General features: G+C 32.3%; 2 protein-coding genes across 2 annotated transcripts; both read left to right on the top strand.

Moving 5' to 3' along the window:
- Positions 1-6,919: 6,919 nt before the first annotated feature.
- LOC126887485 (probable cytochrome P450 28d1) lies at positions 6,920-47,714 on the top strand. Its single transcript, XM_050655053.1, has 7 exons — positions 6,920-7,181; positions 15,475-15,712; positions 24,575-24,861; positions 28,118-28,319; positions 31,470-31,620; positions 40,153-40,416; positions 47,454-47,714. The coding sequence occupies exons 1-7, from the start codon at positions 7,009-7,011 to the stop codon at positions 47,630-47,632; spliced, it is 1,494 nt and encodes a 497-aa protein (XP_050511010.1). The 5' UTR covers positions 6,920-7,008; the 3' UTR covers positions 47,633-47,714.
- A 12,505-nt stretch (positions 47,715-60,219) lies between these two features.
- LOC126886335 (cytochrome P450 6a2-like) lies at positions 60,220-114,658 on the top strand. Its single transcript, XM_050653206.1, has 14 exons — positions 60,220-60,439; positions 65,758-65,995; positions 68,731-69,020; positions 69,990-70,194; positions 72,918-73,068; positions 77,741-78,004; positions 82,251-82,414; positions 92,599-92,822; positions 96,469-96,706; positions 99,605-99,894; positions 104,474-104,675; positions 107,885-108,035; positions 109,759-110,025; positions 114,422-114,658. Exons 1-14 carry the CDS (start codon positions 60,261-60,263, stop codon positions 114,583-114,585), a joined length of 3,027 nt encoding a protein of 1,008 aa, XP_050509163.1. The 5' UTR covers positions 60,220-60,260; the 3' UTR covers positions 114,586-114,658.
- Positions 114,659-123,274: the final 8,616 nt, after the last annotated feature.

The raw sequence follows: 123,274 nt of genomic DNA, 5'->3' as shown, positions 1-123,274 counted from the left end.
CGTTAAGTAATATCTTTAGTTATATGGGCAACTAAGTTATTACTATTGTGACAACTACATCACAGTCAAGTTTTTTCAACAATCGCAACTACTTAAAAACATTATAATGCTAAACTAATTTACGCCCATGGGTTTTCTGGCGGACTAGGTAGTTGTCTCTCACGACCACAGGGCCTTTACGTATAGTTCTATAGATATGTGACACGTTTACGGCAACTTCAGGAGCAAAAAAAGAATTTACTTTATAACCTTACTTTTTTCTTATTATTTTATATTTATATTTTGCTGGAAATTTTCGATTTATTTAACAACCTGTTTATTTGTTTTTTATTAGCTGGTTTCTCCATTGTCCATTGTTTTATCAGTAGATTTGATAAGCTCTAATCTTTGTATCAGCTTTGCTAGACAGGGTTGCCAGGCCAGTTCTTACTCTTTCAGTACTATATCCGTTGCAAGATAATTTGGCTGAAACTCCGACAAAATATGTACTTTTTGTACATATTTTGTCTGAATTCCATCCGAATTATCTTGCAGCGGATAGTAGTTTTGCTTTCAAAAAATCAATAGAAATCAGTAGATTCTTTTTAGGCCCTGTAAACACAGTAAAATCTGTGTTAACGGTTACCTGTCAAAATCGCCCGATTTCATAATCAACTTAAAGTAAACATTAAGTAAAGTTCACTTTAAAGTTGACATTTACCCATATATGAATTGTGATAAAGGTAGAGGTACCAACTTACTTAAAATTTAAAAAACTGATTATGAAACTTACAATCATTTTGAAAATTCTCCAAACCAATTATATGAAGATTTCCTTATTTAGATCTGGTATTTACCAGTTTCATTTCTAGACAAGGCGAAAACGGCGGGTTCGAAGGGAAAAATATTCCCATGAATTTTTTTTTGCATAATCACATTCGTGAGACATCCCAGAATAAGGTTCAAGAAGTCGCCCAAGTGAAAAGTGGGCCAATTTTTTTTAACAATTTTTTTTTAATCAAATTGCAAGAATCAATATTTTTGGCCCGAGCAATTTTTTCTTTAATTTTTTGGACCATTCTGGACAAAAAAGGTCTCTAATAATTTTTCTCTAAAGTTGATCGTTTTCGACTTATAAGCAATTTAAAATTGAAAAAAACGAAAAATGGCGATTTTCAAGGCTTAATAACTCGGTTAAAAGTTATTATTATGAAAGTCAATATATGACTAAATCAAAGTTTGAAGCCCCCCCTACAAGATCCTGAAGAAATTTTCGTCATTATTTTATTACTAAGCTGTTATTTTTAAGTAATAATAATAAGCGCCATTCACGTGTGCGGGGCTGTAAATGCTGAGTGCGAGAGAGAAGCTATTCCAGCAGTCCTCGCACTCACATTTACAGCAGCGTCAATACGATACAACCACTCATTGTTAGTAATTAAAAATAACAGCTTAGTAGTAAATTAATGAAACAGATTTCTTCGGGATCATGTAACGGTGACTTTCTGACTTATGTAATAGTCACTTTCTGAGTTTCAAAATAATAATTTTTGACAGACTTATTAAGCCTTAAAAATGGCCATTTTCGCGTTTTTTAAATTTTAACTTGCTTCTAACTCGAAAAAGATAAACTTAAGAGAAAAATTATAAGAGACCTTTTTTGTCCAGAATGGTCCAAAAAATCTAAAAAAAATTAGTCCGGGCCAAAATATTTATTTTTGCAATTTGATTAAAAAAAAATTGTTAAAAAAAAATTGGCCCACTTTTCTCGTGGGCGACTTCTTGAACCTTATTCTGGGATGTCTCACGAATGTGATTATGCAAAAATATCTCATGGGAATATTTTCCCAACGAATCTATTATCATCATCTACGTCCTGAATCTTATTTTCGGTAATGACATTGGGAAATTGTAACAAAATGTCTGAAAATTAATTTAGAAATGGGGTGAATACTATTAAAAAGCAAATTTTATTTTAGTGATAACAAAATATTGAAATATACCAAACATCTAATAAAAAACATTGCCTACTAGAATTTTTTAAATAATATCAAAAATATACCAGAACAGTAGATATCTACTAAATGTGGCAACGCTGTTAAGGAGAATAAAGGCCCCGTCTCACCATCAAATAATTGACAGTTAATTTGATCAAACTTGACAGTTAGTGACACAAAGTGACAGTTAGTATGTATAGTTTGTGTCACTAGTCAAGTTTGACTGTCAAGTTTGATCAAATAACTGTCAATTATTTGATGGTGAGACGGGGCCTTGATGCACTTCATTGCACTGGTCACATGACCTGTGTCACCCAATAAGAGAGTGCGTTCTAAAGTGGTTGGGATAGTCGGTCCAGGCCGTGTTTGGTCGGCGATTAGACTTCTCGGTTGTATCATCCGTCTATGGTTGGTAATAAGGTATATTTTAAGTAATATTGGTAATGTTGTTTAATGCACCATTTTGGTTTTTTTGGGATGTAAAGAAAATAAAAACACAAAATATAAAAAATGCAGGCATTTTCTAATACCTTTAAAAGCACCATCAATACATTAAATTTATACAAAACATCTTTAACATAAATTCTGGCTTTTATATTAAAATTAGATTTTTTAAATCTACATATTTTTTGTTAAAAAGGTGATAAAAAATGAGCGCGTGTGTTTTTTAAAGGTGGAATATCCATATTTGACGGTAATCTGAGATGCGTTTATAAATTTCACATCAGGTAATTTTGTTTAAGTCCTTATTTATGTAATTATATAAATTTAAATACCTGATATGATGTCAAAATAGTTTACTTTTTATATAGGTAAAAAAACATAACCAGTCCGACTCTTTGAGCAACCATTGCACGCAGGCACTTTTTATAGTCGCTTCAGTTGTCTTATGCAACGCTTAAGGTTGCCTAGGCAACGTCAAGACAACTCAAAAATCGTCCACCAAATTAGTGCAGAATTGGGTCGTCTTCTAGGCAATAACTACGTTGTAACAAAACGTTGCCACGCGGTAGACAACGTTGTCGCGTCGACAAATTGCTACTTGGGAGGTTGTTAAATAAAGCGAAAATTTCCATCAAAATAAAATATATAATAATAAGAAAAAAATAATGTTATAAAGTAAATTCTTTTTCTCCTTTGGAAGTTGCCGCAAACGTGTCACATCTCTAGAACAACATAGGGTCGTGACGTGACAGACAACTACTCAACTACAGAGTCGGCCAGGGCGAAAAATTAGTTTAGCATTATAACATTTTTAAGTCGTTACGATTGTTGACAAAACTGAACTGTGATATGTAGTTATGTCACAATGGTAATCAATTAGTTGCCCGTATAACTAAAGGTTGTAACATCGTAATGTCAGTCGGGGTAGGGGACGTTGGCCGAAACAACTGAAAATGCTCTCGGGCAACGTTGTATACAGTGCATTTGTTTGTACTGCCAACCAATGTGTCGAAAAATTGCTACTTGGGCATGCTCTTCTTCCTCTTCTTTTACTTCTTGAAGATCTTTCGATCTGTTTAATTCTGAAGCTGCCTCTGGTTAATTTCCTGGGAGGTAGATTGCCAACTATCCCTCCATATTTTAAGTGGTTTTACGGGGGTTTTAAACCGGGCGGGTTGTTTTCTAGGGCAATTTTTGGAGTCTATTCTCATCCATTCGTCTTACATGGTTGTACCCATCCTCTTGCGCTGCCTTCCCCATCTTACAATATCTTGAATTTTGCATTGCTCTCTAATGTCTGTATTTCTAACTCTGTCTCTTCTTGTTTTCCCCAAAATTGTTCTTAGAGTTTTCATTTCGACAACTCTTAGCATCAGTTTCGTTTTGTTGGTGTCTTCGCGCACTTCTATGCCATATTATATATCATGATCGATGATCGGTCGTATGCAAGTCTTGTAGATTCTAATTCTACTATCTGTGCGCATATACGGATTTGACCAGACTATCTCCCACAGACATCCTGACAATGCAGATGCTTTGTTGATCTGACTCCTCAGGTCCTTTACTGGGTCGTGAGTGCATAGTATATCTATACCCAGATATCTGAATTGCATCACCTGTTCTATGGGGTTGTTCTCAACCACTAAATTACATCTGAGCGGATCTTTTGCTATCGTCATACATTTAGTTTTGTTGGTACAAATGTTCATATTTAGTTGGCAGCTTACTTGAAAGAACTAAAAGGGCTGTCTCTGAAGATCGTCTTTTGATTCAGCAATAATTGCTGCATCGTCTGCGTAACACACCATACCAATTCTTTTGTTGCCCATTCTATATCCGAGATTAAGAGATTTTACTTTGTTTATAATTTTGCCCATGAGTAGATTAAACAAGAAGGGGCTTAAACTGTCTCCTTGCCTAATTCCTCACGGTGTTGGAATATTTTCAGTGAACTTGTCTTCTGCTCTAACTTTGGTTACGTTGTTGTTATTTAGGTTATGAACTATTTTTGTTATGCTGGTCGGTGTCTTATTTTCTAGTAATAAATTTAGAATGTCTTCCAAGCGAACTCTGTCAAACTCCTTCGTAAGATCAATGAAACCAATATACGCTGGCATGCCGAACTCCATAGCTTTTTTATTTGTTTTATTATAAATACTGCGTCTGTTATAGATCGCCCCTTTGTAAAACCTTTTTTTTCTTCAGCATTAGTGATTTGTAAAAGTTTCATCGTTGTATTTAAGAGGGTTTTTCCTCTGTAGTTTTGTGGGCAAGTTTTTTGTCCTTTTTTAAATATGGGGATTGTGATGCTCTTATGCTATTCCTCTGGTGTTTCTGTTTCATTTAAGATTTTTTTAAAGAATTGCGACAGTTTACTTGCCAGTTCAGGGCCTCCATATTTTAAAAGTTCATTGGGTATACCATCCGTTCCAGGTGGCAAATATGCAATTATAATAAACCTTGGTGATCTGCATATTTATAAAATCATAGCATAGCATAGCATTTACATAGATGCTATCTGTATAAAAGACTGTTAGTTCACCAGCAGTAAAGAACCCACTCACCAAATTAAAACTGGTGAGGAAATGCAACGATCTCCTCAACCTGGCAAACGATAGTAAGATGTCTTTAATATGGGTGCCGGGTCATGAAGGAGTGCATGGGAATGAACGAGTAGATATGTTGGCAAAGCAAGGCTCGAAAGAAATGTTTGTAGACCCGGAACCGTTTTGTAGCATCAGTAAAAATGCTACAAAAAGGGGTTCAGAAGGGGCCGATGAGGACTAATTAAAAGAAATGGAGAGCTACTCAGGAGTAAATCCAGACTAAAAAAAATAAGAGTACTGGTAAAAAAACTCTCGAAACATTTGATGAAGCTCAATAAAGGAGAGATCAAAACGGTCACTGAAATGGGGACTGAATATTACCGTTTAATAAACCACCTATACAAACTAGGTGAATGGACCATGATGCAGAAATGGAAGAGGAGTCTGCCATAAATATTCTATCCCATTGCAATGTGCTAAGTAATGTGAGGCAGGAATTCCTTGATCAGCTAAGGTTTGAATCAGAATGGATCCTAAAACTACCAATAAGAAAGCTGTTGGCATTCGCTGAGGCCACAGAACTTATTGGGGTGTAAGGGAAAAGACAAGGTATGGTTAAGAAAATCATTAAAGGCTTCCAGAACAAACTACTGAAGATCATTGTTGTTCCTTAGTAGGTGAGCAATTGTGATCTACACCAGAACCTTTGATCAAGATGATAGCAGCAAGTGACGAGCAGAGACTTCATAACCATGGGAATGTTGAGGTAATCAAGCACCTTTACAACAATGCAGCTTTAATAGTACTCAAATGGACAAGACCCTTTAAGCTAGTCTGTAGTAAAAAATCAGAGTATATTGCTATACAGTGTCGCATGCTAGTCTTAGAGCATTATGTCAGACAAAAGGGCACCATAGGGTCAAACACACATAGGGTCAGCTCTTAGTTTTAGTTTCCTTTAGTAATACAAGTAGATTATAGGTCCTCCAGGATCCGTTAGGATACAGATTATTGAGGGGTGCATCTGTATCTACACATACATACTATAAACTAATACGAAATATTATAGAACTATACATGTATAGCTATGGTGTATTCCACGAATATACGACTGTTTTGGATTATCGCGACAACGAATATTTTAGTGTGCAACATAAGAAGTACAAAAGTATTTTCCTATAATAATTACTCCAATGTTCAGCATTTGCTGAACATTAAACTGTCAGACAGGAAAAGAAACGAATGGATCCGTAACAAAACAAAAGTGAAAGATGTCTCTACCCAAGTAGCAAAGCTTAAATAGAAGTTCGGACACACCCTGCGGCAGAAGGATGAAAGATGGACTAAGATGATTATACATTGGAGACCGTGGAACCACAAACGAAAAAGGGGAAGGCCACAGATGCGATGGTCAGATGACCTGAAGAAACACACTGGGTCAAAATGGATGCAAATTTCCCAAGATAGAGAGGCATGGAAGAAGGAAGAGGAGGCCTATATCCAAGGATAGATGTTTAGGGCTGATTAGATAGATAGAATTACTCCAATAAACAACAATATAATTTGCAATTTACTTTCGTTCTTCATATTTTGCACAGTAAAATATTCGTTGTCGCGATAATCCAAGAGGGTCGTATATTCGTGGAATGAGGTATAATTTATTCGTGGAATGGGGTATATGTACTTTCTCTCCGATCAGTCTCCAGCAATTGTACCCCCTTGCACCCCGCTGACGGCGTCCATGGTCATGCTTTCATGTTTTTTTTTTAAGTTTTTTACGACATAAAATTCAAATTTCTTTCTTTTGAAAAGTCAAACAATTAATTTTATTAGTTAAATTTCCTAATTTTATAAAAGTGAATCCAAATATTTGATCGATCTCCCGTTATCTGCTTTTATCCCAAAATAAACTAAATTGTTTATGATACTTTATCAAATAAAAATATATCTTGCGGCATCGTGTACAAAGATAAGTAAAAATGTGAGTAAAAATTAACAAAGTCCGTATCAATATCAGTTGTGAGGTTGGATCTACGTTAAAGATGTTTCTGTTGTTAGTAATTTTAACTATATTTTTTATATGGATGCATCGGCTGTATTCCTATTGGAGGAGAAATGGTGTACCAGGACCACAACCTTTACCAATCGTCGGAAATTTTTTGAGAAGTTTGACCGGAGAGTTGAATGCTGGAGCTGTCGTAACTAAAATTTACAGGTGATCTTTATTTTTTAAATCTAATAATGATATTAAAAGGAACTTTGAAGTGACATAAAAATTTTGAACATAAATCACGTACTTATATCAAGTCTAAGGGCCGGTATTTCAACAGCTACTTAAGCTTTTGCTTAGCTAAGCCTGTGTCAAAAGTTAAGGAAAAGCTTAAGCCATCCATCATTTCCTTAACTAAATTCGTCAAGTTAATTGGTTTGGTACCTCTGAATACGTCAAAATGCCAGAACTAACTGTTCTGAGGTAAAAACCCCTACTTTTACATTTAATTTTATCTTGTCATCTGGATCTCTCTCATTTTTACTTCACTTAGTTTTGTGTACATGTTACATGTGTTGTTAGTATATTGTCTATATTTTCTCTAGTTGTATGTTTTATTCTTATTTTGCATAAGCAATAGAAGATCCGTCTTTGTAATTTTGTTTATTGGATATATTCCTGAAAATGTAAGTTTACTTTTGTAAAATAAATATACCAAGCATTGTAGAAATAAATAATTTTCTTTTGCCTACACCTTCCAAATGGAGTAAGAATTTTATTTTAATAATCGTTAATAATCCAATAATAACATTATTATGCAAAAGTTGGTTTTCAAAATAACTCCATCATTATTAATTTATAGAAATAACCTCAAAAAAACAGAAAACAAATTTTAAGCAAAGGCGTAAACCAACTCCCGCGCGAGCTTAAAATTATTTGGTTTAAGCCTATGCTTAAGCCTCAAATTGAAGTGGAAATACAGGCATTTAAGTTTAAGCTCAGGCTTAAAGTAGCTTTGGCTTAAGTGTGGTTGGAAATACCGGTCCTAAGTGCTGTTTCACATTATAAGAATTTTGAACGTGCGAGGATTTTCTCGTGCGATAGTTTTGACGCACCTATCCTTTTCACACAATAAGAATTGAGTCGCACGAAGATATTTTGCTGTGTTGTTTGGTATATTGTTTTTATTTACACTTTGTGGCTGAGTTAGGTACATGATACGATGTCTGATATGTATCATTACGATGTATCATTACAAATGGGTATTTTTTGTCCATACTTTTGTCCTAATGTACTGTACTGCGTATTTAATTCATTTGCAATTTCTATTTTGTCAGTTATTATTTCATGTTTTTAATTAAAAGCCTTAATTTGTTTTTATAACTGTTGTTCTACTAAGTTATTTGTGGGATCTTGGATTAGCTAATCTAATTAGCTCATATAATCTATGTAATAAACTATTCTAAATGGGAAATAAGCCACAATTGAACTAAAAAAATGATTTTATTAACGTTTCAACATCCGATTTGGTCGTCGAAACGTTAATAAAATTATTTTTCTTAGTTAAATTGTAGGTTATTTCCCATTTAGACTAGTTTATTATAAAAATTCCACAAGGAAACAGCTTTAGAACAACATTACAATCTATGTTTTTCATGTACAGAATTTAAAAGACCCTCTGTCATCCATTCATTTTTAAATGTTGTTCCCCTCGTTTTAAATGTTGTTTTTAGATAATTTCACACAAGACCTGACCGCCGCCCTACTCCAGTTTTCACCGAGTTGTTTACCCTATAAAACTAAATATAATTTCGTACAATAAAAGGTATATTTTATATGGAACGAAATCAAATTAAAGCGTTGAGTTTACTTTATCGTCGAAGAAAGAGAAATAAGAGGAACCGAATTCATTGGATTCATCCTATTGACACAAAAAGAAACGATTTATATATTTTTATATTCACACATATTGATGGAACACCCTCTATACTCAACGTTAGTTGCAACTATGTAAAATAAAGTTTATTATAATATACTTAACAGTTTTAATTCCTGTTGTTATCAGTAACATATAATTAATTTTGCTGGACTTATAAAACGTGTTTTTTCTTTATCACCTAGTTCGTCAAATTCACTGTTAAGTGACACCATTCCAAGCATTTCTCGTCAAGTTTCTATTTTTATATATTTCTATTGTTTTGTCCCAAAGAACAGGTCTCGCTTCAATTAATGTTATTAATATTTCGCTTGATTTCACTATCAATCTGAGACATCATAATATAAAATATATGCACCTACTTCAAACAGCCACAAAGTGTAAATTCAAATCGATACCTCACTTCAATAGCGTAACAAGTCCAAAATTAGAATATGTGAGAAAATGAAGAAAAAGAAATTTCGTATTTTATATTCTATATATTTTTTTTTAATTTTCATTTTTAATGAACGAAAATAAGTAATTTGGTTTTGAAGGACTGTAGAACATTTTAGTGCATGAAAATATTTAGGTAATATTTGTTTAAACTAACTGAAATTTAAACTTTAGTGACATTGTTACACTATCGAACTAAACTTTTTTCTTGAATTACGACATAAATTAGCTACTTCTTGTAAATAGAGGTCTGTCTGGTGACTATAGGATTTGAGATAAAATTAACTTGTTAGAAAATTAAACTTTTAATTTAAAACAAAGTTAAATAAATACAAATTATTCAGAGTCGGACTCAGGCCCCTCCTCTACTCGATCTTTTCCGGTAAATTTGGTAACATGGCCAATAAACTTGTCTAATGGCATTTTCCTCACAAAGATCCAGTAGATCTATCTTTTTATTTTTATCGATTGCAGTGCTTTTTTTGAAGAATGGTTTTATCTGGATTTTCTTATTTTGTCCTTGATTAATAAGTTCTTTATTATTTTGTTTGATGTCAATAGTCTTGAAAGTATCTTGTGCATAAGAAGTTTTATAAAAAATTATATTCGGGTGCATTTTTTCTATTTTGATAATTTTTAAGTCATTCCAAATAACTTTCTCTTTTTCCGTATTTTTACTGAAATTTTTAGGTACCCATTTCGCTACTTAGTGACTATGAATCATAAATATCTTGAGTGCAAATTTCATTCACATTGTAGAGAATCCCAGTTTTTTTTACTGATTTGAGTATACTGCTTGCCGATTGTGCAGGGACGTAAATTGGACAACTTTTAATAACACGCTTTTTCTCTCTTTCTATGGTGGCATGCTTGATATCCACTTCATTTTGTGTGACCTTTCTCTAAAAATGTGTGTGTAATTGTCTTGATTTTGTTGACATGTATCACACAGAACAGGTACCAAACTAAAATTTATTTTTATTTTGACCTGCGCAGTTATCAGAGTAGAAAATGGCATGTTCCCCTTTGCATGCTTCACTTTTCAAAAAATTATAGGTACCGCTACCAATTTCATTGGCCCCCCTCTTTGCAATCCCTTCATGCCAGAAAAAGCAGTATCCAATTTTTGATTTTATTTTATGTCAAACACGGTAAAGTTGTAACTAGGCAGTCTCCGTTTATAATGGAAACTACTAATTTCACCACAAGGAGTAGAGAGAACGGCTCGAAGATCGAAACACAACACTTAAACGTTTTCACCTGATTGCAAATCTTGAATCTTTTCTTGTCGGCTTAAATATTTCTCTCAGTTCATTTTTCTGTTCATCATTTCCATTTGTGTAACTAGTACATAAGTTGCATTAGTCTTTTTTGGGAATGTGAAAACTTTATGACCACTGCATTTTCGTTGATTTCTTGAACGCTGGTTATTGCCAAATGTAATAAGAATGCACCACGGGAGTTAAAAAGCTTTTTGTTCATATTAGTTAATTTAAATTCATTCATTTTTAGATAAAGATGTAACAACTAAGAAACCGCGTGTCACATTGAAACAATAATCCTTCTTGTTCAATACTGTAACAAGTCAAATTGTTACACTATTGAACTAAAACATTTATAAATTTGGTGTTGTTACATAAATTGATTACGCCCTCTACGAACTAAAAGACGAATTTCGACTTATTTCAATATTGAAATTGGTAGATATATGTATTACAAATGCCATGATTGCAATAACTAAAATTTGAATTTTTTTGACTTGTTACGCTATTGAACTGAGGTATTGAAATAATGTACCAAATAACCAAAAAAACTACCTTCGTGCGACTGAACGACAGTATCATATTATGAAAGGATGTATTAAGTCCCCTATGCTACTGGGTGCGTAAAGAGGGCACGGCTGCCGTCTGTTGTTGTAGCAAGGGACGACATAAACACGGCGACTTCACCGAACATTCCGACCACCGTCTAGTGAGAAAGGCTCCATAATATGATTACATGCGCCACCATTTTAATGTCGTCGTGCGTTCTAGCCCTCGCACGTTTAAATTCTTATAATGTGAAACAGCACTTAGTTGTGGCAGGTGCATTTGCACCGAATCCTGATGCACCTGTGCATTTGTGCAAAATTTAGCACCTGTGTAGTGCATAGTGTGTGCATAGTATAAGCAGGAAGAAAGAAATTATTATCCTAGAAAACTTTAATGTTACAATATGCCAGCTGTCTCTAAAGTCCTAATAGCTTTGACCTCCGTCGTGGAGACAACACTTGAAGAAAAATTGAAGTAGTAAAACATACATGAGCAGAAAGGAATACGGAAATGGTTAATGCTTGCGAACAAAGCATATTTCTATCTGTCCCAAATATTTGGATCCAAAAACATCCATAAGGAAATAAAATTCAAAGTATATAAAACTATATAATATACAGAGTGTCCCAAAAGTAGTGGAACGGTCGAATATTTCGCGAATTAAACATCGGATCGAAAAACTGAAAAACACGTGTTTAATCATTTTCAAAAATCTATCCAATGACACCAAACACCAACCCCCACTACACCCCCTGGAGGTGGGGTGGAGGGTAACTTTAAAATCTCAAATAGGAACCCCTAGTTTTTCTTGCAGATTTGGATTCATTACGTTAAAGTAAGCAACTTTTATTCAAGCCATTTTTTCGAACTGTGGGTAGATGGCGCTATAATTGAGAAAAACGATTTATCCTGATACCATAGGTAAATTATAGAAACGGTCTAATATCTCGAGAAATACATTTCCAAATGAGAAACCAAAAAAAAGGTTTTTAATACTTTTCGAAAACCTATCGAATAACACTAAACATGACCCTCCAACCCACCCCCTAGAGGTGAGGTGGGGGTAACTTTAAAATTTTAAATAGCAACCCCCACTTTTTATTACAGATTCGGATTCGTCATGAAAAATTAAGCAACATTTATTCGAATCATTTTTTAGAATTGTTGATAGATGGCGCTTTAATTGGAAAAATACGATTTATTAGCGCCATCTATCAGCAATTTTAAAAAATGTTTCGAATAAATGTTGCTTAATTTTTCATGACGAATTCGAATTTGCAATAAAAAGTGGGGGTTGCTATTTAAGATTTTAAATTTACCCCCACCCCGTCTCCAGGGGGTGGGTTGGAGGGTCATTTTTGGTGTTTATCGATAGGTTTTCGAAAAATATTAAAAACCTGTTTTTTGGTTTCTTATTTGGAAGTGTATTTCTCGAGATATTAGACCGTTTCTATAATTTACCTATGGTATCAGGATAAATCGTTTTTTACGATTATAGCGCCATCTATCCACAGTTCGAAAAAATGTCTTGAATAAAAGTTACTTACTTTTATGTAACGAATCCAAATCTACAAGGAAAACTAGGGGTTTCCATTTGAGATTTTAAAGTTACCCTCCACCCCACCTCCACGGGGTGTAGTGGGGGTTGGTGTTTGGTGTCATTGGATAGATTTTTAAAAATGATTGAACACGTATTTTTCAGTTTTTCGATCCGATGTTTGTTTCGCGAAATATTCGACCGTTCCACTACTTTTGGGACACCCTATATAAAAATACAAAGATTCCGCTGAACAAGTTACCTTGTAAGATAATGACAAAACATAGTATAACATTTAGGTCAAAATCAATTACACAAAATCATCAATACGATCAAAGAACACAAAATTTTACGAAAACCTTCAAAAAAATAAAGGAAGGATGAAAATTTGTAAATAGGTAGTTGAAATTGTCTATTATTATATAAGAAAAAGGTTAAAATTTTACATCCCCTCAATTTTACAAAAATTTGGAAATACGGGGTGAAAAATATTTTCTCGTGAGTGAAAAAGTATACGTTCAAAATAGGACCGGAATGGGATAAAATGACTAATTCTAAGCAACTTTTGTTCTATAGAGTTTTTTCACTAAGTCAATAATTTTCGAGTGATTTGCGAGTAAATATGTTCATTTTTAACAAAAGAAAACATGTTTATGGACGGTTTTTCGCAGCAAACTCAAAAAGTAAGTACTCTAGCGAAAAAAATATTCTTAGTAAAAATATAGCTTATAACAAATTAAAAAAAATTAATGGTGTACGCGTGAGGTCTGCAGACCCAGTATAAGCAGAGTTGTAGCTAATGAAAAGTAGGTCCTTCTTCGTCAAAATCCAAATCGAATATTTCAATGTGAAATAACCAAAAAACAGTGCACTGTTCGGGGAAAATTCATTTCAAATGTTTTAAATTGTTTAAAAAAAGGTTTATTTTTGTTTTTTAAAAAAATTTCTAACATTAAAAATAATTGAGTTACGATCAAAATATTGTTGGTCCCTTTTATTTTTTGGTATAAAAATCGCGAAAATTATCCCCTAATTAGCTTTTCAAATAAAATTAATCGTAACCAATCGGAAAAATTAATTACTTACTAATAAGTACGAGTACTAATTATTATGTATTTTAAAAGAAAAAATTATTAAACACTCCATTTTATAATAAAAAAGAATGTGTGTGTACTTTGTACGCACGTAAGAAGTTATACTTCTATTATATGATTATATGATTATAAACGAAATTAATATACTTTTTATTTATATTTTATTTAAATATTAAATTAATTTATACTTACTACTTCTCAAAATTTTTTATTAAAACAGTGCCAAAAACACATTAAAAATGCCACAAATAATTTCTGAACATTAAATGTCGGAAAAATTTTTAACTAAATACGTATTTTCTGAAAATAAAATTATATAATAAATATACTTACAATCATAAAATGTATAAAAAAAATAAAAAAAAATAAAAGTTTCTATTGGGATTCGAACCAACTTACCACGCGGCTGGTATTTGCGTTGTATTGGGATCCACCCGCATTAAAACTTCGCCACAGAGACAGCTTGTCATTATGTGCGAAGATCGTCTAACTAAACAGATTAACCTTTTGACATTTTTAACTTATGTAAATCAAATTATTTTGATTTTGAATTGAAATGATTTAGAATTGAAAAAATACAACAAAACATAGAGTAAGAAGACAATATATTAGGTGAATATTACGGTGTAAAATAAAAGTATTACATACTACTTATGTATTTTGGTAGGTTCAAGGTAGGTATCGGAGCCCGTATAACGACTAATAAATTTCGCAATCACTTGCGTCGTGCAAAGTGGCTATGTTCAAATATCATAACAAAATTTGATCAACTATTTATTAAACACTTACCAGTGAAAGATTCTTTAGCTTTGAATAAGCGAGATCTGCGGCACTCATACTAGGCACAGTTTGATGAGCTTTCACATTGTCATGCAACAATCATCTCTTCTATGTAAATAAGTCCAAAAATATAATATGAAAACTATTTAAAAAGGCAGTATAACCATTAACTAACTTTTTGTTTGTTGTTTCTCTTCCTACAAATTTTAAAACGCAACAAGCATACATTATAACCAAACCATGCACAGTCCCACAGCTGTGCCACAGCTGCCATATTGGATAATTTTTGTCAAGTCATTTGAACATCCAATCATAACAAAGTTATAATGCGCATGCGCCCGGTCGCTAGGTTTTCCCATATAAAATTTCACCGTCATTACGCCCGTAAAGAAGTATAACTTCAAAAAAGCTACACTTACTGAACTGAAGCTTGTGACATGATAATATCTATTATATGAAAGTAAACTTTAATGCAGGATTTGATTATACATATATTATTGGACTATATATTATGTATTGGCAAAAAAAATAATTTAAGGAATGTTAGAAATTTTATTTAGAAAATTAGTTCATATTAAATTGTAAATACTTTTGTTTAGTAACAAAAAATAAAAATCAGATGGCCATAAACAAAAAAACAAGCAATAAATATATGTTAAAAAATATGTTAAAAAGAAACTTATAAATACTGTCGGAATTCTGGCGTGTCGGGATTTTAACCTGTCGGGATTCTGGCGTGTCGGGCTTTTGGCCGTCGGGATTTTGGCTGTCGGGATTTTGGAGTAGACCAGCAAAACATGTACCTTTGTACCATCTTCGAAATTTTATTTTTATAAATTATTTACTATTTACATACTTATTTGAATTTATTATTAATTTTTATGTTTAACTTTCAATGTCTCTGGTACTGATTATATGTTTTCAGAGAGTACGAAGGCCATTCTTTCGTTGGAATATACAAAAATACTACTCCAGTATTAATACTGCGGGAACCAGATTTTATAAAAAGTATATTAACAACAAATTTCAAAAAGTTCCATGATAATGATTTCGAAGTTGACAAAGAAATAGATCCTATTCTTGGCAGAAATCCATTTGTAATGAAAGGAGCAGAATGGAGAGCAAAGAGAGCACAGCTATCATTTTGTTTTACTTCAGGAAAGGTATGGAACTACAATAAATTAATATACATCACATCATCATCATCACACAGCCAAATTTGTCCACTGTCGGACATAGGCAGCCGCAAGATGTCTTTACCCTTCTTTGTCCTGCGCAGCCGCAATCCAGTTTGTCGCTATTCTTTTAATGTCGTCAGTCCATCTGGTAGGTGGTCTTTCACGACTTCGGTTATCTGCCCTTGGACGCCACTCTAAAATGTACTTTGTCCATCTATTGCCTCTCTGTCTTGCGACGTGTCCTGACCATTAAGCCAAGCCGCACACCAAAGAAACATGAAACGAAAAACATGAAACATGAAACGAAAAACATGTTTCATGAAACTAAAACACTGCTAAACAAATCTCAAAGTCCGCCTACCAATGAAACGAGTGTGATTCATGCTCATGAGACATTTTTATTTTCGGAGAGTCTCATAAATGGCCGGACGTATATTTGTTTAGCAGTGGTTTATTTCCATGAAACGTAATTTACGTTTCATGTTTCTTTGATGTGCGGCCTGCCTTACACTTTAACTTCGTAATGCGTTTCATGATATCTTCCACTCCAGTTCTTTGCCGTAACTCATCGTTTCGTATTCTGTCTCTCAAAGTTAGGCCAAGCATGGATCTTTCCATTTTTCGTTGTGGTACTTATAATTTTCTTATTAATGCTTTAGAAAATGTCGTTTTTCAGCTTCATAAGTGAACACCGGAAGTACGCAGTGGCTGCCCCAAGTAGAAACACTGTAAGCGCCAATTCGAAAAACGTTCACCAGAGTAGAAAACGTAAAGGACTTAACTTTTTAAATTTCTATTTTGTTTGAAATAAAAGTGAACACACATTAATTTAGTAAAAAATACTCTTGTTTTTCAGTAAAAATTTTTATGTCTGAATTTTATTTCCTGACTAGGTTTTGAACACATACAGTGTTTTTATTTAGGAAACCTGAAAATATAGTATAAAATATCCCACTTTTTAAAGACATTAAGTACTACAAATGATACATTATTCAAGTTCCTTTAACAAGTATATAACAAATAGCAACAATTTAATGGTCAGTGTCTGGGTCATTTAATTGCTCTCATCCAGGGTTATGGAAAAGCTTGTCCACTAGTGTCTCTGAGACTGACCAAGTACGCCAAAACGATCATCCGTTTTCAGGCATCAAAGAAATAAGTTTCTCTATTATTTCTGTATAAATATTTATACTACATTATATTAAATTCTCTATATAAACAAATTATTTTATGCAGTTTTTAATAAAAACATTTCGTTTATTGTTATAATTTTGTAGTAATATTTATATTAAGAGGAAACAGTAGCGATCAACAGGTAGCAGAAACGCGTTACAAGATTGCGGCTGTAATTTTGAATATTTTTTTGAGATATTTGGCACACGTATTTGTAATATAATAAAGAATGGCGGTACAGAGCCCAATTTGAAAAATATATTAATATGTGGAAATTACTCTGTAATTAAATACAATTTAAAAAAAACGAGCCTGTACCGCCATTAAGAAGAACAAAAAAATACACTTTCTTCAAATAAACTTTTTTATCCGATGCCTAGATTTTGTGTCATTTTGGAACTACTAAAATTTTTTATTTCATTAGTAGTTCCAAAATGACACAAAATCTAGGCATCGGATAAAAAAGTTTATTTGAAGAAACTGTATTTTTTTGTTCTTCTTAATGGCGGTACAGGCTCGTTTTTTTAATATTGTATTTTATTACAGAGTAATTTCCACATATTAATATATTTTTCAAATTGGGCTCTGTACCGCCATTCTTTATTAAATTACGAATACGTGTGCCAAATATCTCGAAAAAATATTCAAAATTACAGCCGCAATCTTGGAACGTGTTTTGGTTACCTGTTGATCGCTACTGTTTCACCTTAAGGTTTAGCTTTACAGCTTGTAGATTTTTTTATTAATTTGGGCTATTATAAAGTTTTCTTACTCAAAATTCAGCCGACTTACAAGTGAAAAATCGACTAAATTCTGTAATTTTGCAATGTTTTTGCACTAATTTTGCAGCATATGTGTTCTAATTATTGGTCAAGGTTTACCAAACATTATTTTGTAGATTTTTTTTAAGAACAAAATGCATTTTGTAAAGACTATTTATATTTGTTAGTTTACGAATTATAATCACTTAAACAATTAAATTGTTTATAATAAATTCTCGTCACCCCCGAAAAGAAAAAGAAAGTTATATATTCGAATTCAGCAGGTCAAAATATTATTTGATTTTTATTCATATTTGATAAATATTAGGTAACACCCAGTTTAATTTTAAAAATATATTTTAAATCATTAATACTATAAATTGAAATATTTTATACACGACCAATTTCTACTGCACTTATCACAATAACCATCAATAACTAACAAACAACTAAAAAGTGCCTTGAGGATATCAATGGTCTTGGCGAATGTAAAATGTAAATCATGCGATTCCCACGGTAAATCACTGTAAATCCCAAAAACCAAATAAAAACACTGTATATCCCGTATTTACAGTGTTTATACTTGGGGATATGGATATAATGTGTTTTAAGTTGGTGAAGTGAAGATGGAATGTGATATAATGTGTTTCATAGCAATGTTAAATTGTGGTTCTACTCATTTTTTATTTTCTTTCTTCCTTGGTCAACGGTAGATAACAACACCCTAAATATAAAAATGCAATAAAAGTGATTTTGAAAAAAATGGATATACAGTGTTTCTACTTGGGGCAGCATGTCTTGCGCACTGTCTTGCGAGGTGTCCTGACCATTTCCACTTTAACTTCGTAATGCGTTTTATGATATCTTCCACTCTAGTTCTTCGCCGTAACTCATCATTCCGTATTCTGTCTCTCAAATTTAGGCCAAGCATGGATCTTTCCATTTTTCGTTGTGCTACATGTAATTTTCTATTGATGCTTTAGTCAATGTCAGTGTTGCAGTCAAGGTAAGTCAAGGTTGCATAAGTGAGCACCGGAAGTACGCATTGGTTAAATGCTTTTCTTTTTAGCTTTATTGGGATGTTTTCCTCGAACACATCTCTTTGTTTGCCATACGCTGCCCACCCTAAAGCTAGTCTTCTAGATAATTCGCATGTTTGGTTGTCTCTACTTATTTGTATTTCATGCCCCAGACAGATGTATTTATCAACGGTTTCCACATGGCAGTTATAAAATTAATATACAGGACTGCGCAAATGTATGGAATAAATTCATTATTTCAGAAACAGACGACTTTTGAATACAAATCGAAGTCCCGGGACACCCCACTTCAAAGGTCTCCTAATCGTTCTTGCAACGATGTATTATTCGAATATTTATTTCTACAGGATTAACCAAAATTATATACTTAGTTAAGTGTGATGCAAAGTAGGTATCGAATAAATTCATTTTCCAGAGACAAAAGACTTAAACAATATCTTTAAACACATCAATTTTGAATGGCCATTAATTGCTGTATATTATGTGTAGGACATTACGTCATCAGTGTGCGCGTAATGACGTAATCGACGACTGTTTTAAATATTATATAAAATTTTTATTGGTATATAGGCAGAAAATACTAGTTCACGGAAAGGATGTCAAAAATAGATGGAGAAAGTACTTTGATAGCTTATTAAATGAAGAATTTGACAGACAGCCTGTAGAGTCAACGGAGACAGTAGCAGCAATGGTCACCAAAATAACAAACGAGGAAGTGGCTCAAGCGCTTCAAAAAATAAAGAAAGGCAAAGCGGTAGGACCAGATAATATTCCTAGGGAAGTATGGAGAGCATTGGGAGAGACAGGAACAAGGTGGTTAGCAGGTTTATTTAATAGAATTACGGAAGTTGGACAAATGCCAGACGAATGGAGAAGCAGTACTTATACTAGTACCTGTCTACAAAAACAAGGGAGATATACAACAATGTACACACTACAGGGCTATAAAACTGCTTAGCCACACCATGAAAATATGGGAGAGAGTAATTGATAGACGGATACGTGAAGAGACCGAAATATCCGAGAATCAATTTGGCTTTATGCAGAGCAGATCAACAACAGATGCAATTTTCATTATAAGGCAGTTGATGGAAAAATACAGCAGTAAAGAAACAAACGCTGATATGGTATTCATTGATCTTGAGGAAGCATATGAGAGATTCTGTGGTAGGCACTCAATAAGAAAGGAGTCCCTGGTGAATATGTAAAGATTGTGAGGGATATGTATGAGGGTGTAACGAGTAGTGTTAGGACAGGTGTGGGAGAGACTGATCATTTCATGTGAAAGTAGGATTGCACCAAGGCTCGGTGCTTGGTCCGTATTTTTTTATGGCATGGACTTTATGTCATTCAGCCAGTCACAACATGAGTATTAGTGTCATGTGTAGTGTGTATGTTGAGTAAGTGTCTTGTTACTTTACAAAGTCGACGTCATTGTCTTTGCAAAGAGACGCTGATTGTATCCGAACGTCTGCGGTCCCTCCGGTGAGTACCGATCCCACAGGGACAGAAACTATATTCATTTATTAATTTATAATATAGTCTGTATTTATTCTCATTAGTTTTGGACCAGATAACAGCGAAACTACAGGGTAACATCCCATGGTGTTTAGTGTATGCTGATGATCTCGTGTTGGTAGGAAATAGTGAAAGAGACTTACAACAAAAACTGGAATAGTGGAGACAAGCTCTGGAAGGAAAAGGTTTAAAACTTAGTAGGACAAAGACAGAGTATTTGCAATGTTCATTTAAAGATGGAGTTACTACAAATAAAATTGTACCTTTGGATGGTAAACTGATTGCAAAAAGGAATAGTTTTAAGTACTTGGGATCGGTATTACAGAGTAATGGAGAAATAGATGGAGATACATGCAGTAGAATTAGAGCTGGATGGATGAAGTGGGAGGAAGCGAGTGGTGTGCTGTGTGACAGGAAAATTCCAATGAAGTTAAAGGGAAAATTCTATAAAACAGCCATAATACCGTCTATGATGTACAGAACTGAATGTTAAGCAGTGAAAAAGAAAGAGGAACAACGAATGCATGTGACGAAAATGAGAATGCTTAGATGGGTGAGTATAGTGACAAAAACGGATAAAATTAAAAATGAGTATATCGCACCTTGAAAACCATAGGGCAGTAACTGTAAAAATCATAATATCGAGCTATGAGCATTTTAAGTTTTTGTAAAGTTAATTTTATTTCCTGTAGTTCCAAAAATTAAGCTACAAACCTGATATTTGGTATAATTGTCTTTAATTTTGCATATTTTTATATGAGTTAAGAAGTACATAAAATTTGCTAAAATTAATAGGTATTTTAGCACATACGGCCATATGGTTTTAAAAAATATATCAATTTTCGCAAATGACGCAGTAAAAATGCATATCAAATAACAGTTTTTTTATTTAAGATTGTACTTATTTATTACAAATTTTTAGTGTTAACACTTAATCAAAGTCTTGCATATTATAATGTGTCTGTTCGTCTTCTATTGTTGCATTGGTCACGTGTAAATCTGCATAAAACCTATGATAGTGCTCTTGAATAACATTAGCCTTACATAGTGAGAGTCTACATCTTGTTTTTTGAGATAGCATATTCCTGGTGGATGCGAATATGCTTTACTTAGTTCCATCTTAGCCACCATCCCTCGTTGTCTTTGCCTTATATTAATGGTTCTGAACTCTGTATCGTTGAAGCTTGCCTTAACCTGAAACTTATTTTTAAATGTCTTCTCTAGCCAGCTCATCTTATGTCATTCCAGACGACCTGATTTCCTTCTTCGTCAATGGTATAATTGTTCCCCATTTCCTTACATCATTTTTTAAAGTCCAATATATCCGATGTACACCTTTTATTAATTTTATATAAGGTTCACCTGTTTTTTTCGCTGTTTGAACTACTGTGAACCATTGCGCAGCCACGTAAATTGGTCATTTTTTAAAGCCTTTTTTTTATTTCTTAATCGAAGAATGCACGTTATCTACCGTATTTTGGGAGTGACCCGTTATCAAAAATTTGTGGGTAATTTTAGGTATGTTCAATTTCTGTACTGCATATTGATAAAGATAGACAATATACTTGTTCTTATTTCGCCCACAGTAGTTATCTAAGTATAATATTATTTCTTTTTCCCTGGCATGGTTCCTCAGAAATTGTAACAGGAACGACGCTATTTCATTTGAATCAGGATTAGCAATTCGCTTGAACCAAAGACAGAAGTGTCCTGCATTTGTGGTCCGGTAAAAATTGTGAAATTAAATAATGTTGATAATCTGCTTTTGTAATAAAATAAAGAGACTTCGCCTGAAGGCGTCGGTAGTAATGATTGTAAATCAAAACAAGCAGTGATGCAATTGTTAGATTTTGCAGATTTTAAGTCATTTATTTCTCTTTCCTATTGAGTTCCACTTCCTGACGGTGAGTATTATAGGCTGTTTCTAATGTCGATTTATCTAATTAATTTCTGTAACTTTCTCACAGCAAGCAAAGGTATGTTTGGGCTTAAAGAAGTGTATATTAAATTCTGTGTGAATATGGTCATCATCGTAGCGTAATTTCCGAACACCGAAACTTTTTCTTTGCTAAATTTTATATAATCGCGATGAATATCAGCAAGAGTTTTGTCATCGCTGACGAATTATCTGGTAGTTTGTTTCCTTAGGTAGTGAGATTTCACTCTAAGAATGGACTCGATGTAAATCATTATGTTTTGTTTCACGACTTCGTTGATTCTTTTTCCATTCTTATGAGTTCCTCGCTTTTCTTTTGGGATAAAGTCATCTGCAGTACGTCGTTGTATATTAATTTGTTATAGTCTTGTCGCTTATTTCCAGTGTTGCAATGAAATCTCTATGCACCACTCGTATGTTTTGTTGCATTCAAAGGATTTTTCCTTAGTACATCTCGCTTTTATTTTACGAGCGTGGGTCACATTTTGCACATATTGCCATATAGATCTAAGTTTTTGTTCCAATTTTAGAAGCGTGGAGCATCAACTGCAGATAATGCCTGATGGTGTAAAAAGAAGAATCGATTTTTGATAAAAGCCATAGGGATGTATCTTTCTGGTGCCGAACTTAAATTTTTTTTGCAGATGCTGCTATATAGCATTAAAAAATAGATTTTTTTCCTATTAGACTGCATTCAAAGGTCATTTCATGAAAAAATTGCAGTTATTGCCATATGGTTTTCAAGGTGCGATATTAGGGGAAGTCTAGGTGTGGCACCAACTGATGCCAAAATGAGAGAGTATAGGTTAAGATGGTTTGGTCATGTTCAACATCGAGAAGCTAATCACCCAATACGAAGAATTGCTGAGGTGCAGATTCCTGGAAGGAGTAGGAGAAGAAGACCAAAGAAGGCGTGGGGGGAGACGATTAGGCAGGACTGTTGGTAAAGGGGATTAATATTGATATGACCCAAGATATAATTGTATGGAGAAATGCAATTAGGGAAGCTGACCCCGCATAGGGATATGGCAAAGAGAACGATGATGATTTATTGGTCTATAGGCGAGGAAATAAAGCATTCCACCTCTAACTTTTTTTAAAGTAAACGGATCGTTATGAAACCTTTTGCATTCGATTCGGGAGAGTTTCAGGAAAATTGTTGACCACCTGGCATGAGGGACAAATGAAAATTGAATTGTTGTAGGTGGAAAATGCATTTTCCAAAGAGCATCTCAAAGTGTTCGAAAAATAAAAATTCACAACTTAAAAATAATGATGTAAATAAGTTCAATTTTTATAGTCTGGTGGCTTTTGAGGTGAATCAACAGAAATATCGGATCAGCAAAGCTGTAAGAGGTACCTGGTGCCCGGTATCCCAATAGGCACGTCGTCTCCTGGAGTTTTATGCAAATTCATTATGAAAATCATTGAAACTTATTATTTAGAGTATTTTGAGGTCACTGAGTACCAATATTACTTTGACGATACTGTACGAGGTACCTGGTGCCCGGTATCTACGTCATCTCCTGGAGTTTTATGAAAATTCGTTATAAAAATAGTTTAACTTTATTATCTTGGGGTTTTTGAGGTCGCTGAACACGAATGTTACATCGAAGGTTCTGTACGAGGTACCTGGTACCCAGTATCTACGTCATCAACTAGAGTTTTCATGAAAATTAGTTATGCTAATAATTGAAATTTATATCTCGGAGTTTTTGTCTCTCGGAGTCTTACTTTAACCTTCCGAGGATCAAACCTTTTTTGTTACACGGATGACCAACGGGGGTAAAAAATAACCCCAGGTCAAAAATGACCTCAAATGAATGTTTTCAGCATTTAAATCTTCATCTAACAAGACATCCTCGTTTTCTGATACTATTTCACCTTCTATATCATCATAAAAATCGCTAGCAGTAACAATTTCTTTAAAGTCAGCCTCAGCAAGATATCTTATATGTACACAAAATACTAAGAAACTATAATAATATACGCCAGGAAATAATAATAATGACTAACTGTAGCAGACAGGAAAATCATGATTCATACATAACAGGCACCACAGTCTAAAAATAGATTTTGATAATGCGCAGTGTAAAACTACTTGAAATTCCACATAATAGACGGTAGTTTACTAACCATCAACTTCAGAATATATTTTTTATTCGTAAAATATAGGCAATTTTTTATTTCAAAATATGTGGATATTTAGAATGATATTAAAGTCAAATAAAAAAATTATGAGTTAAAAATTGTAAATACTTTTGAATTTATTAAAGAAAAACATACGCTGGGGTCCAAATTTACCCCCTTAGTCATCCGAAATTTAAAAAAGTTAGAGGTTTAGGTGATTTGAGTGCTTTATTTCCTCACCTATATTCTTATTTCCGATCTGTTTAATAGTAATATTTTATATTTTTAGATAAAAGGAATGTACAAATTTTTAGACCAAAACAGTAAGAATATGATAAAATACATCACAGAAGAAGTCAAATCCAAAGAACCTTTAGAAGCCCGAGAAATTTGTATTAGATTTACACTCGACAACGTTGCAGCTTGTGCTTTCGGATTGGAAGGAAAATGCTTTGAGGAAAATTATTCAGATTTTAGAGATTTGGCTAATAAGTTCCTATCACCGGATTCACTGAGTAGTCTGCAGTGGCTTTTGTTTACAGTATGGCCCAAAGGTTTTAAGTATCTTAAGTTTAAGTAAGTATATTTAACAATTTAGTTTAACATATATGTACATGTTCGAAAAGGTTTGCGCGGTTAATACAATGAAACCCTAAGCTGAAATCAATATTATTACAAGAATTGATATCAAAATTAAACTCAGAAGGCTTTCCGGGTTCTTCCGGTCCACCGTGAAGAGAAATCTCCGTTCCAACTCTCGTTCAAGCGCCAATCTAAATCCCACCTTCAAAAATCTTCGAACCAGCCCCTTTACTCTAGAGACCACTCCAGCGAACCCCGGTACATATTAACGCTCCAAAACAATTACCAAAACAATAGTCGGAAACAATAATATGTCCCATTTACAAAAACGAAGAGAAATAGAACAGATGTTTTTGCTGAAAGATAACTATACCCAAATAACTATAACAATACAGTTATGGTATAACTAGACCCAAACGCAGACATCAAAAGTAAAAGTTATTCTCCAACACCAAATTGTTCTATATGGTCCACATAATGTTCAGAAAAAAGTCACCATTTTGAGCGGAGGGGGAGGGAGAGGGGGATAAATCGGCGAATTCGTAGTTTTTTACGTTTTTCATCAATATTTCTAAAACTATGCGGTTTAGCATGAACAACCTTTTATACAAAAATATTTTACATTAAATTTGAAATAAAAAAGGTCCTATGCATAATCCTTCTAAGATGAACGGTTCCAAAGTTCCAAAAAGGCCTAACCCAAACATCCAAATAAAAGTTTTCCTCCAACACCAAATTGTTCTATATGTTCGGGTGGACTACCAAAAATGCTACTGTCAAGTACAATTATTGGAGCACGTCAGAAAATATATCGACCCAGAACAACATGGAAAATGGATGTAGAAGATGATCTAAAAGTACTCAACGTCAAAAATTGGAGGATGAAAGAAATGGACAAGAACGAATGGAGAAGAATGGTCAATCAAGCCGTGGGTCTACTATGCGCGACACGCTAAGTATTATTAGGTTTGTTCTAGCATCAGTTTCAAACGGTTTGACACTATCAGAAGCATGCGCATTTGTTTAATGGCGTTTAAGCACACAAATTACTAGTTTGAAACTACTAGTCGAGCGTTCTAACGAAAGTCAATTTTGATTTGAAAACTGGCTTAAAACCGCCAAAAGAGCTTGCGGATTTTGTTCGGATTTTCAGTTTGTGGCTTGCGCAGTGGAATTATTTGTTTGACGTTTATAAATTTTAAATGAAACTTATATGTTTTGACTATGTTACTTATCATTATTTATGTTTGTTGTTTATTTGGCTTTATATGACTGCGGACACTAAATCCATTCGCCAATTTTACTATTTTATTATTTTTTATTTTATAAGTCATTTTTTCGTATCTTATCCTAAAACTAATACTAATATTAATCTCTAATAAACAATTCTACTAATAATTAATTATTTTTGTATTTTTTTTATTAATCATTATTTTTATTTATAACATTAATTTTCAAAATTTAGCATAAATTTTGAAAATTTATATACTTATAAGAAAAATTTGTCTCCCAAAAAAAGAAAAATGCCAGAGAATGCACCGACCACCACACCATAAGCCTGATGTCTCACACACTTAAAATGTTATTAAACATCATTCATAAACGCGTTTACCAAACATTTGATATGGATATTGAAGGAACCCAATTTTTATTCCGTAGAAGCTTAGGTACCCGTGAAGCTCTCTTTGCATTCAACGTACTAATCCAGAGATGTTTGGATGTGAACCAGGATATGTACTTCTGTTTCATAGATTACAACAAGGCTTTCGATAAAGTCCGCCACAAACAGCTAATGGACGTCCTCAAAACAAAACAATTACAATGCAATGACCTACGAATTATAACAAATCTATATTATAAACAGCAAGCACACATACGCATTAATGAACACACATCAAGAGTTCGAAATTAAAAGAGGAGTGCGACAGGGGTGTGTATTATCACCACTACTATTCAATGCATACTCTGCAGAAATTATGAAAAGAGCTCTTGAGGGAGAAACAGCAGGAATAAAGGTAAATGAAACGCCAATTAACTACATCAGATAAGTATACGGCCGATACTATCATTATAGCAGACAACCTTAAAAACCTCCAAAAGCTAATGAACAAGGTAGTTCAGTATGGAGAAGAATATGGATTATCAATAAACATCAATCAAACTAAATTTATGGGGATATCAAAAACCCAAAATAATGATGAAAGCCTGAAAATTAAAGGTAAAATTTTAGAACTAGTTGAAAACTACAACTATCTTGGCACAATAATTAATCACACAAACGAGTACTCGAAAGAAATCAAAGTTCGAATAGAGAAAGCAAGAACAAACTTCAATAAAATGAGAAAGGTACTTTGTGCAAGAAAACTGAAATTAGACTTGAGAGTTAGGTTGGCAGGGTGTTATATTTTCTCGACCCTGCTTTACAGGATAGAAGCATGGATACTTAACGCGTCGACTACTAAAAAGTTGGAAGCATTTGAACTGTGGGTGTATAGAAGAATCCTGAAGATATCATGGACCGAGCATATAACAAACAACGAAATCATGAGAACATGAGTCAACAAAAGACTGGAAATATTGAAAACCATCAAGACAAGAAAGCTCCAATACCTGGGGCATGTTATGCGTAATGAGAGATACAACATACTTCAATTGATTATACAGGGGAAAATCCAGGGCAAGAGAAGTGTAGGAAAGAGAAGGATCTCATGGTTGCGTAACTTGAGGGAATGGTACGGATGCACATCAACCGAACTATTTAGAGCAGCAGCATCTAAGATTAGAATAGCCATGATGATTGCCATCCTCCGTCGTGGAGATGGCACGTGAAGCAGAAGAAAATTATATTTCTAATCTAACCTCAAAATTATAAATAAAACCAAACAATTTTGACGCTGGTATTTACTCCGATAAAAAAAGCGTTCTAACAAGAAAGAGTTTGTTACCAGTTTGGGGATTGGACATGCGCAGTAAAGCAGTAAAGCAGTACAATAATGTGGTGTCAAACCATACAAAACTACCTACATGCTAGAACAAACCTATTATTATTATAATTCATTCTAAGGTAAATTGCATTTTAAAAAGTTGTTTGCTGATGACAATAAAAAATATAATTTATCTTTAGATCAATATAAGCTTATAAGGAAGAACAATAATTTCTTTCGCGTTTTTAAATTAACCCTCTTAATTTCATCAGCATTATTTTTTAGCCATAAAATGCATGTGATTTTCTCTATGTATATGTTTACAGATTAGTACCTAAGGGTGTGGAGGATAGACTGCTAGAAATAGTGAGGGATTCCATAAAATATAGGGAGGAAAATAATTTAGTTTTTAATGACTTTCTTGATGTCGTCAGGAATTTACCAACAGATACCGGGTTATTTACTGAACTTGATATTGCTGCTCATGCTGCCAGTTTCTTTGGTGATGGATATGAAACAAGCTCAAGAGTAAGTGTATATGTATTTCTAAACCATTTAACCTGCATTTAAAGGATACCTACTTTAAAATAATTATTTTGTTAAATTTTATAAGTCAAAGAACCATTATTTTTCAAAAGTCTAATAAGTCAGGAAATTAAATTCGAAATTATTTATCCTCTGAGCTTTATAAGTTGGAAAAATAAAGCATAACAGAGTGGCGAAATACTCGACAAGGGAAATCTAAATTGCATTTCACGTCCTGTCATTCACCGTCATAATAATTTTAGCGACCTATTTCCTTTAATATCCACCAAAGGTGAATCAAGTATAAACTAAAAGAAAAGAAAAGATGGTTCAGATTTGATTACAGTACAGAGCCTCTACTATGTGCTTATACGTATTTCTGAATAACCGTTTCCTCATCGGAGCACCTGGGTAGAGGCACTGAACTGAAATCAAATCCTTTAATCCTTTCGGGGTAATTATCAAAATAATTACCAAAGATGCTACTAGCACCATCTTTTCCAACATAAAAAGCTCAGACGATAAATAATATAGAATTTTATTTCCTGACTTATTAGACTTTTGATTCATAGATGGTGCTAGTAGCATCTTTGGTAATTATTTTGATAATTACCCACAAAGGATGAAAGGATTTGATTTCAGTTCAGTGCCTCTACCCAGGTGCTCTGATGAAGAAATGGTTATTCCGAAATACGTATGAGCACATAGTAGAGGCTCTGTACTGTAATCAAATCTAAACTATCTTTTCTTTTCTTTTACCATTATTTTTGTTTTTCCGGTGTTGATTCCGGTGTTTTCATACATTCCATACATTTTATTTTACTGCTTTGCTCCGCAATTTCTTGAGTATTGCTTCTTGTTTTTATAATATATTGTAGCAGTACTCTTCCTTTCTCCGCTAGTTCTTAGCTTTCCCTGACATCATATCTTCGTTCTTTGAGTTGTACCGGGTGTCCCCTCTCTCGGCCATATCTCAGGAACCGTTTATAGTACAGCTTTGAGAAAAAAATATTTATAACAAAAGTTGCCTCGGGAAAACCTGGAAATAATTTTCATAATTGTAGGTCCAACGGTAGAGAGCGCAATTGAATATCAAAAATTAAGAAATCAAAATTTTACAAAATTTACCTAATGAAAGGGCACTGGAAATCCAATGATCGTATTCTTCATAAAATTCTGCGCATATTTGGTTTCACAAGTTTAAGTCTACCTTTGCAAATAAGAGGTGTTGGTGAGTGGGAACCTTCTTATAAAAAAATGGCTGTAACTCTTGTTCTGCTAAATCGAATTTTGCATACTTGGTCTTGTTGAAAACAGTTTTTTCGTCAATGTAAGTGTCTTATTTTCGAAATAGCCTAATAAGTAATATGCCAGTTAGGAGGCGTTATTTAATTATTTTCAGAAATCTAGTTTTCTTTGGAAAATATTAAATACAAGTATGCATTTTTAATCATGTATTACAAAATTATACCAAATTATCAACATAATACTGAAAACCGCATGTCGATACCTTTTTTCTATCTCGAGATATCTTAAGAAATGTGTAAATTTTAAACATAAGTGTTACTGTCACCGGTAAACAAGGTTAAGGAAAAGTAGTGTGTTATGGAAAAAACAAATAAACATTTTCCAGACGTAATCGTATATAATTAATTAAAACAACAAAAAGACAAACAACACTATAATATAAAACAAAGAACTAAAAGCAACTACTTACTTAGTCTTAGTGACTGCCTAAATGTTCAAATTGTTGCCCATCATTTTCGATTCAAGCATTTACTCTTTCAAGAGTAGATTGAATAGCTACAGATTTAATTGTTTTAGACTTTTATTTATGAGGATGGATTAAAGACCTTGTTTTTGCCGCTAGGCCCACTACGCAAGAAAACATGATCTAGAATCTAGAATCTAAAGAATACGAAACGCCATTCAAAGCATTGCAAAAACAGAAATTGAGACTGCTGTTGAATCTACTCTTGAAAGAGTAAATGCTTGCATCGAAAATGATGGGCAACAATTTGAACATTTAGGTCGTCACTAAGTAAGTAATTGCGTTTATTTTTTTGTTATATTTTATAGTGTTGTTTATCTTATTGTTGTTTTAATTAATTTTATACGTTTATATCTGGAACATGCTTCTTTGTTTTTTCCATAGCACACTACTTTTCCTTAACTGTGTTTACCGGTGACATTAACAGTTTTTTAAAATTTACACGTTTCTTAAGATATCTTGAGATAGAAAAAAGGTATTGACATGCGGTTTTCGGTATTATGTTGCTAATTTGGTCTAATTTTGTAATGCAGGATTAAAAATGCGTACTTCTATTTAATATTCTCTAGAAAATAATTAAATAACCCCTACTAGCTGGCACATTACTTATTAGGCTATTTCGAAAATAAGACTCTTACATTGACGAAAAAGAGCTGTTTCCAACAAGACCAAGTATGCAAAATTAGATTCAGCAGAACCGAACTTACAGCCATTTTTTCATAAGAAGGTCCCCCCCCCCCCACTCCCACTCACCAGCACCTCTTATTTGCAAAGGTAGACTTAAACTTGTGAAAACAAATATGCGCAGAATTTTATGAAGAATACGATGATTGCATTTCCAGTGCCCTTTCATTAGATAAATTTTGTCAAATTTTGATTTTTTAATTTTTGATAAGTATTCAATTACGCCCTCTACCGGAGACCTACAATTATGAAAATAATTTCGAGTTTTCGCGAGACAACTTTTGTTATAAATATTTTTTTCTGAAAACTGTACTATAAACGGTTCCTGAGATATGGCCGAGAGGCATTCTTATTGGGATACCCTCATGGTATGTACTCTTTTCCGCTAATATGGAGCTTTTTATTCTATTTCACGTTTTAATTATGTCTTCTAATATTTGTGAATACCTATTATAGTCGGTTCGCTAAACTCAGACACAACTGGCTAGATATTTTAGTAGGTAATTTTTTTGTTTTTTGCCAATTTTGCAAAAATTGGCAAAATTACTAACTATGATTATTAACTATTTAGTAATTATTTTTTGCCAATTTTACTAAAATTGGCAAAATTACGGACTAAAATATCTAGCCAGTTGCGTCTGAGTTTAGCGAACAGACTATACTACCCTTCTTGTTGAAAACTCTTAAACATGCTTTAGGTAATGAGTTTCCTACTATTTGAACTGGCATCCAATGAACATGCACAAGAAAAGTTACGGACCGAAATTAACGAAGCCTTGGAAAACAACAATAATGAATTATCGTATGATCTCATTCATGGTTTACAATATTTGGACGCATGTTTGAACGGTAGGTCAGATAAACAAACCACTTGTTTTTGGTTTTTCATTTGGAAGTCTATTTTTTAGAGATATTGGAGCGTTTCTATAATTTACCTAGGTTATCACGATAAATCGTTTCTTCCTAGTATAGCGCCATCTATGAATGATTCGAAAAAATGTTCCTTATAAAAAATCCACGAGGAAAAAAATTTTCCTGTAGTTAGCTATCATGTATTACAAAAAACCATAAAATCATTTATAAAAGGTATATTCGTTAAAATCGCTATACAGGGCTATATCACAGAACAGAACTAGTTTTCAATCGGTTGACCGATCATCATCAGTGTTTGCGTGAATCTAACATGTTAACCACCAAAGTAAAAATATTTGGGTAAAAACCCTTTACAATTAATCCGTCTTAAATCCGATACTTAAAATATCCAATGTTTTATGCTCTAGTTACCATTGAGCTCGAATCTGACTTGTTCAAATCAAGACTTTATGGTAGCAAATATACCTTTTATAAAGGATTTTATGTTTTTTTCCTTATAAAAGTTAATTATTTACAAATATGCAATAAAAAATGGGGATTCCTATTCAGGATTTAAAAGTTTTCCGCTCTAGGGTGTGACTGGGGGTCGCCTTTGACATCATTCTATAGATTTATAGCATTACGCTGTAATTACTATTTTCTGCTAATTTTAATTTTAATTTTTAATAACTTTTCGCAAAACGAAATACCTAATATGTGTCATATAAATTCACATGTAAATACAGAGCAGATATTAAACAAAACGTTAAACAGATTGTATAAGATTAATGTTTCTTTCAAAGAAACACTTCTTAATTGATTACGATGTCCCCAGCCTCGTTATGTCAAAATTCTTGAAATCCATAAAGTTTCTCAATTTATGGCTTTCTCTGGTTTATCTAAAAAGCCGCAAATCAGTTAACATAACAGTGGGTTTTCGTTCGACCCAGTCAGTCTACTACCAGCATCTGCACAACACACACCCTTCGATTGTCGATATAGTCAACAACACACCGCTTGTGCACACAAAATAAATAAACAGATTATCGTTCGTTGTACACATTATTTCTTTGTCGTTTTAATTAAATTCCGCCATACACCAACCGGAATAGATTTTTGAAATATATTTAACAGGTGCTTTTCAGTTTTTCGATCCGATGTTCATTTCGCAAAATACTCGACCGTCCCTCTTCTTCTCATACACCCTTTATATGGCATACAGGTAGCTACAGAGTTCATAGTACATAGAGCATATACCTATCATATGTAAATTACATAAGTACGCTATCTATTATATCCTCGAAAATGATTACAGTGCATATCACTTATTGTGATTTTGTTTCCTACAAAATAATTTACATAAACAACAAAATGTACTACCTAATATGTACTTTTCAACCTATAATTACATTATTGCTCCTTACCATGAGAATAAATACAGGATTTATATTTCACATTCTTTTTTTTTTGTTTTTAAAAAGAATTTAATATGCTACACACGTATACATAAATTAATAGTACGTTCTTTAAGAGGATCGGTACGTATTTTCAGCTGCAATGCTATTCAAATGGGGATTCATTTTTTTCGAATCCTGAGACAACTAATAAGTATTATTGAAAAATTTAAACGCAGAATGAAAGATTACGTTATTAGTGAGGGCCGAAAGTCCCTGAGAACTTCAATAATGTTTATTTTAATAAGTTACAGGGGTGAAAAACTAAGAGAAAATTTAGTGTGATTTTTAATTTCAAATATCTCATTCAAAATAAACTTTTTATTTATTCTAAGGGACTTTCTGCCCTCGGTAATAATTTAGTCTTTCATTCTGAGTTTAAATTTTTCAAAAATATTTATTGGTTTTTTTAGGATTCGAAAAAAATGAACACAATGCCGTGGTAATATTTTCCAAATCTATCTTTGTCTTACAACGCACTCAGCCGAATTTCTTCTTCTTGTAGTTTCATGGCCTCCACCTCTTAGGTACTTGGCCAGTCCTCGTATTTAGACTAACTGTAAGGGAATCCTCTTTTCAAAGGGTCTGGATTTTTCCATATTCCCTTCTTTAAATTCATTGTGATATGATTTTCAAATAACTATTTTTATTTTATATTTTAATTTGAAATATTGTTAAAAATTGATTGATCTTTCTTAAGGTTTGGTCATTAATATTATGTAGGAGATTTTGTATTGAAATGGGGGGGTTGGATTTCCAATATTAACTAGTTCCTGATACAGGTCAAATTGATTTGTTTTGTTAATTGGGCATTCAAGTAACATATGAGTTATACTTCCTATTTGTCCACATTCACAAAAAGGAGTATAACTACAATTAATTTTAAACAAATGGTCTGGTGTGTGACAATGGCCCGTTCGCATTCCATAATTGATGTCAAGTGCCTTCGATCCACAAATGTGAATTTGTGGAACCAAGGGTTTATAGAAAAATCACTTTGTTGATACCATTTCCCTTTAGTTTTAAATTGCTTTGTCCATTCGACTTTAAACTCATTTACAATTTTTTGTTTAATAAAAGGCAAAAAGTCAAATTTATCTATTTTAATGTCTGCAGGAACATTTAAAGACTTGCCTATATTTGCCAATTTATCAGCCTCTGTATTCCCCTTTACTCCAGTATGGCCTGGAATCCAAGCTAAGATTATATTAAATCCTGCTTCCATTGACTCAATAATGAGTCTTTTAGTTAGGTTTACAATATGGTTGTTTGTCCTCCAGGTGGTGTTATGTAATTTTTGGATAGCACTTTTGGCATCTGAAAAAATTATTGCTTCTTTAAAATTTTTTTCAATACAAACAGATACTGCCTTGTTAATTGCAATAATTTCTGCAGTGCATATTTGAGTGTGCTCATGTAATCTGGATGCATAGTTATAATTGATTGAAGGTATGTGTACCCCAAAACTTACTGTCCTCGACTCGGGATCTAAAGAAACATCTGTAAATACCCACGTATAATTTCCATATGAAGCTGAAAATTCATTAAGAAATTCCTGATGAGTATAGGTTTCCATTATTTTGTGGGTTGAGAAAATTGTCTGAAATGTTCCCGTAAGATAATTCAGTTCGATCTGAAAGCAGGATTTAATGTTCTTTTTATATAGATTAATAAGGTATTTGTCAAAATTATTTCTGATTTCAATCAAATATGGTGGCTCTTGTGATTTCCAAAATCCTATTTTATAATTTACTTTGGTTCCCAACTCTGACAGGATGTCGTTCAGTGGATTTTTCAGATCAGCTAGGATTTTCAGATAGAACTTAGCGCAAAGTATTTTTCTTCTTGCATCTAATGAAATTTCTCCACTTTCTGCTAACAAAGCGTTAGTGGGGGTAGATCTCATACAGCCCGTAATGATTCGTAAAGCTTTAAACTGAATTTTATCTAATATTAAGAGTGGAGACTTACTACAGGGTTTTAATATTGCACATGAATAATCCAAATGGGGTCTTACGATTCCTTTATAAATTAATGAGAGTGTATGGGGGTTTGCTCCCCACCAGGTTCCACATATTGCCCTCATTATATTCAAACCTTTTTGAGCTTGTGTTTCGATACGTTTAATATTTTCAATCCAGTTAAGTCGATTATTGAATATTGTCCCTAAATATTTAATTGATTCTCTAATAGGAATTATCTCTCCCTCTATTTTTAACGGAATATTATTGGTGATGTTTTTCTTTTTGTTAAAGATTACTGCAGAGGATTTACCATGGGACAAGGGTAGTTTATTTTCTGTTAACCATTGAGTTATGTGAATAAGACATCTATTAGTTAATCTTATAAGATTATTTATATATGTCATTATATATATGTCAAGATATATATTTATATATTATCTCAGCCGAATTTAATATTGTCAGCATATATTGTCAGTCAGACACTGACAATCAGTGACAATTTGAAATTTTTGACATTACATCGGGAATATTTTGAGTTATTGATTAAATATTATTGATATAGGGCTTTACATTCACAGTCATTTGTTTCGAGCTTCTGTCATTTGTCACATAATATTAATATATCTACATCATACGTTATTGATATATACCAATGATACAAACCAAAGACGTATGGCGAAGATATATTAATATTATGTGACACATGACAGAAGCTCGAAACAAATGACAGTCGATGAAAAGCCCTATTAGTGTATTTGATAAATAATTGATTTAAGACGTGAACTTAATAAAAAGTTATTTATTGTGTATTATTTGTGGAAGATCCAAGCAGAGAATACATCAGGATAATATATTCTGTGATCCAAGTATTTTGTTGTTAAAGATGTTCAAAATTTTAAGCGTTCCATAACAATATATTATTAAAAAATCACTTTAACACTTTTCCTATTTTCTCGATTGAGTATTAGTTTTTGTTGTACAAATAAATTATTACAATCACTGAATACATAGTTAGTGAAAAAATTATCACATTTATTAACTGAATTAATAATTTGCAATTATAAAAATAACAGTTTTCCAAGAACATTCAAAACCAATCTCTTTAAATTAATGATGACATTTTCAAGTAGAATAACATTCTAGTAATATTTACATATCCATAACAGTGTGTAAAGACAGAAAAAGTAGGGATACACGTAAAATATTTGCGAATTATGTACCCATAGCCTTAAAGGTAAAATATTGCAAAACCTCTAAATTCTAAAGAACTGCTTGGATTGACATGAAATTTGGCACACATATAGCTAACAAGTCAAAGAAAAAAAGTAATAGTGTGCCGATGTGTGCTTTTGCCCTAGGGGTGAATTTCACCCCCGTTTGGGGGTGAAAAATATATGTACGAAATAAGTATTAAAATGACTAATTATAAGCCACTTTTTTTCTATAAAGTTTTTTCGCCAAGTTAATACTTTTCGAGTTATTTGCTAGTGAATAGTTTAATTTTTCTACAAAATAACCACGTTTTCAGACGGTTTTTCGCAAATAACTCAAAAAGTAAGTATTTGGTCGAAAAAAAATTCCAATCAAAAATATAGCACGTAAAAAAGTGAAAAACATAGTGTATATATTAGGTCACTATACCCAGTAGAAGTAGAGTTATAGCTAATGAAAAATAGGTTCATATTCGTCAAATTCCAAATCGGATATTTTAACGTGCCATAACCAAAAAACGCAGCACTTTTTTGGGGAAAACTCATTTTACCTTTTTTAAAGTGTTTAAAAAACGCTTATTTTTATTTAAAAAAAATATCAAAAGCATCAAAAGTAAACATGTTATACTAAAAATATAGTTGGTCCCTTTTTTGGTCAGAAATTAAGAAAATCACCCCCTAATTATCATTTCAAATGGACTTAATTATTACCACTTCACGAGTTTTTTACTCGCGTATATATTGATCATATGATCTGTAAGTATCATCGGTTCAAAGTCCCTATTATTGAAAGAGCTGTAGTTAAAAGGGCTTGAACGAGTCACTTATCACGAGTGTATGCCATTTTGAAACACCGAATCTTCACCAATTTTTGTCTTACAGAAAAAACAAAAAAAAAATACAAAATATTTAGAAAAGTAAAGCCGACTTTTTTGTTATTTAAGATTTTGATATTTTGAAAAAAACATTTTTTTCAAAATTAAAATTTTTAAAAATTTTATTTTTAAACCAAATTTTTTCAAAAATAAGCACTTTGAATCGATGAAACTTACAGATCATACAAACACAACATAATTAAAGTAACTTGTGAAGCGGTAACGATTAATTTCATTTAAGTTGCTAATTGGGAGGTGATCTTCCTGATTTTTTTTGCCAAAACAAAAGGGACCAACTATATTTTGAGGGTAACTTGCTTATATTTGATGCTAGAATTTTTTTTTATAAAAACAGAAATAAAGCTTGTTTAAAACACTTTAAGAAAGCTGTAATGTGTTTTCCCCAAAAATGCTTCGTTATTTGAATATTTCACATTGAATTATTCTATTTGGAATTTTTCGAATATGAACCAATTTTTCATTAGCTATAACTCTGCTTTTGCTAGGTATAGAGACCTAATATATACACCGTTTTTTCACTTTTTTATATGCTATAGTTTTGTTAAGAATATTTTCTTCGACAAAATGCTTACGTTTTGAGATATTTGCGAAAAACCGTCTAAAAACGTGGTTATTTTGTTGAAAAAATGAACATATTCACTTGAAAATAACTCGAAAAGTGTTGACTTAATAAAAAAACTCTATAGAACAAAAGCTGCTTAAAATTGATCAGTTAATCTATTTCGAGACTTATCTTGGACATATATTTTTTCACCCCCGAGGTGGAATGAAACTCACCCCTAGGGCAAAAGCACACATCGGCATCATATCTCTTTTTTTGTTTGACATGTTAGCTATGCGTATGCCAAATTTCATGTCAATCCAAGCGGTTCTTTAAAATTTACAGCGAAAACCGTGAAAGAATGTAGTAAAAGAGCACCGGAAGAGACCTGTACCCTGTAAATGACTCTTAATACAAGGGAGTTCGTTAAGGGGGGTCCGAAAAAAGAATATATCCTTAGAAAAACTCGAAATGATCAGACTAAGATAAGGTAAGTTAAGTACATGCAGAAGAGTGTATATTTCAAAAATCTGACGAGTCACAAAATCTCTAAAAATAGGAGGGTCACAAAGTTTCACAAAAAAAGCAAATATTTCGCGAAATGAACGTCAGATCAAAAAACTGAAAAATACGTGTTCAATATTTTTCAAATGATACCAAAGACGACCCCCACGAAGATTGGTGAGGGTAACTTTAAAATCCTAAGTTGAAACCCCGCTATATTTCGCGAAATGAACATCAGATCAAAAAACTGAAAAATTCGTGTTCAATATTTTGTAAAAATTTATCGAATGACATCAAACACGACCACCTATGTAGGTGGGGTGGGAGGTTACTTTAAAATCTTAAACAGGTGCCCCCATTTTTTATTGCAGGTTTGGATTCTTTACGTAGAAATAAGCAACTTTTATTCGAGACATTTTTTCGAATTATGGATAGATGGCGCTACAATCGGAAAAACCGATTGTTGGAAATGGAAAATTAAATTAACCCGAGAGCAGTCGCGCCGTGAGAAAAAATCTCACATTTTATCCTTTTCCGTGATAACTTGACGAAAATGTTTTCAAGATTGCTTTCCACTCGAAGGGAACCTCGAGGTAGATCGCAGTAATGCGTAGAATTTTTTATTAACTTTTTTTGAAGTTATACTTCTTTACGCGCGATATGAGGGTGAATTTTTATATGTTAAAACCTACGATCCGGGCGCATGCGCATTATAACTTTGTTCTGATTGGATGTTCAAATGACATGTCAAAAATTATCCAATATGGCAGCTGTAGCGCAGCTGTGGTTTGGACGGTTGACGGTTTGGTTATGTATGGTTGTTGCGTTTTAAAATTTGTGGGAAGAGAAACAACAAAGGTTAGTTAATAGTTATACTGCCTTTTTAAATAGTTTTCATATTATATTTTTGAAGTTATACTTCAAAATAATTTAATTTATGTATAAATCAGTCCAGAAAAGGTGTGGAAAGAATATATTAGTGTTTTTAAATATATTTTTCTACAAACGTGTTAAAAATGCAATTTTGAGGACTCCATAGGAGCGTTAAAAATGCTACTTTAAGGCACTAGTGCTTTAAAAATTTTAAGCCACTGCAGTTAAAAGTGAATTGTCAAATTGTGAAACGTCAAAATATTTATATTTCATTTATTAACATTAATATTAATAATACAACTTGCGCAATTTGAAAAAGGTGGTTTAAAAGGTTTTTTATTATAATTTTGTGTCTTTGGATTTGTCTTCCTTGGGCGTAAAATAATAAAACATCTATTTTTATATTTCACTTGTCACCGTGATGTATAATTATGTATATCTGAAAGGTAAGTAGCGTGCGGCTTGATGGCCTTGTTGGTAGAGCATTGGACCAGAGATAAAAAAATCGCGAGATTGCGGGTTCAAATCCCGGACGATTAATACTTTTTTCTTTTTTTTTTTAATATTTGGCGTTGTTAAGTTTTGGTTCATTTTTGGTAATTATTGTTAATTTTTTATATTGTAACTGTTAAGTAGGTATATTTATTTCGTGGAAATTATATTACAATAGAAGTATAACTTCTTACGTGCGTACAAAGTAAACACACATTCTTTTTTAATTTTTTTTTATTTTTTTTTTGTTGAATTTATGGCTTGGTGAGAACCAATTAGCTATACAATTTTTAGGAATAGAATTTTAGGAATTGTAAAATAGAAATTTGATTTAAATTCGTATTTAAATCTATATCGTGAGATTTTTTCACTACGCGCGACTACTTACGTTACAGAAGTGAGCGCGACTGCTCTTGGGTTAAAAAATGGAAAGTCCCCACTTAAATGGAAAACATTACTTAATTTTTTGGGTTTAGGACCTAATCTTCACAACCCAATAGGTCCCCATAACGCTCGAGTAACTGCAAATTTAGCATGCTTGCTTCCTCTACTATAATACTTTTGTTAACTTCTTATGTACTTCTCAATTTTTAGAAAGCATGAGAAAAAATTCGGTTACCTATTTTCAAGGTAAACTATGCACGGAAGAATTCACGTATACTCCAGCAAACCCAGACTATAAACAAATTAGCGTTACTCTAAAACCAGGAGATGCTATTATTTTGCCATTCGAAGGATTACAGAGTGATTCCAGACATTTTTATAATCCTGATCAGTATATACCAGAAAGGTTTTTGGACAATGAATACAATAAATTTGCCTTTTTTCCTTTTGGTATGGGACCACGTGCTTGTCTAGGTAAGTACATATATTCAGTTGTTTAATAGGATCCGTCTTTCCCTCTTCTCTATCCCAGGCAACCGAGTGACGTCAATAACGTTGAGGAAACGTCAGCTTTTGGTTGAATATATACACGTGTTTGAATATTACGTCGTATAAACGTCTTTTGTAGGTGATTTTAAATACGTAAGATTAATGACGTTAAAATACGTTTAAAACACGTTTTTATTTCAGACAGCCCAAATCCGACGTCAAAAAAGTGGGAGGAGCTTAACGAGTTAATGCTTATAATGTTCAGGGTTACCAGGTACCAGGTCTACTGATTTTTCAGTAGACCTACTGATTTTAACTCCAATTACTGACCTACTGAAATCTATCAACAATATTGGCCGTTACTACCAGGTAAATTTCTATTAAACGGGCTTTAAAAATACGAGATTATTTGGACGCGTCCGTATTATAAAGATGGCCGTAAATACCAGGTCATAATTATGATCTGGTATTATTGGATTATTTAAATAAGGAAATCTTCATATAATTGGCTTGGAGAATTTTGAAAGTGTCCGTTATTACAGGTGGCCGATTTTGACAGGTGACCGATAACACAGGTTTTACTATATTTATTTATTAATAACAGATACAAACAGGTTTCCCTACTTACATGTATCCGTATCTACAATGACAACAGTTTAGTACAACATGCACATAATGTAATAATTCGAGGTAATAGAGACAAAAAACGACAGATGTTTACCAGCAAAAACGTTAAAAATAATAATAAAAAAAAACCTCTCTTTATATATTATTCATGCAATAGACGTTTAAATAATTGCAAGTTTATTCCAAATAATTCCAGACAAGTGGTTGTTGTTAAATCGTTGTAAATTTGGCACATTTTATTAAGTGGGCTAGAAGTATTTACAAAAAATAATATGTTTCTTGGACGGGTTCTGTGATCCGGGATATAAAATTGTATTTGCCCCAAAAGATCAGGCGAGTCTATTAGGTGATTACATAGTTTATAGAGAAGAATTAAACAACGTTGAAGTCTTCTTTGCTCTAATTTTTTTATATTAAATTCTTTTCTTAATGGTTGATACGAATCATATTCTGGCGATATTTTATGCTTTTTGTAAAATAAATATTTAATAAACTTGTTTTGAATTGATTCAATTTGCCGCATATGACCACTATTTAATAAGGTACTCCAGACAATACTCCCAAATTCTAATTTGCTTCTAACAAATGAATTAAAGAGCCGTTTAATTGAGTCCATATTTTGAAATTTATATGTTACACGTTTAATAAGTCCCATCATTTTGTATGACTGAGACATAATATTTTGCACATGTAAGTTGAAACTTAAATTATTTACAAACGTAATACCAAGATCCGTCACTTCATTGACCCTATGTAAGTTATTATTTCCCATATTGTACATAAAATAACTAGGGTTTGCCTGACGACTATATGTCATGATCGTACATTTGTTCAAATTAAAATACAGTTTATTACGTATTGACCAATCATAAATCTCGTTTAAATCGTACTGTAATTGAAAATAATCATTCAAATTTTTAATTTCTCTAAATATTTTTAAATCATCCGCATATAAAAGGCACCGAGATGTAATTAAAGAAGGTAATTCATTCACAAACAGTAAAAATAATAGCGGTCCTAAATTTGAACCTTGTGGTATACCTGATTCCACCAGGAAAACCTCCGATTTATCTCCTTTATATGATACAAATTGCCATCTATCGGTCAAGTACGTTACAAAAAGTTCTAGCAATGAATTGCTTAGCCCAAAGTATAATAATTTTTCTAATAGAATATCATGGTTGACCTTATCGAAGGCTTTGGCGAAATCAGTGTATACCACGTCTACCTGGTTCTTGTTGACTATGACATCATTAATATAATTAGTAAATAATAATAAATTAGCTTCAATAGATTTATTTTTACAAAATCCATATTGTTGTGGGCATATCATTTTCTGTACATGTGCATACATTTTTTCATATAAGATGTGTTCAAAAATTTTTGCTATATAATTCAAAATTGCAATAGGTCTGTAATTTTTGCAATCATTTCGTGAACCTTTTTTATGGATAGGAGTTACCTTAGTCATTTTAAACAATTTCGGAAAATAATTATTATCTACTATTTTTTGGAAGATAATTATTAGAGGATATGTAAGGTAGTCGCGACATGCTTTAAATATATACCCCGGAATACCATCAGGTCCCGAAGAAAACTTTGGTTTTAATTTTGAAAATGCGTTATGTATATCACGCACTGTAACTTTAGTGAAACTGAGCAAAGGAGAATTATTGTGACTAGAATTAATAAAATTTAAATCGTATGTAGAAGATTTATGGTCATATATAGACTTAAAATAATCAGCAAACTCTTGGGAAATTGTTTTACTGTCAGAAATTATTTCATTGTTTCCATTAATTATATATTCAGTGTCAATACTCGCTTTCTTGTTTCTATTTACCAAATTCCAAAATAAGTTAGGGCTAGTATTGATACTGTTTTCGGCATTATGTATGTATGACTCATGCGCTTCCCTGATCCTATTTTTTAAAAGTGCTCGCAGTCTTTTATATTCAGTTACATGATAAACCGCTACATTTTGCATACCCCTATGATACTCTTTCTCCCTTTGCAAACGAATAATGTCTGGAGTAAACCACACAGGAAATTTGTTTATTCTACTCTTAGTTCGAAATCTAGGTACACACACCTCAAATATTTCATAAATTTTATGATAAAAATAGTCAACTGCAATGTCAATATCTTGTATACATCCTAAATTATCCCAGCTACAGTTCCTCAATAAATCACACAACATAGGAAAATTGGCTTTTTTAAAATTAAATTGGTTAGTTAGATTATTCATCTCATGATGATTGATTGTTCCTGTCTTTATCATGTTAAATTCTATACTCAAAACTGGATGTTTCTTATCCTCATTTGTAAATGGATAGTTATTTTTACCAACTAAAATATCAATATTACTCAAAATTAGATCTAAGGTTCGCACATCCTCATTCACAATGTTATTGAAAGACTGAAAGTTATACATACTAATTAATTCATGAATTGACAAATATTTGAGAGAAGTGTTGTTTTCAAATTTATAGTCAACACCGGTTACACAAGGTAAATTAAAGTCTCCAAAAACTAAAATAGATTTGTTCATTGTATTATCTATGTACGAAAAAAGATCAACAAAAGCTATATAATCGTTATTGCTCGACTGGGGGGGGGGGCAAATATACGTTACTAAGAATTAATTTACTTTCAAATACATCCAATTCAACGAATAGTACCTCTAATTCAGTATTTACTAAGATTTGTTTAGATTTATATTTTTTATGAACTGCAATCAGAACACCTCCGCCTCTTGCCTTACGCGTCCTTACAAGGTCCCTATCGTTTCTATAAACCACATACCTTTCGTCAAACAATTCAGAATCATTAATGTCATTACTTAACCAGGTTTCCGTCAAAGCAATAATATCAAAGGTTTCTATCAACAAACTTTGGTAAAAATCTGTCGTTTTCGTCCTTAAACCTCTCGAATTTTGATAATAAGCGCTAATTTTCATTAAAAAAACTCTGGAGCTCCATAATTAATTATACAACTTATATAAAATAATTACTTAATTTAATATCCTTGGACGCAAACCTTAAACAAAAAACCTAATTAAATACAAAACAAGTTGTTACCATATATAATACTATAATTAAAAATAAAGAAAGCAATAATTATAAGTACTGATCAATCATTAACAAAATGAGGAGTTCCTAAATACATTAAACAACTAAATATTAGTATTTAAATTATATTAAAATAAAAAAACATGTCAACCAAAAAAAGTGGAAAGATAAATGAAGGTACCAAATAGTTTGTACTAGATACTACGCAGATAATGACCAAACCTCCATCTTGTCACGTTGCCACGTTTACCATTAAGTAGCTGATTTAAAGATCTTTGTGCGACGTAATATTTTTGATACCTCCGTCCTTAATAAAGATTTTGCCATCCCTGGACCATGCATTTTGTTTACCGTATTTTTGTTTTGCTGCATTCAGTAGCTGATATTGCGGCTTCGTAAGGTTTTCACTAATAAATATGTGGGTACCGTTTACAAACTTTTTTGAAATCAAAATTTCTTTCTTCTTTAGATAGGACACCATTTCGAGTAAAACAATTCTTGGTTTATTATTATCAACCTCTCTCTTACCCAGTCGATACACATTATTGATATCATTTTCACTTAAGTTCTCGACTTTCATTGTTGAATGGATTAATTCTTTAACCACCCTAGGCAAATTATCCTGTTCCTGTTCTGGTAACCCATATATTCTGAGAGTATTACTCCGTCTAACCTGCATAATACCATCCAAATAGGCTTCATTTTTTATAATCCTATTGTCATTACTAACAACCCTACTGTCAATTTTATCTACAGTAGTTTTTAGGCAAACCAATGTCTCATCAACTTTAATAAGCCTTTAATAAGATCTTTAACAATTTTGCTGCATACCTTTTCAATTAGCATTTCCAACGTTCTATCATCGGGCAAAGATATGCTTCGGCTACGGGTTCCTTTATCCATTTTTCAAGATGTTCGTAGGAAGATACTAGATGATGTTTTTTCCAACACTGAATTATACCCACCTAAACTTTAGACACTAATGACGGTCTAATGTGACTTAGTAACAATTTTTGTGAACATTAAATTAGTAATTTGATTCAAAATATCGGAGCTCACTTTCAGACATTTACACGTGCATGCTGCGTTGCCACGTATATTATTCGTGTTTTATATTTACATGGCCTAAAAAGAATCTACTGATTTAACTGATTTTTGAAAGCAAAACTACTGAAAAAGTAAAAACTGACCTGGCAACTCTGATAATGTTGTTGACGTTTGTAAGCTTAAATTGTCATAAGAAATTTTTCATTTATTATTTGCGTGCTGTGTGTGATAAAATAACACTTTTTATTTAGATATCTAGTTGAAGAAACGTGTTAATTAAGAGATTTTTGTTCGTTTTTCTAAAGTGAGTTAGTTTAATGTAATAGTTCTTTTTGAAAACGGTTTGAGGTTATGTGTTTTGTTTTGTTTTGGTGATTATTTTCTGTTAATGAACTAATTGTGTGTTTTCGAGTTTAATTAAATTAATTTGTTAATAAATTATTTGTTACTTTATATGTTGTTTCAGTTTGGACACAGTAAGTATACCTATATAAAAAGTGAAAATTCTGTAATGTTGCATTGAGGGTACCTATTGTAATTATATGCATTTTATAGTCTCCCATTTGGTTTTACTTTTAGAATATAAGCTAAATTTAAAAGAGTTAAATGAAAAATTGCAATACCAACAAAGCCCATACGAAGAATTATTATTGTGTATTTTTAAAACCATAAAATGAAAAATAATCTAAAAAAACGACATAAAAACTACGTTGTTTATATCACGTATTTAAAACGTGATAAAAATGACGTCAGTTATGGTGAGACATACATATTTACGTGACTTTCGACTTCGAAAAAATGTGACAAACTGACGTGGTTTGGTGATAGTTATGACGTCTTTTCAACGTTTTGTAAACGTTATTTGGTTGCCTGGGATCTCTCTTTCTCTCCCCCTCTCTTTTCTTCTGTATATCTCTCTTTCTCTTTTTCTTTTTCTTTTTCTCTTTCTCTCTCTCTCTCTCTCTCTCTCTCTCTCTCTCTCTCTCTCTCTCTCTCTCTCTCTCTCTCTCTCTCTCTCTATTGTCTTCCCTCCTACGGAGTATTGAGCGCTCTTGCGTTTCTTAGCCAAAAGTGAAAGATGGCTGATTGGCTGGATCAGCCCATCCTGTTATGTTTGATTCTTTCGAAATGTCCTCTATAAGTATGTTTCATTCCTTTCTATTTCTCGCTCTCTGTTTGACCTCTCTCCATCTCAGGCCAATTCTTTTATGATTTCTTGTAACAGTCCTTTTCCAGCTGCCATCGGGTTTTTCTCTTATTCTTCCGTCTGGTTGGTATTCAAGTGCCTGCCTGGCTATATATTTTTGGTCTTTCCTTAGAGTATGCCCAATCCATTTCCATTTCCTTTTTCTTCATTCCTAGAGTGTATCCAGCAGTCTATTTGCTTTTTTTTGTCAGTTGACATATTGTAGATATTTTCTTGGACTTAAATATTATACTGGCATTGGTCTCCGGGTTACCTGGTGTTCAAGAGAAGCTTCGTCTCCTGAAGTTTTGTGAAAATTCGATAAAAAAATCTGTGCAAATTATTACTCAGGGATTTTTGGTATCGCTTAATACGAATAATGTTGGCGATGGTCTCCGAGGCACATGGAGCTTAGGATTTTGTACCGAATTTTCATAATCGTCCAAGCATGAGTACCTCCTCAGTACCAGATACGTCGGAGACCATCGCCGATATGATATTCGTGTTCAGCGATACAAAGACCTTCCAAAAAACTAGTTTGCACTGATTTTGTATCGAATTTCCATAAAACTCTATTAGGGTAAGGACCATTCTGGGCACAAGGTACCTCAGTATCTATCGAAGTCACGATGTTTGTGATCAGTGACCTCTTCTTCTTCTTCTTTACGTGCCATCTCCGTGACGAAGGTTGGCAATCATCATTGCTATTCTCACTTTTGACACTACAGCCCGAAAGAATTCAGTTGAGCTGCATCCAAACCATTCTCTGAGATTTTTTAGCCAGGACATTTTTCTCCTACCTATGCTGCGCCTTCCTTGAATCTTTTCCTGCAATAATAATTTTAGGAGTTCATATCTGTCACCACCTGTTATATCAACCAAGTATTGAAGTTTTCTTATTTTGATGGAATCCAGTATCTCCCTGCTCTTCTGTATTCTCCTTAAATGACCCCTAAAACCTCCTATTAGGAATATTGAACTCATTTCCCTCAATTGTTTCTGAATTGCAAATTTATTATTTATGTTTTATCATTTTATTATTTTGGCATGTGCATTTTCCTTGTTCAATAATGCAAATTTTTTCTTTTAGGTCAACGTTTTGCCCAGACTCAGATAAAAGTTGGGATTGCATACATTGTTAATAACTTCAAAATGAGAATAAACTCAAAAACGAAGCTGCCTTTCAAATTGGATACTTATTACTTATTTCGTCATGTCGTTGATGGAATGTGGATTGATTTTGAAGAAATTAACAAGGAAATAATATAATGTGAATTGTTAATATACATATAGGTTATTTTTTTAGTATAATCTGAAAATATAAGATTTTGATAATATATAACAATTTTAACTTACAATATTTTAATCTTCGTTCCCTTTGCGGTTATCTGTAAAAGAAAAAACAAAGTTCTATTTACTAATATCGAAACGGGAAAACACAATGTTTCATTAACAATAATTTTTTTAAATTAGGAGAAAATACAACGCTTCCATTCACCCCTGTATAATGCCATGGAAGCAAAATTTTTTATTACCGGAATAATACCAAATGATACCAATATATTCATGTACCTACAAACTGGTGCAAGAATCTTGAAAATCGGAGTACAAATAATAAAGTTATAAATTGTCAAACTTAATCAAATATTTTGGGTGACGGAATTTTGTGCCGGTGTGTATATAGGGTGAGGCAGATAACTGGACTATTAGAAATATCTCGAGAACTAAAGGCAACAGAATCATGAAAATTGGAAGAAAGGGGTTTTGAAGGATGATCTAATAAATGAAAATATTTTCATCTCTTTGCAACTTTAGGTTAGACGGGAAGTTGCTTATAACTTCGTTTTTTTAAATGGGAGACCCTGTATATTTTTACATTTTTGGATTCTCCTCAATATCTTCTTTCTTAAAATATGAGATTTTGTAATATTATACAGGGTATTTTAAAAGATATTTACGTTTTTTTATTAATTTCGTAGCAATATTCACACCCTGTAGAATTGTAATATTTTGACACTAAAAACTCTGCTTATGTTTAAGTGATTTTTAACATAGTCTATTATTGTTAAGCATCATTAGTATAGCTGATTTTGAAATTTTAGTATACAGGGTTGGTCGAAACTCGGAATGAATATTTTTTGAGTTTTCTTAGATAGAACATCCTGTATTTTAGTATTGTAGTGAAATGATTTTTCATAGTACTTTTTTATTTTATAAGTATTCCCTATACCTAACTGCCTTAATTTGTGAGTTATTGGTGATACAAGCTAAACATTAATTGCAACAAAAAATACGTAAAATTTTATTAGGTTGGCCGTGAAAATATTCAATTATTAATAATTTTTCAGAAATAAATACATATTAATCCAGACTGATTCTTAAAATTACCAATAATGGTTTAGCTATCAAAATACCTACGTAGTTAAGATTGTTGGTGCGATTAACAATTAAGCACAAATTAAAGCAGTTAGGTATAGGGAATGCTTAAGAAATAAAAAAGTACCACAAAATGTCATTTCATTACAATACTAAAATACAGGGTGTTCCATTTAAGAAAACTCAGAAAATACTCATCCCGAGTTTCGACCAACCCTGTATCCTAAAATTGAAAATATAGCTATGCTAATGATTGTTAACAATAGTAGACTATATTAAAAATCATTTGAAGGTAAGTAGAGTTTTAGTTGTCAAACTACTACAATGCTACAGGGTGTGAATATTGCTACGAAATTAATAAAAAAAAAACGTAAATAAATACGTAAATAAAAACGTAAATAAAAGTAAAACGTAATTATCGTTTAAAATACCCTGTATAACATTACAAAACCTCATATTTTAAGAAAGAAGACATCGAAGAGAACCAAAAAATGTAAAAATATACAGGGTGTCCCATTTAAAAAAACGAAGTTATAAGCAACTTCCGGTATAACCGGAAATTGCAAAGAGATGAAAATATTTTCATTTAATAGATCATCCTTCAAAACCCCCGTATTCCAAATTTCATGATTCTGTTGCCTTTATTTCTCGAGATATTTCTAATAGGCCAGTTATCTGCCTCACCCTGTATTTTTTTGGTTGCTTAAACATGTTAAAGACCTTTTAATATTGATGATGAACTTTTTCCAAATGAATTTTGATTTTTCTCCATTTTAAAAATAGATAATTTCTCCTGCAACAATCATAGTTTAAAAATATTCTGCTAACGTTAGTAATTTAGGTGATCCATAAACAGTAAGTGGGATTTATAATATAGTTTTAACCTTTTGTATGTACTTTTATTAATATGACCTCTAAATTAAAACAATTACGGCTAGTCATTGTTCCTCAGCGGACAGCGGTTAATTCTTCTGGTGTGGAAGAATAAAATGAGGTAGGTTGTGTATTTGAGCCTCATAAAAATTAAACATTTACTTCAGATTTACTTTTTAATAAAAATAAAACAAAACATATATATTTTTTTAAGAAAAATCTCTCAGAACTACAATAGTCCAGGGCGCATCTGTTGTGAGATGGACGTTGAGAGGTGACTCAAATTTTTTTGCAGAAATTGCTTGAAAATATCTCAAATAATAATATTTGAGTTATCCTCCCACTCAAAATGGCACGGAACATTGTTTAAATAATCAAAAGGTCAAAATATGAAGGAAAAATTCGATTTTTTTATTAGTTTTTTTGATTATAACTTTAAAACTGTTCATTTCTGAGAAAAATTGTACTAATATAAAAGTTGCGTAATTAAATTACCTACAATATAGAATTGGTTAAACATTTAAAAATAGTCACCCTTGTTGCAAAAGATCAATAATTGCGAAGAAAACCATACAAAAACAAGTATTCGCATTTTACGTTTTTCAACCATTTTTGCTACACTTAGGACCTTCATATTTTACCCAAAAAAACTTTATGATATATTAAAACAATACTGTAAATATCATTAAGATCGGTTTAATAGATTTTGCAAAATAAATTCTGCAATCCAGATTTCGCAAAAAAAATTCATTTTTTTTAAATGTTGCAGTACTCAAAATAAAGCAGATAGCAAGTTGAATTTTTTTTTTGCTTATAGAAGTGTACTGTACCTTTCATTTGCAATTTACAAAATTAAAATCGATTAATTACCACGGCGTCAGGAAATTTTTTAAATTAACATTAATTTTTGGTGCTACGCGCAGGACAGCGTTGTTCGATCCACACAAGTTGATTTCCACCAAAATTTTTTCCAATCTTTATCTAATATATTATTTTCTTATTCTATATTTTGTTGTATTTTAGTATTTTAATTCCACAAAAATCAAACTAATTTTCTTATTGTTTGTGAAATATTGTTTAAACAATTGCATATACGTATGTTTAAAAATAATAAACTTTTATTCTCTAAGTTAGAATATATGAACAAAGAAAGTTTTTGCTAAAAAAAGTGTTATTTCAAAAGATAGATTATGTGTTTTCATTTTGCAATAAACAAATTTATTTATTTATATCGAAATGTAATATAATCATTATCAAATGTCATTGGAATGCCCAATCAGAGCAAACTATCCGCTGTCCTGCGTGTAGCACCAATAATTAATGTTTATTTTAAAAAATTCCTGACGCCGACACAGTAAATCGATTTTAGTTTTGCAAATTGAAGATAAAAGATACAATACACTTCTATTTGCAAAAAAAATTCAACTTGCTATCTGCTTTATTTTCAGTCCTGTAACATTTTGAAAAAATGAATTTTTTTTGCGAAAGATGGATTGCAAAATTTATTTTGCAAAATCTATTGAACCCATCCTAATGAAATTTACAGTATTATTTTACTGTATCGTAATTTTTTTCTGGGTGAAATATGAAGGTCCTAAGTATAGTATAAATGGTTGAAAAACGAAAAATGCTAATACTTGCTTTTGTATGGTTTTTTCGCAATTATTGCTATTTTGCAACAAGGGTGACTATTTTTAAATATTTAACCAATTCTATATTGTAGGAAATTTAATTACGCAACTTTCATATTAGTACAACTTTTCTCGGAAACTAATACTTTTAAAGTTATAATCAAAAAACGAAGAAAAAAATCGAATTTTTCCTTTATTTTTTGACATTTTGATTATTTAAATAATGTTCCGGAACTTTTTGAGAGGGAGGATAACTCAAGTATTATTATTTAAGTTATTTTCAAGCAATTTCTGCAAAAACATTTGAGTCACCTCTCAACGTAAAAATGTACTAATATTTCTACAGGTGCGCCATGGTCTACAAGCTCATATTACGGAGACAAAATTTCTTGTCACTCGTTTATTTTTTTTATTTTATTCATACAGTAAGTATAGTTGATACATAAGATAATGTATTACATATATGACTAATATTTTTTAATCTTCGTTATTGATTCAAAAGTCTAGTTAGTTAGTTTGGATCAGAATTAAGTAAGTTCTTTTGTATTTTTTTATAAGGACTAGTTTATTGCATAAAATAAATAGATTTTGACCTCATTAACGAAAACACAAGTAATCGAAGCATTGTTTTAGTTGAATATGCATGAAGATAAAACTAGAACAGAAGAAAAGGTATGTAATTTATTTAATATAAAAAATGCTAATGGGCCTATCACACAGTCAACTCTTAGTAAAATTGCAAAGAATTTAGAGAATAAATATGGACTCGTGAAATATGTTGCAAACATTGGTTGTGTACCAAAGAATCCTGAAATGAATTTAAGGAAAATTGCAGCTAATACAAACAGTTTTAAAAGCTCTCTTTTACGTGTATACAAAATTTATAATGCCCAGGACATCAATGAGGATGATCCAGATTGCCGAATGCAGTTTTGCGACATAATGCAAGATATATGTTATCAAAATCCACGCTTCATCCGCAAAATCCTTTCTTCTGATTAAGCAATCTTCTGTTTATATGGAACAGTAAATCGCAAAACTTCAGATATCGGATCCTCCCCAAGGTCTCCAGATCTTATACCACTTGATTTTTTTCCACGGGTTTACTTACATAAACTCAAAAGTTTACATGGATCGACCATAAAATTTACAAGCTTTAAAAATACAATCAGGTTAGTAATTCGTAATATAACTCCAGAAAATGATCCATAACGTTTTAGAAGATTGCCGTCCTCAGTTTAATTATTGCTAAGAGGCAGGTGAGAGGCAATTTGAACATTTCATTTAAGCCAAAAACTAATATTAATTTGTCACGTAACTTTTTTTATCAATATAAAGCAATTTCTAGCAGTGTTCTGTAAATATAGCAATATATAACATTTTTAGAATATCAAATATTGACAAAAAGATCGAATACTTTAACACACTATTAATTGAACTTTTTGGTGTTCGTGCCCCTTATAAAAGATGTCGAGTAACAAAAAATAAAGCACCTTGGTTGACGGATGATATTAGACTTTTGCAGAAGCAGAGATCAAAGGCGTTGCAAAAATTTAAAAAAAGTAAGGATCAGGAAGATAGAGATAATTATAAACTACTAAGAAATAGAGTTGTAAACTTAACTAGAACTGCCAAAACGAACTACTTACAAAATATATGTTATGAAAAAAATTCAAATAAAACTTGGAATGCAATAAAAAATTTAAATGTTCGAACTAATAAAAACTACGATCTCCCTCCTAAATTAGCTGACCCCGAAGCTATTAATAAGTATTTTGAACAATATTTGTCCAATGTTTCTAATAAGGGTAAAAATAAAGTACAATTTTACAATAGTAACAAATTTAATAATAATCTAAATTTCGCTTTTTCGCTCACCTCACTGAATAGCATCAACTTGGCATTGCATTCCATTAAAACAAACTCTTGCGGAGTAGATAACATATCAGCGAAAATGCTTCAACTTTGTAGCCCCTTCATAGATATTTATATTCTCCATATAGTAAACTGTTGTATAGAAAAAACATATTTTCCCTATTTATGGAAAATGGCTATTGGTAAACCATTAGCCGAAAACAACAATCCTCAGACTTTCTCTGATTTACGAATTATAAGTATACTTCCAGCCCTTTCCAAGGTATTGGAAAGGATTCTATATGATCAAATATATCTTTACTTTACAAACAATAAAATACTGTCTGATAAACAATGTGGATTCCGGAAAAACTATAGCACAGCTACTGCTTTGGTAACGGTTATGGATGAGATCCTAAGAGCATCTGATAAAGGTCAAATAAGTCTGCTCGTTCTTTTAGATTTCTCCAAAGCGTTCGATACCGTAGACCATGAGTTGTTATGTTCAAAATTGCGATACTATGGGTTTGAGGCAGAGTCTGTAAACCTAATACAATCTTTTTTATTAAATAGAACACAAAAAATATCTGTAGATAACAAACAATCTACCCCAATAAATATTCTTTCAGGTGTACCCCAAGGGTCAATTCTTTCTCCATTATTGTTTTTAATTTACACTACTGATATTATTAACTCTTTACAATACTGCAGCATAGTTGCTTACGCTGACGACACTCAATTGTACCTTAGTTTCGATAAAGAAGATTTATTTAATGCTTTGGATAAAATTAATTCTGATCTTGAAATAATAAAAGAACTCTCTGACGAACACAACTTAAAACTTAATTCCACCAAATCAAAACTATTATGTATCGCAAATGAAGTCCAACGTCAACTTGTAAAAAACAATTCAAGCATAAAAATCGATCATGTTAGTTTACCATTCACAGCCTCAGCTAGAAACCTTGGAATTATATTTGACGAAAATCTAAGATTTCAGGAACATGTCAAAAACATTAACAAAAAAGCTTTTTCATCATTGAAACTCATTTTTATGAATCGTCACATTTTAAGTAAAGACTTAAAAAAGCTTCTTTGTGAGAGCCTTGTCCTATCTCATTACTCTTATGGTGATTTTATTTTTATGCCCTGTCTACTGGAGGCGGAGAAGAATAGGATACAGAAAATGCAAAACTCCTGTTGTAGACTGATTTACGGGATTAGAAAATATGACCACATTTCACATAAAATAAAAGAATGCGGTTGGCTTAATATGAAAAATAGAAGCACATATCATCTGAGTAACTTTATTCACAAGTTACTTCTGATTCCAAACACCTCCACTATCCTTAAACAAAAGCTCGTCCGAAGAAAGGAAATCCATATGCGAGACGTGAGATTGAAAGACACTTTCACAATGCCACAACACAGATCAGCCTGGTTCCAAAGGAGTTTTACCTACAACGCAGTAAAGCTGTATAATTCAATTCCTCATAATATTAAACTATATTCAATTAATCAGTTCAAGTATAAATTTCGTTTATATCTTTTTGATAAACAATAACATTGCTTAACAATTATGTTGTGCATTGAGCTTCATGGACATATTTTTGGTTGGGCTGTTTTGAAAGAATTTTTTCCCAATGATGAGTTTGAAAAAAAATATTTTTTTTGAGTACTTGGTTAATATTTAGTTTTTTTCCCCACCTTTTTTTGTAAGTTAGGTTCATTTTTAATTAGTTAGTTTAGGTTTATTTTTAGATTAATTAGAAGCGTCGGGGATTAACATTTGGTTAAGTAAGAGTAGCTTTAGCTAGACTTCGCCAGATGTTATCCCAATAGGGTTTAACTTTTTTGCTTTTGTTCTATATTCTTCAATGTGCTGTAACTATATGCTTATTTGTTTTACATACCAAATGAATAAAAAGTGTTTATTATTATTATTATTATTATATACCCTGTTCTAAAACCAGGAGCAGTAAACAGAAAAGACAGATTCACACCCAAGAAATTCACTAGAAAAATCACCAAATACATCTTCTTTTTTGGTTGATCATGTCGGCGTTCGACGGTAATCCATAAATATTACACCTATTATACCTACTAATACGTCACTAAAGACTTGTACAACTCTTTAGCGACTCTAAAAACAACTGTTTTTTTATATTAAAGCAAACTAAAAATCTAAAGATAAAAGGAATAATGCAGAAAACACAAAAAATCGGCAATATAACTTAATTAAACTTAAATGCCAATGGTGTCAATATTTCATAATTTAGTGGAGTAAGCGTTCCTGAGGTTGGACCAATTACAAACAAGCATTAAGGCGCGGTAAATTTGAATTACTCTTCCTAGTTTAAGAACACGTTATAGTGAAATTTAAAAAATATTTTTTCCCAATACATATTACAAAATTCAAAAGCAAGGATATCTATTGTTAAATAATTTTTATGGGGAGAATTTGGAGAATTAATTTTATGTCAAAGACCACGAGATCCTAAATTTACATCGCCTTGTATATAGCCAAAATTTGTAAATAAAATAATTTAGCCGTAAGCAGTGTTTCGTGGAAGACTAAAAGTTTGGTACTAAAGTTTCTACGAACGGATTTAAACATTTCAAGACAATGAACGGTCCAAATACGGTCCTTTTGGGAAGTTAATGTGCCGCGTTGGAGTGAACAATAGACCATGTTTCTAAATGGTTTCCTAGAAACAAATGATGGTAAACAATTTTGTTTATTTTAGAATAGAGGGTTTTTCTAGAATGTAAGTAAAATTTCATTTTAATATCTCCTGGGTATTGACACGACATAAAATTTGTATACAATACTATTTGTTCTTAACCCTACGTTAGGCGCGTCGTTATTGCTGACAAGCTTAGGCGCGTGGTCTACGATTGTAGACCAATAGTTTTTTGTCGTACAATACCGGATTTTTACAAAATTAACAAATTAGGGGTTAATAACATGTTTATTTATGTTCGCACTTTGATATTAGATATGTTTTGTTCCTTGGCTTTTCTCATTTTGACAGTGGCAAAATTAAAAACGAGGTCATGATTTTTTGGGTCTAGTTTCGCAAGTAAATGAAAATGGTCACAAAAATAAGCATTATTTAGTAAAAAACACAAATATTTTTTATATTTGAACTTATTGAATGACCAATAGGGATAAATAATAAAGAATAGAACTAAAAAGTAAAAAAAGAACAAAACTATTAAAGGGTCAATGTGGCACAATTTTAGTCCGTCAAACCTTCAGTGCAAATATCCCCAAAATTATCCTTGAATGCAAATGTGTCACATCTTTGGCATGCCCTGCTTGTTGACATATTGCAAATTCACATGCACAAATACAATATCGTCCCAAGTAATTTGTTGGAATATTAGGGGAAGGGGGTACGACTTCTTGAACTCCGAGCAGTTCGCGAGCTCGTCGTCTAAGTTCTTGTAGCAGGGAAGGCATAGTTGATCCATATTCAATTTGCTGTTTGATTAGTTCCCATGCTAAGTTTTCAATGAAGTCGCTTCTTGAAACATTTTCATTTATGTTATAAGCTTTATATACACAGCAGGCTACATATTAGCTTTATATATACAACTAAAAACTGGAACGCGCTTAGTCGCGTGGTCTACGGTTGTAGACCAGTGCTCTTTGAATAATGGTAAAAAAATAATGCAAACAGATCGGCGGCGTTTAGCAAACTGAAGAGTAAGTTGGAAGTATTAGTGACAGCTACTAAGCGGGATGGGGGCGTATGTGCAGTTTTATGTAATTGGCGACCACTTAAAGGAGAGTGGTCTACGATTGTAGACCACGCGCCTAACGGAGGGTTAAGAAAAAAAAGTAGGGATATGATGTATGGAGAATGCTTGTGATTGGCGAGGAGATCGATGGAGGGAGAATAGAGTGGTTGATTTTCGGATTGATGAGGGAAAAAGAATTCACTGTGTAATTAAGAACGGAAGCAACCAGTCCAGTTTGAAAGTAGTATTTTTGTGTAAAGTGGTTAATTTGGTGGCCGTGGAAGCAGATTCGTGTTGAGACGAAATCGTGATCAAGTCGAGAAGTACAAACTAGTTGTGTCCGAATAGATTCCAGTTTCTGTCTGGAACGAGTAGCCGGTTTATATCAACTTGCACGAGATATCGAGCTCAGAGAAGAAATCTTGGAATAATAAAGAATGATATTGTTTGTATCAAGTTAGAGATTTAATTGAGGAGAGAATTCGAGCGAGTGCTGTTTTTTATTTGTGAAAGAGTTTGAAGGAGAAGGGCAGCCGCAGCATCCCAGGAGCATGTTGCGGGAGAACCGAGGACAACACAGTCAATGAGAAAAGGTAAAGAAGATAGAAAAGGTTAGTCAGATTATTTGTGAAAATAAAGAGTTGTTTTATATTACATACCATATTTGTTTTTTGTCAACTTAACAGTTTTACAGCATAATTTATTCATTCATAAATTCATAGAAGATATAATAAGTAATCTATTTAAAAAGTGAAAATAATTTTTTTTATTAGATAATAAATTTATACAACAGATTAAAGTTTAGCCTATATTTTGAATGTTATATTTATGGTATAGTATATAAATGAATAATAGTTATAAAACTTATACAGTGCGGTGGAATAAGTGTTGCCCCCCCCCTGTTAACTTGTTTATTTTAAGAATATAAGCAAAACGCTCGGACAGGTCGATTTTTAAACTAACCATAGTATATTATAGCATCAACGTTTCGAACTTTACGCGATTCCTCTTCAGGTGACAGTCACAATTTTGATTTTTTTAAATCATAAAGTATATCATGTGACACCTCATTTAAAGGCTATTAAAATACTGCTTTCAAAAATGTATAATACTTTAATCCTGTTTGAGAGCGTAGGCGCAAAATTTCGGTCGAATTCTTTCTAAATGCAATAATTTTTTTGAAATCCTGAAAAAACTAATAAATATTTTTGAAAAATTTAAACGCGGAATGAAATATTACAGTATTCTCGATGGTACAAAGTCCCTGAGAACTCCTATAATATTTATTTTAATAAGTCACAGTGGTGAAAAAAAGAGAACATTTAGTGTGATTTTAATTTTAAATATATCATTAAAAAGAAACTTTTTGTTTATTCTAAGGGACTGTCAGCCCTCCGTAATAATCTAATCTTTCATTCTGCGTTTAAATTTTTCAAAAATACTTATTATTAGTTTTCTCAGAATTCGAAAAAAATAAATGCGTTTAAAAAGTGTTCGACCGAAATTTTGGGCCTACGCTCTCAAACAGGATTAAAGTATTATACATTTTTAAAATCAGTATTTTAAGAGCTTTTAAATGAGGTGTCACATTATACAGGGTGTTTCATTAATAATTGTCCATATAGTAACTGGAGAAACCTTAGCACAAAATACGAAGATTTAACCTAAAACACCTAAATAAAATGTGTTTCCTTACTGAGTTACAGGGTGTTTTATCTAAAAATTTAAAAAGTATTTTTGCTCAGCATTTTAAAACTGTTCGACGTATCCTTTTCATACTTGACAAGAAGTATAGGTACTGTACACACTACTAAATTATGTTAAACAAACGTATCTGGCTATTACCAGAGGCGTGCGACGGGGGAAAGTGAATGGTTGACCCTTTCCAAATTCTACGCCACTGGCAAAATTACTATTTTAGTTCAATTTTTGAATTCTCCAATATTTTCTATGAAAATAATATACTCTTCATTCGTAATGACAAAAGTCATTAGTTTTCGAGATATTTGAAGTTAAAAATTAAACTAAACGGTTATTTTGATTAATGTATTGTGTCGCTTCATTTTTAATTTCAAATATCTCGAAAACTAATAATTTTATCGGTACGAATGAAAAGTATATTATTTACACAAAAAGTATTGCAAAATCAAAAATGTACACTAAAATAGCAATTTCGTCAGTGGCGTAGAATTTGGGAAGGGTCAACCAGAAGGATCCCCTGTCGTACGCCTCTGGTAGTAGCTAGAAAAGTTTATTTATCTTAATTTAGTAGGGTGTACAGTACCTACACTTTCTGCCAAGTATGATAAATATACGCCAAATAGTTTTAAAGTACTGGGTACAAATAATTTTTAAATTTTAATCATATGAATCATATCATAAATTGATCAAAATAACTGTGCCGTTTCATATTTAACTTCAAATATCTCGAAAACTAATGACTTTATCATTACCAAAGAAGAGTATATTATTTATGTAGAGAGTATTGGAGAATCTAAAAATGGCACTAAAATAGTAATTTCTCCAGTGGCGTAGAATTTGAGAAGGGTCAACCATTCACAATCCCCTGTCGTACGCCTCTGGTAGAAGCTAAAAACGTTTGTTTATCGTAATTTAGTAGGGTGTCTAGTAGTCGCACTTTGTGCAAAGTATGAAAAGGATACGTCGAAAAGTTTTAAAATGCTGAGCAAAAATAATTTTTAAATTTTTAGATAAAACACCCTGTAACTCAGTAAGGAACCACAATTTATTTAAGTGTTTTAGGTTAAATCTTCGTATTTTGTGCTAAAGTTTCTCCAGTTACTATATGGACAATTATTAATGAAACACCCTGTATACTTTACTATTTAAAAAAAATCAAAGTTATGGCTGTCACCTGAAGAGGGATCGCGTAAAGTTCGAAACATTGATGCTATAATATACTATGGCTAGTTTAAAAATCGACCTGTCCGAGCGTTTTGCTTATATTCTTAAAATAAACAAGTTAACAGAGGGGGGCAATACTTATTCCACCGCACTGTATGATTTTGAATATATGTAGGTATTTATTTTACCTGTTTTGTCATGGATAAAGTAAGCAACGAGACATACTAGAAGCCACAAACTAAAGGAGATACATTAAAATCAATTAGCCCTGAGAATATTTTATATTGGAGAGTTTTATTAAATTTTGGTTTTGTTTTCATAAATAGCAATTGAAATAATTAATTAATTAATGGAATTAATAAGATGATCAATCTCATAACAGAGAGAAAATACAGAGCATAATACTATATTTTGATAAATGGCTATAAATCAATTTGTTTATTATTATCTAACTACTAAGGCGAATTTATTGGTGTCGTAAAACATGTAGCTTATCAAAACACCAAACTACACCAATATGCAGTTACCGCATACTTAGTGGTCCTATAAACATGTTGTTGGTATTATGTGTAGTAGCGTGCTCTCTTTTTGTATATTGGATAAACAGGAGGTACTCGCATTGGTCTAAAAGAGGAATACCGGGCCCAAGTCCTTTACCATTGGTTGGAAATTTTTGGAAGAATATCACTGGGAAAAAATCAACTGGAGAAATCATTACAGAAGTATACAAGTAATTACAAACTTTCTGTCTGTACTAAAGTCCTAAAGTCTGTCTTTCTTTCCTTCTTTCTCTCTTCATTTTACTCCATCAGGGTACCGGTTTTTGGGCTGGCTATTTTAATTTCCATTCACTTATCTCTTCCATTATTTTCCAGTTCCTGCCATTATTCTCAATTTCTTTTAATTTATTTACTGTATCCATTTTTTCTTGGTCTGCCTCTTTTTCTTTTTACGGTATTCTTTGCTTCGTGGACTTTTCTTGTAATTCTACTGCGTTGCATCCTTATCAGATGCCCATACCAGTTCATTTATCTCTTTGCTATTTTATTCCTTATTGGTTCTTGGTTGGCCATTATCTTATTAGTCTCGTTGTTTAATTTATTCCATTAGTCTTTCCAACTATATTTCTTAGGTGTCTCATTTCATTTGCATTTATCCTGCTCATAATATGTTTTTCCAGAATTGGCTAGTTAACCCTTTCATACAGCACAGTCGGTACCATGTTGTGTTATATATTTTTATCCTGGTCTCTTGTGTAAATTATCTTTTCCCCAATATTGGGACTAACGCATATAAGAACTTCTTTGATTTCTTTGTCTATTTTCCCAACGTTAGTATTTATACTTCATAGGTATTCGTAAGTTACTCTGTCCAATTTTCTGAGTTTTTACATTTTATATTTATTTCATTATACTTCTTATCTTTTTTGCCGCTGATTATCATTATTTAATTTTTTCCTCGTTAATTTCCATATTTAGTTCTTCTATGTGTTCTACCCATATACCTATTCATTATAGTCCTGTCAGCAGTGGAGGTAAAACGGTCTACTTAATTCAGATGGACTTATCCAAGTTTTTTTTTATGTATTTTGACCCGTAGAACACGAATTTTTTGGGTAACAGTTGATCCGGATGTCGATAAGATTGTTATAAACAAAGAACTTGAGGAATCACATAACAGCGATTTTTCGCAAACAAAATATTTTTTTGTATTTGTTGGGTCATTCTAAGCAAAAAATGTTTTTATAAGTTTTTTCGTAGGATGCATAGTTTTCGAGATAAACGCGATTGAACTTTCAAAAAATCGAAAAATTGCACTTTTGATTGAAAAATAAAATAGCAATTCTGCTTACCGCATTTGAAAGTTCAAGTCAATTTCTATCGGTTTTGATTACTTTCTTTGCTAAAAATTAATTATTTTATTGTTAAACAACGCTGTATACACATAGTGCTTGAATTATGTTTTCAATGCATTTCTCATTTGAAATTCAACGAGTAGGCGCGCATACAGACAATTTCTACGTAGATTACGTACATTAAAACGCATGCATATGGGCAAGGGAAACGCTATGTGTTTATGGCTTTGTTTAACCAATAAAAACTTAATTTTTAGCAATGCAAATAATCAAAATCGATAGAATTTGACTTGAATTTTCAAATGCATTAAGCAGAATTCCTATTTTATTTTTTAATCAAAAGTTATTCGGGTTCAAAAATTGCACTTTTTAGATTTTTTGAAAGTTCAACCGCATTTATCTCGAAAATTATGCTTCCCACGAAAAAACTTGTAACACCATTTTTTGCTGAGGATCACCCAAAAAATACAAAAAAATGTTTGATTTTGCGGAAAATCGCTGTTACGTAATTCCTCAAGTTCTTTGTTTATAACAATCTTATCGACATCCGGATCAACTGTTACCCAAAAAATTCGTGTTCTACGGGTCAAAATACATAAAAAAAATTGGATAAGTCCATCTGGATTAAGGTGGCCATTGTACCCCCCTGGCGAGAGGACTATTAGTTTCTGCATTTTACTATGTGAATCCGCTATTAGTACTGTGTCGTCCGCATACACTAAGTACTCTTTTGTTACCGGTTATATTCCATTGTATCCTATTATTGTCTTAGTTGGCTGGTTCTTACTCTAGTATTTCTTATGAATTCGTTAATATGAATAGCAAAGGGCTGAGAACTATAACCTTGTTCAATACCTACCTCTCTTACAATTAAATACTTACGATCTTTTCTCTTTTATTTGTACTCTTCGGTTTACGTCTTTGTAATTACTTTCTATAATTCTGATCACTATATTTAGCACATTTGTTTTTCTCAAGTATTTTTCTATAATTTGTCTTTCTATCGTGGCCAATGCTGCTCTTAGGTTTATGAATTCTAATACTAGTTTTCCCTCAACAATAAAGGCTTATACTTTAAAACATTATTCTAAAAATTTCCGTTTTATAGACGCCGTTTTATTTTAAATGTAATTTTAAATGTTGGTTATATTATTATATACAGGGTGAGGCAGATAAAGGACCAATTAGAAATATGTCGAGAGCTAAAGATAACTGAATCCTGAAAATATGAAATAAGGTGTTTTTAATAGTAAACTGTTGAATGAAAATATTTTCATCTATTTTCTACTTCCGGTTATACTGGAAGTTGCTTATAAGTTATAACTAGATAACTTATATCTTATAATAAAAAAATCCCAAGGAATATTATTTCATTGAAATACTAAAAGACTTTTAGAAGTAATTTTTAACGATAGTAGTAATATTAAAAATCCTTTGAACATAGAGTTTTCCATGTCAAATCAGTACAATTCTCACCCTGTATACATATTGATTGTTAAATAAGTAAAGATACTACATAATATTTATATTTGATTTTAAATTAAAAATATTTTAATTTATATGCGGTAATCTAAGGTTAGGGTTAGATAACAAATCTAACAGAATATTTTTCTGGTAATACTTTCGTGGATGATCCAAATGATGCGTGTTATCGAAAAAAAAAAATAATTACATGTTTTGATGTAGTAGCTATGTATGTATGATCTCTAAACCATAAACAAACACACCATCAATACACATATTGACCTTGAAGAACACACATACAAAAATGGATAATCTTAAATCAAAGGTCAAAAAATATAGTACCTACAATATACTTAATTAATTTTTAACAGACTAGTAAATTGGTATGAAAAGATGCATTGAAAACGTCCAAATTAGATAAAGTTCAGTCATTGTTAGACCCAAGGTTAGGTTAGTTACTACCATTAGGTCAATAAATACAAGCACCCACTTAGTAAATAGTCGAAGCAATAAAGCCCTGAACCTCCGAAAAAAAAAACGACAAGGCAGATCTTAATAATTCTTTTTGCATTCGATTCGTGAATGCACCGGGAAACTTTGTGACCCCGAACCATGATATAATATTGAAAAACTGCATACAAAAAATGCATTTTTAGAGTGCATCTCAAACAGACAATAAAAAATTCATAACTCGTCAATTATCGGCGGATATGAGTTCAATTTTGTTACTCTCGGGTTTTCGGGGTCGCTGAAAATGAATATGACTTCATAAGTGATCTCCGGTGTACCTGGTGCCCAGGGTACCTGCTGTTTACCTTGTCATTAAAATTCATTAAAAAATTAGTAAAAAATCATTACTCGGGGGGTTTTAGTGTCACTAACAATGAATATGACATCGGAAGTGATCTACGGAGTATCTGGTACCCAAGGCACCTACTGTTTACCTCGTATAGTGGAGTTTTCAGCAAAAATTTATTAAAACATTAGTCAAAAATCATTACTCGGGGGATTTTTGGAGTCGCTAACGACGAATATCGTTCATCGGAAGTGATCTCAGGAATATCTGGAGCCCAGAGTACCCACTGTTTACCTCGTCTTCGGGAATTTTTGGCAAATTCATTAAAAAATTAGTCAAAAATCATTACTCAGGGGGTTTCTGGGGTCAATGACGACAAATATGACATCGGAAGTGATCTCTGGAGTACCTGGTGCCCAGGGTACCTACTGTTTATCTCGTGACTCATGATTTTTGACTAATTTTTTAATGAATATGCCGAAAACTCCAAAAGACGAGGTAAACAGTAGGTACCCTGGGTACCAAGTATTCCGTAGTTCACTTCCGATGTCATATTCGTCGTTAGGGACCCCAAAACCCCCCCAAATAATGATTTTTGACTAATTTTTTAATAAATTTTTTGCCGAAAACTTCACAAGACGAGATAAACAGTAGGTATCCTGGGCACCAGGTATTCCGTAGATCAATTCCGATGTCATATTCGTCGCTAGAGACCCAAAAGCCCCCGAATAATAATTTTTGACTAATTTTTTAATGAATTTGCCGAAAACTTCATAAAACGAGGTACCCTGGGCACCAGATATTCCGGAGATCACTTCCGATGTCATATTCGTCGTTAGGAACCCCAAAACCTCCCCAATAATGATTTTTGACTAATGTTTTAATAAATTTTTTGCCGAAAACACCACAAGACGAGATAAACAGTAGGTACCCTGGCCACTAGGTACTCCGTAGTTCACTTCTGATGTCATATTCGTCGTTAGTGACCCTAAAAACCCCCCGAGTAATGAATTTTGACTAATAATTTTTTAATGAATTTTAATGACGAGGTAAACAGTAGGTCATATATGCGTTTTCAGCGACCCCAAAAACCTCAGACTAACAAAATTGAACTCGTTTCTGAATTGTTTTATTGTCTGTTTGAGATGCACTTTAAGAATGCATTTTTTGTATGCAGTTTTTCAATTTCCACACTTAAAACTGCCCCTGTTCCAGTGTTCTCATATATCAAAGTTTATTACCAGGTTCATAAATTTACAAAGAATCAGATGGTTGGAACATGTAGAAAGAATGGAAGCGAACAGAATGCCTAAACTAGTTATGGTCAGAAAACCAATCAGCCCCAAAAAAGAGGTAAACCCAGAAAGAAGTGGGCTAATAAAGTGGAGGAAGACCTTAAACACAAATAAAAGTGAGGGACTGGAAGAGAAAAGCACAAAATAGAAGTGAATGCAGAAATATTGTTTATCAGGTTCTTCGGAGTAGTTAAGGATTTTGTGTATGTAAATGTGAGTTTTGTTTTAAACTTTTAAGTACCACCAAATTCGGATATCCTTATACTAAGTGTTGAAATAGATTTTTTAAAGAATGTTCTGTTAAATATCACATTAGTTATCAGCTGATGTTTAGATAATAGTTCAAATTTCATTCAAACGATTTCGTGTTAAATACACAATAAGATTTATAGGTACTCTAAAGGATCGTCGAAAAAAAAAACTACGATTTTAGATTGTTTTTAAAAGTTATAACCGAAAAAATAAGGCGGACTCAAAAGTACCGTCGGGAAGTAACTGTCAAAAAACAGTCTAAAAGTGATGTGAGGGATAAAATAACTAAAGGTTAAACTATTTGTAATTAGTTAATCTTAAATATTGTAATCATAAAATAATTACGAAATATGGACGTATTTTAATAACTTGTTTTTTTTTTGCAGTGATTACAAGGACTATCCTTTTGTTGGAGTGTATAGAAATATAACTCCAATACTAGTACCGCGAGACCCAGATCTCATTAAGAATATTCTTGTAAAAGATTTTAAAAACTTCCACGACAATGACGTCGACGTTGATCCCGAAGTTGATCCAATTTTTGGTCGAAATCCGTTCACGATGAAAGGTGCTGCATGGAAACATAAAAGGGCACAATTAACAACTTGCTTTACATCGGGAAAGGTAAGTCTCTAACACTTCGTTTACCCTTATCCGGGCAAGGTGAGTCCAACGGGCCCGAGACACAATTCTTTTATCAGAAAATGATAAAAAAAAAATTATTGAATTTTATACATAACTGAATTTGTTTAGAAGTATGTTTCCTTCAACATAGTCATGAACTATTTGAAATATTCATTATCATTTTTGAAATTATTGCGTCGAAAGTGTTTTGTTACGTAATGGGGTAACGCGGGCCCTTCGGACCCTATTTGTATTTATACCTAAAGTCTAAATATTTGTTACAGAAGTTTTTCTGGCAGTCAGGTAATGCTTTTGTGGATTATCTAAACGACTTTTATGATTCCGGAAATCCAATAATAAAGTCTAAACGTGTACAAACAATGTGAACATCTCTTTGATGTGAGCATCAAAGAGATATGTACTTACAATCGGTGTTATATCTATTCCAAATGAATTTTAAAAACTGATAATCATTGTTGCAATGCAATAATATTGTTAGGTCGGTATACATATTTTGAAATAAATAACACATCTGTTATCAGTCGTTTGATACCGATGTCAGTGTCGACAACTAAGCTCCTTAAATTATATTGAATAACAGTGAAAGTAAGTAAACGACTAATCTATGGTTTTTTTATTTTTATTGTTTTTTTTTTAAATCTAATACTTAATAATAATTTAATTTGTCATTCAATTTGCTATTCTAGTTGGGGAATAAGCTAATCTTGTGGCTTAGTCCCAACTAAAATAGTTAACGCAAGATTTTCACACATTCGTTGTCATCTCCTTCAACTCTGAGATTTTCAGTCTGATTTCAGTGAAGGTTGCTAATTGTTTTGAGATTTTGGTTATTATTCATACTTATTTTAGGAGTTTTGATATTTGGTTATTATTTCTACTTTATTTGTTGATCGGATAGCTCAATGCGACTAGCGAATGACAGCACTTCACTTCGCCGTGAGGTGTGCGACTTCAAGCCCACCCAGGTCATCGGAGAAACAAAAAAGGGTAACGCGACTGATAGTTTCTGCCTTTTCGGAACGATTTTTAAAAACAATTTTTAAAAATACAAGTGCGAGAATTTACTTTATTGCGATCTAATAGTTACAATATAAAAAATGCGACTTTACAAAGAAATATATCAGACTGAATTATATTCAATGAAATGAAATACATTACACATTTGAAAAATAAGCAATAATACACAAGTTGCAGTTTGGAAATAAGGTCGACCATAGTTCAGGTGCTGACACATCGGATTCAGGGTATTGGCCTATATGGGGTCAATGGATATAACTCGCGTCAGTATAAAATTCTGATCATCTGATCGGCCTAGGAGGGAGCAGTACGGCAAGGGATAAAGGCTTGCGGCTCGGTGATACTCCCCCATAGATCCCTACCGAAAGGGCGTTGACGCCTAAAAGACCGGTGTATATATATTTTCCTATTTATTTTAGGATTTGCACCATCTTGGCGTATTATGCTCAATCAAAAGCTTTCTCGTAGCAATCGCAATTGAGATCTATGCATCTCCGGAATAAGACTTATATTGAAAACAAAGCCTCTCTTGTGCCAACAGCATTTATAAACTTGAACTCTGAACACCGACGCCCTGAAGGGCACTAAGGATTATGAGAAAGAAGAAGAAGAACTCCGAACACATGTGTGGACTCCATACTCTTACTTGTAAGACACAAGAATCCAAGACCTTGTCCTAATTTTTCTGACGGGTGGTCTACGTTAAGGGGGGGGGGGTATGGTTTGAAATATTTAATTTTTTTTTATTCTTTCAAATAAAAGTGCATACTTTCAAGAATACTCTCTGAAAATTTCAAAATAATCGGAGTAAAATTACCAGAGATACAGGGTGTTGAATATCCCTACCTTCGACTCGTTTTGCCGGGACTTCGCGCCAGCACGCTTGAGCGTAGTGAGAAACGTTAAACAACTGTTCGCCTTCTCTTTCGTAGATTATTCCCCGATTCAAAAAACATATTCCAATGTGCATCACTTTACGATTTGGCAGACAAATAAGAAGATAAAAATGCAGTTGTCAAAGCTTTAAACGCATTTTTCTCAAAACTGCTTTTTCAAATGCGGTGAAAAACTACTGGGCCGATCTACCTGATATTTTGCACAGATTTTCTTTAGACATTTCATGAGGTAACAACGTTGAGATATTTTTCGTTTTTTGCTTATTTTTTGTTCAACAATAATAAATCTGTTGATTTTCACAAAATTTTTACCAAAAATTTAATTTTTTTGGTTTCTGAGTGATACCAAAAATTCAAAAATCATTAAAAATAAAAAACTCGACGTTGTGAGCTCGTGAAACTCATAAGCTAATAAAATCTTTTTGAATTTTTTGTTTCGTATGATCGAGTGTCGAGTTCTGATGTCCACCGCAAAATCCATTTTTTTGTGAGCTGCCTGTCAAAATTTGTCACCAATGGATTATTTTTCAATATTTTGGATTGAATTTTTTTTCTAACATATTCTTTGAATTGTACTTAATATGCTTATTTAATTTAAAAAGAAAGTAATTCTACCATAGCTTCGAAAAAAATTCACAAAAATGTGCTTGATAGGTTGATTTCAAACCATACCCCCTCCTTAAACAGTCCTCACCTAGAAATCCGAATATTGGCTCATTCTGTTTTCGGAACATTTTACCTCTGGAGATGATTTCTACTGAAATTGTGTGTAACAAAAACATAAATAATTTTTATTTTTAGATTAAAGGAATGTATTACTTCATAGACAACACAGGAAAACGTATGGTAAAATATATCGAAGAGCAACTAAAGCAAGCTGAACCTTTAGAGGCCAGAGAAGTCTGCGTACGATTTACATTGGACAATGTAGCAGCGTGTGCCTTTGGTGTGGAAGGCAAGTCATTTGATGAACCCTGTTCAGAACTTCGAGAACTGGCAGACAATCTGTTCTCACCTGAGGGCTTTGTGAATAAACTTATGTGGATGACCTTATCGATAGTTCCAGAACTCTTTAAATATTTGAAGATAAAGTAAGTGAGACTAAAGGCGCGTGTTTATACGTATCCAGTAACTGGCGCCCGTCGCACTGACACGACAGCACTGGCATGATAGTGGCATCAGGTATACCCTTTTTTGGGCCAGTCCAGGGCTGTCTGCCAGCGCTATCTCGAATAGAAAGGTGGTCTATTTTTCATGCCACTGACATTCCAGTGAGACTGGCGCCAGTTACTGGATACGTGTCAGTAAACGTTACCTTAATATTTATAAATTATAAATCCATCTGTACATCTAAAATATCATAAAACGTCTAAAACATTTTCAAATCTGGAAGTTGAAAGTAATATAGCTTTCTACATGATCTTAAAAGATATTTATTAATATCCATATTTTTATCTAAGGATTTCCACAGTTCCACAGAATGAATTGATAATATGGGAGATAGTCCATTTGTAAAAGTCCCAGTATGATAGCTGCCTCTTGAAGAATGATCTTTCCTACTGAGTTTTGCCGTTCCTTATATTCAGCTGCAGTAAATCCCTGGCAGCTCCCGGTAAGATGTTTCTTGGTCTTGATATCCATATCAGCATTTGTCGTTTTGGCTCTGAGGGTATTTCGTATATTTGGAAGGTATATTTCAGGTCATTTTTGGTTGGTATAACCTGATCCTGAATGGCTAATAATCAACTTTCTGTTTCAGGGAGCATGTTCCTTGATATCAGCCAATAGTTCGACGCAATATTTCGACTCAGCCTTGCAGAGGTTTATTGTTATTACAACTGTTACTTAAGTAACCTCAGAAATTCTGAAACAAATCTATTTTTCGTTGTCGAAGATATTCACGATATTATGCGATTTAATACAACGGATGATACTAAAAGATATGAAGTTTTATATCACTATATCTTTTCATTACATAATTTCTGGGTACACGTTCATACTTTTTTAACACTTTAACAATCTATTAAGTTTTTCATCAGAATATATTTTTCTTGTTTTAGATTAGTATCGAAAGAGGTAGAAACTAAGTTGTTTGACATAGTCAAAGGCTCACTAAAATATAGAAAAGAGAAAAATATTGTAAGAAATGACTTTTTGGATATTATAAAAAATCAGGTGAATGAAGATGGAAGCACAGCAGAAGTCATAGATATTCTTGCTAATGCTGTCAGTTTCTTTACAGATGGGTATGAAACAAGTTCTAGGGTAAGATGTATTTTCAGAATTATCATTCTAATCTTCACTTTTCTCTGCTAATTTATTTTAAAAGAAGAGAAGTGTTAAAAAATTCTAAATTTAATTAACTAATGTTTGCCTATTACCTTATCATTACTTTTAAAATAAAGAAAGATATTAGGAAAGATATTTGGACCCATCTGCGACAACGGTATGTGGAGAATAAGGTTCAACCGCGAGTTTTATCAATACTACAAAGAGCCTATAGTAAGATATGCAAAAATGCAAAGATTGCTATGGGCAGATCATCTTACAATAATGAATAAGAACACTTGATAGAACGCTTAGTTGAACTATGGTGGGACGTTGGCCATTAGGAAGACCAAGAAACGGGTGGAGAGCCGAAGTGACAACCGATACTAAAGAGATATTGAGAGTGGATAACTGGAGGAGAGCAGCCAGGGACAGATATACTGGGAGGTGGATGCTAGGGGAGGCCACGGTTCGACTTTATCTGTAGCTCTTTTTTGAGAACGACTTCCTGAGTTAATCTCTTTTTGGGGAACAATTTCCGGAGTGGAAATCGAAACGTCAAACATTAGAAACCATTACAGTATTTACTAGTACAGTGGAACCTCGATAAGTCGGAATAATCGGGACCACGGCCGATCCGGGATATCGAAAATCCGGGTCAGCCGGAGAATATGGTAAAAATTAATAAAAATACCAGACAACGGCAGTTCTTGCCAGTGCCGCACACCCACACCCCCCTACATGCGACAAAATATATACACGAAATTTTCTACATCTGACTGAATTAAAAACTGGACCAACTCCCATCTTAAAGTTCAAGAAAAAACTCACTCACTCCTATGTCAACCATCCATTTTGGTCCAAGGGTGTATATTTTACGGCCCTTCCTATTTGGGGTCTGTTTTTTCGTTCTCGTCTCGCCAAAACTCCCAAAAACTTCGAAAATTTAATTCCAACTATTCAAGGCTTCTACTAGTACTTATCGGTTATACCATTCAAAAGTTACCGAGCTCAGAAATATGACTCAATTTCTATTTAAAAAAGGGAAAATGTTTGTGGATATGTATGTATGTGACTGGAAAAGTTAAACCGATCTGAATTTTTTTTTCTGTGTTTGAAGAAGGAGTCAGGGCTGATTCAGAACCGGTGTAGTTTGTGCCTTGTGACCACCCATATTCCAGCTATAGGACTTGGTAGGTACAAAACGGCATATTTTTGGGGGTATATATCTTCGGTTCAAGAAGAGACAGGAGAACCGCAAATACAGAAAATAAATAGTGTTAAGTTAAGCTTTTAAATTGTGCGTAAGACGTCACGATCAGACATACACACAGCTCAGTATAGCCAAAAAACTGAAAAACTAAACTTTGAAAATTTTGGTTTTTCGACAATACTTCAAAATTTCAACCTACGAATTGCTCCAATAACTGAGCGTGTGTAGAAGAACTCTGGATAAATCTAGCGGTGTATACCACATATCCGGGAAAATTCGAATTTTTAAGTTATAGGCTTCATAAATATGATCAAATTTATTATCTATGGAAAAAAACGGTTTTTCAAGCTCAATAATTCCTGTAATAGCTTTAGTTATCATACTTGACCTTAGATGTATCAGATACTACTTATCCATACGTTTCAAACTCATGTTTAGTGATCAAAATCGGTTAAGCCGTTTAGAAGGTATTAAGCTACAAAAGTTTAATCCAATTAACGATTATTCCCGAAATGGTTTATGTAGTTGTAGTGGTTACCGCTAAATTTGATCTGCAACGGGCAATCCGAGTTTATTTACCGGCCATCCCAATATTTTTTTTTCAATCTATTTCGAATAGAAAAAAAAATCTAGTGTACATTCGATGGACACTAGATCATTTGGGAGGTAATGCTACAAAGGCGATAATTTATAAAGCTTAACGTGTAATCGAGAAACATTGCATTCAAATTCATACATTTAATTTATAAATAACTTTCAAAAACTCCTGATACAAGAATAAAAAACCGCTAAACGCCGTAAAAATGAGTGGCGCATACAATATTCCAGCTACAAAAGATCTGATATGAATATTACGTGGCGCTAAAATGTATTTTCATTTTGATGCAAAACAAAATTCTAGGTTTATTTTAAAAGATTTTTCCATAATATTTGCTAAATTTGAAGTAAACGCGCCACAAAAGAGTTTCAAAATTCAAACTGCATCAAAATTACTCTTTTGTGGAGCGTTTTACTTCAAATTTAGCAAATATTATGTAAAAATATTTTAAAATAAAACCAAAATTTTGTTTTGCATTAAAATGAAAATACATTTTCGCGCCACGTAATATTCATATAAGATCTGTTGTAGCTGGAATATTGTATGCGCCACTCATTTTTACGGCGTTTAGCGGTTTTTTTATTCTTGTACTGTATACTTATAGGTAAACTCCATTATAACTGCGAAAACATAAAATACATATATGAACAAAACATCTAAATTACGTCGTTGTATACAATATTGTTTATTTCTTGGTAAAAAACTCAGTCAAACTGAAAAAAATGTTTGTTTTATCTGATGAAAATCGGTCCGGGTTAGCCTGTTATCCGGGTTATCGTAGGCCGACTTATCGGGGTTCCACTGTATTGAGAACATTGGGGAATAGTATTGGGAACTTCTTTATTTTATTGGGAACATTATTTACATAATTAACATATTGTATAATATGGAATATTATTTAAATTTTAGGTAATGTCCTTCTTGCTGTATGATTTCGCATTAAACCCAGATGTACAAACAAAACTAAGAGAGCAACTTACTGACATTTATAAGAAAAATAATGATCAGTTTACCTATGAAAGTGTCAATGAACTTCAGTATTTAGATGCTTGTTTAAGTGGTAAGTAAAGTGTCATTTGAAAATGTGCTTTTGCAATTATCTTAAACTTATCATTTGGTGCATATTTTTGTATTTTAAACATTACGAGTATATCCGACGCCCAGAAGGGCACTCAGGATTATGAGAAAGGAGAAGAAGAACATGATATCTCGATTACATCTCCTATTACATAATATATTCTGAGCTTAAAATTTGAGTCATCATCATTCCCTTTGCCTTATCCCTATGGTCCATTTCTCCACACAATTCTATCTTGGGTCATATTAATGTTAATCCCCTTTACCAACATGTCCTGCATTATCGTCTCCCCCCAGGTCTTCTTTGGTCTTCCTCTCCTACTCCTTCCAGGAATCTGCACTTCAGCTATTCTTCGTATTGGGTGATTAACGTCTCGACGTTGAACATGACCAAACCATCTTAACCTATGCTCTCTCATTTTGGCATCAATTGGTGCCACACCTAGACTTCCCTAATATACTCATTTCTAATTTTATCCTTCTTTGTCACTCCACTCATCCATCTAAGCATTCTCATTTCCGCCACATGCATTCGTTGTTCCTCTTTCTTTTTCACTGCCCAACATTCAGTTCCGGGCATCATAGCCGGTCTTATGGCTGTTTTATAGAATTTTCCCTTCAGCTTCATTGGAATTTTTCTGTCACACAACACACCAGTCGCTTCTTTCCACTTCATCCATCCAGCCCTAATTCTACTGCATGCATCTCCATCTATTTCTCCATTACTCTGTAATACCGATCCCAGGTACTTAAAACTAATGCTTTTCACAATCATTTCATCAGCTCCATCTTTAAATGAAAATTCCAAATACTCTGTTTTTGTACTACTAAGTTTTAAACCTTTTTCCTCCAGAGCTTTTCTCCACTTTTCCAGTTTTTGTTCTAAGTCTCTTTCTCTATTTCCTACTAACACGACATCATCAGCATACATTAAACAACATGGAATGTTACCCTGTAGTTTCGCTGTTATCTGGTCCAAAACTAATGAGAATAAATACGGACTAAGCACAGAGCCTTGGTGCAATCCTACTTTCACATGAAATTTATAAGTCTCTCCCACACCTGTCCTTACACTAGTAGTTACTCCCTCATACATATCCCTCACAATCTTTACATATTCACCAGGGACTCCTTCCTTATTTAGTGCTCACCACATAATCTCTCGAGGAACTCTATCATATGCTTTCTCAAGATCAATGAATACCATATAAGCGTTTGTTTCTTTACTCCTGTATTTTTCCATCAACTGCCTTATAATGAAAATTACATCTGTTTCGGTCTCTTCCCGTATCCGTCTATCAATTACTCTTTCCCATATTTTCATGGTGTGGCTAAGCAGTTTTATAGCCCTGTAGTTTGTACATTGTTGTATATCTCCCTTGTTTTTGTAAACAGGTACCAGTATACTGCTTCTCCATTCGTCTGGCATTTGTCCGACTTCCATAATTCTATTAAATAGACCTGCTAGCCACCTTGTTCCTGTCTCTCCCAATGCTCTCCATACTTCCCCAAGAATATCATCTGGTCCTACCGCTTTTCCTTTCTTTATTTTTTGAAGCGCTTGAGCCACTTCCTCGTTGGTTATTTTGGTGACCATTGCTGCTACTGTCTCCGTTGACTCTACAGGCTGTCTGTAAAATTCTTCATTTAATAAGCTGTCGAAGTACTTTCTCCATCCCTTTTTGACATCCCTTTCGTGAACTAGTATTTTATTATTTTCATCTCGGATACAGCTAATCTGATTAAAATCTTTTTCTTTCTTTGCTCTCTGTTTGGCTATTTTATATATCGTCGTTTCGCTTTCCCTGGTATCAAGTTGGTCGTATAGGCTTGAATACGCTTCTGCTTTGGCCACTGCTACTTTCGCTTCCTTTTTCGCCACCATATAGTTTTGAAGTTCTGTGTCGGATCTGGTTTCTTGCCTCTTTTTATATAATTTTTTCTTCTCTTTTATTTTTCCTTGTACTTCGTTTGACCACCACCAAGTCTCTTTATCCTCAAACTTTTTTCCTGACGTTTTCCCAAGTATTTCAATAGCAGTCTTTCTAATACTACTGGCCATTTTTCTCCAAAATGTATTAGGGCTTCCTTTCATGTTCCAACATATTTTTTCTACTATTCTTCTCCTGAATAGTCCTTCTTTCTCATCTTTCAGCAGCCACCACTTGATTTTTTGTGGTCCTCTCCGATATTTTCGTTTAGTTTCGCTTTTTTACTTCGATGTCCAGAACAAGCAGCTTATGTTGTTGGATGACTGTCTCACTAACTATTACCTTGCAGTCCTTGCATTCACGTATGTCTTCTTTCCTTATCATGAAGTAGTATATTTGGGATTGATGTTGTCCACTTTTGTAGGTAATAAGTTGAGTTTCTCTCTTTTTAAAGAATGTGTTAACATAATGAGCTTAAAATTTGAGTAGGAGTAAGAAAGCAATGGCAAAGTCAGATATAGAATAAAACAATCTCTTATCTACTGTATGGAGGTGCGAAATGATATAAACAAGGGATAATCTCACAAAACAGGTAGATCCCTTGTTTATGGAATTTTACACCTCGAACAATAGCAGCTGAATATTAATGTGTCTCTTAGATATCTTTTTATACTTTAAGAAAAATTGTAGACTCAACGAAAAAGGTACGTAATGTTTATAAAAATGTTAATTCAGACAACAAAAGCAATACTTAAAATTTGTCCAATTCTTGGTTTTATTGGAACAACAAAGCGATGCTCATCAATTAATTATGTTCGTTAGTTGATCCAACGTATTACGTTTATTGAATGGATGAACATCCATTTATTAATATTACGAACACTGTTCACTGAGCTAACGAACATTATTCATTGAAACAACAACGTCGTTAATTGACCGACGAAAACTATTCGTTGTGTCAATAACAGTGTTATTTCCCCTAACGTATTTATTCTTACAATTAATTCCGTTCATTCCCACAATAAATACGGTTATTCTTACAAGCAATTCTATTCATCCCTACTATGAACGTATATTGATAATAATTACTGAATGCAATAGCTCAGTGGTTCTCAACCTGTTTGAGTGATGTACCACCTACAGTTATTTTTATTATTTTTGGTACCACCTCTATTTTTAAATTGTGTTATCAATACTTACTAAGTACTATTATTTTAATTTTTTCTGTGTTTTGTGTATCACCTCCAATAGTGATATGTACCACCAGTAGTAGATGTACCATAGATTGAGAACTTCTGCATTAGCTCAATGTATGATATTAATTGATTAATAATAATTTTGCAAATCCCCCTTTTTTGTCCTAAACCTAATGGACTTTACACTGTGTGATTTCTCATATGATTTCACTTCTACAGTGCGCTGGAAAAAGTGTTGTCCCCTTATTAACTTATTTATTTTTAGCACATAAGCAAAACGCTCGGACAGATCGATTTTTAAACTAGCCATAGTATATTATAGCATCAATGTTTCGAACTTTACGCGATCCCTCTTCAGGTGACAGCCACAACTTTGGTTTTTTTTAAATAGGAAAGTACATCATATGACAGCTCATTTAAAAGCGTTTGAAATAGTGATTCCAAAAATGTGTAACACTTTAATCCTTTTGGAGAGCGCAGGTGCAAAATTTCGATCGAATTATTTTTAAACACATTCATTTTTTTTGGAATCCTGAGAAAACTAATAAATATTTTTGAAAAATTTAAACGCAGAATAAAAGATTGCATTATTACCGAGGGCTGAAAGTCCCTTAGAATAAACAAAAAGTTTCTTTTGAATGGTATATTTGAAATAAAAATCATACTAAATTTTCTCATTTTCGCCCCTGTCACTTAATAAAATAATCATTATAGAATTTCTCAGGGACTTCAGACCCTCGATAATACTGTAATATTTTATTCTGCGTTTAAACTTTTCAAAAATACTAATTAGTTTTCTCTGGATTAAAAAAATGAATACGATAGTAGACACACGAAAACTTCCTTCAAGTACGGAATACACTTGTAAACGAAATGAAATTATTTGGCACTTCGGCAGAGGTAACAGCATTGTTTAACAAAGAACGATAAGGAAAAGCCGTTACATTTCAAATGGTCAAGCAAAACATTTATTGTTTCAACAACTTCGTTTATTGTTACCATGAACGCATTGATTGTGGTTATTAAATGCAGTAGTAGATTGATTAATGCGTTCGTTGTCACAACAATCAGTTTACATCTATGGAATAATCAAATATTACTCTATATTAACAACATTTGTACATTGTTCAAATGAAATCTGTACGTTGTCACGATAAACCAAAGTAATTACTTATCATCTACGAAATCAAGAAAATGTTTTGCTGCCAGAATTACCATTATTTATTAAATATACGAAACTAACTTATTGTCTGAATAAATTGAGTGTTATTGATTAATGTACTCTAGTTATTTTCACAATTATTATTCAATCATTGTGACAATCACCAAATATATTGATCAATATCTAAAAGTTCGTTGAAACAAAAAATTAAATTGTTGTTACAACGAAATACTATTCAATAATCACTGTTAGTCAATATTACGAACTAAATTTTTTTGAGTGTAAGTGTATTAAAATATTTGCGAAATCTGACATCTACATTTCTAATCTAATATTATTCGTTTTACATATTTAATTTTTTTTTAGAATCTCTAAGAGTAAATTCTGTGGTATACATGCTAAGCAAGGTGTGCACTGAGGATTACACGTATACCCCAACAAATTCTGATTATAAGCCTCTTACAGTTAACATGAAAGTGGGAGATGTTGTTATGGTGCCATTGCTTGCTGTGCAAATGGACCCAAAATATTTCGAGGACCCGGACAAATATAAACCGGAACGGTTTTTAGACAATCAGGTTAAGAGGTATACCTATTTTCCCTTCGGAGATGGACCCCGTGCTTGTTTAGGTAAGGTTAATTAAGTATACAGAACAGCAGAAACAGCTACTCCATCAATGGTCGGATGTAAGCCTCCCTTAGGTGTGTCCAGTCATATCTGTTTGCTCCATTCGTGGCCAGCCATTCAGTTGACTGGTCTTACTGGTCTTCGCGTAATTCTTACTGGTCATGGTCACCATTATTTTTCATTCTTTCTATGTGTCCTCCCCAGTTCCATTTTAATATGGAAATATTCTGGATCATATATGTTAGTCTTGATCGTCTACTTATCTCTTGATTGGATTTGCGATCACTGAGCTTAATGATGAGCATTCTCCGTTACATAGGTCTCTGAGTCACTTGAAGTTTGTGGGCTACGCTGTTGCTTAAAGTCCCTTACCTTACAATATTTCTTAAGTTTGATTTAAATGCTGTTTGTAATTGACTATGCAAAAGAACATCTTCTATTTAAATTAGCCTTTAAGTTAAGCTATGACATTTCGATTTTTCGTCCTAAGTATAATATACGACTCAACCTTTTCTATATGTCCAGAGCTATAGTAGGGGAGCAAAGTATGCTAAATGTGCAGTCACTCGAGCGCTTTGGGGAACTATTGGGTTGTGAAAAGTAGGTCATAAAACCAAAAAAAGTTAAGTAAAGTTTTCCATTTTAGTGGGCGCTTGCCACTTTTTAATTTATTTTCCATTTTCCACAATCGTTTTTTCCAATTATAGCGTCATCTATCCATAATTGGAAAAAATGTTTTGAATAAAAGTTGCTTATTTGTACGTAAAGAATCCAAATCTGTAATAAAAATTTGGGGTTCCTATGTAACCCCCCACCCCACCTCCGTGGAGGGTCGTGTTTGGTACCATTCAATAGATTTCTCAAAAAGATTGATTGAGTGTATTTTGCAGTTTTTCGATCTAATGTTTATTTTGCGAAATATCGCGGGATTTGTAATTAAATTCTAAATTTACCCCCCACCCCTCTCTCTGGGGGACCATGTTTGGTATCATTCGATAGATTTTTGAAAAATTTTGAACACGTATTTTTTTAGTTTTCCGATCTAATGTTCATTTCGCGACTTATTCGCTTTTTTTGTGAAAATTTTTAACTAGCCCATTTCCTTACGCCCCGCTCAAATCGTCAGATTTTTTAAATATACACTCTTTTGCATGTACTTAACTTACCTTATTTTAATCTGACAATTTCGAGTATTTTTAAGGATAGATTTTTTTTCGGGCCCCCCTTAACGAACTCCCTGTGTTAAGAGCCAATATATGGTAGAGGTACATCTACAGGGTACCAGGTTTCTCCCCATATGATAATCTGACGCGCTCGAGTAACTGCAAAAATCCCCTCTTGGGCTCCCCTACCACTATATTCCCAGTTATATCTAGAGATTCGCTGGTTAGATATTTAGTTTTTGGTTGCACAAGTATTTACTTGGTTCTAAATCGGAAAAATGTTTGTATACATTTAATCCTATCATGTATAAGGCAGTGCTAATGATCAAATACTCAAATCAAATACTAATCTGCTCAGAGCAGATCATTTAGCCCTTCTGAAGATCTCTGAAGAAAGCGAAACGTACGTAAGGGGATGATTGATCATCTCAACTGAAATGAAACATGTTTTCTTTCATTTTCTCAGGTTACTTTTATTGTGAGTACACGGAACCAATTTTCGTTGGAATTTTTACCTAGACGAATGGACTGAAAGTGACTGCATATTGTATTTTCTTACAAACTGACGATTTGTTTATTGCTCTAAAACCGGTTGAGATATGCAAATGAAATTTGGTGGGTTTTAAGAAAGAGTTATTGCGTATTTTTTGACAAACAATTAAGAATTTTATATTCACCATTGGCGTGCATACGTGAATACGGCATACGTGCATACGGGTCATATTACCCGTATGCACGCCAAATGGTTAATTTAAAATTCTTAATTGTATGTCAAAAACAAACTCTTAAAACCTACCAAACTGCAATTGCATATGGGTGATTCGCCAAAATAGACGGCAATTTCGAGGTAGAAAAATTTAATTTAAAACATGATTTAGAATTAGTTCATTTTTAAATATTTTTTATAAAGTGAGCTAATCAACTTAGCCATGATACCAGCAGAGATCATTTTTAAATATTTTCCGAAAAACGGAAATGTTGTGACTACGGAGTTGACAAGTGTCCACGGTGTTGACGTAGTTCTCTGTTAATTGAAATTTATGATCGTAACAATTAAATAAAAACTGGTATGTAATAAAACTATACAAAACACTTCCATTTTTATATAAAGTCCTACAGAAAAGCATGAAAAATAGGTAAAATATCAATTGCGTCGGAGTTGATTTAGACCGGCCTTCGTGTTGACAAAACTTTCCAATATTTAGCCGTGCTTTTTCCGTTAAACTTCAAAAATCTGATCTGCTTTTGAGCACAATCTTGGCATTTCCTTTCTACACATTCTTCTGTCTTTTCTCCATTTTCTCCATGTCAACATAATTATTTGTTATCCGCTTCCACACATGAGCTCCATGTTTTCACATAATGTGCCTACATAGACAGCAGATGTCTCTTTTATCAACATTAGAGAAGACTACCCAAAATGGTATATTCTTACAGAAATAAGCCTAGCTGCATAAAAAATTATTTTCTTTAATAAAATCTTTATTTAACGATTTTGGGGGTTTCGACTTCATTTTTCCGTCGTACTCCAGTGTATACGAGCCATTTTCTATAAAAAGAAGATAATTACCAAACCGACCGAAACATCTTGACAGCTTACCCAGTAACCCTTTTCCTATATCAGACTAAATTTAAGTTGTATTTTTTTAGTTTAAGAATGACTATTCACACACTTTAAACAACTCCGAGGCACGTTCGTCAACTCCGGGGAACGACTAGGCTTCGGAGTTGATTGCTTCGGTGTTGATGATTTCATACATTTTTAATTCTACTTTCTACAAAATATTAAAAATAATTCTGCCTTATTCATCGTGTGTCAAAAAAACTTTATAGCGCATACTTAGAAGAAAAACATATTAAAAAATTAGTAAAATTAAGCTTTTACGAAGGCTTCGGTGTTGACTGTATAAAAACATACGCTTAGCGTAAGACACCTTGAAAATTTTTCTATCGCTTAACGATATTATATTCGTCCACTTTCTTCCACAATTTGGGATAGACTGAAGCGGTCCTCTCTTGTCAAGCTGCCTGCCATACAGTATAGGTGCAGTTTGGCCTAAATTTTCATATATTTTCATGAGGCCTCGGTGTTGATGCACAAAGTTGGTTAGTTTTTAGTAGTAGATTTTTATGTATAATTTTAAAAATGAAAATGATTAATTTGACAGTTTTAAATTACATTGGGTTTTTAATTAATAATTGATAAAATAATCTGCACTTTTGTAACTTTTCAGTGTGTAATACCATAAAACAGATCAAAAATCAAGGTGAGTTACAGCCTCGGAGTTGATATTTTGACATTAAAATTGCATAGAATGCTAGTAAAAATACTATTCTTTTAATTAATGTTAAGTGGCGTACATTCATCTATTGCATAACTTACCTTTGGCAACACAATTTGAAACACAGTATGTAAAGGACTTAAAAAAAAAGCGAGTTACACAATATGCCGCTTATTTTGGCGAACCACCCATATCTCAACCGGTTTTAGAGCAATAAATAAATCGTAGGTTTGTAAGAAAAAATTTAACATCCCGTATCTCGGAAACGAAACATTTGCGGACATATGTTTATAAAGCAAACGGTCATTATTTTTTCATGCAGGATTACCCCTTAAAGTTTGTCGCACTTATTTAGAAACACTCTGTATTTATGAAGAACATGGCTAGTTATTAAAGTACCTAACTTTTTTATTATCCAAGCGAATGAATCAAAAAACAGAATTTTAAGAAAACCTGAGGCTATAGTTGGGTTTTAATTTCAGTATTTTATAAATGCTAAAATATTCTACAGGGTGTTGCGAACTTTGAGAAAAAAACACAGTTTGATTGATGCACCCGGTATACAATGAAAATTTACCAGTTTAGCAACAATATTATTACAGCGATATTGTTAAAGAATAGGATAACATATTTAAAAAATCACTTAAATCGGTCAACGGGTTTAGGAAATTCGAGACATCATACGGAAATGACCCATTTTGTGGGATGCCCGTTTATCGTGCCGATCAGTGTATATTTTTCTATTCACTTGTCGATATGTTTTTCATAATTATATGCATATTAATATATTATTTTATTTTTAGGACAACGATTCGCACAAACTCAAATCAAACTAGGAATTGCGTATTTAATTAAAAATTTCAAAGTAACGTTGAATAGTAAGACCCAACTGCCTCTGAAATACGATCCATTTTATATTTTGAAACACCCTATTGGAGGTTTATGGCTAAATTTTGAAAAAATTAATTAAAATCAATTTTATCAAATAATAGTGAATTAGTAAATGTTTTATGTATTAGGAATATAAGTATTTTTGCATATTGTTTTGTTTTATTTATTAAATAATTTTTTTCAAATAAGAAGGCCTTTATATTTCAAATAAGAAGGCTATTTTGTATTTCTGCTAACGATTCCTATCTTTGTATGATGGCGACCACATTGAACCATCATTTGAAACATTGACCACATTGAACCATACATTGCAGCTCGAAATATATCAGTTGCCGTTTTGATTAACACAGAATGATTCAACAAAGTATATATTCCACAAATTATAACGAAAGAAATATACTACACATCATAGAAACTGATGATATAGTCTGTTCGCTAAACTCAGACACAACTGGCTAGTGATTTTAGTTGGTAATTTTTTTTGTTTTTGGCCAATTTTTCCAAAATTTCCAAATTTCCAAAATACTAACTATTTAGTAATTATTAACTATTTAGTAACTATTTTTTTGCAAATTTTCCCAAATTGGCAAAATTACTTACTAAAATCACTAGCCAGTTGTGTCTGAGTTTAGCGAACCGACTTTACAAGACAATTACATAGAAAATGATACACCTATTGACTACCTACAGAAGGTTAGTACAGAGGGACAACGCATGGCGTTAAAACCAGCAAATACATTGAAAAATCGAAAGAAGGGTAAATACAGAGTGATTTGAACCTCGATATTTGGCAGTATTTATTGGGTTTTAAGGAAATACCGAAACAGGTCGATTTTTGATCTAAGGTGGACACATTTTTACGGTACATACATTTGTCAACCCCCTCCCTTCCACTACCCCGCCCCTTATTTTTAAATAGAGAATAGGTGTCGTGTGCTAGTTCATTTAAAAGGTTATTTAATTCTCTATTCAGTAATATAAACATTAACATAATTATTTATAGAGGGTGTCCAAGAAAAAAATATTTTATTTAATTTATTGAAATAGAAAGAAGAATGTATGTAATTTATTTATTTCAAAATACATTCTACTGCTGTCACAAAACAGAAAAAAATGTTTTTTGATAAATAAACATCTGCATCAGCTGCCACCCATCTGCCTCTTGGTAGTTGAATACTGAATTTAAGCGAAAAACAATATTTATTTGTCAAATAAACATTATCTCTGTTTTCTGTCTTTGAGTTAAATAACTTGCATACATTCTTCTTTTGTGTCAATTAATTTAATTCAAAATAATTTTTCTTGGACAACCTGTATAAATAATTATGTCAATGTTATTATTACTGAATAGAGAATTGAATAAACTTTCAAATGAGGTACACGACCCCTATTGCCTATTTAAAAATAAGGAGTGGTAGAAATGGAAGAGAGGGGGTTGACAAGTGACAGATGTATGTACCGTAAAAATGTGTCCCAAATGTATCTCCAAAATCCAATAAATACTGCCAAATATCGAGGTGGACTGTTTTCTTTGGCCCACTCTCTATTTACAAGATTATGTAAAGGGAAGGGCATAATCAAGAGCATATTAAAATAAAAAATTAAACAATCGGATACATTAAATGAAGGAGGAAAAGCGGGTGTTATGTCACAAATTTCCTCGTTGAGCGTAATAGACTAAGAGCCGCTATAGGTGAAATTTCTTAATCATTTTAGGCACGATGGGACCCTATAACTTAAATAGTAGAACCTAAAAGAAAACGTTTGAAAACTGTGCCGTTACTTTTCAGTGGCACATGTGTCGACAGTGGCGCATCAAACTTTCCACTTATGGACGGGATAAATAAATTAAAAGTTAACAGAACTTACTAACAGAATTAATTTTTTTAATTTTTTTAAGTTCTATGTGATTAACACATAGGATTCATCTTGATCCACTTGATCATCTTGATCCCACCACCCCCTTCCCCCTGCCCCCACCATCAAAAACTTCATTTTTCGTTTTTATTTTTTTTTTGGTGGGATACAATAAATTTTAAAATTTCAAAAAATTCACACGTATAGCTGAGGCTTTTATAAAATATGCCTATTTTTTATAGACCCATAGGTAGAGTGTACATAACCTCAAAAAATTAAAAGGGATTTTTTTTTCAAAAAAGCATATAACTTTTTTTGAGGAATAGCTGCAGGTCTAATTTTTTCTTAATCTTGTGTGCTTTATCAAACACTATATTTTTAATTTTTTTCAGATTTTTCCGTAAGTCTCCCCACCTTCAAAAATCCGAAAAACTGTTTTTTGGGGGGTTTTGGGGGATTTTCCCTATTTTATAGACTTCATAATATATCAAATCAATTTTGTTTTTATAGGCTATAAGTAACTTGAAGTAACTGAGTTCTTTAGAATATTTAAAAATCAGAAAAACACGTTCAAACCCCCCAAAACCCCCTTAAAAAACAGTTTTTTGGATTTTTGAAGGTGACTAACGTTACAGAAAAATCTGAAAAAAATTAGAAATATAGTGTTTGATAAAATACACAAGACTAAGAAAAAATTAGATCTGCAGCTATCCCCAAAAAAAAGTTATATAGTTTTTTTCAAAAAAAAATTTTTAAATTTTTTTGAGGTTATGTACATTCAACCTACAGGTCTATAAAAAATAGAAGTGTTTTATAAAAGCCTTAGCTATGCGTGTAAATTTTTTGAAATTTTAAAATTGATTGCATCCCACCAAAAAAAAAAAATAAAATCGAAAAATAAAGTTTTTGATGGTGGGGGCAGGAAGAAGGGGGTGGTGGGTTAAAATTACGATGAATCTTATATCTTAATCACATAAAACTTAAAAAAATGAAAAAAATTAAAATCTGGTAATGAGGGAGGGTATTTTTTAATTTATGTATCCCGTCCATAAGTGGAAAGTTTGATGCGCCACTGTAGACGCATATGCCACTGAAAAATGACGGCACAGTGCTCAAACGTTTTCTTTTAGGTTCTACTATTTAAGTTATAGGGTCCCGTCGTGCCTAAAATGATTAAGAATTTTCACCTATTGCGGCTCTTAGTCTATAAATCCCTTGCGAAGACTTGTCGAATTTTACAGTATTGTAGACACTTGCAGCTTACAGGATTTGAGTATGTAGGTGACTCGTTCTGTTTCCTTTTCTTGTGGGGGTGAAATTATACACTGCACTGATTTTTTATTACTGTACTGATTTATTATTATATTGAACATAAAACATTTATAACTTGATTAAACTACTTTGCTCTTTTAATATGTAAGCGAGAGAGAATGAGAACTAAACTTTTTGGGTATAAACGGTGAAAAATGCTAAGAGCGAGAGAGCGTTGTAGCGTTACTTTTCTATAACTTTTGGAGAGGGTGGAAGTGGAAGTGAATTTTCGGAAATAAGTGGAATTCTTCTGTATAGAAGAATCATACCAATCAATATTATACAAACCATCGAAAACTCTACTTTCATAATCGAATACGGGCAAAGATAAATGGAAAACAAACGCAGTTTATACCAGAACAAAGCGGAGTCAGACAAGGTGACTCGTTAAGCCCGCTGCTCTTTATTGTAGTCATGGACGAAATAATAGAAGCAGTACGTAAAGGTCAGGGTTCCAGAATGGGGAACAAAGAAATCCAAATATTATGTTATGCAGACGACGCCGCATTAATTGCCGAGACAGAAGACGATCTATAAAGATTAACACACATCTTCAATACAACAGCCAAGAAATACAATATGATAATATGAGCAGAAAAACCAAATGCATGACAACATCTAAATACCCACTACGATGTAAAATCGAAATTGATGGGAAAATAATAAAGCAGGAAGCAAGGTTTAGATCTCTGGGAATAAATATTACCAGTTACGGAGATGTTGAAGAGGAAGTACGACAACAAAGCTTAAAAGCAAGTAACGCGGCGGGATCTCTTAATGACACAATCTGGAAGAACAAACACCTTACACAAGACACAAAAGCAAGAATCTATAAAGCAGCAATTAGACCTATATTGACATACACGGCGGAGACAAGACCTGACACATCCAAAACGAGACGACTACTAGAAACAACAGAGATGAAAATACTACGACCAATATCAGGGAAAAGTGTATTGGATAGGGAGACGAGCAAAAACATAAGAAGATCATGCAATGTAGAAGACATAAATGGATGGGTGACAAAACGAAAAACAGGAGTGGAACGAACACATTAGTAGAATGGCAGAGGATAGGATAGTACGAATAGCACGAGATAAGTCACCAAATGGACGAAGAAGTATTAGCAGACCAAGTAAAAAATTGGTGCGATAACTTAAAAAATTTAGGAGGCTAATATTGAAGAAGAAACAAGCTTGAAAGTCTACTTACAAGAAAGAAGACGAAGAAGAAGTGGAATTGGGATTTTTTGAGGAACCGGAAGTTATTTTTGGAAGTGTGGCCTTTGACAACATATAATATTTAGACATTTATAAATCTATAGTTGGTTTTCCAACCAATCGCAAATATTAAATGGAGGAGATCAATGTAGTCAAATTAAGCAAGAAATAGTTCACAACGCTGTAGAAGACGTGTCATTAAAAAATCTTAACTAGGGCACTATCAGGTGCTCTTGTATCATTTTTAATAGTTCAGCTATGATGTTGTCTGCTTTCTTGGTTCTGGCTGATTTTTTTTGCACAAAGAACTTCAGGTTTTAAACTTTCAGGCCCTTTTGATTTACACTGCTCCGTATATTTGGCCTTTTACCTTGGAACTATTCATTTATATACTTACTTCATTTTTCAAGTATTTATTATTCAGCAAAAATAATTTCCTTCATTTTCTACTAGGGTACTATGTTTTTCTTAATATACCTACAGGCTAGCCACTTTACAATCTTTCTTGTGTAAACTGAACAATTCATCTTTTTCTTTTAATTTTTCTATTTCTCAACATCTATCCGCCAGCTTCTGAAACTGTTTTCTTGTGGCATGTTTAATTTAATCGTGAAAGAGTGAAAGAGAGACGTGAGGGGGAGAAGGGTTATGAAAGCAGCCCTCATCCTGCTTAACGGGTGAGGTGTATAGCGGAACCATCAGCAGAGTACACCACTCTTTGGTTACTAATACTAACAGAAGAAGTCAATGACAAGAACATTATATCAACAATAGTCGAATAAATAACGGGCCATCGAAAGTCTCATACCCAATGTATATGCAACATACAACACAAGCCTGAAACAAAGATAATCTTTAATTTAATTAAATAAATTGATTTAAAGAAATTTAATTTTAAATTTAATTATACAGGGTGTCCAGAAACTCTACTGACAAACGAAGACAGGATATTCCTCAGATAATTTTAAGATAATTTAACCCAATTCACCTAGTCCGAAAATGCTTCCTAAGGAGCTAGATCTCTTTGAAGATCGCGTCTTGTAATTAGATTTTCTTAAATAACTCCAGAACGCTTCTATTGAGAAAAACGAAAATTGGTACACATATTTATCCTTCAGAGATAAATCGATTTCATGCATTGCGAATTTCTAGTACAGGTCATAGGCGTCCGTTTTGGGTAGGGCAACAGTTATTTTATCGCATAACTTTTTTATCTTTAATTTTTAAGCATATCTGACCCCGGATTAATAAATTGTGAGGTATTGTACAACTAAAAGATACACTTGTTTTAAGTCGATAGGATACACGGTTTTCTATAAAAATCGATTTGAAAATTTTTATTTTTTTGAATTTCCAAAAAAAAGTTAAAAAAAACTATTTAGAAATTCAAAAACTGGTACGTTTATTTATCTTTCAGTGATGAATCGATTGCATTAATTGCGAATTTCTAGTACCTGTCATGTCATATGCGTCCGATTTGGGTAGGTCAACGGTTATTTTACCGCATAACATTTTTGTCTTTAATTTTTAAGCATATTTGACTCTAGATTAGTCTAAATTAATAGGTTATCAGGTATTCCAGCACTAAAAGTTACTCTTGCTTTAAGTTGGTAAAATACACCGTTTTTTTTTAGTTGTTCATTTTTTTTCTTCAAATTCAAAAAACGAAAAATTTTTAAATCGATTTTTCTAGAAAACTGTGTGTCCTACTGACTTAAAGCAAGAGTACCTTTTAGTACTAGAATACCTCACAATTTAATAATCCAGTGACAAAAATGCTTAAAAGTTAAAGACAAAAAAGGGATGTGATAAAATAACCGTTGCCCTACCCAAAACGGACGCCTATGATCGACACCAGAAATTCGAAATCGATTTATCTCTGGAAGATAAATATACGCACCTATTTTCGTTTTTCTAAATTGAAGCGTTCTGGAGGTATTTAAGAAAAACTAATTACAAGACGCCATTTTCAAAGAGCTCTAGCTCTCGTAGTAGCCATTTTTGTACTAGGTGAATTGAGCTAAATTGTCTTAAAATTATCTGAAGAATCTTCTGTATTCGTTTGTCGGTAGAGTTTCTGGACACCCTGTATAATATAATAACACACAAAAACAGTCAGAATTTGATAGCCCTAGTGGCAGTAAGATCATTTTTTCAAACAATGATTTTCATCCACACATTACTAGATCGAGCCCAAAATTGCCTTCGTCTCGAAAATAAACATAACCTTAAAATATCAGATTATGAAATTTTCCCAGAATTTGCAAACCTAATTTTCTTCTTTAATTTTGAGAACGATTTCCGGAATGCAAGTCGAAACGTCAAACAATAATGTGGCTCAATCCCATATAAACATAACACTAAAACTATCCGCCATTACCTTTTTTTAAATACTCGTACTTTTTTTTTGTTCCTTTTTGTTTTCTTTTGTCTTTGGCTGCTCCTTATACCGCCTTTATTTTTTCGTAAGATCTAGTGTTGTTTCATTATTCATTGTTGTTTCTTGAAAAAAAGAAGTAAAGTTCGTGTAACCTTCTGGCTAAGGTCTAATGTTAGGGTTTTCAGGTCGCGCAAGCGCCCCTAACATGACTAACGACTACTTACGTAGCCGGGACCGACGGCTTTACGTGCCCTCCAAAGCACGGTGGTGGCTCAGTTTTTTGAAACGATTACTGTACTGTGTTCTACTAATAACTCTATTTTTGTTGACATAATTGACGACATAATGACAGTAAAATTCTTTGCTGATGTTTTTTCTCTATTCACTTTAACCTGACTCTTGCATCGGCGCCGGCGACTAAAAGGCTGTGTTCAGATACAATATCTGTCCCAGGAATGTCGTAAGTATACTGATGAAGTTCCTAATTCTTTTGTTCGTAAGAATTTAATATGTTTAATAATTACTTTTTCTGCATATTGAATTATCTCCAGGGGCTCTCCAGCTATAGAGCCTGCGAGCTTTAAAATGGTACGTTTTTCAGTTATACGAGTGTTTTAAATAAATACAAGCTAACAAAGAAAGAGCTCCAAACAATGTTCATGTACCTATAATGTTCGAATAAATTGCAAGTAAATATATTTTATTGTCTATTTTAGAATCAAGGTCATTTTAGGGTAATAAGAGAAGAGAGATCTGCTGCAAAAATGAAGGACAAAAAAATAAACATACAATTTGATGGCTTAATGGATAATTATTAGGGGCACGATTGTAGCTGACATAATGTTGAAGCAAAATATTTTTATTGGAAGTAACCAATTTGTGGATTCAAGTAATAGTTATACCTACTTAATAGACCTGGATCCCGCGTACCAAAAAAAAGTTGATTAATAGCAAGCTGAAAATTTGTTAATAGCTTAACGGTGTCTAGTCGGACAAACTTTGATGTATGGGAACACTAGAACAGGGGAAGTTTTAATTGTGGAGCAGGTTAAAAATTTGAAACGTCAGACTACGAAAATGTTCCATGTATTTTGTCGGACAGAACTTCCAATTGATTTGTAACCATTTCATTGCAAAAATCAGACTGGTGTTTATTACCAGCTGGGCATTTTTATGAGTGGAACACGAAGAACATGTCAAATAACAGGAATCAGTTTGGTCAGTAATAGCAGTCTGATTTTTGCATGAGAGTTTAATGAAAGGGTGACAAATCAGTTGGATGTTCTGTCCGACAAAATACATGGGACGTTTTCGTAATATGACGTTTCAAATTTTTAAACTCTTCCACAATTAAAACTTCCCCATTCCAGTGTTCTCGTACATCAAAGTTTATCCGACTAGACACCGTTAAGCTATTAACAAATTTTCAGCGCTTGCTATTAATGAACTAATGAAATACCAACCAAAAGACATAAAAAAGATAAACCCAAACTACATAAAAGACATAAATAATAACTTATATGCATTACCTTCCCTTAATTTTCCGTGTTTTGGTTTGTTTATTTCTAGTCATCTTTATTGTGATTTTAGTATAGTACAGCTGCGATGAAACTAATATTTTATAAAGTAGATATAGACGGTTGCGTTCCGTTTCAACTCGAGTTCCTACCATCCTCTTACACGTTTTTCTGGGTCTACTAGTCTTCAGAGAGACTTGTAAGAAGACTGAAATAAATCTAAACACAGTGACTGGTTTGCAATTACTTATAGTATAGTCAAATAATATAATAATATAATAATAAAATAGCCAGGCTAAAATGGAGTTTCGCAGGTTATAACGCTAGACAAACGGACAATAGGTGGAATAGCACGATACAACAATGGAGACCATGGACAGGAAAGAGAGCAAGAGGACGACCCCAGATGAGATGGGGAGACGACATTAAAAAGATAGGAGGAACGCACTGGAAACAAAAAGCACTAAACAAAAGCGAATGGAGCAAAATAATATGCCAAAGTACCGATGGTAACCGATTAAGGTAAACTGCAAATACTGTGAGAATGATTACGCCATTCAGAGTGATCAAGGAATACTTGACGACAGGTAAACCCAGAAACACGTGTAAGAGGATCGTAGGAGGCTCGAATTGAATCAAAACTCAACGGTCTATATTTATTTTGTTTCACATTCTTACTCGACGAAAAGAGTACAAAGCATAGTGATTTACATGGTTGATGTATTAGTGGAATATAAATATTCATATCGTTGCTCTGAATGGAATAATTAGGCTTGGTTTTGCAATTTACCTTTTCGCTATCAACACTCACTTCATCTTTCCTCGTTAGAGCTCGTTAAAGGCAGGCGTTAGTATAATATTTTACTATAGTTGACAGCCAGCCGGTGCGCTTTGATTCAGTCCAGTCTTCTAACAAGCCTCTCTGATGACGGGTAGAAATATAAACACGTTTAAAAGGATGATAATAGCCTCAAATTAAATCGAAACGCAACCTTCCATGTTCCAAACACAAAATTCCATTCTCGTTGGAACTTTACCGCGCTGAGCAGATGGAACGTGAATTATAAATTGTAAAATTCCCTTATCTTCCTTAGTCTCAGCATCCGTTATGGCTTGCAAATTTTAGAAGCATCGGAGGTGTAACCGGAGAAGGTTTCCATTCAATCTGGTAAGGTGTAGAGCAATATTTTTAATGTTGTTTTGTACGCTATTCGATTGAAAATTTAGTATTTTGCTAGTAGTTGCCGCTAGGGCATCCATGCCATTTCGTTCGTTGCAATTCGTAAGTGCACGCCGGGGTTTGTCCTGGTTGGATAAGAGAGAGAGCAGCATATGTGCCTCCTGATGAGAGACTAATAAGTTTCGAAACCGGTAGAGATGCTTGCAGCACTCTCTGATTGAACTAGAATATGATGCAGCTGTAGTTTCGTGTTGCAACGAAATTGAAAATGGTTATTCATTTTTGATTTACATGTTTACTCTGATTGGAGAACGAAGGGAACCATTCTCGTTGGAACTTTGCCGCGCTGAGCACATGGGACGTGAATTATAAATTGTAAAATTCCCTCATCTTAATTAGTCTCAGTATCCGTTATAGCTTGCAAAATTTAGAAGCCTCGGAGGTGTAACCAGAGAAGGTTCCCATTGTTTTCAATCTGGTAGGGTGTAGAGCAACATTTTTAATGTTATTTTGTATGCTATTAGATTGAAAATTTGGTATTTTAAAAAAATTTAAATTTAATATTGCACCTTTGTTATTATTGATATTATTGGAGTGGACCTGTATGATAAACTATTTTTGATTAGAGTAGCCATATAAATTGTCTTGCAACACTTGCTGCAACTAGTAAACTATTAAAAGAAAACTGCAATACATAAATATACACAATTGGTATCTATTTACTGTGACTCGTTTATTTTCATTCATATACAATTTACCAATTAACTACCTCTGGTATATACATATATAAACGAGGGGGCATATCACAGACACAATGACAATAAAGTGTTAGAGACAAGTATGTTTTTGGTATTACTAGTGCTTGTAATAACTTTGTTGGCTGTTTTAATACAGCGGAGATATAGCTATTGGTCTAAACATGGTATACCGGGACCAAGGCCTTTACCACTTGTGGGTAATTTTGGGAAAAGCTTCATTGGAAAGAAGTCGGCAGGGGAAATTGTAACTGAAACTTACAGGTATTCTTTCTTTTTAAACATAAACCTAAGACAAGCTGTAAAATAAAAACTATCTAGGTAAATACTTTTTAAATAAATACACTTTTCCAAGAAATTAACGCACCACCTTAAAAATGGGTCCTTTTTGATGTCTAGAATTTCCTAAATCACATGTCGGATATAAGTGATTTTTTCAATGCAATAGCCTTATTTTTGAACACTATTGCAATATTTTAATATTCTTTAACAATATATTGATGCTAAACAGGTAAATTGTCATAGTATACAGGGTGTACCAATATATTTGTGTTTTTTCTCAAAGTACGCATCACCCTGTGAAATATTCTAGTATTTATAAAATATTGAAATTAAAACCCAACTATAGCCTCAAGTTTTCTTAATATTTTGTTTTTTTTTATTCATTCGCTTATGTTGGATAATAAAAAAAGAATGTGTGTGTGTACTTTGTACGCACGTAAAAAGTTATACTTCTATTATATAATTTCAAGGAAATAAATATACTTAACAGGTTATTTGTATTTAATTTAAATATTAAACTAACTTTCTTACCTACCACTTTAAAAAAATATATGAATCGTCCGGGAAATGGACCCGGGACCTCTCGATCTCTGGTCACACGCTCGACCACTGAGCTAATTCCCTTTGCTTTGACAAGTTACAAGATTTGTCATACATACTGACAAATTTAATAGACCAAAAGTGAAGTATACAAAAATACTTTTAATATACTTACTATTATTATAAAATATCTTATTCCCGAGGAAGACAAATCCAAAGACACAAAAATTATAATAAATAATACATTTACTAAAAACACTAATATATCCTTTTAATGACTTATTTGCGCTGACAGCGCTGATACATACATATCTTGAAAGATTAGCAACGAACTACATACTGCCTGTGTGCGCATGCGCCCAGCAATATAAAATTTCACTCTCGATCGTAAAGAAGTGATAACTTCAAAAAGTTAGGTACTTTAACAACTAGTCATGTTTTTCATGATTATATCCTCATTCTCTGCTTAGTTTATTAAATAAACTTAAAGTAGGCTATGATAAATGTCAAATTGTTAACAATCAAAAAGTTGCTGGTTTCTTGTGAAAATTAGTAGATTTAACATTTAAACTTTCACTCCAGCTCGTAATTTTTTTTGTTTGATGGAAATGGAACGCGCTATAAGGAATTTGACCCGCGATGAGTGTGTTCAAGCATTGGCTTTACATAGCGCAGTACTTAAGGAACATGCTATCGGCTCCTTATATTGGAGCCGTTAATTACCTTAAAGCAGGTAAATCTTCGAACTTTGAATTTGGCCACCGCATAGTCCAGATCTTAACCCGATCGAAAATTTTGTGGAACACAATTAACAGACGACTACGACAGCGTTTGCCACCTCCTAGATTCTTACAAGAGGTAGAAACAATAGTTTTTGATACTCTCGAAATTTGGAATGATATTGATCACGACCAAGTAGCATAATTTGTAATATAAAAGTAGGTACATATTACAGGGTGTATCAAAAATACAGGTCATAAATTAAATCACATATTCTGGGACCAAAAATAGTTCGAATGAACCTAACTTACCTTATTAAAAATATGCACATAAAAAGAGTTACAGCCCTTTAAATTTACATAATGAAAATCAATTTTTTCGAACATGTCGAAAATTATTAGATATTTTTTATTGAAAATGGTCATGGAGCATTCTTATGGCAGGAACATCTTAAAAAAATTACAGTAAAATTTGTGCACCCCATTAAAATTATATGGGGATTTTGTTCCTTTAAAGCCCCCAAACTTTTGTGTACGTTCCAATTAAATTATTATTGTCGTACCAATATTTAAATTCAGTATATTAAAACGTTTTGACTCTTAGTATTTTTTCGATAAGGCAGTTTTATCGAGTTACGGCTTCTTTTTTAATATGTTTACATAAAAATTTTATGGGGGTTTTGTTCCTTTAAACCTCCCAAATGTTTGTGTACGTTCCAACTAAACTATTACTGCGATACCATTAGTTAAACACAGTGTTTTTAAAACTTTTTTGTCTCTTTGTATTTTTTCGATGAGGCACCTTTTATCGAGATGTCGCTTCTTTTTTAATATGGTTCAAAATTACCTAAAAATGTAAATCATAAATAAATTTTCATATTATTACAAAGTCTCCATGATCGTACTTAATAGTCCATGTGGTGAGACCGCTCCCGTCTGAAAAACATTTCTAATTCGGTTTCTCTGCGGATTCATATTCAAAAATGTCCCCTTTAAACAAATCTGAAAGGTGCTGGACGAAATTTTTGGGCAGAAATTATTTAAACAATTTTTTTAAACAAATACATAAGATCACCTTTTATGGCCCCAAAAAATATATTTTTAGGTTTTTTGGGTCTTATTTTATTTGAGAAAATATTTTTTCTAGATTCTTTGGGACATTCTAAATAAAATAGGTTTCTTGACATTTTTCTCAAAAGTTACTAGTTTTGAAGTTATAATAGGAGATTTTTGAAAATAGTGCGCGGCGCACCGGCAAAAAAACCGGATGGACACGCATAATTAACAATTAAAAAACTACGGTCTAAATTGAAGATAGACCCGATCACTCTTCGGGATCTTGAAAAAAAATGTTTAAACTTTAATCTAAGTTATTGGCACTCTTAAAAATACTAATTTAAAGATGAGTTTTTAAGCCTCGAAAATGCGTATTTTCGCATTTTTTAGATTTTAATCGCCTATAACTCGAAAACTGTAAATTTTTGAGAAAGATACCTTTCTTGTTTAGAATGACCCAAAAAATCTACAAATATATTTTTTGGAGCAATCAAAGGGGATCTTATAATATATTTGTTTAAAAAAATTGTTTTTCTGCCCAAAAATTTCGTCCGGCACCCTTCAGATTTGTTTAAAGGGGACACTTTTGAATATAAATCCGCAGAGAAACCGAATTAGAAAGGATTTTCAGACGGGAGCGGTCTCACCACGTGGACTATAACCATAGCCAAATATGTGGTGGATTTGACAAAAATATTCAAAATATCTCGATAAAAACTCGACTTTTCGAAAAAATACTAAGAGGTAAAACAGTTTTTAAAACATTGTGTTTAGCTAATGGTACTACAATAATAATTAAATTGAAAAGTACACAAAAGCTTTGGGGGGGGGGTTTAAGGAACAAAACCCCCATAAAATTTTTATGGGGTGTCATAATTTCACTATAATTTTTTCTTAAGATACTACTGCCATAACAATGCCACATTTTACTGGCATAACAATGACACCTAACAATGTCCATTTTCAATAAAATATCTTAATAGTAAAGTTTTTGATATATTGGAAAAAATCGATTTTCATTCTATAAATTCAAAGGGCTCTAACTTTTTTTATGTGCACATTTGTACTAACGTAAGTTAGTTTTAATGGAACTATTTTTGGTCCCAGAATATGTGATTAAATTTATGAAATGTATCTTTGTTACACCCTGTATAGCTCCTTTATTATCGAACATAAGCGAATGAATCAAAAAATCAAAATCAATATTTTATAAATGCTAGAATATTCCACAGAGGGTTCCTAACTTTGAGAAAAAAAAAACAGTATGATTGTTACACCTGATTGTGATTAATCTTTAATATTATTAATTTCAGAAAGTATGCAGACTATCCTTTTGTTGGTTTATACCGAACAATAACACCAATATTATTAATCAGAGATCCAGACTTTATTAAACATATTTTGGTAAGGGATTTTAAACACTTTCAAGATAACGACATTGAAGTAGATTTAGAAGTAGACAAAATTCTGGGAAGAAATCCCTTCCTGATGAAAGGCGCCAGCTGGAAGCAAAAACGATCTCAATTGACAGCATGCTTTACTTCAGGAAAGGTAAGATTTAATTATTCTTATTTTATTAGTATTTTATTCAACGAGCATAGAACGATGGCTATTATAATTGATGATAAAGTTTGCGACACAAGACGAAGTCGAGTGTCGTGAGTAATTGCCATTACACGCGAGTAGAATACTATACTTTTTCTACGTCCTTCTATTTTTATAAGTATATATTGTTATGATCTGCTTCTTATTAATTTTATATTAATTATTATTTATTTGATTAATTATTTAATTGTCGCAAATCATACATAAAAAATGAATAAAAAATCTCAGGGTGCCTTTTTATAATATCAAGAAAATGTCTAAATTATCTTACGTTATACTTATCTTCTCTCGTGGGTTCAGTATCTCTTAGTTGATCCTAATCGGGATAAAATAGGGAAAAGAAATAAAGCAAAATATAAAATAAACATACAGAATTGTCTTTTATTTTATCAAAATCGATACTCTAAAAATCTATCAAATCTAAAACCTGTGGACACAGATGTCCGAATGAAATTTCTACCATTTAAATTTATTCTAGTTAAAAAAAAAACAATTTATCGGTTTGTTCCCGATGACTTTGGTACAACAAATATAAACAAAACCAAATTATGTATTCGCAAGATTAGCTATACTTCCTATTTACTTTTTGAAATATTGGAATTTTAATTCCTACGTTTTTTACTCAAAATTTTAGTTTCCGAACATAAAAATATTTTTCACATAAGTTGACTGACCTTTTTCTTCACTCACTCTGATGTCTTCTCGTGACCCAAAACAGCTCTCCCTCGTTGACTATGTTAAAGGCTACTCATCAAAGCCCTCTCTGTTCTCCAGCTTCAAAACTATCAGCATACCAGCACCAATTCTCCAACAAGCCAGGCCTCTTTTGACCAGTACTCGATTCAAACAAAACTCCAAAAATTCTCTGCTCTCCTTCTCAAAATAATACAGAATCAAAGAGGTATTTCGTCTCAATTTGATCTGTCTCTCGTTCCACTTTGCAGCACTATTCTACACTATCAAACAACCACTGGTACTTGCTAACTATCTATCCACGAAAACGTCGAACTGCTCCTCAGCGATGCCAATAACATAATGACTTCTTTTTCAAACTCACTCAATCATTCAAACCACTTTTCCCCTTCCAAATTGCCAAGAATCAGAAACATTTCTCTTTTCCATTCGATAAACAAACAGTCATTCTTTCAAAATTATTCCGACCATCTTAATTACTTTCGGGGAAACTCTACAACATTTACTCGGGGTGAAACAAAGATATTAAAATTCCAAACTTTCTTTTAAACCATTTTTCTAGAAAATGATAGTTACCTCTACCTGTGGATTCTATAGTTCCCGTAATAAACAATCTTTTTCCATTTTAAACCTAAATACATCGTCCTTTTCACTTTAATTATTCACAAAAGTCTTTAATGGTTCATCGGAAAGCTCATTAAAAGAGAAATCCACTTACATCCAAACTAAATTCTAATAAATATTTACAGCTCAATAGGCAGGGTGTGTCAAATTTATGTGCCCGCGTTATTTAAAAAAAAATTTAATTTAATTTTTATTTTGCCTTTGATTGATAAAATTGAAAACACAATAATATATACAGGGTAGAACAAAAATGCAGGTCATAAATTAAATCACATATTTTGGGACCAAAAATAATTCGAATGAGCCTAACTTACCTTAGTACAAATATGCACATTAAAAAGTGACATCCCTTTGAAATTACAAAATGAAAATCGATTTTTTAGAATATATCGAAAACTATTAGAGATTTTTTATTGAAAATGGACATGTGGCATTCTTATGGCAGGAACATCTTAAAGAAAAATTATAGTGAAATTTGTGCACCCCATAAAATTTTTATAGGGGTTTTGTTCCCTTAAACCCCCCAAACTTTTGTGTATGTCTCAATTAAATTATTATTGTGGTACCATTAGTTAAATTCAATATTCTTAAAACTTTTTTGCCTCTTAGTATTTTTTAGATAAGGCAGTTTTTATCGAGGTGATGCTTATTTTTTAATACGTTTACATAAAAATTTTATGAGGGTTTTGTTCTTTTAAACCCCCAAATGTTTTTGTACGTTCCAATTAAAATATTACTGCGGTGCCATTAGTTAAACACAGTGTTTTTAAAACTTTTTTGCCTCTTTGTATTTTTTCGAGAAGGCACCTTTTATCGAGAGGTGGCTTCTTTTTTAATATGGTTCAAAGTATACCCAACAATGTAAATCATACATAAATTTTCATATTATTACCAAGTCTCCATAATCGTACAAATATGTGGTGGATTTGACAAATATTCATAAAATATCTTGATAAAAACTGACTTTTCGAAAAAGTACTAAGAGCCAAAAAAGTTTTAAAAACATTGTGTTTAACTAATGGTACTACAATAATAATTTAATTGGAACGTACACAAAAGTTTGGGGGGGGGGTTTAAAGAAACAAAACCCCCATTAAATTTATGACCTGTATTTTTGTTACACCCTGTATAATAGACTTTTGAATCACTTTTACTTTTCAGTGTCGGGACTAATGTCTATTCACGTGTGCACAAACTTTGACCATTGTTTCCTATCCTGCGTCATTCTGCTTGCTTCTGCTACGTTTTTTCCTTTTTTTTTTGGATAATCTTCGCAATTGTTGTATCCCAGTTTTCTGCTAATCTTCGTCTGTTTTTTTTTCTGTAGTTTTGCTTCCAATACTTTTCTTACTGGTATATTTCTTCTCATTCTTTTCATGTGGCCCCACCAACTCAGTTGTTTATGTGAAAACTTTTTTAAAAAGCTTTTGGAGCGAAATTAGTATAAAAAAGTAGGTATCAGAACTGTTAATTTTTTTTGTATCAAAATACTTAACAATATTCTTACAATATCAATTATTTTTTTAGATAAAAGGCATGTACCAGTTTCTTGAAAAATCGAGTCAACTCATGGTCCAATATGTAGCAAACGAAATAAGAAATTCCAAACCTCTTGAGGCAAGGGAAATATTTGTAAGGTTCACACTTGACAATGTTGCTGCTTGTGCCTTTGGCTTAGAGGGCAAAAACTTTGAGCAACCATTTTCAAATTTTAGAGAACTGGCTGAAAATTTTATGTCACCGCAAAGTCTCAAGTCCAAAATAAAATGGGCACCGTTCTTTTTATGTCCGGAAGTTTTTAAATATTTAAAATGGAAGTAAGTTTTAGATAATAATTTTCAAGCATCTATTTATTTGAAATTATTTATTCGCTAAGAAAGGTACCATTAAATTTACTAGAAAAGTAGACTAGGAAAATTGACAACAGCTTTTGATTGTGTTGGATTACAAGATACACTCTGATCTCTTAAAGGAAAAAATAATACATAGAATAAATAATACAATAATACCAAGAAACGTGGAGACCCTCAGAAGAATGAAGAACAACTGAGGGCTAGTGACTACCATCAAATCTCGAAAGTTACAATACTTTGGATACCTTCTATCCATACACATATATCCATATACATATCCATATACATATCCATATACATATCCTTATACATATGAAGGGCACAGGGGAAAAACCCAGTCAGTCAAAAAAAGTAAATTTCGAGAAAAGAGCCATTTAAGTTTTTTCAATTCTGGAGGCTAAAAAAATAAACAATAAACGTATAGAAAATATTTTAATTAATTTATTGACAATTTTGTTAATATTTTGGCAGTAAAAAACGAGAGTAAAACCTAAAACTATTAAAAAACGCTCTGAAGTCAATTCTCGTCAAAAATAAACAATAAAAGTATACAAAAAATTTTAATTAATTAATTGACAATTTTGTTAATATTATTGAAGTAAAAATAAACAACAAACGTATAGAAAACATTTTAATTAATTTATTGGCAATTTTGTTAATATTTTTGCAGTAAAAAACCAGAGTAAAACCTAATAAACTATTAAAAAAACGGTCTGAAGTCAATTCTCGTCAAAACTAAACAATAAACGTATAGAAAAAATTTGAATTAATTTATTGACAATTTTGTTGATATTTTTGCAGCAAAAAACCAGAGTAAAACCTAACAAACTATTAAAGAAAACGGTCTGAAGTCAATTCTCGTCATCATCAATTAGGGGGTCGTCAGCGTATTCGTAACGGATTACTACAATATTATTTGACTCACGGGGTTCTTCCATACACGCGCCATGACTGACGGGGTTTTTCCCCAGTACCTCATATTTTCTAACGTGGATTTTTAGTAGATTGACGGTGTTTTGTACAAAAGCTAATAAATGTTTAAAAACTATTCGTTTGAAGCCACTCTATAGCGTCATCAGCCCATTTCATGAAAAAATTGACTAACGGGGTTTTTCGCCTGTGCCCTTCATATACATATACATATACAATCCATATACATATATCCTTCTACAAGCCATCCTGCAAGGAATACAATTTGGAAAGCGGGATCCAGGAAAAAGAAGAACCTCCTGGTTGAAGAACCTAAGAACGTAATTCTACACAACACCTGTGCCGCTTTTCCGCCGCTCCTGCATATAAGGTAAAGATTGCCATCATGATCGCCAACATTCGCCACGCATAAGAATACAAAAAACAAAACCAGAAGAAAAGTTAAGACTGAACTAACATTGGTAGTAGAAATTAACTCGGGAATTCGTACAGATGACAGCTTAAGCTTAATGGACAAAATCATAGAATTGATTAAGAGTAGAGGACAAAGATATAAAATCGGAGGAAATAAAGATCCTCTTCTATGAACAATACGCATTCTTAGTCTCTCATAATAGGAAGATTATACAGCACATGGTACATACAAGGTGAGTTTTTAATGAGGGATCAGTAAATAATTCCATAATGGTATAGAATATCGAAAAAAGTTATTAAGAAAAAATGTAGGCAATGATATTCTCCAGGCTTGGAAAATATGTCCATTTCTACAGGGTCATCAATAACTGCGTGGTATATCCAACATATAATTTTTTAAATGGGGCATCCTATATATTTTTTCATATTTATATTTCTCTCATAATTCTTGTTCATATAATATAATGTTTTGCATTACTATACAGAGTATTTAACAAGTTATGACCATTTTTATTTCGAAATCCCTATGGTATATAAAGAAGTAATTCATAAATAATAATTTGTTTTGTATAATGAGATAAACAATATACTGTAGTTTTTAAATTTAGTTTAATTGAAATCATTGACGAATATTTGTATACAGGGTGAACAACAAAACCAAATTACGATTTTCTTAATTTTTTTTAAATGGATCACCCTATATTTTATTTTTTTAAAACATTAAATTTATGATACTCTTTCATTTTTATACAGCATTCCCTATAATTAAACTCATTACTTTTTGAGATATTTTTAGTTTTCTTCAAATATCGGGAATACATTCAATTTTTCTAGTAGAAATAAGTTAGTATTGAGCGATAAATATACAAAATTATTTTTATTCAATAAATAACTAACACAAAATATAAACCATAACAATATGCAGTAAATGTACCAATAAATGTGATATTAAGAAATTATCATATTTCCCTAATATACAAGAATCGTAAAATTCCTACAAAAAAAATATGTCTGGTGTAAAAAAATATAACAAGATTATTTTTATTTATTAAACAGCTCACACAAGACATAAATCAAAACAATATACAACTGATGTAATAATTTTTATATTGTTATATCAACAGTATTCTAAGCCAAGAAGTTTTAAGTAACACATTCCTAATTGCAGATTGTGGCACGCAGTTATTGATAATATAATTCTCATATTATTTTTCATTACTATGCATCAATAAATCCCTACTTGGTTAACACTCATAGTCAAACTAGGTGATTTATAAATGTTTAAGATGCTATTGTTGGTGATTATGTGATTGGCCCACATTTTTTTGACGGTTGAGATTTTTACACGACGACGACGGTGCTCCAGTTCTTCCAAAATTGATTTTTTCATCTGGGGCTATATAAAAAACCTTGTATACCAGAAGCATCCAACAACGCCTGATGATATGAAAAAAAGAATAGGTGGAGCTTTTAATAATATTGACTTACAAAAATGTTAAGAAATATGGCTCGGCCGTTTGAATATCAGTTACAAAATTGCATAGACGTTGATAGTGGACATTTTCAACATTTATTTTAGACTTATATATTTAACATCACATTAATTGGTACATTCATTAAACATTGTTATGGTTTATATATTTTGTTAGTTATTTATTGAATGCAAATATTTTTTATTTTATAACACAATACTTATTTGTTAATTATTTCTACTTACAAAAATTGAATGTATTCCCGGCAAATAAAGAAAACTAAAAATATCTCAGAAACTAATAAGTTTAGGTATAGGAGATGCTATATAAACATGAAAGAGTATCATAAATACAACATTCCCAACAAATAAAATATATGTAAATCTAATCTATGTAAAAAAAAATGAGAAAATCGTTATTTTTTTGTAGTTTGAAAGTGCTTATAAAATTGAATGTTACACTAAACACTTCTTGGCTTAGAATACTGTTGATATAACCATCTAAAACTGTTACGTCAGTTGTAGGTATATTGTTTTGATTTATGTTTTGTGTAAGTTATTTATTGAATAAAAATAATCTCGTTATTATACAAAATAAATATTTGTATGAATTTTAGGATTCTTGTATATTAGGGAAATATGATAATTTCTTAATATCAAATTTATTGGTACATTTACTGCATATTGTTATGGTTTATATTTTTTGTTAGTTATTTATTGAATAAAAATAATTTGTATAATTATCGCTCAATACTAACTTATTTCTACTAGAAAAATTGAATGTATTCCCGATATTTGAAGAAAACTAAAAATATCTCGAAAAGTAATGAGTTTAAGTATAGGAAATGCTATATAAAAATGAAAGCGTATCATAAATAAAATGTTTTTAAAAAACAAAATATAGGATGATCTATTTAAAAAAATGGAGAAAATCGTAATTTGGTTTTGTAGTTCACCCTGTATACAAATATTCGTCAATGATTTCAATTAAACTTTATTTAAAAACTACAGTATATTGTTTATCTCAATATATAAAATAAATGATTATTTATGAATCACTTCTTTATATACAAGGTGTTAATCTCATAGGGATTTCGAAATAAAAATGGTCATAACTTGTTAAATACTCTGTATAGTAATGCAAAACCCTATAATATATGAACAAGAATTATGAGAGAAATATAAATATGAAAAAATATATAGGGTGTCCCGTTTAAAAAAATATATGTTTGATATACCACGTAGTTATTGATCAGTTTCAGTTTCCCTGTAGAAATGAACATATTCCAAGCCTGGAGAATATCTTTACCTACATTTTTTCTTTATAACTTTTTTCGATATTCTATACCATTATGGAATTATCGGCCGATCCCGCACTAAAAACTCACCCAGTATATGCTACAGTGGTGAATAGCTGCAGTATGAAGATATCAATAGCTAAGACCAAGACCTTGGTAGTGGCAAGGACGCACAGAAGATGCAAGATAGTAATTAAAGATGAAATAACTGAAAAAGTCTAGAGATTCGCTCCTCTTGTAGTCGCACTATCTAACCATGGATGGTTTTGATGGAGATCCTGGTGTTTGATGGCTCTTCTTGTTGTGAAGTCCTTGACAGTGGCCGTATCATGAGCTAAATTTCCTATAATTTTGTAAATTGACTTAAACTAAAAAGCTTTTATTATTGCTATTTTAATAAATTTATTTGTTTAATTTTTTATTACTTTAGATTAATACCTGAAGAAGTTGAAGACAGATTAATTGAAATTATTAGGGGATCTTTGAACTACAGAAAAGAAAATAAAGTAGTAAGGAATGACTTTCTGGATGTGATTAGTAATTTACCAACTGATAACGGTTTGTTCACTGAGATAGATATAGTTGCTCACGCTGCCAGTTTCTTTAGCGATGGATACGAAACTAGTTCCAGGGTAGGTTATAAAGAAGTCTCAAACTTGTAATGAAGTTACAAAACTTTTTTTCTCCCTTACTTATAATTTATCGCGGTGTCAGATTTGATCTAGCTATTTTAATTTGCATTCACTTTCCTTCCATTCGTTTCTATTTCCTACCATTATTTTCTCTTGTTTTTTACATGCTGTATCCATTTTTTCTTAGTCTGCATCTTTTTATTTTTATGTTCTTTGCTTCGTGGACTTTTCTAAGTTTTGGGTTGTATTCCCATCAGGTGCCCATACCAGTTCATTTATCTCTTTGCTATTTTATTCATTAGTGGTTTTTGGTTGGCCATTCTCCTAATATAGGGCAGTCAATGAGGATATTTGGCTCCGAATTCTCCTACTACATAGATTTACTTAATATTTTCACCGTAAGTAGGGAATATCTCAAGAAACAAAGTCTACCCTATATACTATGGCGCTTTTATCTTGGGGGCGGTTCCCACCCCTTCAAGGAGGTGGAAAATTCTATGCTCAAAATAACCACGAAAATGTCTAGAAAACCTAATTCTAAGCAAAAACTCTTCTATAATTTTTTTTTTAAACTCAATACTTTTTGAGTTATTCGTTGTTGAAAATTGGCCATTTTCATTGAAAAATGACACTTTTTCGGACGGTTTTTTGCGAATACCTTAAAAACTATGCATCTAACTAAAAAAGAATGTGTGTGTACTTTGTACGCACGTAAGAAGTTATATTTCTATTATATGATTTCTTAAAAATAAATATACTTTAAACAGTACTTTAACAACTTTAAACACCAAACTAATTTTGTGCTTACCGCTTTCAAAAAAATAAAAAAAAACTATAGGATTGCACTAGATTCGAACTCAAGACCTTCGATCTCTGGCCGAATGCTATACCAAATTCGCTACGAAGACTGTGTCTGTATCGGTTCGGACGTAGCTAATGGCAATTCACGGTAACAAACAGACAAGATGAATAAATATAAAATAAAATGTTTTAATAATAATCATCTTAATCCTGAGGAAGACAAATCCAAAGACACAAAAATTATAATAAATATATTTATTAAAAACACTAATAAATATATTCTTTTCACACCTTTTCTTGTACTGATATATTTATACATAACTAGAAAGATTTAGCAACTAAACGCCATACTGTCTGTGTGTGCATGAGCGCAGTATTATGAAATTTTACTCTCACTCGCGCCTAAAGAAGTATAACTTCAAAAAGCTGTATAAAACATTTTTGTAGTTTATACAAAAACAAAGAGATTCGTTCCCTCAAACATCTTCTAGTTATAATACAAAAAGAGATATGGTAGTTGAACAGAGTTTGTTTTTCTGGTGCATGCTCAAATCGCTGTATTCAACTTGAAATAACAAAGAAACGGTCGATTTTAAGTGTATAATACTACCAATACCTTTTGTAGTGCTTCAAAAGATCTTTAAAATGAGCAATATTAAAAATACCATTTACATTCAAACTAAGCGAGATATTCTTCAAAAAAATTTATGACTAATGTATTTTAAGAAAAAATGAAAATTATATTTAAGCCCCTCATCCACCAGAATTTAAATGCATCGTTTTTCTTCTACAATACCTTTTATTATAATGTTATTTATATGCTTAAAAAGTTGGACGGGTTTAAAGCGAATGGGTTTTGAAAAAAATAAGATCAAATTATAGAGCATATTTTTAAATTTTCTTAAAATCTTACTTTTTCTCCATGCAACTCGAAAATGATAAGGACACGAAAACACGATACCCTACAACAATGTACGGTTTTTTAGATAAAAATTTTATTTTTATTTTTTATTGCTGTATCCCTTATCATTTTCAAGTTACATGGAGAAAAAAAAAGATTTTTAGGAGAATTTAAAAATGCGCTCTATAATTTGATTTTTTTTTTCAAAAATCATTCATTTTAAACCCGTTCAATTTTTTTACCACCACTATAGTAAAAGGTATTGTAGAAGGAGAACGATGCATTTCAATTCTGGTGGATAAGGGGCTAAATATACTTCTCATTTTTTCTTAAAATATATTAGTCATCAATTTTTTTGCAGCATATCTCGCTTAGTTTGAATGTAATCGACATTTAATATTGCTCATTTTAAAAGACCTTTTCAAGCACTACAAAAAGTATTCGTAGCATTATACACCTAAAATCGATCGTTTTCTTGTTATTTCAAGTTGAATACATATACTGATTTGAGCATGCTCCAAAAAAACAAACTCGTTTCACCTACAATATCTCTTTTTGTATTATAACTAGAAGATTTATGAAGGAACGAGTCTCTTTGTTTTTTTTTTGTAAGCTGCAAAAATGTTTTATATAGTTTTTTTAGTTAGATACATAGTTTTTAAGGTATTCGTAAAAAACCGTTCGAAACGGCGTTATAGTTCAATGAAAGTGGTCAATTTTCAACCACGAATATCTCAAAAAAAAATTATTATTAAATTACTAAACAGTTTTTGCTTAGAATTGGGTTGTTGTTCTGAAGCTATTTCCTAGTGGCATTTTTATATTTAACTATTTAGTTAGATGGGAAATAAGCCACAATTAAATTGAAAAATATTTACTATGACTTACTATGGAATCTCTAACGCGAGAATTTTACGTCACCGTTGCATTTGGTTGTCTTTTTAAAGACAGAACACGTGCTATGATTTTTTGTGGCGGATATTCTGGAGTTGGGGTTGATTTCATGTAATCAAATTAACTATCTTTCAGTAAAGTCGTCTCAGGAACGCAACTCATAAATATTGGCAATATCATTTTAAAGTCATCTACTTTAAAATGTATAATATATGCCTGAATTGCCGATATAAATGAGTCAGATTAAATAAATTATTAGAAGAATTTTTTACTAAACAACAACATTTTTGTTTAATTTAGTAGTATTTTGCATTTTGATAACGACACCCGATTTAGGAGTCGAAACGTTAATAAAATTATTATTTTTTAACTATTTGCAGTCTATTTTTTCGTCGTTAGTCAGACAGAAATTAGAAAACAAACATCTTAAAAAGGTGATTCTTAGATCTATTGGAACAAAATACAGGAACATGTCAGAAATATCATCTTCTTTGCTAAATCCAAATGCCCACTCCGTTAATCCTCTTTTTATTTAGTAAGTTTGGTTTTCCAAGATTGCCCACGAAATTGAGCTCAATTTAAATTTTTTTAAATAGTATGTTTAATATTTTAGGTAATGTCTTTCTTAGTTTACGAATTAGCAGACAATCTTGACGTTCAAGAAAAACTCAGAGAAGAAATTAATGAAGCAATAGCAAAAAATAATAATCAATTTAACTATGAAATTATTCATGAAATGAAATATTTGGATGCATGTTTAAGCGGTAAGTATTGTATATCCCATACTAAAATGACCAGCAAATGTTTAAGTGGGAAAGCACAAAAGCTTGTTCCAATGCTATTTTTAAATGCATTCATTTTTTTCGACGCAGAATGAAAGACTACATTATTACCAAGCGCCGAAAGTCCCTTAGAATAAACAAAACATTTCTTTTGAGTGAAACTTTTGGAATTAAAAATCTCACTAAATTTTCCCTTTTTTACCCTTGTAACTTATTACAAGAAATATTATAGAAGTTTTCAGGGACTTTCGGCTCTCGGTAATAATGTAATATTTCATTCTGCGTTTAAATTTTTCACAAATATTTATTAGTTTTCTCAGGATTCGAAAAAAATGGATGCATTTAAATAGCATTGGACCAATATTTTGCGCCTATCCCCTTAGTAACAATGCTACATTTTAAATTTAAAAGTAATTTAAGTATTGGATCATTAATCTTACATTTTAATTACTTTTACCTGGTTTAATTTATAAAATAAACCCTTAATGATATATAAAGTAATTAAATAAAGTGAATATTTTGAAAGAGAAGATAAGATAAAATATAGGGTCAACTACTAACGTACAATATAAAATCTCAAGAGTTCTAGTGTTCCCAATGTTTCAGCCTATATACAGATGGCTAAAAAATGCAACACTTAGAGGGACTAATATTTTTTTAATAGTTATTTATGGAAGTATACCTTATATTATTCTTATTATTTGACAACGTTATAAACAAATTTGCGACTCCATTTTCGTCAAAAAATGAATAATGAAGGGATCCTCCTTGATTTTGCTATGGGCATACTCCTTATTTACTCTGTGGGGCATTAACCAAATTAAGTGGCTCAGTGCCAAATACTCATCTATATTCTTTTATGGCATGCTACAGGTCTTCTAAGTTTGATGGAGTCTTTATAACAGATTCTTGTATAAACTCTATGGTTTCACAGGCAAATATGAGGTCTTGTGATATCCTGTTGAAATATTGCATTTGGAATGATTTAAAGATAGGGATATAAAACCTGTTGCAGTACTTCACCAATATATCTTCGAACTGTCAGAGTGCCGTTAATAAAAACTAGAGGTGATCTGCTTCCCAAACATATAGTACCCCATTGACCCCATACCATAATGCTTGGTTGTCTTGCTGTATGACGTTCAACAACATAGTCTATATTTCGTCTCTCTCTTCGAAAACGTCTTACCATACTCCCATCAGAGTAATTCAAAGAAAAATAGAGTAATCACTGAAGCAGACAAAATTCTATTGGACGTTCCAGTTTTGCCCAGCTCTGCACCATTCTAGGCGTCGATCCTTATGCTGTGGTGTCAAAGGTAACACCAAAAGCGGACGGTACATTCCCAGTCCCATTCTAAGTAATCTTAGATTAACTATTCTTATTGAGACTATTCTTTTTGTAGCTGTATAACTAAATCACTTGATGTACACTGTTTCATGTATTTCTATAATGGGTCCTTTTTCGAAGTCGCTTAAATGACAAAATTGCCGACGACCGCAAACTAGGCGTTTTAATTTTTTGGGTAAATCAAAAACTACCCAAGATGGCTTAAAAGTTACAAAATAAACTAAACTTTTATGATATAATTCAAACTTGACTTAATATTAAATTAAAAGCTATCATTATTTCGGTATGGTTTTAAAAAATGTTAGTGGTACATGTTTTTGTTCCATGAATAATTTTTAATTTTCATTATTTTAGAAAGTCTTCGGAAAAACTCGATAGTTTATCATTTAGCTAAAGTTTGTACTGAAGATTATACATACACCTCTACCAATCCCAACTTTAAGAAGATGACCGTTCACCTAAAAGCTGGAGATTCAATAGCTTTACCTTCAAGAGGTTTGCATATGGATTCGCAATATTTCGATGAGCCTGATAAGTTTATACCAGAACGGTTTTTGGACGGCAGTAATATTAATAAATATGTGTATTTTCCTTTTGGAGAAGGTCAACGAGTTTGTCTAGGTATGGTATAATACAATCAATATTTACATAGTTTTTATGTCTCTTATTTTATACAGGGAGTCCCGAAAAGATTAGTCATAAATCATAACACAGATTCTGAGGTCAAAAATAGGTTGATTGAACCTAACTTACCTTAGTACAAATGTGCACATAAAATAAGTTACAGCCCTTTGAAATTACAAAATGAAAATTAATTGTTTCCCATATATCGAAAACTATTAGAGATTTTTTATTGAGAATGAACATGTATCATTATTATAGCAAGAACACCTTAAAAAAATTTTAATGAAATTTGTGCACCCCATAAAAATTTATGAACAAAACCCCTAAAAATAAAATTTTTTTGGGGTTTTGTTCCCTTAAACTTCCCCAAACTTTTGTGTACGTTCCAGTTAAATTATTATTGTGCTACCATTAGTTAAACATAATGTTTTTAAAACTTTTTTGCCTCTTAGTACTTTCTCGAACAGCCAGTTTTTATCGAGATATTTCGAATATTTGTCGAATCCACCACGTATTTGTATACATATACACATATTTTGTATACACTTGTCGAATATACATTGTATACATTTGTCGAATCCACCACATATTTGTATAGTTAAGTACGATTATAGAGACCTGTTGGTTAATAATCTGAAAATTTATTTTTTTTCCTACAACCTAACCGTGTTAAAAATGCAATTTTTAGCACTCCATAGGAGCGTTAAAAATGCTACTTTAAAGCACTAATGCTTTAAAATTTTGGACATCTTGGTTATTAGTGCACCCTAATATGTCTGTGTAGATTTTGGCATTGGATCCGACCATCACTTGTAACACCGTTGCCGTATCCTCTATTTTTTCATACTATTACGTTTTCGAGATACTGACCACGGAGGGGTGAATGGCTAATTTTATTCATACTTTATATTTTCGAGAGTGCTGAAAACGAAAATGAGGTTTATTTTGAATTTTATGTGGGGGAACATTGTCAAAATCGCAATTTTAACCTAAAAATAAAAAAAAAATGAAATGACGTTTTTTGCGTTTACCTCGCTACAACTCTGTTCCATTTTAATATTTTTTTCTGAAATTTTTACAGTATACAGCTCTAACATTTCTGAAGACAAATTTACCTGCTTCAAGTTTTTATTCTTATCATGATAAAGGTTACGAATATTTCAAAAAAAAGGTGAGGATTTTTGCGTTGCAAAGTTTAATCGCAAAAGTTGTGTGACGAGGTTTAAAATTTAGCTTCTTAATCACGTTTATTTGAAAGTAGAGAGTAGAAAGAAATTTTCTGGTAAGTTTTAGATCAAAATGTTTTATAGAAAAAAAAATAGTGCAACTTTTAATGTCGACATTAGAAATTCCCAATGTAACACTTATTTTTTGAGGGACAGACAATCTAGGTCTAATTTCTCACCTTTAGTACTATCCTTGGATTATAAGCTTTCATTTGACACCTCATTTGTCATTCTACCTAGTATAATGACGGAGAAGTAAACGTTCTTATTCTATTATTCTTGTAGGTACATTTAACATTGATTGAAATTATGAAAGAAATGGCCTGGCAACACTGTGACGCACAAACATAAGATTCAGCTGTACGTTACATAGGGTGCACTAATATCCAAGATGTCCAAAATTTTTAAGGCACTGCAGTTAAAAGTGAATTGTCAAATTGTGAAACGTCAAAATATTTATATAGAGCACACAGTAGCGATCAACAAGTAGCAACAAACCCAGTCCAAGATTGCGAAAGTTCTGCGAACTTTCAAAAGTAAGGCAACAGTGCGTCGGTAATTCGACACTATCAAAAACAATAATTTTTATTTATACGCATAAGCGCGAAATGTTGCCAAGTCAGTTACGTTCGATTTCTTGTTATAAAAAAATCGATTTTTAGTAGTTCCAATGTGACACAAAATCTAGGCACGGGATAAAAAAGTTTATTTGAAGAAAGTGAATTTTTTTGTTTTTCTTAATGGCGGTACAGGCTCCTTTTTTCAATATTTTAGTTAATTATAGAGTAATTTCCACATACTGACATATTTCTGAAATTGGGCTCTGTACCGCCATTCTTTATTATATTACAAATAGGTGTGCCAAATATCTCGACAAAATATTCAAAAATTAGAGCCGCAATCTTGGAACGCGTTTGTTGCTGCCTATTGCTCGCTACTGTTTGCTCTTAATATTAATGGTACAACTTTCGTAAGTTGAAAAAGGTGGTTTAAGAGGTTTTTTAAAATTTAATTTAAACTGTATTATTGCATCTTTAACACGTTTGTAGAAAAAAACTATTAAAATTTGTTAGAATATATAACAAAAAAAGTAAGATATTATTCTATAGTTGTTATGATTTACGTATTGACAGTATAGGCTGTTTTGATGTAATGTTAAGAAAAATATAAAAATGGGATGTCGGTTAAGTTCAAGTAAAAGCTTTTGTAAATATTGTTCTGTAATTGAGAATAAATAAATTATAATTGTTGATATATAAGAGGTTTGTAGAAAAAATATTGTATGTTGTTCTGAAGCTATTTTCTTGTGGCATTTTTACAATTTTAACTATTTAGAATGGGAAATAAGCCACAATATTATTAAAAAATGATTTTTATTAACGTTTCGACGCCCAAATCGGGTGCCGTTGTCAAAATACAAAATACTATTAATATAAACAAAAATGTTGTTGCTTAGTAAAAAAATTCTTCTAATAATTTATTTAATTTGACTCATTTATATCGGCAATTCAGATACATATGATACATTTTAAAGTAGAAGACTTTAAAATGATATTGCCAATATTTATGAGTTGCGTTCCTGGGACGACTTTACTGAAAGATAGTTCATTCGATTACATGAAATCAACCCCAGCTCAAGAATATCCGTCACAATAAAAAAGTCAATAGAAAGAAAATACCACAATTAGTAAGTCAATAGTCGAGTTAGTACATATTTTATATTTTAGTATTACTTATATACCCATGTATTATTGATATTATTTATAATTTAAACAAAATTATAGTAAAGTCAGAATTTGGTATTAATTTTGAGAGTAAATTAAATGTAAGACCAAATACTTACGATGTCGGGATAGTATCACGAGGTTTTTCCTGGTTTTCCCTCGTGATTTACTATGAGATCTCTAACGCGAGAATTTTAATGTCACCGTTGCATGTGGTTGTCTTTTTAAAGACAGATCACATGCTATGATTTTTTTGTGACGGATATTCTTGAGTTGGGGTTGATTTCATGTAATCGAATGAACTATCTTTCAGTAAAGTCGTCCCAGGAACGCAACTCATAAATATTGGCAATATCATTTTAAAGTCTTCTACTTTAAAATATATCATATGTATCTGAATTGCCGATATAAATGAGTCAAATTAAATAAATTATTAGAAGAATTTTTTTACTAAGCAACAACATTTTTGTTTATATTAATAGTATTTTGTATTTTGACAACGGCACCCGATTTGGGCGTCGAAACGTTAATAAAAATCATTTTTTAATAATATTGTGGCTTATTTCCCATTCTAAATAGTTAAAATATTGTATGATATACGTTTTAAAAAGTACATTTTTAAGGCACTCATGTGAATTGCAGAATTCGCTTTGCTCATTCTGCAAACTTTCACATGCGTGCCTTAAAATTGTACTTTTAACACTTATATCATAAATAACTAATATTATAATTTACATTTTTAGATATATTTTGAAAAAGAAGCTACATCTCGATAAAAGGTGACTTATGAAAAAAAGACTAAGAGGCAAAAGTTTTAAAAACACTGTGCTTAACTAATGGTACCACAATAATATTTTAATTGGAACGTACTTGGGGGGTTTAAAGGAACAAAGCCCCCATAAAATTTTTACGTAAATATATTGAAAAAGAAGCCGCATCTCGATAAAAACTGGCTTATCGAAAAAATACTAGGAGGCAAAAAAGTTTTAAAAACGTTGTGTTTAACTATTGGTACCACAATAATGAATTAATTGGAACGTACACAAAAGTTTGGGCGGGTTTAAGGGAACAAAATCCACATAAATTTTTTATGGGGTGGACAAATTTCACTATAATTTTGTTTTAAGATATTCCTGCCAGAAGAATGATTCATGTCCATTTTCAATAAAAAATCTCTAATAGTTTTCGATATCTTGAAAAAAAAATCGATTTTCATTTTGTAAATTCAAAGGGCTGTAACTTTTTTTATGACAACATTTGTACTAAGGTAAGTTAGGTTCAATCGAACTATTATTGACCCCACAATGTGTGGTATAATTTATGACCAATCTTTTCGGGACACCATGTATATCTTATTTTTATTGCGTCTTATCTTCGATTTTTGTGGATGTATTTTTTTTATTTGTAGTACTATTGACCCCCTTAAGTTTTCGTTCTTTTTAGGTCAAAGATTTGCTCAAACCCAAATAAAAGTTGGAGTAGCACATCTAATCAAGAATTTTAAGCTTTCCGTGAACTCTAAAACACTACGACCTCTACAATACGATCCTGTATTTTTCATGCTCCATGCAATTGGTGGTTTGTGGCTAGATTTTAAAAAAATATAACGAATCAAATTTAAATGTTACTGTTATTTGCTTATGTGATTGTTTTTTTATAATAATAATTAAATATTGATTCTTGAAACTAAAATCTTTTTATTACATACACGTACTTCACGTACACGTAATAAACGTATTCGTTTATTACATACAAGGCCTTTAAAACGAGCACCGTTAAATGTCGGTTACATTCAAAATAAGCGAGATATGGTGCAAAAAAATATATGACTAATGTACTTTAAGGAAAAATGAGAAGTACATACATTTAACCCCTCATTCACCAGAATTTAAATGCATTGTTTTTCTTTTGCAATACCTCTTAATATAGTGTTATTTCTACTTTCAAAAAGTTGGACGGGTGAAAAAAATAAGATCAAATTATAGAGCGCATTTTTAAATTTTCTTAAAATTCTTCCTTTTGCTCCATGCAATTCGAAAATAGATAAAAATGTTCTATCCCCGAGAATTGGTGAGAACCGCCCCCATGATAAAAGCGCCATAGTATAGGATAGACTTTGAATTAGGAGATTGGGCTTTGGGCTACTCCCAAAATTTCATTACAATCCATGCAGTAAAATGCAAATATTGTAAACTATTAATTTCTCAGAAAAATGAACTAATTTGAAATGAAAGTATGACTAATATTCTATTGATTTATGCAATAATCTATAGTGTGTCCCCGAACATTTTCTCAGATGCGGGAATTAATGATGCGTAGAACCATAAAATATTTTCAAGTATACAAGGTGTTTCTAAAATATCAAAATAACGAGTAACTTTGTTATTTTTATAGAATGCCAGTATCTAGTACGATAACGATAATAGATCGGTACGATAAAGTTCTCGGGCGGCCCTTCCGTCCAGGGTTTTTATTTATATGCATTAAATGTATAAAAGAATATTTTAGTGCATATTTCAACTGTTTTTTTGTCCATATTTGCATGCATATTTTAGGGTTTTTTAAGTACATATTTCCCGAGCTCTACTTATGACTTTGATTTTTAGGCTCCAGCTCTTAGATTACGAGATTTTAATAGATAGTGTAAAGACCAACTTATTTAGAAAATCATTTAGAAAATTCCAGCTTACACACAATAATATTTTTAATCATTAAACTTTAAATATTCACATATTTTCCACCTCCAAACATACACTAAAAAGAAGTAAAGTTCGCTGTTTTAGCGCGTAATGCTTCAGACATGTATCTAAATTAGAAGAAGCTCCACGGGATACAAACAATGTTATTGTATCTCGCAGTAAATCTTGGTTAAGTAAAAAAAACTTGTGAGTCTGCAGGGAACAGATATTTATATTTCTTTGTCAGGTTACAAATCTTAAAGACACGTATTTTGTACATTCTACCGAACATTTTTGTCCGTTAAAGACGGGTGTCGTTATTTCAGATCGCTTTTATTTCAGTAGCAACTATGCAATATGTTAACCAACATGAAATAAAGGGAATGGATAGCTATATGACCACCTAACTAATGTTTTTCTCTATACTTTTTCTGATATAGTAGTTTAGTCCATGTGGTGAGACCGCTCCCGTGTGGAAAATTTTTTGATTTGGTTTCTTTGTGGATTCCTATTCAAAAATGTAACCTTTAAACACATATGAAGGCTACCAGGCGGAATTTTTGGGCAGAAATTGTTTAAACAATTTTTTTAAACAAATACAAAAGATCACGTTTTTTTGCTCCATAACATATATTTTTAAATTTCGTGTGTCATTCTAAACAAGAAAGGTATCTTATAAATTTTCTCAAAAATTGATAGTTTTCGAGTTATAAGCGATTTATAATCTGAAAAATGCGAAAATACAAATTTTTGAGGCTTAAAAACTCATATTTAAATTAGTATTTTTGAGGTTGCCATATACTTAAATTGAAGTTTAAACATTTAGCTTCCAGATTCTGAAGAGTGATGGCATCTAACTTTAACTTAAATCGTTGTTTTTTAATTGTTAAATATGCATGTCCATCCGATTTTTTTGCCAGTGCGGCGCGCTCTATTCCAAAAATCTCCTATTTTCCACCGAAAAATATTTTTTGTAGATTATTTGGGACATTCTAAATAAAAAAAGTTTTTAGACATTTTTCTCAAAAGTTAATAGTTTTAAAGTTATAAGCGATTTAAAAACCGAAAATACGTTTTTTTGCCATTTTTCGGATTTTAAATCGCTTATAACTTTAAAACTATTAACTTTTGAGGAAAATGTCAAAAAATTAGTTTATTTAGAATATTCCAAAGAATCTAGAAAAAATATTTTTCGGAGGAAAATAGGAGATTTTTGAAATACAGCGCGCCGCACCGGCAAAAAGATCGGATAAACGTGCATATTTAACAATTAAAAACAACGGTATAAATAAAAGTTAGACGCAATCAGTCTTCAGAATCTTGAAGCTGAATGTTTAACCTTCAAATTAAGTATCTGGTAACCTCAGAAATACTAATTTAAATATGAGTTTTTAAGCCTCGAAAATGCGTATTTTCGCATTTTTCAGATTTTAAATCGCTTATAACTCGAAAACTATCAATTTTTGAGAAAAATTAAAGGATACCTTTCTTGTTTAGAATGACCCAAAAAACCTAAAAATATATATTCTAAAGCAAAAAATGTGATCTTGTGTATTTGTTTAAAAAAATTATTTAAACAATTTCTGCCCAAAAATTCCGCCCGGCACCCTTCAGATTTGTTTAAAGTGGACATTTTTGAATAGAAAACGGGAGCGGTCTCACCACATGGACTAGTTGTACATAATACAATTTTTCATTTTTTACGTTGACGGTTATCATGTTTACAATTTTCTGAAGCCTTTTAGCTACTAGCCTAGTAGACATGAAAGTTTATTTTGACCAAACCATCTCTTTCCCTCCATTTTCCTTGTATTATAAGGCAGATTATATTATTGTATTTCTTATTCTTCTTTTTGTTTAGACATGACTGTCTGTTTTTCAATGTACTTCCAGTAAGAAGTCGTTCCATCGTTTTCATGATGTTCCCACTGATCGTCTTCTTATTGGGGAACCGTCTCTCGCCGTCCTTACTACCCTATTTTTTGTAATTCGGCTTATTTGGCCGTTCCATTCTACTCTTCTGTTTCTTACCTGGTTATTAATGTTGTTCACCGTGCATCTCGTGGTGCCACGTGGTACGGAGTGATGACGACAGACTAATGTGATTAGCAATGTGTTTTGGGAAAGACCAGACGGTAGAAGACCGACAGGACAGCCTAGAAAATGGTGGAAAGATGCAGTCAAAAATCGGAGTACAAATAATAAAGTTAAATATTTTCGAACTTAATCAAAAAATTTTAGTGACAGAATTTTGTGCCGGTGAGTGTATATTTAAAGATTCTTTTAAAAATATCTGTTTGGTATTTCATGATCATGATCTGGTCATCTACTAATGACTACTGATGTAGTCATTACTGCCCAAGTATCAGTTCTTTTTTGTGTTCAATAGACTCCTTGTTTAGGTGTCGTGTCCGTAGTCTTTGTATTGGCTCTGTTCACTTAACCTCATTCAAATGCAAGTTGTGAAAAACAATTTTCAAAAGTAAATTTAATAAAGACGAAGTTCAGGAACCGCTTGGTAACAGACAGTTTATATGGTATTATGCATTAATTCCCATCAGTTTATCTTTAAAAGGATTGTATCAATTTTACACCGACATGCATCAGAAACAATGGTTACGATTATGAATATAACAAAGTCATACAATAAAGGAGATGATGATGAACTGCAAGAAGTTTAGTTAATATTAACTGAAAGACTGAATAGTGAATATTTTTTGGCAATGCTAATCTTACAGAAACATACCTACGAATGAATTGGTTTGGTATCTAGGGTACGGACATGCCGAAGATACCTTCCTTTTAGTGGTCTTTGTAGTTGCTGAAGTGACTGAAACGTTTTCTGGAAAAGTTAACTTTTTAACATTAATTTACACATTTTCTTACAATAAATAATAAATACTTATTAAATAAATAATAATTACTAATAAAATTTATTCAGTAATTTATCACGCGATCAACAGGTCAATCGCGTTGTAAAGGTGAAGCATCCTTGGTATGTGCGATCTCATAAGCAAATGAAGGTTTGTTTTGACATCGATGTAGCGACCGCGGTCGCGATCTCCACCGCGCACATTCATGTTTCTTTGGCACGTTTGTACCCCTAGTCTTCTTATATCTTCTGTGTCGAATTAAATACGTCTCTCTCTGTTTCTTTCATTAAAATCGCATACTAAATTCTTTCCTGCATATTGTGTAAAATAGTTATTTTTCCTAACTAGTGCGGAAAGTGATACTTTCACGCACGAGACTGCCGTTGACCCGAACGACGCGATAGCGGAGTTCGGGCAAGCAATCGAGTGCGGGGAAGACACTTTCAACATGAGTTAGGAACAATATTTTTTCTAGGGCCGTACGTTTGGAAAAAGCCACAAAAAATAGAGTTATATCAATTTTTATTTAGAAGTGAAAATACACAAATTAATTCTTTGACAAGGTTGTCAAAACCAAACTTTCAATATAATGGGTTACCACGACGACGATATTGGTTTCCATGACGACGATTCAAAACCATTGTAATTGTCTACTGATCTGACTTTTAAATATTATGTCAAAATAATTTTATGTCATCGAATTATCAGTAGTAATTGCACAAGAGCTCTAAAATTCTATATTACTTTTAGAGATGGAGTGCAATTTGTTGCGATTATTACACTAATAAAACTGTTAAAAACCAAAATTTTATTGTAATTTATTTATGTAAGTAAAAATTAGTACAACTAAACACACAGTTGTTATAAATATTTTACGGTTAAAATCATCACTTTTATAATTCTTAAAACATTAATTGTCATTAATGTCACTGAATGTATTTTTTCGTAGCAATGAAGGGCATCTGACCTAATATACTTGACGACGGGAAATTATCAAAAATTATCGATTTAATTTAGATTTCTGTAGCTTTCTATTAGTCAGAATCTCCTATGAATGAAATAATCAGTAGTAATTGCACAAGAGCTCTAAAATTCTATATTAATTTTAGAGATCGATTGCAATTTGTTGCGATTATTTCATGAATGAAACTGTTCAAAACCAAAATTTTATTATGATTTATTTATGTAAGTAAAAATTAGTACAACTAAACACACAGTTGTTATAAATATTTCACGGTTGAAAGTCATCACTTTTATAATTTTTATAACATTAATTTTCATTAATGCCACTGAATGTATTTTTTCGTAGCAACGAATGGCATCTGACGTAATATACTTGACGACGGGAAATTATCAAAAATTATCGATTTAATTTAGATTTCTGTAGCTTTCTATTGGTCAGAATCTCCTATGAATGAAATAATCGCGCTAATTTCATTAAAACATAAACGTAATAAAATAAATTTGAAATAAATTAGTAAATCATACCTAAGTATTAGTTTATTGCATGTACTATAATATATTATAATGCCATATTACAAGGTATTTTATTTTACGCACCGCGTGCGGGAAAATTTACTTTCACGCACGCCGTGCGGGAAAGTGCAACTTTCGGAAACGAAATGCGTGCGTGCTCTTTTAGCACGGCCGTAGAAAAAACATATTATTCTAATGGTGTTCCTGCACAATGCAGTTTTTTAGCCAAAATGTTCCAAGTTGTAGCTTGATTTAATATATTTAATGCTCCAAATCTGTTTAAAATAGTTCATTAATAACACAATGAATTTTATATTGGATAAACTGCCTGAATTTTTTATTGATGATGAATTGCGAGAATCGAGTTTCATTATCCTTGTTTTAAATAAAGATATCCATGCAGTAGCGAATAATGGACTTCAATTCAATAATCGTAAATTGGCTTCGAAAGCAACTAACAATTAATTGAAACGAATGAACAACCAATCGTATTGGCTATGAGTTCACTGGTCTACGTCCCAGCACTACTTATTTAAAATTTCTAATACAAATATATACACCAAATACTACCAATACACAAACCCATAACTGCACAAAAACACAACAAAAGTATACTGAAAAGTGGCCACTCTCATATACTCCTTAATAGTCGAAAGTCAAACTATGGGTGCAAGGGGAGATTGATTTTCTGTGGTTTCCAATATCTTTACACAATGATACCTGATCCCCTACGTAAGGATATAGCCATAGCTACTCTCCACGCATTTTCCAAAAATATAAAAAGCAAAAATTCTAAAAGAAATCGTTTGTTATCCAAGGAACTTGTGCTTTCGCGGTAGGCTTACTACTGGAAGACAACTGAAGAAGATGAGCTAGGAATGGAGCTTCTCATGTTAAATTCGGTCCCCATACAATAACCCCTTACTTTGAAAAGGATATCGTCTAAGCGAGGGTTCAGAACGTTCAGGATTCATCTTGGGTACTGCGTAGTGCAATCGGGAAGGGGGAACTGGAAGTTGGAACTAGCCAATTGGGATCGAAAGAGAAATCAGTAATCAGTGTTGTCAAATCGGTTTCGGTTTCGGTCTGCTTTAAATTGCTTATTTGCGTGCGCTGAGGTGAAAAATTTCACCATTTTTGTCTAAATCCATTATTTATTTCAGTGGTAACTTTTCCATTTTTTCACCAGTTAAACTTTACTTTCACCAGTTAAACTTTAAAAAGAAAAAACCAGTTATATACGGGACAAAAAACACCCAGAAAAACCGATTACTGTGGCGTAACAACCCAGTTTTAGGGTAGGTTTTTCCACCCCTAAATTACTTGTTAAGAAAAGCTATCTACAACAATAGTTATGTATGAAACAGTTCGTGAAGTAGGCTTTTTGCATACGCACGAGATGTGTAGAGCACAAGCGAGTGCTATACATCGCGTAAGTGCACAAAAAGTACTTCTCGCACTGTATCACACAATATTTTATTTATGATAGACAAATAGTAAAGCTGCAAGGAATAAGAAATTTATTAGCAATTCATTTACAAGATATACATACTAATGATTGGGGAACAAAATATGCTAAATTTGCAGTCACTCGAGCGTTATGGGGACCTATTGGGTTGTGATTATTATGTCCGAAAATCCAAAAAAGTTAAGTAAAATTTTCCATTTTAGTGGGGACTTTCCATTTTTAATTTAGTTTTCCATTTCCAACAATCATTTTTTTAGATTATAGCGCCATTTACCCATAATTCGAAAAATGTCTCGAATAAAAGTTACTAATTTTTACGTAAGGAATCCAAATCTGCAATAAAAATTTGGAGGTCCCATTTAAGATTTTAAAGTAACTCCCACCCCACCCCCTGGAGGGTCGTGTTGGGTACCATTCGATAGATTTTTCAAAAACATTTTGAAAGTGTATTTTGCAGTTATTCGATCTTATGTTCATTTTGCGAAATATCGCGGGGTTTGTATTTAAAATTTTAAATTTACCCCCCAACCCTCTCCGTGGGGATCATGTTTAGTATCATTCGATAGATTTTTGAAAAATATTCTGGATCTGATGTTCATTTCGCAAAATATTCGCTTTTTTTTGTGAAATTTTTGACTCACCCATTTCCTTACGCCCCGCTCAAATCGTCAGATTTTTGAAATATACACTATTTTGCATGTACTTAACTTACCTTACCTTAATCTGACAATTTCGAGTATTTTTAAGGATATATTTTTTTCGGGCCCCCTTAACGAACTTCCCTGTGTTAAGAGCCAATATATGGTAGAGGTACATCTGCAGGGTACCAGGATTCTTCCCAGATGATAATCTGACGCGCTCGAGTAACTACAAAAATCCCCGCTTGGGCTCCCCTACCATAACAAAATTAAACGATATTCTGTAAAAAACAATTATTTTAATTATTGTTTATATTTATAGCTAAATTGTTGCAGTTATTTATATTTCCTAAACAACTGTTGGGAATGGAATCATTTTTCAATGTATTAAAATTTGTACTTGACTTTTGCTGCAACAACCCAAAAATTCATCGTATGCTTTTCTATATAATATCTTCTTTGATTTGTGGGGCAAAAGATCTTTTTTTACTTGATTTGCAATTTCTGCTATTTCCGGTGAAGTGAAGTGCAACTCTTCGTCACTGGATTACATTTCTATTCTACAATTTTTAGAATTTTGACATTTTTTAAAAATTCAAACTTCTTGATTTCAACCACAAAACTGTCAAAACATTTGTTTTATTAATTTGTGGCTCAAATGTCACCACCATGACAACGCGAAAGCTAAGGATATTTGATGACGACATGTAAGTGTGCCAGAAAAGAGTGCAAAAAGTACGAAAAAGTAAATCCCATTTAAAATACATTGTTACTTCACGCACACTTTAAACCTTTTACGTGCTGCTATCTATAACGACAGTTTTCACAAACTAAAAACTTATACACACACAAAACTTATACTCACAGAGTACTCGTAGATAAAAATATATATTGTATAAAGAACATTATTTAGTGGCGTTTTTAACCAAAATGTTGAAGCCTATAGCTTTATTTAATATGATCCTGTTTAAAATAGTTAATTAATAACACAATGAATTTTATATTGGATAAACTGCATTTTTTTATTGGTGATGAATGGCGAGAATCGAGTTTCATTATCCTGGTTTTAAATAAAGATATCGATGCAGTCGCAAATAATGGACTTCAATTCAATAATCGTAAATTGGCTTCGAAAGCAACTAACAATTAATTGAAACGAATGA

The sequence above is a fragment of the Diabrotica virgifera genome, chromosome 6, assembly GCF_917563875.1.
Source record: "Diabrotica virgifera virgifera chromosome 6, PGI_DIABVI_V3a".
Lineage (NCBI taxonomy): Eukaryota > Metazoa > Arthropoda > Insecta > Coleoptera > Chrysomelidae > Diabrotica > Diabrotica virgifera.
The sequence above is the reverse complement of the archived record's forward strand: the minus strand, read 5'-3'. Positions and strand labels throughout refer to the sequence as shown.

Excerpts from the sequence above, each read along its gene's own strand:
- LOC126887485 (XM_050655053.1), top strand. The coding sequence starts at position 7,009 with ATGTTTCTGTTGTTAGTAATTTTAACTATATTTTTTATATGGATGCAT. Across the intron at positions 28,320-31,469 it reads GATATGAAACAAGCTCAAGA|GTAATGAGTTTCCTACTATT; the intron begins GTAAGTGTATAT and ends AACATGCTTTAG. Across the intron at positions 40,417-47,453 it reads GGGACCACGTGCTTGTCTAG|GTCAACGTTTTGCCCAGACT; the intron begins GTAAGTACATAT and ends TTTTTCTTTTAG.
- LOC126886335 (XM_050653206.1), top strand. The coding sequence starts at position 60,261 with ATGTTGTTGGTATTATGTGTAGTAGCGTGCTCTCTTTTTGTATATTGG. Across the intron at positions 60,440-65,757 it reads ATCATTACAGAAGTATACAA|TGATTACAAGGACTATCCTT; the intron begins GTAATTACAAAC and ends TTTTTTTTGCAG. Across the intron at positions 108,036-109,758 it reads TTTGGATGCATGTTTAAGCG|AAAGTCTTCGGAAAAACTCG; the intron begins GTAAGTATTGTA and ends TCATTATTTTAG.